The 142,841-nt window shown below is 48.8% G+C and overlaps 3 protein-coding genes across 9 annotated transcripts in view; 2 read left to right on the forward strand and 1 right to left on the reverse strand.

The window, feature by feature from the left end:
• Positions 1 to 13,809, forward strand: part of POMT2 (protein O-mannosyltransferase 2) — a 46,014-nt gene extending 32,205 nt beyond the window's left edge. The window contains exons 16-21 of the mRNA XM_034768429.1: positions 2,863 to 2,934; positions 3,217 to 3,276; positions 3,482 to 3,587; positions 6,466 to 6,606; positions 7,611 to 7,722; positions 8,294 to 13,809. Of these exons, the coding sequence (XP_034624320.1) occupies positions 2,863 to 2,934; positions 3,217 to 3,276; positions 3,482 to 3,587; positions 6,466 to 6,606; positions 7,611 to 7,722; positions 8,294 to 8,399 (597 nt within the window). The 3' untranslated portion in view covers positions 8,400 to 13,809. The remainder of the gene's footprint in view (positions 1 to 2,862; positions 2,935 to 3,216; positions 3,277 to 3,481; positions 3,588 to 6,465; positions 6,607 to 7,610; positions 7,723 to 8,293) is intronic.
• An 18,440-nt stretch (positions 13,810 to 32,249) lies between these two features.
• Positions 32,250 to 39,573, forward strand: NGB (neuroglobin). The gene is made up of 4 exons (XM_034770328.1): positions 32,250 to 32,907; positions 34,456 to 34,567; positions 35,904 to 36,023; positions 37,511 to 39,573. Exons 1-4 carry the CDS (start codon positions 32,804 to 32,806, stop codon positions 37,655 to 37,657), a joined length of 483 nt encoding a protein of 160 aa, XP_034626219.1. The 5' UTR covers positions 32,250 to 32,803; the 3' UTR covers positions 37,658 to 39,573.
• A 7,770-nt stretch (positions 39,574 to 47,343) lies between these two features.
• Positions 47,344 to 116,837, reverse strand: TMEM63C (transmembrane protein 63C). 7 transcript variants are annotated; one of them, XM_034768441.1, is made up of 25 exons: positions 116,587 to 116,837; positions 93,306 to 93,501; positions 74,087 to 74,198; positions 73,332 to 73,548; positions 72,283 to 72,362; positions 68,126 to 68,213; positions 65,126 to 65,163; positions 63,956 to 64,098; positions 63,475 to 63,526; positions 62,689 to 62,797; positions 61,929 to 62,002; positions 61,344 to 61,424; positions 60,590 to 60,710; positions 59,344 to 59,477; positions 58,657 to 58,779; positions 57,941 to 58,094; positions 57,220 to 57,326; positions 55,954 to 56,040; positions 54,185 to 54,250; positions 53,589 to 53,751; positions 51,674 to 51,779; positions 51,074 to 51,241; positions 50,543 to 50,658; positions 49,773 to 49,844; positions 47,344 to 49,416 (listed from the first exon to the last, which is right to left on the reverse strand). In XM_034768441.1, the coding sequence occupies exons 4-25, from the start codon at positions 73,527 to 73,529 to the stop codon at positions 49,204 to 49,206; spliced, it is 2,493 nt and encodes an 830-aa protein (XP_034624332.1). In that variant the 5' UTR covers positions 73,530 to 73,548; positions 74,087 to 74,198; positions 93,306 to 93,501; positions 116,587 to 116,837; the 3' UTR covers positions 47,344 to 49,203. The 7 variants fall into 7 exon arrangements, with proteins under 7 accessions (XP_034624332.1, XP_034624327.1, XP_034624326.1 ...); XM_034768436.1 differs by lacking the exon at positions 93,306 to 93,501 and having other exon boundaries at positions 74,087 to 74,201; XM_034768435.1 differs by lacking the exon at positions 93,306 to 93,501 and having other exon boundaries at positions 73,332 to 73,559; positions 74,087 to 74,201.
• Positions 116,838 to 142,841: the final 26,004 nt, after the last annotated feature.

Raw genomic sequence — 142,841 nt, forward strand, 5'->3', positions numbered from 1 at the left:
CAAAAACCCATTGTTTCAAAAACTCTTCCATGTTCTGTTTTCTGCTTTCCTCTTCACTCATTCTTTGTCACTGAGGATGTTTGCAAAAAAGCAGATTTGTTTCTCTTCAGAGTTTGACTGCTCTTGTAGTCTTCTCACCTGAGACAGTTTTGTATGACCTTGTCTCTTCTCCTTTCTGTGCCTTAGTTTCTCCATCTGTAAAATGGGGACGATACTGACCTTACAAAAGATTCTGAGGCTAATGTGTTGTTTGTAAAGCTCTTTTGAAATGAAAGGGGCTCTAGGAATGCTCAGTAACATTATTCATACTAATCATTTCCATGGCAACCAGTTATAATATTGCTTTAGGTAAGGAAATATCAATGTAACTGTTTCCATAGAAATAATTTTCTTGTCTCGAAATGAGGACTCTTATTTCAGACTGAAGGAAAACCTATAGGAGTAGCTGAGCTGTTAAATAGCTACGATCCTGCTTCTTCCATACACATTCTCAGCAATAAAGAACGGGAGAAGAAAAATGTAGAGAATACTTGGTCTTGGTAGTAAATTGGGAAACATTCACATTTGTGTAGTAATTTTAAGCTATGAGTGGTACTCTAGGATGCAGCTACTAGAGGGTGACATGATCATGCTCTTTGATGGACACTCCATCTAGCAAAAAGCATTGATGATGATGACCAACATTCACTGGGGGAGCACATGTGTATATATTCACGAACAAATCTATGTACACAAAGTATTGGGTGGCATTGGGAGAAACGCCTATAGTTAAGCGACGCTTTCTATTATAAGACTTTTTTTCAGTTGGCAAACTTTAACTGAAATTTTCCATGCCAGCTGTCTGCTTTAGGTGGAATTTTACTGAAAGATTTCAGCAAAAGTAATTCAGGCATTTCTCAGAGGTTTGAGGAAAAAAATACTTGTTTTTCCCATATTGCCAAAAAACAACAACCCAAACACCCACTCTTAAAACCATTTAATTGAGAAGCAAATATTGTTTCCATCACTTGAAGCAGCGACTTGAAATTTAGTAGGGGGTTTGTTGTCCTGGTATCCAGGATATGTCTGTTGCTGTCCCCATGAAAATAACATCACGGGGAGATGGCCTGAGCAGGACTTTCCCGGCAGTTGCTCCTCCTGGTTGCCAGAGGCTGCTGTGGCACTAGATATCAGTACTGAGAGCAGATAGACTCTTTCTCGTGTGCTCTCAGTGCTCTCCCTGCTGGCGCCCAGCTGACCCAGGCAACAGGGAGGAGAAAATAACCTGACTGATCTGCAGATGGGTGACGATCCGGGCCTGTGGGGGGTTGTGGGGAGGGAGACTGAGACAGGAGTTCAGGGAATAGCAGGAAGACTAGGGTGAACAGCAGTGGGATGATAGGAACTGGGATGAGCAGCTGTGAGCTGTGGGGTGAGGTTATGAGACATGGAGCTGAGGGGAGGCAGAGCAGGGGGAATGGAAAGGGTCAAAGCAGGCAGTGGGGAGACTGAGATGAGGACAGACTGGAGGTGTCAGAGGCAGAAGGGGTTAGGCATGGCAGGAGCAGATACAGAATGGTTCTTAACCACTAGAGTCCACTCCCCTCAGATCCTGGAATGGAACCCAGGGTTCCTGAGTCTCAGTATTCCTCTGCTGCCAGCAATAGCTGTAAACCCACTGGCAAAATGTGTGACTCCACTCCCTCTAGTGGCCAGCCTCAGGGACAGGAGTCCTGTGGAAAAAATATTATGGGATCATGTAATTAAAGACATTATTGTAACGCATATGCACAAGAGGGCTGAATTAAGGTTACATAGGCAACCTTAATTCTGTCATTTCCTAACTTTTGAGTGCTTGCCTGTGTACTATTCTCTTACTGTAGTTTTCTATGTGTACTTCTTTTATAGAAACTATGAAAGGAGAATTGTTTGAAAACTGATTAAATACTTTGGACCAAATTTTCAAATCACAGCCTCTGATACTCCATGTCCAGGTTTTCATTTCCGAGGTTCTGTACGCTTGGCTGTGTGCATGCAGTTTAGGGCATTAAATAGCCATTTTGCTGGTACAAATAATCAGGCATGGAAAGTTGCTTGCATACTTTTAGAGGATGCAGACTCTGAATCTAATCCTTTATTTACCATCAGGTGTTAGCTGCTTCACAGGTCACTGCTTCATGTAAATCTTGGGCCAGGTTTAGTGCTGGCAGTTACTGTGAAGCTCCTTGCCCAGCTCCTTCTCTCTCTAGATGATATAGAGCCTAGTGCTTGGTTTATATCTGGAGTTTAGTGGAAAGGTCTCAGATTCAAACCAGTATACTTTACCTGCGTTCTGAAGATGGTGGGCTTACTTCCTGATGTTTAATAGCCTTAGAGCAGAGTTGTTGTCTTTCCAGTGTCTGTACAATTGGTGCAATTAGAGGGAGAGGCTTCCAGATACACAGCAATATATATGGAATGGGGACCTAAACTTGGTCTCTGATTGTGATCTGCGGGTCAGCCTGGCATCTATCTATCTTACTGGTGCATGAAGCAATCCCCAGGAAATTTTTTGCCATCACTGCATGCTGCTGTAATGAGAGAACAGAGTAAGGAAAGGGATGTGACTTACAATAAAGTGAAATAGTTGTGGGGATTTCCAGGAGCTAATCTCCTGCAAAGTAATGGGGTAGTAGGAGCACTAGCAAAGCCTGAAGTTCAAATCTAGGTGCTCCTGAAAGGGCTTAACTGTCCTAGGGCATTTGCTTCTGCACACCTGTGAACATATCAGAAACAGGGTTATTCTTCCTATGCCCCTGAAATCCTTCCTAGACAGAGAGCTGCCATGCAGGACTTGCAGCACAACCGCCTATTGACTGTAATTTTCTTCTCAACCTCCTATAGGGAAACAGTGGCCTCAAACCAAAGGAGAATGAAGTCACATCCAAGCCTTGGCACTGGCCCATCAACTACCAGGTATGCTGACAAATCCACCTTCCTGTCTGATTGCAAGTGCTTTTGATAGGGGAATGGCATCCAAACTGTAGAGCTGTGGGGCTGCATCTCTTTATTAAAATGCATGACTACATTTCAGCCGCTGCTGAAATAACCTTTTTGTTGGCAAGAGAAGGAACTTATCTCACCTTTCTCACTGCTCACTCTCTGTGGAAGCCTCAGTAAGTTTGAAGGTTGATGTGGGCTCACTAGGCACAAACCTATTTTAATTTCCTCTGATACCCTTTCCCTGTTCCTCCTCAGGGCCTGCGTTTCTCTGGAGTCAACGAAACAGATTATCGAGTTTATTTGCTGGGGAACCCGGTAAGTGGGGGATTTGCAAAACAAGTGACTTCTGCCTTTAGCAAATATTTAGTTTTCTCCTGGCTTTCCCAGAGACAGTGGCTCCCTGCCTTTCTCTTCTCTAGCTGCTTTCTTCCCCTTCTCTTCTGTGGTTTCATTTAGCTTTCCATCATGTCTTATGCACACTCTGCTACTTCTATCTCCTCCTTTCCTCTTTCCCACACAGGTGGTCTGGTGGCTGAATCTGGTCACTATTGGATTGTACCTCCTAATGGCAACTTGTGCTATTGTGGCCATGAAGAGGGGAGTTCAGCTGACAGCTGAATTCAAAGGTAAGTCCAGCTCTTCTACCCTATTGCATTTGTAGGCTTCACTGTTGTGACAGTTTATCATCCTGCTTTTCTGCTGCAGGAAAGCAGATTCTCTCTCTGCTCTGGAACATCAGACCACTCAGAAATTGAACAAAATGTGTTCAAGAGGAACATGACAGCAATGAGTACAAGTATTTAAAATGTATAGTGCTATAGAAATGCTAAATCTTATACCTGGAAGGATGTAAATGCCAAGGAAAGGGGGAGGAATTAACAGTATTTTCAGGCTGTAAAGGACCATTATGAAAATCTTTTCTGACCTGCATAACACAGGGTACAGATTTCACTTGGATATCTCATCTAGCCCAACAAATTTAAATTGAATTAAAGCATATATTTTAGAAAGACATCAGCCTTGATTTAAAGTCTGTTTTTAAGAATTGTTCATATAAGTCCAAGGGGTTGTAACTAAGAAGAGTGGGATGAAATTAAAAACCAGGTAAATTTAGGTAAAATATCCAGAAAATCATCCTGACACTGAGATATACAAAACTATGGAACAGTCTTTCCAGGAAAAATGCAGGAAGCCCCATTCCTCAACTCATATAAAACTGGACTGGACAATGCTCTAGTAAAAATCCTGTAGGGAGCAATCCTACATTTGCTCAAAGGGGGATGGTCTATTGGATCCCTCTCTGGTTCGTGACTGTGTGATATGTCCTGTATTAATATTACACATCTGTCTTGAAAGGAGAAATACTAGCTAGTGCCCATTAGGGAGCTGACAGAGAGAGGGTACTAGGAGGAGGATATTAACAGCCCTTTCTCCTTCCTTAGCCTCTTCCATCCACAGGTTACAAAGCACTTCACAAACCCTGAGGAATCCAGTCTCACAATATCCCTCTGACATAGATCAGTGTTTCACCTATTTTACAGATAATTGGGTAGGAAATGAGGTACAGAAAGGTGAAGTGATTTTTAGCTAAGGTCACTGAGGTTACATCTGCATGGTGATAAAAGACCCGTGGCAGACATAGATCAGCTCAGGGGTTATAAAATTGCAATGTAAACCTCCCGGAGCCCAGGTTCTGACACTCTGAGTGAGGAGGGTCTCAGAGCCCAAGATCCAGCCTGAGCCCAAATGTCTACACTGCAATTTTTAGCCCTACAGCCTGAGTCCTGAAAGCCCAAGTCAGCTGGCCTGGGCTTGGAGACTTGGTACTTCACGTTTTTTATCGCAGTGTAGACACACCTATAGTGAGTTATTGACTGAGCTGGAAATAGGATCCAGGTCTTCTGCTCCTGTTCCCCTGGTTCTAAATACTAGACCACATTCCTTTCCAGGGAATGGGCTGACAGTGAGGATCAGGGATGGCTGTCAAGCTACTCCAGAGAGAATCCTAGAAATCAGAGATTGAAAAGACCTGTTAAGCCTCATCTAGTCCATTGTCCTGTGCCACTGCAGGATTAGTCCTTACAGGACCCCATGTTAGCAAGACCAGCCAGGTCTGTGACCAGGTCTTCTGCAGGTCCATCTTGTATGGCTTTTCCAGTATCTATTCATTGAGGAAGACGCTATTGGTAGGTATTTCTGTGTAATACATTTTCTGCATGAATAATGCAGGTGGGATATTGTGGGTAACCTTGTGTTACCTGCACAATCTGGGGCACCCTGCCTATACCCTACTGAGAGCTCAAGGCATCACCCAGTTAATTTAGACACTCCCATCCTTTCCCTTCCAAAGGTTCAGGGCATAAGGCACCTACTCTTACCCATGCGGCTCAGGGAGAAACCTGGTCAGTTTAAGTACCTGCCTTTATTCATAGGGCCAAGGACTCTACGGGTCTGCAGGATCTTTTCCCAGCGAAAGAGCCTTACCCAACTGTGCTCTAAACATCTATTTATTAGCAAGACCCAGAGAATACATATACTAAGTAAATCTATTATGCTCACCACTCCCAATATATAGACAAATTTCATCTGATGGCCAGTCATGATCCACTCGTCTGGGGGTTGCCAGCGATGCCTCTGCATGTCACAGTCATGCAGAGGGTTTGATGTCTTGCAGCTTCTTGTTGTACTGCAGTACAGAGTTGATTCCCAAAGAGTATTGATTTTCATTTACATTATATAGGTAAAACTATCTATCTCCTTCAAATTTAATAAGCCTGTCACATTATCCCACACCCTCACATAACAAAAATTTTAACCAATTACACACTGGTCCCTATGTGTCCTTCTTCCTGTCCAAGTTTTTTACATTTAATCTTTCATGTCCAAATTGTAACGTATTTGTGACCTTTTCTGTTTGTGCAGGTGGTCAGCATAAATTTGTGTGTCAGAACTTATCTTATACCATTTGTTGAGTCTCTCTCTGTACCTAAAACTTTCCAATGCCTGGGTGTCTCTGCTTTACAACCATGGTGGTTATAACTCTTGTTAGGAACATTCCAGAGGTGGGGGTGCTTTATCAGCAGCAGATCACTTTTTTTTTTTTTTTTCTTTCAATTTCAGTGATGATCTCCCTGAGTTTCACCCAAGGCTGGTTTAATATGGGGAGGAGTGCGGGGTTTGATTAGATCATAGAATATCAGGGTTGGAAGGGACCTCAGGAGGTCATCTAGTCCATCCCCCTGCTCAAATCAGGACCAATCCCCAACTGACTCAGACAGATTTTTGCCCCAGATCCCTAAATGGCCCCCTCAAGGATTGAACTCACAACCCTGCTAAACCCAGTGCTCAAACCACTGAGCTATCCCTCCTCCCAACACTTGGAACGTAGACCTGCTAAGCCTGTTCCTGCCAATCTTACTGGTGTTCACACTCTGCCTCCTTGGTGTCGAGGTTTGAACCAGGGTTGTGAAGTTTCATCTACTGAAGTGTGTGTTTGTGTTTCAGAGCTCTCTGAAGTCTTACTACATAGTGGAGGGAAGATCATGCTGGGCTGGCTCCTCCATTACCTCCCTTTCTTCATGATGGGCAGAGTCCTCTACTTTCATCATTACTTTCCTGCCATGCTTTTCTCTAGCATGTTGACAGGTAAATACTGCAAAGTAGAGACCTTGAAGGTAGAGGGGAGTAGGAGGCGAGCTGAGTTGGAAGGGGTATTTTTAAAGTGACATAACTAAGAAATGGATTTCTTTTTTCTTTCGGCTCTCTGGTTCAGGGCTAGTGCTTGGAAATGTGTACTGGTTCAAAAGTGTTTTTAGCCCTAGCTGCTTAAGACAGCGAACCCCATACAATTGTCATTTGGATTACCATCTTGATTTGACCTCAGAGAGGCTGCGGCGCTAGTTGATAGGGCATTGGACTGGGATTTAGGAGACCTGGCTTCTTTTCCCTGCTTTGCCACTTTCTTGCTATGTGACTTGGGTGAGTCATTTCACCTCTCCTTGACTCTGTTAGCTCCCTTTCTGTTCTGTATCTTGTCTGTTTAGAGTTCTTCAGGATAGGGACTGTCTCTTACTATGTTTTTGTATAGTGCTTTGTAATGGGGCCTTGATCTCAGTTGGGACCTCTATATACTACTGTAATACAAACGATATATTAAAATAATCCATTTCAATTCCAACATGATTTTTAGCAGTCACTGTCTTCAGACCACTAAGAAATAAAGTTTTATGACTCTGTAAACTGGAAGGCCCTGTTCTCAAATGGTATAAAGCATTAATCTCTGATCCTGGTAGTACATGAGCCTTCAGCTACTAAAATCATGCTGTACTTGAAATGGAGGAGACAGAAGAAGCAAGATAGTAACTGGAATTATGTAATTTTGTGGTCTGATACCTCTAGCAGTCAGGACTAATCTAAAGTATTTTATTCCAGTGGGAATGTTGGGAAAACCAAATTTCTAGTGATAGAAAGCTTCACTTCTTGTGCTAAGGGTTGATAAGAGATCAGACTTTAAAAACAGAATTGGTCCTTTGTTCATATAGAGCTTTATCAGCATTTGTTTGTGACTGAGTGTAGCAAATATAGCCTGCATCTCTCTCCTGGCTTCCGACATGGTGCCTCTAGTTATGAATTTTATTTTCTTCTCCTAGGAATTACATGGGACACGTTGCTGAAGTTCTGTGCTGGGCGCCTGTCCTGCTCCATGGGGAGGAGGGTGTATACATATGGGACGCTGGCACTGATGTTGCTCATCGTGTACAGGTGACAGAGCTAGAAGCTGAGCTGCTCCTGCATGTAAAACAACATCTGTTGTCTCAGTGGAAGTGTTGGCTCCTTGACACATGTTGTTTTTAACTTTTCACTCTCCCAACTCCTTTCCCCTTTTTTTACTCTGCTAAACTCTCGGATAGCAACAAACTCAGCCCTGAACCCTTCATATGAACCAGATTCAGCTTTGACAGCTTTTGTCCATTTCCTGGTAATGACTTTGCAGAAACCTTTTCATTACAGGGAGTCTCTTTGTTTAACCCCGGAGCTCAGTGGGTACAAATGCTGGTCAGCTAGACTGGCTCCCTTCTTCCCCACAGCTTAGCACATACAGACTCTGATCCCCATCCCTCATGGTGCCAGACCATCAGTCTATGCTATACTTTAAAAATGTATTGATTAAACATGTTTATAGGCTTCCCAATCCCACCCCACCCATGGTAAGGCCATGTACCTGGCTGTATTAATGTTGTTGAGCGGGAGGGAGAGAGCCCCAAATGGAATCTAAAGCAGCCCAAATATGCAGTTAATCAGAATTTGACTGGTGTTTTGATCTTCTCCACAGCTTCTACCTCTTCCATCCTCTGTCCTATGGGATGGTGGGACCTATGGCTTCAGATCCCAACAGCCCAATGGCAGGGCTCAGGTGGCTGGAATCATGGGAGTTCTAGAGACGGCAGGAGGCAGCCTGGAACAAGGGAATAAGAAACACAAGAACTATCAAGTGTCAAGCTGACTCTTGGGCACTTTGAGTCAAATTGCTGTGAAGCACCACTCTGGAGAACTCCGGAGAATCTGCTCCCCATAGTAGCCCATTGTCTCATCACTGGTTTGCACAGTCTGAGCCTTGGCAGAGGATGACCACAAGAAAGACCCTCTGAGTAAGACTCCAGCCATAGGTCCAGTAGATTCTATTTCCGAGGCCAGATACTGCTCAGAAAGAAGACCTGGGTCCTCCGAGCAATGTGTCTTAGAATTTGTACAGTCATACTTTGGCCTTGCTTTGGTCTGTCTAGCAGCCACACTGGTGTGATTTGGAGGAGTATGTGTTTATATCTGTTGGAGGGTGAGGTTGCACACGTCTGTCTTTGTCTCTGTTCATATGAAAATCACTTGATTGCAGGAAAGAACTGACTGTAGAAAACACAGTGTCCTGAGACATTAAGGATCTTTTCATATTTAATAACTTTTATTAGTGGTGTTTTATATATATTTTGGAGAATGTCTGGGAACCGCCCTGTCCTAGCCATTTGCATTTCACTGATCTGATGCTGTTTCTAGTACCTGGCCGAACTGAAAGTCTCTGTGGCCTGAACCCTCCATAAGCCATCGTGCCTTGCCTGTCTCCCAGGCCCTTTGCAAACAGAAGGATTGTTTATCCTTGCATATCCCCTTGCTTTCAGGCCACCTGTAACCACTTATAATAATCACTGTGTAGCTACCTGGCAAACCTCATGACAGCTCAGAGCCAGACAGTTCCAGTTCATCAGTCTTGCAATTCTGCCACAAGATGCTAAGACGCCCCAAAGATAATTACAGTGAGAGCAGCAAGTTTCTTTTATTGCTTGTCTTGGGTTCTTTGATGTAAGGGCCAGCCTCTTTGGGGATGCACAGATAGGGAACCCTTGCTGACAGCTGTCATTCATCCTTTGATACCAGCAGTTCTACTGCCAGTAACTCTGCGTTGTGTGAGGAAGCTGAGACTTAGCAGTCACTGGAATCTGCAAAGCCTGCTGCTAGATCTGGGGTATTTAACCATTAATATTCCTCTGCTGAAGGCAGGTTTCTTCTAATGGGAAACTGCACTTCTTGTTGTTATGATAAACTGCCAGGCAAATGAGAAGGGGGGGGTGGAGGGAGAGAGAGAAACCAGAACAAAAACTCTTTGCTTGTCTGGTGAAGAGAGCTCTCTGATGCTGAATCCATCCCTTCCCAGGCAGTGAGGGTGGGAGGGAAGGGACCTGGTCCTCAAACAGGTGTGGGGAAGTTTTTAATGGGGTATCTATTCCTTTCTTCCTTCCCCCAAATGTTCCTTTTGTTCCACTTCTTTCCCCTAAGGTCCTTTCTTTCCCTTCAGTTCACTACTACTGTCCTGTAGCATCCAAAACAAATTGCCTTGAGTCCCAGCTGTGTGTGTCCTTTGAGGGAGCAAGGTTTGCAAGGCAATTTTGCATATGTATCAAGACGATCAAGCCCTTCATTTCAGATTCCCTGCTTTGCCTCTCAACCCTGCTCCTGAATATGTATTGGGTGAGTATCAGTAACAGGTGAGTGAGTCTGAGTTTTAAAGATGAGTTCTGCTATACTCCCTCTCCACTCTCCATGGATTCCAATGTGTTATCTGTAACACGAAAGGCTGTTGGCATGGAGATTGTGCTAACATCCCCAGACCAGGCTGGATGGCTGTGCCGTATGCTGGGCTGAGGCTTAGTTCAGACCTGCTGTCACTTTAATAGAGGAAATGTAGGAATGTTCAGTTAGGCAGCTGCTTGCTATTGTAACATGCTGGCTCAGTATGTCATATCCGCCTCTAGAGGCCGGTCCACATACAAGATAGGAGCCTACTACTGGTACCAGCTCAAGTGGTATAGGCCTTTTGCTTTTGATGCTAAAGGTTTTGAGTTAATCCCCTGCTGACAGTCCATGGTGGGGGGTCATTACTGTAATTAACTGCTGGGTTTGATGATCTCTTTCTATTTACTGTGGTGGGTGGGAAGTGCTCCCCTCTGGGTTAGCCAAGGCTGCTCAGAGATGATATGTAGGAAAGGAGGATGAGGGAGAGGGTTGAAAACATCACCAAATCCTGCTTAGTTTGACATGTGGAAAAACAGCAACAGATTATAAACAGGTGGCAATATGACTGGCAGATATTACACTGCCTCATTTTTAATAATGTTATTGGGTATCTTATACTGCCAGTAAGAACATCAGCTTAATGTTGTGATGTCATGAGAGCAGATTTTTCCTGCAGAAGTCCCAGGAGGAAGTGCCAGGGGCTCGTGTAAAGGGTGGATTGAGATAGAGGATACCCTCAGGCACTGGGGACCCAGCAGTGATATAAACTTGAACGGCAGCAAACCAGTCCCTTGCTACTGAGAAGTAAGAAATCAGTAGGTACCTATGTAGGATGGTCCCAAAGGTGGTTCACACATCTTTGCCATCATAGGACCTTTTAGCTAAGTCAAAATGTTGATTTAGAAACCTCTATTGATGAGGAGGTGGAGCAGTAAGAACTTCAGGAGAAACATGAGAAAGCTGGGCCTCTCCTTGGTCATTGTTCCTGTCTCCTCTGCTGCACTAATAGGTCTACTTCGGATTTTGGGGGAGCTTGAGTTGGCTAGATAAAAACACCACCTAACTCAATCTCCCTTTCAGCTTTTTGTGCCCAGGTCAACTTCAGTCTCAGTACAAACAAGAGGCTGCTTGTCTTTGGTGCTGGGAGTTTGGATGCCTCACACTGGAAGTTTGACTGGCACAAGAGCTAACCCACTTCTTGGCCCCTGTGCATCCAACTGTCCACATGCGGGGACACATACAAAAAAAATCTAGTTATCCCACAATAATGAACAGAATTGTGACCAGACGCTTGAGTTAGGGTGTTAAAAGGACTGCACTCAGACATTAATAATCAGCTTTTTAAAATGGGTACAGCATGGCGGTTCATCCTCTGAATTCTAAGAGCCAAGTCCTCAGCTGGTGCAAATTGATGTTGTTCCCTTGTCTTCAGCAGAGCTATGCTGTCTCACCCCAGCTGAGGATCTGACCCTAAATATCTATTTCTTGAAAAATTCACTGGGCCATCACTGAGAACAGAACAACAGTGTCTTTGTGTTTGTGAGCCCTACCAAATCTATTAATTTGTGCTGCCTTTACTGGCACTGCAGCAGCATTTAAGCTTGGACACACTTCCAGAGCTGTGCAGATTTGAAGCAGTGGGTGCAGTGAAACTGACCCTTGCCTTCTCAAGGAGGGAGCTGTTGCTCTGCATTGCCTCTGTTTGGTCAGAGGTCTCCACAAGATCATCTGTAGACTTTCTGCTTGGGTTCTAGGTCTTGATAAACACTAGTTCAATTCAGTCTAGCATTCCTGGCTGTGGAATGAGAGCTGGTTCATCTTGAGGACAACTCATTTGTCCCCTTCCCCAGTCATGTGGAAACAGCCAGTGGTGCTTTCACAGGCCAGAAGATGCTGCTGTCTGGAGCAGCTGCTCCCTATGAGGTTTCCCAGGCAGTCATCCATTATTGTTGGGGATGTCATCAAACTCAATCTGTGAAGCCCAAAATGTAAACATCTGCAGGCTTCAAAATTCCCATTCCTGCTCTTTCCTCAGATTTATACTGTAAAACTGTGTTTTCACTTCTCCAGTCTTTGGAGGATACAAAAAAGGGCTTGAGTTCAGCATATCCAGCTTATTTTAGGCATTGCATTCACCTGAACGGAGGTTCTATCAGCAATCACTGCAAGGGCACGCATGCCCATTCCAGCAGCAATGACTGAATTAATTCCACAGAGCTAGGAGCTCGTGTCTGTGGGACAGCTGTGGTCCTGAAAGTGCCTTTGCTTGGGCAGCCATGGAATACTCACAAATAAACACGTCTGCAGCTCATCATCACTATGTGATCCACCTATCCCCAGACCCGCTAGCAGGAAAACCAGCATCAGTCTGATCTGCAGAGAATTTCTTTTGAAGTCTTAATTGAATGGGTTTGTTTTACTGACATGTCAGAACAAATTAATATGATCCAGCTTTTTATATCCCCTTCTGCCCTCCCTTCTCTCCCCCTCCCGAAAGTCCTGTACTCCTTTCTAGGCTGGTCCACTAATCACTGAGCCCTTTGGATGTGCATCCAGTTTCCAGAAGAGCCTGGACCAGAGTTGAGCTGAGCTGCCGTGTCCTGAAGGAACAGAATTCCCGTCAAATGCATGCATGGCAAAGGCCTTGTAGTAGAAAGCTATAATAACTGACTTCTTTAACGGCATCAGCAGAGAGAGTTCAAAGGGTGGGACTCCTGCCAACCTTCCCTCTTGTTTGTGCCTCTGGGAGTCTCATCCAGTGTGTTTCATTGGAGATGAAAGGTGTGCCTGTATTTTCTTCCAAAATGCTCCTATTCATAGCTCTCAAATGTTGGCAGACCTGGTGGCTTCCCTTCCAAGGGTCATGTCCATGTGACTGTTTCTCTGGATGCAATAACCAGCACTGTGTACATGAGCTATGTGCTATGCACTGCTAGAATACCCCTTCTTTTCTCCTCTTATGTTCCTACTGGACCCTGAGCATCCTTCCATGGTGGCCCTGTATCGGCATCTGGATGGGACTTCCCCCTTCAGAGCAAATGACCCCTCCTTACTGGTCAGGTGTATGTCATGGTGGGGAGGGAGCTGAGGAATGTTAGAGCATCATAAGGCCCTTTCTCCTTGAGGGGGGAAAGATAGCATCATTATCTATCTCCACAGCATGCCCAGCCCCTTTAAACAGCCTTGAAAAGCAAGAAACCAGGACCGAACTGGATCTGTCTCCATGGCAGTAAGACAAGCCGTATGGCTGTTCCTGTGTTACTTTATTTCTGAAATACACTTCATACTCTGTGTTTGAGAGTCAAGGGCTACTGACTGTTGCACATACTATTTTGGAGGGAGCTAAGGGGGGATATTAGTGCTGAAGCCGCTATTGCTATTTTATTTATGTAGACTCCTAAAAGTTAGGCAGGCAGGTTTACCCTGTCATATTAAGGGAGTGATCTAGGCTCTATCCTGGAAAATTTACCCAAAACTGAACAGAAGTTTGGAGATAAAGTGATGATGGGCTTCTTTTGTGACCCAACCTTCTGCATTATGAACCTTACTAATGCTGCTAATATTAATGTATTTTGGTTGTTTTTGTGTATGTCTCTATACATGTATTATTTGACTGCAGGCTCCTAATTCTCTTCAATTGCAGAGCAGCGTGGTATACTAAATGCAGTGTATTAAATGGATGGGAGAGAGCTCCCTTGAACTAAAAATCATTTTGTAAAGGAATTCACAGAAAATCAGAGGTAGAATTTGGACTTTAGTTTTGTAATAAATAACTCTTCTTTCAAATGTCTTGTTCTTTTCACTTCTGTATTTTTATTCCCCCCCCCCTTACACAGATGTAAAGCTGTGGCATGAAGTTTAAATGCCACAGCTCTGTCACAGAATAAGAGCTAGACCAGTTTCAGTGGTGCCCAGGTGTTCTGCAGTGCAACCTATGGCCACCCTCAATTTTAATACAGAAGGACTACAAGTCCCAGCAGGCGTTTCTTCACCTCAATCTAAACGGTGAATATGTGTAAGTACGGTGCCCATGGAAACGAAGAAGAGCCATTTGGATGAAGATGAAGCATTGCTTGCTAACACTGGTAGTCTTCACAGACCATACCTTCATATAAAAGATGAGACCAGTTGTAATGTGTATAATATGCTTTATGCCATGCCAATTTGGTGTAGCCTTCAGACTCCTCATTGGTTACCTATGAGTCTCGGCTGGGCAAAGCTCAGGTATGTCAGGGAGTCAGATATGCCCAATGATTAAACCTTGTTCCTAGTGGGTATTGGTCCACATTACAAAAAACAATACAAAATTCATTATAAATACAGGCCCGTGCAATGGGACAGGCCCATGTCAGGATGCTGATATGGGCAGTCAGGGCAAAGAGTCAGAATAGGGTCAAACCTGAGGCAGAGCGAAGTGGAGGATTTCGTAGTCAAGTTCCAGGTCAGGGTCGATACCGATGATTGGAGTCCAAGTCATGCTTCAGGGTTTGGGTGATGAGGTAAGTAAGAATCAAATTGAGGCGAGGTCAAAGCCAGGAGTTCAAAAGCAAAGAGCAGAAATGGTCACAGCAGCTCCTGGAGATCCGTGCTGTTGCCTGGAGGCTTCCTGGAATGCCGCTTGGGTTTATATAATCCAGAGCCATGAGGCTGCTGCCTGTCAGACCCTTTGAGGCAGGACTGTCCATGGTTGTCCACAGCGGGTCATGGGTTGTGGAGTGCAGGCTGGTTATATCTGCTGCTTGGTGGCAGCATGGAGGAGTCTGCGGTCTGGCAGCTCTGTGGGCCTGAGTTTGAGACCTGGTGGACCTTACAACTTCTGGACTGCAGTAACAGGAGATGGTGTAGGTCAGGACTGGAGCCTCCAAGACTGGAATAGCAGCATAATGCCTGCCTCACATGTCATAGCAGTAAAAAGATTTAAAAGCTTATATCAGTAGTACATTACAGACGTCCATGAATGTTGTGCTAGAACTTCATAAAGTGCAAGTTACTGCACATTTAGAGAGGTGTCCAAGCTGCATCATCTTACTTGAAGAAAGCTCATAATAAAGAGGACAGCATGGAGTAACAAGATAATAAATGGTATGGGAAAGACAGATGTATCAAAATGTTAGTGTTCCTATGGCACCTAAAGGTAAATCTATCATGTGACTGCTAGAAGAGAGATGTTTCACCTTTTCTGTTAACCCAATTCCTTAATTGAGTGGGAGTTGGTTGATTCAGTGATTTAGTGTATCAAATGTTGTATTACAACCAAACTTGAGGCTCTAGTTGAGGGTGTGCAATAGACCACAACTAGGAATTGTGGGGTAAGTGGAAGAAACACGTGTAAGAGAAGGAGAGCTTGAAGGAGAACTTATTTTACAAAGAGAGTAGTTACCAGGTAGAGTAGACTTCCAACTGACAGGATAGAACAAAACAGCAGTAGTATAGCTGAAGGAAAAACTGCATATCTCTCTGGAATTTACTAAGATCAGGAACTGTTAGTTTTTGTGTATACGAGTAGCCAACCCCCAGAAAGAGTTGGGGAACTTTTTGCTGAGTAACAGAGTTTTCTTTTTACGTTTCCCTCTTCTTTATCATATATAAAGTGTGTGTGTGCAGATAGATCGATGTAGCTCAGCATGTAAAATGTTTAAAAGTAGAATACAAAAGGTCTTCCAGACATGAAGGGCTTGCTGTAGCTGTTCTGTGTTACCTGGCAGGTCTGAAGTGCAATGGCAGATCTGTGTGGAAGAAGTTTGCCTAGCCTAGCCCCTGGTCCAAATAGTTGTACAAGTCAAACAGCCTTTTCTAGCCCTGGGTCTATGCTGAATTCTCATTTTCATGAGCACCAAACTCTCAGACTATCAGGGTTTAAGCCAATGGCTAACTACTAGAGATTAGACCTAGACGTAATATGGTGTGTGGATTATCCCACATCTGCCTACTGCGATGTTCTTACATCTTTCTTTGAAGGATCCAATACTGGCCTGATCTGATCCATTATAGCAATAACGATGTCTGGCAAAGTTTGAGTGTAATGAAAAGGGAAATTCTTAATGGTTTCATATTGAAATATCCAGCCTGATCTAATTTTTCTTTCAGACTGTGTATTCAAATGACTGAGCTTTAGGAATTGGGTGTGCCAGATAAAGAATAGTTTAATCATTCTTATTCCTAAACTGAATGTGAGGATCGTATTCACTGTATTCCTTTTATATATGGTATAATATCGAAGACTAGGAAAGAGATTTATTAAGGGATTCCAAAGCTTAAGAGAGGAGCAAAGGCTTTAGCCGTTGGAAGTGGCTGATGTGTTTCCTGGTTACAAATGAGATAAATGGCTGAAGTTGGAAAGATTTGGGGAATTAGAGTTGTGAGAATGAGAGAAAGAGAAGGCATCTCTATAGTACTTAGCACAATGGACTCCAGTAATACTAAGAATAATAACGTTTGAGGATTTCCTTCAGAGGGTGACTGACGGCAGTATGGGGAGGGGCAAGAGAGAGATTTACAGGCTTGTGAAATGTGGGAGGCAAAAAATAGTTGGACAAGTCAAACAGCTGCTGTTTTGACAGTAAGTAGGTATACGAAATTTGAGTGGAGGACAGAGATGATGGCCGCAGTTTGGGGAGTGAGGAGAGGCGGGAGATAGAAGTGGTGGATTCATACATTTTTAAGGCCAGAAGGCACCATTAGATCATCTAGTCTGATCTCCTGTATAGCACAGGCCATTACATTTCAGCCAGTTATCCCTGTATTCAACCCAGTAACTTGTGTTTGGCTAAAGCATATAATCAAGAATGACATCTTGATCTGAAGACCTCAAGAGATTAGAAAATCCACCACTTCCCTGGGTAGTTTGTTCCATCGTTAATCAACCTCACTATTGAAAAATGTGTGCCTTATTTCCAATTTGAATTTGCCTGGCTTTAGCTTCTAGCCCTTGGTTCCTGTTATGCTTTTCCCTGCTAGATTAAAGAGCTCTGTAGTATCTAGTATTTCCTCCCCGTGAAAGGTACATATGCACTGTCATCAAGTCACCTCTGTCTTCTTTTTGATAAGCTAAATAGATGTTTCTCACTGTAAGACATTTTGTCCAGCCCTCAAATCATTTTGTAGATGTGTGGCTCGTTTTTTGCACCCTCTCCAATTTTTCAACATCCTTTAAAAAAAATATGGACACCAGAACTGTATGCGGTATTCCAGTATTGGTGTCACCAATGCCATGGTGAAGGTAAGAAATACCATTTGACTGAGGTCAGAGGTCAGCAGCTGGCTGGCTGATTAGCCCTGCCCACTGCACCTGGGAGAAGACCGGCATCTCTTAACTGGCTGATTCTCATAAAAGGAGGAGCAGGACGTGGAGACGGGGAGCTGCAATACCTGCCAGAAGATGGAGCTACTCTGGGAGGAACTACTCGCAGAAACAAAAATGGACAGAAGAGAGACTGTGGGAAGTCCTATTATCAAAAGGCTTTGAGGTAAACCAGGAATTTATGGGGGGTGAGAGACAAACGGGAAGTTTTGATCTTGTTTGCTGAGGAGACTTTGAAATAAAAAAGAAAACCACAACAACTGACCCTGCTGGAAACTATCTTTCCTGGACTCTGGGGGAAGGTTCCAGGCAGAATTCCCCCAGGGAGGGCGCTGGCTCAGCAAGGCCAAGCCAAGGTCCAGCCAGAAGAGGGCACTAGAGAGAGGCCCCAATCTCTTTACAACCATATTCAAAAATAAAATCACCTCCCTGCTCCTACACCCACTATTCCCATTTTGTGGGAAGACAATCATCCTTGATCTCCAAGGGATTGCTGACAACTCCCTTGTTTATACATCCAAGGATCACATTGCCCTTTTTGCCACAGCAATAGCAACAGTTGTCTGTCTACCAGCATCCCTAAGTCCTTTGCAGAGTCACTGCTATCCAGGATACATCTCCCCTCCCTCCCCCCCTCCCCCATTCTGTAGGTACACCCTGCATTCTTTATTCCTAGATGTGTGACTTTACATTTGGCTGTATTCAAACACATTTTGTTTCAGTGGGCCCAGTCTACCAAGATATCCAGATCACTATATGACTGCCCTGTCCCCCTCATTATTTACCACTCCATCAATTTTGATGTCATCCACAACGTTTATCAGCACTGATTTTATATTTACTCACAGATCATTGATAAAAAATATTGAATTTCATCAGGCCTAGAACCCCATTACAACCTCCTTGCCCATTGACACTTACTTAACAAAATCTGCTAGTTCTTAATCCATTTAATTTTATGTAGTGATAATTTTTTCATCAGAATATAGTCTCATACTAAATCAAAAGCCTTACAAAATTATAAATCTATTATAAGTCTGAAGTTATCTTGATCAACCAAATTTGTGATCATATCAAAAAAATGAAATCAGATTTGTTTGACAAGACCTATACATCACAGTTCAGGGCAACTGAACCTGTATTTTCCCCCTTGTAGTCCATCAAGCGCATCCTCTCTTAGGCTTCTGGCTCCCCAACTGTCACCTCTCTTGGGCGGAGACATAGATTTTAAGGTCAGAAGGGACCATCTAGACTTGACTTCCTGCACATTGCATGACACAGATCCTCACCCGCCCACTCCTGTAATAGACCCCTAACCTCTGGCTAAATTGCTTAAGTCCTCAAATCATGGTTTAAAGCAGGGGTGGGCAAACTACGGCCCACGCGTTGGATCCGGCCCGTCAGGGCTTTGGATCCGGCATGCAGATTGCCACCCCTTGGTGCTGCGGGCCCCACGCTGCTCCCGGAAGCAGCCGGCACCACGTCCCTGCAGCTCCTGAGGGGAGGAGTGGACAGAGGGCTCTGTGCGCTGCCCTCACCTGCAGGCACCGCTCCCCCCCCCCGCAGCTCCCATTGGCTGGGAACGGGGAACCGCGGACAATGGGAGCTTCGGGGAAGGTACCTGCAGGCGAGGGCAGTGCACAGAGCCTTCTGCCCCCCCCCCCCCACCGGGGCCATAGGGACGTGCTGCCGACTGCTTCCGGGAGCGGCGCAAGGGCAGGCAGGGAGCCTGTCTTAGCCCCACTGTGTGCCGCTGCCACCCTGGAGCCACTCCAGCTAAGCGGCACTGGGCCGGAGCCCACACCCCGAATCCCTCCTGCACCCCGCACCCCCAACCCCCCACCCTGAGCCCCCTGCCACACCCCTCCTGCACCTCATATCCCCTGCCCTGAGTCACCTGCCTCCACCCCAATCCCCTGCCCTGAGCCCCCTCCCACACTCTGCACTCCCCCCGCACCCCAATCTCCTGCCCTGAGCCCCCTCGTACACCTCCTGTGCCCCAGCCCTGAGCCCCCTTCTGTACACCGCACCCCCTCCCACACCCTGCACTCCTTCCCGCACCCCAACCCCATGCCCCAGCTCTACATTCATGGCCCTGCATGCAATTTCCCCACCCAGACGTGCATAGGCGCCAACTTTCCCCAGTGCCAGGGAGCTCACACCCCCTGGCCCCGCCCCAACTCCATCCTTGCCCTGCCCCTGCCCCGCCCCCATTCCAACCCCTTCCCCAAAGTCCCCGCCCCAATGCTGCCCCCTCCCTGCTCCTATTGGACCCTTTCCCCAAATCCCCGCCCCGGCCCACCTCTTCCCCGAGTGCACCACATTCCCCTCTCTCCCAGTGGTTGCCGTGTGAATCAGCTGTTTTGTGGTGCAAGTGCTGGGAGCCAGGGGGAAAAAGCGGGCACATGCACCCAGGGGAGGAGGCGGAGGTGAGCTGGGGTGGGGAGCTCTGGTGGGTGCTAAGCACCCACCAATTTTTCCCCATGGCTGCTCCAGCCCTGGAGCACCCACGGAGTCGGCATCTATGCAGATGTGGCCTTCGGGTCAAAAAGTTTGCCCACCCCTGATTTAAAGACTTCAAGTTACAGAGAATTCACCATTTACACTAGTTTAAACCTGCAAGTGATCCATGCCCCATGCTGCAGAGGAAGACGAAAACCCCCAGGGTCTCTGCCAATCTGACACAGAGGAAAATTCCTTCCTGACCCCAAGTATGGCGATCAGTTAGACCCTGAGCATGTGGGCAAGACTCACCAGACAGACACATGGGAAAGAATTCTTTGTAGTAACTCAGAGCCCTCCCCAGCTAATGTCCCATCTCCAACAGTTGGAGATATTTGCTGCTAGCAGTCGCAGATAGGCTAAATGCCATTGTAGGCAGTCTCATCGTACCATCCCCTCCATAAATTTATCAAGCTCAGTCTTGAAGCCAGTTAGGTTTTTTGCCCCCCACTGCTCCCCTTGGAAGGCTATTCCAGAACTTCTTTCCTGGGATGGTTAGAAACCTTCTTCTAATTTCAAGGCTAAACTTGCCAGTTTATATCCATTTGTTCTTGTGTCCACATTGACGCTTAACTTAAATAACTCCTTTCCCTCCCAGGTATTTATCCCTCTGATGTATTTATAGAGAGCAATCATATCTCCCCTCAGCCTTCTTTTGGTTAGGCTAAACAAGCCAAGCTCTTTGAGTCTCATCCCATGCATCGCTCTCTCTCTCCTGATCTGACTACACAGTTACCTGCCTATACTATGAAATTCCCCAGCAAATCCAACTGTCTCAGCAGGCCTGTTTTACTTTTCTCTTCGGACTATAAACCGCATAATCGCCACAGTTCAGTTACCACACAGAACTTTCTAAGCAAGCACATTTATTCTTAAGATGAAAGCACTACAGAGAAAATATTCAAAACAATAGAAGAACCTACACACATGCCAACAAGCTTACCAGAGGTCACCCAAACTCCAACAAGGGCTCTGGCAGGTGAACAGACCTTCAAATCTCTCAAAGGGTTTTTTTTTTCTTGTAGCTACAAGTTCATAGCTACCTTGGCTCAGAACAAGCACAGCCATGAATCTGAGTTACTCTTTTATCCAGTTTTGGTGTTTGATCTCCTCGAGGCATAGCTTCAAAAGGATGCATCTGGAGGTGGGTAATTTGAATTCCTCTCCTTCCAAGTATTTCTTAGAAAATCCACTTAACTAAAAGTTCAATCTTGTTTTAAAAGACTCTGTTGAAGCTCGTAACACTTCCCAGGATTTACTTTAGTCCTTTTCTCCCTTAAAGAAGTTATTTACAATGCCACAATTATATATATATTTAAAACAATAAATTCCTAAAATACTTAAAGTAATTCAGTAAGATTTGTTCAGGAAATTGCCATATCTATCACACTATTTTCCATAAACCATGTTGGCTGGCATTAATTATATTCTCATACTTTTAATTCTTAATTTGATCTCATATCAACTATTCCATTGTTTTGTGCAGGACTGATATCAGGCTAACCAGCCTATAACTACCCAGGTCATTCTGTTTGCTCTTTTTGAATATTAGCACATTGACACTCTTCCAATCCTCTGGAATTTCCCCAGTATGCCAAGATTTATTAAAAATTAATGTAAGATGAACAGAGATCTCCTCAGCCAACTCTTCTAGGACTCTTAGGTGCAAGTTATCTGGTTCTGCTAAATTAGAAATATTTATCCCTAGCAGATGCTGTTTAACATTTTTCTTAGTTACTAATGGACTGTACTTCATACTCATGTGATAAGAGTGCATCATCCTGCTTCTTTCCAAAAGCAGAAATATGTTTTTAACTCTTCTGTCTTTTGTTTCTGGAGTTTGGGGACGTCTCTTCCCATGAAGTAGCAGCATGTAGTTCTTGTTGGAACCAGGAACTGAGGTGGATGAACCAGGCAAAGTGAAAAAGTACTCGAACAGTGAAGGGGAAATCCTGTACCTAGAAGTAATACTCAAGGTTGAATTCAGAAAACAAATAACCTAGCACTGAAGCAAAGGGGTTGCCATATTGACATAGCTCTACAGTAGAGGAATGGATGCTATCAGTCACATAAGATCTGTTTGATAGGTGGAGCAAAGCCAGTCTCCTGAAATGCAATTGAAGTACGTTGGGTGATTGAGGGAGATGCCTTGGCAGCAATAAGAAGAAAGGATGAGGATAGAGACAGAACTTGGATTAGAAAAGGGATGATCTATGAGCATTTCAAAGAAAGGTTGTATCAGTGCTTCTGAAATGGGTAAAAGATAGAAGGGAAACTACTGAGGAAGCTCCTTTGGGAAGTGCATGAGAAAAGAAAATTTTCCTACAAGCTTTTTTCTGAATGAGAAATAATTGGGTTGGGCCAGTGGGTGATGAAAGAAATTAAGTGCCAAATTGAGCCCTGATGGAAGCAGCTGGAATCCCTGGGAGTTGGGATTGCTTCTGATTCGAGGTAGGGAGGCTTAAAAAACCGTGGTTGTAGTTACTTTCTCAAAGGCTATGCTCTGATAGCAGGGGCAGAGATCATTGATTCTAACTGTGATAGAGCATAGGACTAAGGCATGAGGTGAATAATGATGTAGCTAAGGCTTGTTGTGTGTCTGGAGTCTAGAGATAATGCTGAACTGGTCAGACAGCTGCCTTCCCAGTGCCTGAAGATACTAACAGCTGTACACGCAGTCCCCTTTGAATTCTCTGGCTGGGTCATGTGCTGTCATCCTTGGATCGTTCTCAGCTGTTTATATAAATTTCTCTTCTCATCAGAGCCCTGTGAGAAGAATCCCTGGATATTTAGCAGCAAAAGAGTCTATGGACACTTTTTTTTCTTTTTTGCTCTGATTTTAATCTCCTGCTGTGGCTCAACTCTTCAATGTCATCATTGCTGCCCTGTGTCTCCCCACAGGCATGATGGCAGGCAAAGAACACTGCAGCTGTTGCCCTTATCATTTACGTGCAAGATTATTCCCCGCTACATCTCTTTGCCTTCTTGTTATGCAACTGGATTTGTGATTGGCCTTGCTACTGAGCCGTGCCTGAGGGGGGAGCAGGGATGAGTCGTAGGAACATTTCATATGCTTTCTTGCCACCTGAGGATGTGGGGGAAAGGGAGGGCAGCTGTTATAGTGCTCAGCTATAACAGAGAGACCGGGGAACTGGGGGGAAGAAAGGGGGTGAACCTAGCCCAGGAATCAGGCACTAAGGTGAGCTGAGAGCCTGGAGAAGTGTCAGAACTGCAAGCATTATTCATGAGGACCTGCAGACGTTGAATTTGAAATGAGAAATAGTCTGGAGGGGGATTGTTTAAATTACTTGAAAATTTCCGCAACAAAGATGAAAACTAAAAGTGTCACAGCATAATGGGCAAAGTGGAATCAGATCCAGACCCTCGATGGGGAGAAAGGATGGTTTGGTGATCTGAGCACAGGACTGGAAGTCAGGATTTACTGAGGTTCTTCCGTAGTCTTTATTGTGTGACTGTGAGCAGGTCACTTTTGTGCCTCAGTTTCCCCTTCTGGTAAACATGTATGAATCTTCACAAAAGGGGTTGTTAGTGTTTATAAAGCAATTTGAGATGCTTGGGTTGAAGGGGCTGAAAAGATGATTATTAGTCTAAAGGAATGGATTACTATTAGAGTGCTTTTGTGCTTCAGACAAAAGCATCCCTGCTGAGCACAATGTCCATGGGGGTCAGTGAGACTGACTGGAAATTCCCCTTGCCTAACTATGGTATAAACTGGTGTCTGGGATGGATCTGTTCTCTCCCAGAACTTCTGCCCTACCCCGGTTGATACATTGCAGAAACTGGAGAGGATTTTACAGCAGGACTGAGCTCTAAGACAATAGAAATGAAGCCAAGGGGTTTGGGTGACATCACAGTAGGCGCAAAGGCCGTGGAAGCCTGCAGAGTGCACCTGACCTCTTTGATGGTTCCCTTGGTGGTTTGAGGTGCTTGAAGGCTCACTAAAGATTTGAACAAGCAATACGTTTTTGTTTTTTGATTTTAAACTCCCCTGCAGATCCTCCGTGTGCTGACAGCACCTCCAGTGCCGTGGCAGCAAGGAACTCCTCTGACAGTGGAATAGCTGCAAGGGAGAGGCTGCTTTGTATGCAGGTGAGACCAGTGCCATGTGAAACTCCTCCTGAGACCTCACTGCTGGCAATTGCATGAGCATGTGTCATCTCCGGGTTTCAAATGTTCTCTACCCTTGAGCTCTCCCCATCTCCCACCTCCAACCCCCCTGCAAATTCATATCTTTCTGAGCTGGGGGCTTGGTAGGGATAAGCAGTTGCCGAAGAAAGAGTGTTTGCTTCTTAATTAAAACTGGAAGTAGTAGTGCTGGTTAAAAGTGCCAAAGTAACAGTGCTGGAGGCTGGTGTTTCTCCTATAGCGTGAGTAGTGGCAGGGCACTGGAACAATTTGTATATGCGGGTGCTGAGAGCCATTGAACCAAACCATAAATCCTGTATATGATGAAAACCACTTCAAGCCAGGGGGTGAGGCAGCACTTCTAGTTCCAGCTCCTCTGTGGCAGGGAAACTGCCCCTTTGAGCTTCTGTCCTGGCCTGAATTAACTCCCATCTCTCTCCACTAGGGGAGCGATGGGAGTTAATTCTCCAGACCCCATTCAGGCAGTGGTCTCTCTGCTGAGCCTTCCACCGAGGGGGCTAATTAGTGTCAACTGTCATGGTGGTTTTCCACTAGGACTGTCCTGAGCCCTGCCCTTCATGTCAGTTGGCACACATGTAAGAGACGGTGCTGATTGTGCTCCGTGGCTTATTCAGAGACATCAGTAACTTGGCTGTTTTAATATTGTTTTGTCTGTGAGTGCGGAACATGGGACTTGAACTGGCCTCCTAGGTCATCAAGTCCAGACCTCTGCTTTTGCAGGCAAACTTTCTCATGATCCTGTTCACAAACTTATCAAGCCCCATCTAAAAACTAATCTGTTAACCTCCCAGTCAGAGTTGTGGGGGCAATTCCAGAACCTCACTCCTCTGATAGTTCGAAATTTCCTTCTAATTTCCAGCCTCCATTTATTTGTGGCCAGTCTATGCCCATAAAACTGCTCTGTGAGACTATGGTGAGATTATGGGCAAGTCACCTGGCTTCCCATTACAATCATGGCCTTGTTGCTATTGCTTAGGATGCTTCTTCCACAAAGAGCAACTGATGAATCTGTATTTGTTTATCAGCCCGGGAAGGAAATGGCCACATCTTCAAAAAGGAGCCTCCCTGAAATGACCCCTTCCTATGGTCCTGGGGATTGTGCCCCTGATCCTAAACAAGCTTCAGCAAAGCAATCAGCAGTGTCCCCATGTCTCTCCTGTCTTTCTCCTACAACATCTCCAAATTCCAGCCCCCTTTCGTTCTCACTGCCCCAGATCATATCGAGGACCTGATCATCTCTTGTGTTGACTATTGTAACCTCCTTTTCTTTTACTTCTCTTTCTCTCCCCTCCCCCAGCTTTCAGTCTGTCCAAAATGCTGCTGAGAAAATAATCTACTTAGTTTGATGCTCTAACTACCTCTTTCCCCTCTTCAAATCCCTCCACTGGCTTCATTTCTCCTTCTACAGCAACATCAACTTCTTACTCTCCTCTGCAAGGTTCTCCCAACATAGCTCTTGCTTACAATTCTGTTATCTCTTGTTAGCAGGGGTCAGATGGAGGTGGGGGAAAAGTGATGATACTTTCCCAACCTTTGCTGACAACGCAAGCTCTATATACTCATGACATCAAAATGAAATGCCATTCATAGTACATTGTGCAGATTTTCATAATATGGGAGCCCTGCTTCTTTCCTGTGTGCTTTGATCAACCAGGGAATAGTTAAGACTGTTAACATATATATAGCTGTCATTAGGCTTCAGTGTTGACACCAATTGCAATAACATGGCATATCACACCTCTCTCAGAACTGTTGCTTCAGGCTGCCTTCAGATTTGGGCAGTGATCACTGCATTGGTTTACATTCATTTCACATTTTGAAGGTTTCCTTTGCAATCATAAGGCTGGAGAATTTAATTTTTTGAAAAATGAGAGCTCATTCTGCCCCACAACATGGCAGCCCCCAGGGAAAAGTACTCAGTATTGTCCACCCCAAGTGTTACTCCTGGTGGAATTCTGCACCACTGTGCATGCGCAGAATTCATGGCCCCTGCAGATATCTTTGCTTCCTTGCAGAAAAATGGCTTTCTGACAGGGAAGCAAAGGGTAGCCACAAGAGCAGTCATGCGACCCTCCCCAGCAGTATGTTTCGGGTGCCCAGGGCAGCCGGCAGAGAGGTAAATCACTGTGGGGCAGGGGGTGGGACTAGGGAAGACCCAGCTGGTGGCTCCTACCCTGTGTTGGGCTCAGCTGCTAGTCCCGGCTGGGCTGGGGAGGACAGGACTTCCTTGTGCTCTGCATGGCTTCTGGGGGCAGGTCAGACCCACCCCCAGATTTCTCCCCAGGCTGCATGAAGCTCTGCGAACTCCCCACCCATTGCTCCTCAGCTGCAGGGGGAGGGAATCACTGTATGGATCACTGTGTATCCAGACCCCCTCATACCTAGACCCTCCTGTCAAGCCTCACCCTCCACACACACCCAGAGCCCCCCACCGAGCCCCATTTACTCTGCACCTGGACCACCCCAACGAGCCACCCGGATCCCCTTTCCACCGAGCCCCAACCTGCACCCAGATTGCCCCACCCAGAACCTCCCAACCCACACCTGGATCCCCTCACCCTAAGCCCCTCCACACTAGGATCCTGCTGGACTGAGCCTGCCTGCCCACATGTGGTGCACCTGGCATGGAGGGACAAGGCACTGGGGTGTTTCTGAGGCGGGCTCGGTCCTTGCTCTGTGTCAGGGTTGGGTGCAGCCTCAGTGCTGAGTCCATGTCATGGGGGGGGAGCTGCAGAGTGATCTTCTACCTCTGTGCAGCCAGTGACCTGTGCTCCCCAATGCCTCCACATTTATTTGACGAATAAAATTTGCAGAATTTTAAAATATTGTGTGCAGAATTTATATATTTTGGTGCAGAATGTCCTCAGGAGTAAAGTGTTCAGAGATCCTGAGTCAGGTCCCCAAAGTCATAAGATTGACTTTAATCCTCCCCCGCCAATTCATGATTTTTAAATTTGGTTCTTTTTATTCACCTTCTGAGCCTTTACAGTGCACTTGGATCACATTATCAGGCTTTTCTTTGCCACCATGAGGGTTAGCTATTGCCCTCCCCCTCCCCCCCCGCCAGATGAGATCTGGGATTCTCACATTCACTTGCCTACAGCGGGACTTTAAGAAAATACCAAATATTACAAGAGTTGCGATAACAGCAATAAGAAGTTTGCAACATGAAATACGGGCTCATCAAGCTCCCGTGAACTGGCTCTGACTGACCCATGCTTGTTGCTCTGCCCTACCCTCACACCCACTACTATCATCAGAGTGCCTGCAAAGTGCGCCTTGATGTCAGCAACTCCATCCCTGCCCCAGTGCATCTCCTCTCTACAACACTTGTTTCAAATGTCCCATTTTTGATTAACGCCAAATGGTGTTTGTAGCAATGTAAAAGACCCTCTGCACCAACCTGCTTCCTCCTTCAGCTCCCCAAAGTGCATTGTTTGCTTGAATTGGTTTGTTTGATTAGATTGTCCTGCTTTGAGCAGGGGGTTGGACTAGATGATCTCCTGAGGTCCCTTCCAACCCTGATATTCTATGATTGTCAGCTCCTTGCCCGGGCAAGACTAAGGTTCCCCTTGGTCCATGCAGAGCTGTGCACGTTGATGGCATGGAATCTGTTTTACCATCTCAAATCTCAGTGGCAAAGATCTGGGAGTCCAACTGGGACCCTTAAATCCTAGCAGCTAGGCCAATATCTGAGCTATTATTAGTACTGGGTTGCTGGGGTTGTACTCTTGTTCAGATCACTAGACCATCTCCCTGTATGATGAACCATTCTTCTGAGTAATCTTGCCCAGTCTCTGGGAGGCAATGTGGGGTCTCAAAGGTAGCCATGTAAAGCTGGGGGAAATAAGAAGGTTACTTTGGTATCTCCAGAGATGCCACTGGAAGAAGGAAAGAAATCATTGTGACAGATATACCAATTTCCTGCTATATCTGTGGGTCATCTTACTATATTAAGTTTATGTATCATTGTGGACCAGGGATTGTATATAATTCCACGGAGGACCACAGCCTCTCCAGGAACTAAGAATGGTATGGGGTGACTAGGCAAATTCATTCAAGTTGTAACACCTCCAGAATGGTAATACCTCTTGAAGAGCAGGGGCGCTGGAACAATTTGTATATAGGGGTGCTGAGAGCCACTGAACCAAACTGTAAACCCTGTATATGATGGAAACCACTTCGTCCCAGGGGGTGCTGCAGTACCCCCCAACACCTGTGCTGAAGAGGCTTGTCTATACTGGTTCAAACTGAATTCTCCAGAGGCCAACAGACAAAGGAAGGACTTTGCATAAATAGGCTTATCCAGCAAATGGACAGGACTTTCTGTCCCCAAATCCCCAACCACTGGAGACAGGACACTAGATGTGGAGGACTCTGAGTTACTACAGAGAATTATTTCCCAGGTATCTTCCTGGTGGGCCTTGCCAACATGCTCAGGGTCTAACTGTTCACCATATCTGAGGTCAGGAAGGCATTTTCTCCCAGGTCAGATTGGCTGAGACCCTGCGTTCTTTTTGCCTTCCTTTGCAGCATGGGCATGGGTCACTTGCAGGTTTAAACTAGTGTAAATGGTGGATTCTCTGTAACTACAACCATCTCTCCTTCCCCCCTCCTTCCTGTTCAGCCCCCCCACCACTCACCACGAGTCCCACCTCTCCTTCCCCTCTCCTCCCTGCTCAGCCCTCCCGCTACCGCTCACCGTGTGTTTCCTTCCTCTCCTTCTCCCTCCTTTCCGCTCAGTCCCCCTCCCACTGCTCACCACGTGTGTCCCACCTCTCCTTCCTCCCTCCTTCCCGCTCAGCCCCCGCCACTGCTCACCACGTGTTTCCTTCCTCTCCTTCCCCCGTCTCCCCACTCAAGCAGAGGGGTGGGCAAGTGGGGAGGTGGGGAAGGAGAGGAGGGACACACTTGGTGAGCGGTGGCGGGGACCTCCAGAGAGGGGAGTGGAGTGCTAAAGAGGAGCAGCCAGTCAGTGGCGGGCAGAGAAAGCTGAACTTTTATATGCGCTATGCTAGTTCTCAGGTGGCTGAGGAGGCAATATCTGCTACTCAGCTTCCCAGGTTCATTGGTAATCTTCCTGGGGAGTCCAAGGGACTTGGGAAGTTGAGTAGCAGATACCGCCTCCTCAGCCGCCCGGGAGCCTGCATGGCGCATAATAAATAAGCAAAAACTTCCGGCAGAAGCCCACTCCCAGCATGGAGGGGAAGAGGCAGGGCCACCACGGCCCAAATGTCTGGTGGCAGGGGAGGCTTAGCCTCCCCATGCCTATTATACCTGCTGTCCATGAGCACAGTACAAGCATTGCCCATGATTGGCTGCCTAGAATCCTGCTAACCACTGTAGTAGAGAGAGAGAGAGAGAGAGCCTGGAGCACTGGGCCTGGTGCAAGACCTAAGGCCTGAACCAAAGTCAGGCCCTGTGTCAAAGCAGATGCTTACAAGTTCACTGTCTGATACGTGAGCTTGGCAATAGTATTGCTAGTGTTGCTAAATCACAGGCACTCCTAAGAAGTACTAGGTGCTGGGTATTCATGTAAACACATTCCAGAAGGTTAGCACAGGCCTACCTCAATATGGAGTTATGGTATAAACACCCTCCTTGAAAATGGTACAGGGACACGCTGATCCATCTTAAGATAAGCTCAGGATCAGGGCCGGCTCCAGGCACCAGCTTGGCAAGCAGGTGCTTAGGGCGACCACTCCGGAGAGGGGTGGCAGGTCCAGCTATTCGGCGGCAATTGGGCGGACAGTCGCTCACTCCCACTCGGAGCGAAGGACCTTCCGCCAAATTGCCACAAAGGATCGCAATCGCGGCTTTTTTTTTTTTTTGTCTGTTTGGGATGGCCAAAACCCTGGAGCCGGCCCTGGACTGGATAATGGATGGAGATGTTTTGTTCGAACCAGCAAGTACAAGGTGTTGGGTGGTAACTAACTAATAGGGTAATACATAACTTGTTTGTATCAATATATAAAAGAGAAATCACAAGAGGGACATCTTTGTCGGGCCTAAGAGGCAGCAGAAAGTCTTGCTGCTAACTGAGCTAGTCCATTGTCACGGGCGTACGTGCCCTGTAACCATTGAGCCAGGGCACTAGTACCGGTCTTCGTCAACAGTAAAGATGGCCGAGCGCCTTCACCACTGAACCGAGTCTGGTCTTTCTGGGTAATATTATCGAGGTCTGCAGAGCTGGGTCAGCACACGGAGAGAACACACACACACACCACCAACTGACAACCACCACAAGTGGATAAGTCACTCAAGCAATCTACCTCCAGCCATGAGGATGGCAGCAGAAAATTGTATCTGAAACTGATGGCAGCCTCTTGTGATACAGGCAAATCACTCATCATGGGGGAGGAATCCTGAAAGAATTTAATCTAGTTGATTAAAAAAAAAAAAAGGTTAATAATGATTAACAGGTGTGTGGTCTGCAGCCAGGTCTTGGGGTATGATATTCCTTCAGCTAAGGCTTTTGCTAATGTCTTCACTTCAAGAAAAGCCCCACAACAGCCCAATCAGCTCCACTTACTGAATAAAGGGATATTCAAGGGTAAGACAAATTTATTTATATATAATATATATGTTTGTATATGTAATGTGCTACCTTTTGTGTGAGAGCGTGAGAGAGATCACAGCCTCCTATGGAACAGAACTGGAACAGTTCCCCTGGTTGACATAAACCCTACATGGCTAATGCCTAAGTGTGGTTCTCCTCTAGCAACAGCCCCTACCATCTGTGCTAAGTTCTAGCCTGAAGCTTCTGTGAAGTTCAGGGTAGTCATGTTGTACAACAAAGGGATGAATATAGCTGTAACAAATACATGATCATCAACAATATTTGTAGCTTTCTTCTCTATCTGTCTTATAGTTCCCAGGCCTTAGGAGGTGAATCTGATATGCTCCGCATCCCATCTTACTTGACCTGGTCACCAATAATTCCAAGACTTGTGCTCTAAAAACTACTGTCGGCACCCCCCTGGAATAACCATACTGAACTAGGTGGTTATTGCATTGTTGAGCTCTGAGAATGTGCTGAGGTTTATGAAACATAAAGACAATTGTGACACCCCCAGAAGATCTTACAACCTAAGGGCCAAATTTTGACTCCACTGAAGTCAAAGGTGTTACAGCAGCAGAGAACTGGCCCTTCAGAAGAGATAGTGAGAAGACAAGAGTGGTGGGATGGAAGTGAGGATGCAATATTGTGCTGTTTAACATATTCCCCCTTCTAGAAACAAACATTAATGCTCTTGAGGAATGATATATCATCATTGGCTATAAACACTTACAGCCCATACTGAAGGTACTGTGCAGGCTTCCTGGCCTTCAGAATGTCTTCTTCTCAAGGTAAATCTCATTAATAGCTGCGTGTTTGTAATTTCAGAGCAGACTGCAATGACTTTCAATGAGACACATGCTCCTATGTCACTCAGGCACTTTTGAAACCCCCACCTGAAATGATTATTCTGCTATCTGTCCACAGTATCTTTCTGTCGGGGGGCTCCTTAACCCAGGTCTGCCAGATTGTTTCCTTTCTCTACACTTGCCTCACTGCTGTCTGAGTCACTAGGCCATTTTAAGAGGAGAGCTTTTACTTGGAATATACTTTGAAGGCATCTGCCACAGCTGAAAAGTCTCTGGTCCATTATTAAATGCTTTGCCCTGTACAATTGGTTTCCTTTCCATTAAATTAAACATGTGATTATGTTCCCTTTCAACATTTCAAATCTCTAGAGGCACCTACCAATGGATATACCAGGAGCCTGAGAGGGTTCTGGATGTCAATGAAAGTGACAGGAAGCAAGGGGCTACTGTAACCTTAAGAGCATCATTGAAAATAGCAGAAAGAAAGGGGACATTCAGAGGCAACAATGTCTAATGGTTAGAGCAGAGCTGGGCATTGCAAGAGCTGGATTCCAGTCTTGGAGCTGCCATTGATTTGCTATGTGACCTTGGGTAAGTTTCTTCCCTTCTGTGTCTCTTACTCCATCTGGACAACAGAGCTGGTTGGAAAATGTCAACCAAAATGGGTTAAATCATTTCTTATGTATGGAGGCTGAAAGTCTATAGTTGCTCTTTGTGTGTGGGGAAAATACAACAAAGTGCACAATATTTATTTATTTATTATATGGCTTTAAAAAGATTGATGGAAGGGAGGGAAAGAAAGGCGACACTGTCTCTTTAAGAGCATCGGTGAAAGTGTTGCTACTGGGCGCTGCTCTGCGAGACAGCCAGCTGGGAAAGTGCTGCTGATAAAGGGAAAGGAGCTAGCTCCAGATCCTTGCGCCTGATAGTGTGTGACAGGCACAGAGACAGGGATCGAGTCAGGAGCACAGTTATCACCCTGCGCAAAGACTGGGAGAGGGAGACACAGAGAAACGTGTGGTAACCAAACAGCAGGGTGCAATTAGAAAGCAACGAGTCCTTCATTCTCTTCTCGTAGGTACCAGGGAACAATATGGATCTTCCCCAAGGCACTCAGGTTTCATCTAATTGCTCAGAGAGAGGCTCTTTCTAAACCCACCTGTGCTGCTTCCAGATAGGAGAAGAGTTCTTGCTCTATTTGGAAATCCCAGAGATGTGATCACAAAGTCTTGTGCACTGTGCAGGGAAGAGCATCCTTGGCACTTAGGGAGTGAATGGTGTGTGTGCATCTCAGCTCGAGGCACTGGTAGCCTTAGATACTTGGATTACTAGGAGATCAGTGCCACCTGTAACTCAGAGGGCAGAGTAAGTAGTGCAGTTACTTTCAGAAGAAACGTAAGGTTTGCCTGACTCTGTTCTTAACCTCCCTCTTTCTACAATAAAATGGAGAGTGGAAGATTATCCAGCACACAACAGGCGCTGATCCGGGAGAGCTGGCAGAAAGTGAGTAGCAACCTCCTGCAGCATGGCATCGTCTTGTTTACCAGGTGAGTAACAGGCTGTTATAGCAACAGGAGGCATCTATAGCAGGGTAACTCATCCAGATATGGAGTAAGCACCTGTGGCACTTGCTAGCCTGTTTCTTAACCATCCTCTCTCCCTGACCACCATCCCTGAATTAAGCAGTGGAAGCTTTCCAATCCCTGATCAGAAACACTTTCTTCTCCTTGGCAATGATTTATTTTTTTCTGGCTTCATCTCATTGCTCCTTCTGTCCATTTGTTGTGATTTGCACCCTGGAGAGAACAGGATTATGAAGAAGCTTGTTTGCATTTAAATCTAGAAGTTTGTTTAAAAGGAGAACAGGGAGAGTATATGGGGTAGAAGACTGTGTATTTTTTGTGCCTTTGCAATAATATCCCTCATTTGTTAGCAGAAAAGATATTTCTGTTGTTTAAAGAGCTGCTCACTCCTTGTGTATATGCTCAACTCTGTGGAGTGTATCTAAGTGGCTTCCTAATTGTTTGTGACACTGCAGTCTTCAGACACAGACAGAGACCTGGCCACTGGGGAGAGGATCAACTAATTCCAGGTTCAATCCCAGCACAGAGGAAAAGGTGCATGGGAGAGAGCAGCTGAAAATCCAACTCGCTGCCTCTTCCAAGCAAATGAGCCCCTAAAGTAGGGACTAGCAGAATGGAAGGAGATAGAAAAATACCTGAAAAGTCCTTTAAAATTATGGATCTAAAAAGTTCGTGACAAGCTTCACAGCCTGTGCAGAATGGAGTGTTGCATCTGGGAAAAAACCACGGCCCAACAGAACTGAAGAGAGAAGCTATCTAAGGGGATGTTTAAAAGTTTTGTGAAAGGGGGGCGGATGTTGCAGCTGAATGTAAATATCTCAGATGAGGTTGATTGTAGGAGATTAGGGAGAAAGCAAATTGGCCATTGTGTGTATGTCTGTGTGAATTGCCAGACAACAGAGTCCCAGGAATGGCATTGATCCATTGCATCTTCCTGACCTCTTGTTCATTTCACCAGTATGTGAGTTATACAGGGACTCTAAGCTGAAAAAGTTGGTGGAAGGAGCCAAAATAGGAAGCCAGTGATGGTCTGCGAGCTAGGGGTTTATATGACCCTGCTCACTAGGGTATCCGGCTGCAGCATTCTGGGCCTTCCTGAAGTTGGTCGAGTTGGGATTCAGGACACTTATAAAATGGGGAATTGCAAAAGTTGAGATGGCAAACAGGCATAAATAAGGATTTCAGCCAAGACAGGGTCAGGCTAAGGATGAATTCCAGCAATGGCTTGGAGTTAATGCTAGGGAGCCATAAACCTACCAGTGAGGAATGGGGATTTGGGCTAGAGTAACAGAGGCTTTTTGTAGCCAGAGATGACCTGAACTGTCCCAAATTATTAATCTTCCTTTCAGAACTCTATGCTTTTCACATGATTGGTGGTGAAGTCAGGTCACCCTTTGGGTGGTGCTGGTGGAGGCTGTTGGATGGATCGGTAGGGAGGGGTCATCCTCTTGGTGAAGGTGGAGTCACTTTATGAGGAGTGTGAAAAGTCTGGGGTTTCTCTTTCTGTTGCAGGTTGTTTGATCTGGACCCTGACTTGTTGCCCCTCTTCCAGTACAATTGCAAAAAGTTCTCCAGCCCTCAGGAGTGCCTCTCATCGCCCGAGTTCCTGGATCACATTAGGAAGGTAAGGGATGAAGAGGCCGATGTGATCAGTGATGCACAGTATAGAGAAAATTCCCTGAACGGGAGAAACCCTGAGTAGCAAACTCTGCACTGGAGGGCAGGTCTCTCTTATGTCCATTTGCCATGAAATGTCCGGCAACTCACTCCCTGAAATACAGAGACATTAGTGAAGTTCTGCCAGGGGCAAATCCCCATGTGTACAGCAATGAGGGCTGGGTGCCATGTGTCCTTACGCTCTCACCGCAGTTATTGATTCAATGAAAATCAAAGGACTGGGTTCTTATTCTGAAATGTGCATGTGAATTTCGTGCTGCTTAGATGATGAAGGACTGACCACAGTAGAGACTGAAGGTTCTCTAGTTACCTACACACAGAACAGGGACAGTCCAAGCACTTAGATATCATAGTGATAGCATGATACAAAACCCTATCTAGAGAGAGAGGCCATGGGCAAAGTTCCTGCTGTAACTAAAGGGCAGGCGTCACCAGCGATCTCCTCCTGAAGGTTCTCTTGCTGCAGCAACAGAGCCTGAGAGTCCACAGCCCCTTAAGTTACCTATCATAGGACCCATCATGAGGGACAATGTTATACACATTCACCTCATCCTCAGACATGGAGGATAGAGATGGTGAAATATATCTATATATCATCTTGGAGGATCCTGGTGTGTTTAATGCAGCATAGCGGAAGCCCTTCATTCAGCGCTGAAATACAGTCACCTCAGGGGTGGAACGCTGCAGCTATTTAGTGACACACTACAGTGCTACATGATGGTTTGTGACAGGAAATGAAGAAAAATTCCATATTCTACTGAAACTGAAAGGAAAAATTAGGGAGGCAGAATGTAATTATCCAGGTTGGAATTTGACCAATGCTTGCCAAAAGGGTCATGGGAGCTGTAATGGTCACTTGTGGTCACATCCTCCGCTTCAGTTCTCATCCAACAAGCTACATTTCCAGCATCATAGTGTCACAGAGAGAAGAGGGCCCCGTATTGAATCACCAACACCACTTGCCATACCACCTGCTGTCCTGCTTAGCTTGTGAGATCTGGTAGGATAACAGCCACATAAGGTGAGTAGCCCTTGAGTTTGCCTTTGCCAGAAGAAGGAGATGATGTACGCAGGTGGGGAGGGCTGTGGAAAACACTGTTTTTCAACAGAATACAGGTTTTCATCAGGCTTTGTGAAGTTCTGACCAAGCTCTTTAGCATAATGGAGCAGAACAGGCCTTCACTGTACAGCAGGCTAAGAATGATGATGAGAAGGCTGTTTGGAAATTTTGTTCCCAGCAGATGTTCTCTGCTAATTCTATCCTCTCTGGATTTCCCCTGCAGGTGATGCTGGTGATAGATGCTGCTGTGACCCACCTGGAGAACTTGTCCTCTCTGGAAGAATATCTCTCCAACTTGGGCAAGAAACACCAGACAGTTGGTGTGAAAGTGGATTCTTTCTCGGTGAGGCATCTTCTCTCTTCACGCTACTTCTGCCACAGCATTCTCCCAGCTTCACCCATGGTGCCATCCTGATCCACCATGAATGGCAGTGTATGATTTCCTCATTGTGCCATGAAGCTGGGTTCTAGGACTTCTGCACATATGTTGCTGGGTTATTTAACTCTGTTGCTGGGCAAGAAAACTGGCAGCCCAACTCAGTCCCAGAATCTGAAGCACCTACAAGGTGACCGTTGGCGTGCTCAGGGGGAGCAATCCCACATGCTTGCTCTTTAGGTGGACTTGTGCTAGCTTGAGTTGTATTCCCTGCTCTTTCTGCCCCGCATCCTAAGCTCGATGGGCAGAGTCTTGGGGTGCCATTTGCAAGGGAATGCAGCTACATCTCAGGCTGCATTTGCCTGGCACAGGGTTACTGAACCTCAGCCCAGGACATTGCCAGATGTGTGATCAGTTGCCCCAGCTCTCACCTTCCCTCCCTCTTCCAGGTAGTGAGGCTACCCCTATCCCTCATTTCAGACCCCAGCTTCTCCCCCATCCTACCAATGAGCAGGAGCAGAAACACTAGATAAATGAATTGCGATTATGGAAAGCATCAGGCATGTTAACTTGACGATGCATAGGCTTCGTTCCTTTACCTCTCAGAGTGTGATGTCTTGTGCCACTAGCAATAGTCCTTGGCAGACTGAGCTAGAATTCCCATTACTTGGTGGATAATTATCCCGCTCTGGGGTTTGTTTCTAGCAGCCTGGATGAGGGAGGTTCTGTGGGGAGCCACTGTGTTTATTCCATGTCAGATCAGCTATTTATACGGAGTCACCTGGACTGCCATGTCAGTAAAGAGGGTTGGGTTTGGGATAGTGTACCATGTAGTGGAGACTTCCCAGGGTAGGATGGGCTCTGACTATCCAGTTTAGTCTGATACACTCTGATCTTTACCTACTGCTGTAAATAGCTTCTGAGTATGCCTCAGTTTTACCTACCTACTTTCAGATGTCATCACCAGCCTCCCCGGTGCTAACCTAGGGAAGAGTGCAGACTTCCTGCAACTGGGAGCTAAAGTAGATTAATAACCTTGCCTAGAGTCTCACCCCCACTCCTTTCTGCTGAAAAGTTTTATTCAGCACTGGATTGTGCTCCCTTCAGAAAGGGAGCTATGAGGGAGATCAATTGAGAGCATGAGGGGAGTGGGTACAAAGCAGTGTGGAGCAAGGGAAGTCAGCAGGGCGTGAATCAGCCCACAAGAAGAGGTGGGCGGGCGGCTTGGAGACATTTTGGAAAATTGTAGAAGGATTAGAGAGATGGGGAGGAAGCAGGAGTGGCGATGGGGCACCTATTGGGTAGGAGCTAGAGAAGCTGTGTTGTCCTGTTCTGGGCAATGCAACAGGAAAGGCTCACAAAGGAGATGAATAAATTCAGCAGGTGAAAAACTGACATCATGGCTGTCCTGAGGCTTCTGACCTCTGATCCTGGTGCCTCTGTTTGGTTTGCAGGCAGTGGGAGAGTCCTTGCTGTTCATGCTGGAGAAATGCCTCGGTACTGCCTTCAGCCCGGACGTACGAGAGGCTTGGACCAGGCTGTATGGTTCCGTGGTGAAAGCCATGAGCCGTGGCTGGGATGCACGTAAAGAGGGGGAATAGACCTAGCAAGTTTGGGCTCTGGCTTTCCTGTTCCTAACCCAGCAGCAGCTCCGAGGAGAGCATTGACTCTCCTTTCCAACCACACCCATTCCAGGGCCATCTCGGTAGCCCTCTCTGTCTTGCTTTGATATTACCCACATCTCTGCCTCTGACGACGATCCCCCCCTTAATTACAATGAGCCCTTGCATCCACTTCCAGGGGGCAGGGTAGAGCTGGGCTCAGCACACAGAGATGGAATGAGCTTGTCACAAACTGAAGCTGCCTTCCCTCAAATTCCAATAAGTTTGTCTCTCCACCTAAATATTCTCCTGGAGTCACTGCAGGTTGGTTAATCCTTGCTCTTTATTCCCTCTGCATTTGCCCTAGAATAGATCCCAGGCCTTTCCTCATGTAAGGTTAATCACAGCTGTGTGTATTTCCTAGGGAGAGGCTGAGCAGTGTAGCTTTTTGAACGTGGAACTGGGTTAATCCCAATGTAAGGCGGCTCTTACCAGGTCTGAGCTGCTAGCTGGCTGCATTTGGAGTGAGTTGGCTGGCTGATTTAACCTGAAAGCCAGCTGAAATGCAGCAGCTACCAGTGCTTTTTAAAATGTCTTCCCCTAAAGTAAATTACATAAAATAAGTACAAATACAGACTTTGTATTAGAATTAAAGTGACAGATGCAGCTTTCTCCTGGGAGCAGCTTCCAAAAATCATCCTGGTTCTTGGCCAAAGAGAATATAGCTGGAATTCTTCCCATTTACTGATCATTTACATATTTATAGCTTCCTGGGCCCTTAGGGATAACTGCTACCCATCACTGAAATGCAGCCACTCCTGGGGTGGAATAAGACACCTGATTAACAGCATACAACAATGCTGTGCCCCACTTTAGGACAGGAATTGAGTAAGAACCAATATCCAATTGAAAAATATGGGAGGAATGTTCAGGAGGTAGAATGTAATTGCTTTAATTGGAATTTGACCTGAACCCCCGGAATAAGATCCTGACTCCTGTGAAAAGTGTCCCATGGGATTTTAAATGACCCCATGTGGCTAGGAACTTGGTTTTATGTCTTATCTGAGACATTGCTCCTCCAGAAGTACAGCGCACCCTGTTTGGGGTGTTGGTACAGACTGAGGGAAGAGCACATCCTACTGAATGTCCAGCACTGCTTCCTACAGGACCTGGATTTTCCATGCAGATCTCTCATCCGAGCACGGAGTAGGTACGACTCACTGTTATGTTAATGTAACTGCTACCCAGTGCCCTCGTGACCCTCACCTTGTAACAAGAGCTCACGTCTGTGGTTTTGGAGCAGCTCTGTGCCAGTCGGCCAGTTAGAGAATCCTCAGTTGCATATTCTAGGGAGGCTAGTATGGGTGTCCTGGATATGAAATGCTCACTGAGTTCACTGCATCTCTGATGGCTGCAGCTTCCTTTTATCCAGAGGGATCCTCCTCTTCTCTCCTTATAGGTTTTTGGGCTCCACTCTTCTTTCCCTTTTCTGCAAACTCTGACTACGGCACCAGATTTCCCCCCTTACTACTCTCTCTCTATGTAAGCCAAGCTGGGTGGATGTGGTAGCTCTCCTCTAACCTGCAACTCCTGGCTAGTTAGGGAGGGGGAAGCTGGCCCTGGATCCAGGAGACCAGTGCTGGCTGTGCCTGTATATCCCAGGAAGGGAGAGTTAGGTGCTCCCCTGTGGAGTTTTGAAAGGTGATCAGTGCATATCCAATACCTTCTCTGCTGCTGTAAACCTATGAGGTCAAAGACTCATTTGTGCGTGCTGTGGCTGGGTGGGCAGCTGCGTGTGATGAATAGATGTGTGTGGGTATGAATGACCCCCTGTCCAGCTTTCATAGTCCCTCAAGCTCACCTGCTCTCTGCCATGTTTTGTGTAATTCCTAAGAGAAATAAAGCAGCTGTTTGTGTATGCCTCCTAGCCCTGTCTGGACTGTGTTAATAGACAGTTGTATAGCAACAATGCTAGTATTAAATCACACCTGCCAGGGACTGATACAAGGTGACCTGCAAAGGACTTTTTTAAAAACGAGTCTCTGCCTTTTTGGCTTATTTATGATTTCAACATAAAAGACCGGAAAGGTTGAAAAAGAGGAGTGGGCGAGGGAGGGTTTTGTTTTATTTCTGTGTGAATCTTGGAGATAGTGCGAATGTCAAGTCTGGCCTTGCCTGGCTTTGCTGGAGGACTGCTCGGTGGCCTCAGATGTCTATTGGGAACTTTTTCCCATGTGTCTCATTGGAAGGGGCACGCAGGCTGTTGAATCTTTAACAAAAACGTCCTTTCTACTAATGGCTCATTAACCGGTGATGTTAAATAGCCCCTAATGGGATCAAAATGTTCTGAGCAGTAGACCAGTAATCCCTTCCCCTCTCAATTTGTTCATCTTCTCTCACTTCCGTGATCATGCCATTGCGCTAATTCTCAAGTTGCTGTCAGCTGTGTCTACGCTGGGGAACTGAACCATTGCTAACTGAAGCAGTGGGATAGCCCTGCTGGAAGCACCTACTATGCAAAATATTCACGCTAGCTATGTTTCGGGTTAAGGAATACTGTGGTTTTGCCCCATCTCCCTTCTATATTGTACCTAAGCTAAAGGCTAAAAAGGCTTTTTTTACCCCTTTACAAGTCACCTCTTAGGGCTTACATCATGCCTGAGATCTAGGTAGATTCTACAGGTATTATACCCACTTGATTATGGGGGAAACCGAGACATGGATGTCTTAAAGCAAACCCAGGCCTGCAGGCTTCTAATCTCATGCTTTGACCACTCTATATGCACTTTGGAGACAGGCTAAAGGAGTGTTCAGGATTGGAGAGTGCAGTGAAACAGCTCATGTGTCCTAGACTAGAGAAGCGTCATCTCTGTAGCACACGCTGGCAGTCTTGAGGGTGTTATGCCTTTCCTGTCGGATTAACCCTTTATCATAGCAGCATTTTCCAGGCCACCAGTCACACTGATGCTCTAGCCAAAGGGGCTTTCTACCCTATTCTGCTATGCCCCCCACGGCCAAGCCTTGGCTATGTCATTTGCATCAGGCTGCATTATGTAATTTTTCAGCCCCAGCTGTGAGAGTTTCACACGCAAATGACTGTAATCAGTGGAGTGGTTTCTCTGAGTGACTGAGTGCTCTGAAGTGCAGAATAACAGTGCCCTAAACAATCGTGTTAGTGGCGGATGACCCTTGTTGAGCTGCCTGTTTTGCTCGGAGAGAGGGAAGTGAGAGCTATCAGCCGAGAGGTTGTGATTACAAACACTGTGCAGAGAGGGCTCTTGCTCCCGCTCTAGGCCTCAACACCTATGCTAAATCTTTAATGCTAACCTTTAAATGGAAGAAGACTGGGGGGAAAGACCTTTCTCCGGGGGTCTGTCTCTCCCCCCCACCCCGAAATTGTCCATTCTGTGATGAAACACTTAAACAAAATAATTGCTGTTATTTAAGTAGGACCTACAGTTCATGGGGGGTAGGGGGTGGGAGAGGAACGGGACTGGGCCGTAAAATCATCCGAGGGAGCCAGTGTTAACTAACTTGTAATGAGTGACTCCACAGCAAGCGCAAGAGCTTTGTTAATTTCTTATTTCCTCTCCCCACAATCCCTGGGGAGGGCTGAGGCAGTCAGGGACTGTCACCAACTTCCATGCTCCCCACTTGTGGTTTGCACCACAGTTCAGCCTGGTGACCTCTCCTTCCCGCATCTGTTTTTCTTTTGGCAGGGGAACCCCAAGAACTTCATTCTCATAATATCCACTACCTCACCTGCCCAAACAATTCCTGATTCTACCTGTCCCCACCTGTCACTCATGTCCTATCTGTCATCCCTGAAAACCTTCCCCAAAGCCATATGTACTTTCTCATGGGGATGGGGTCACTTGCATCAGATCCTCACACTACCACCAGGCTTTCCTTGCCCTATATGCACCTTCTCATATGACCTTCTGTACCACAGTTACCCCCTTGCCCCCAAACTTCCCCCTGTAGGCCAGATCTGTCTCATGTCTGGTGTGCCAGACCTCTTTCCCTACACCCACTTCAGGGCTGGCCATGCACTCTACCTGTATTCATAGTTGCCAACTTTCACGTGGTAAATAAGCACTCCGACTTCCACAATAAGCCAAAAATCAAACTAATCCTATTTCAAAACAAGCCAATCCCTAAGAACCCCAACACTCCATTTGACTAGATCCCCCCGGTGTGCAGTCTGGGACTGATGGGCCCATTGTGCACCCCTGACTCTCTCCCCCCTTGCCTCTGCTTGCCCCCCCTTCCCGGGATCTGATTTAAAAAAAAGAATCAATAAGCTACAAGCCAACCAAGCTACAAGCCAAAAACTACCCAACAAGCAACTCACAAGCCACTTAAGCCAAAACTAAGCCCAATTTCTGTATTTTTTCCGTGGGTTTGGCATATCTGCCTGTATCCCGATGGTTGTGAGCGCCACTAGCCTCCCTCCTTCACGAGCTTTGCTCCTGAGAATGCCCATGCAATGGACAGAGTGGGGCACTAACAACTTTACGGGCTAGATGCACAGCTGCTGTGTATAAAGTCACTGGAGTTCCACCCCCCCAGGTCTGTACAGCCTGGTTCTCGAGTCAAAGCTGCTCCCCATTGCTGGAGGCTCAGGGTAATTTGTCTCTATCCTGCCTGCTTTTTATTAAAATCAGGATGACAGGAGAAGCAGGAGCTCTGATTTCCATGGCAACAGTACCGTGAGCCTGCCTGGGCAGATGGCTGCCTGCAGCAGCACACAGCTCACTGGGTAACCCCTTCCCACTGCCCGGAGCGTGGCGAGGAGTCCCAAGGAGAGCGGCGTTGGATGAGCACTAGCATGAATAGTGCTGCAGCAGCAGCTAGAGGCCCCTGTGTGCTGGGCCCTGTGCACCGTCAGTGCTTTGGGGCACAGGAGGGCTCTTACTACATAAGATGGAGTGGAAAGGCGAGAAGCAAGAAAACCCTTTGCCTGCCACATTCAACACTCTGCTCCAAGCTGTCTCTGAATGGGAGAGCCGTTAAAGGGGAAAGGCTGCCTGGCCAGGAGAGCCTGAAGGGAGATAAATATATTAAAGCCTCTCAGGCTATTTTGACTCCTCTACATGCTGGTGGTGGTGGTGGTGGGGGGCTTAATTTTCACTCCTCTACTGTCATTTCAAAAGCAGTGGTGTAGGGGCCTGTACACCTAACATCAGGCCCCTGCTGTGACGCTCACGCAGCCCCCTCGCCTCCTGCAGCCCTGCGGGAAAACTGCTCTCCCAGCAGGCAATGCTGTGGTGCCTGCTCTGCCAGCTGTTGCTGCTGGATCGCAGGCAGATGAGCAGCTGGTGAGTGGAGGAGGTGGCTCTGGCGGAGAAGGAGGTGCAGGCTGAGAAGCAAGATAGCGCGGGGAAGGGAGCGCACACAACTGTACCCACACAGGTATGGGAGCAAGGCTGGTTCCAGCCAGCAGAGGGCAGAGGCTGGCTCTCAAGCCAGTTTACATGACCCAGTATTTACATGGAGCCCACTGCAGGCTGCATTACCCAAGGTTTTCCTTTGCATCCAGTTAGGCCGCTGCCTTCAGCCTTTTGCTAACTGCAGCTGCGGCAGCGCCGGGCTCCAGGTTCCAGGCTGAATCTGCATGGCTGGCAGATTGGGCAGCAGATCTTCCCTGCAGCCCTGCTCTGAAGGGAAATGTGACTGTGCCTAGCTGTCGCATCTGGCACTATTCTATACGCCTTGTTCTGTCTCTCCTCCTCCCCTCGTCTGCCATTTCCCTACCCCACTTCCCAGGCACATCTTTTTCACCATGGCCCCTCGCACCCATCGGCTCCCTCACCAAAAATGTTTTTACTTCAACCTGGTTCCTCTGTCTCCCAGAATGCCCAGTCACCTCCTCTCCTGAAGAGTGTGGGAAGGGTGTGCACAGGGAGTGCTTCCAGTTTGACATAGTGGTAGAAGATCAGGCAAAGTGGGGAACTTTCCTCCCCTCTGGCTGGAGCAGCACAGCAGATCTGTGGAGCCCGTAGCAAGGTACTTCCACCCCAGGGTTTGGAACCAGCTGGGATGTGCCCATATACATCACTAGTACCTCTCTGAAGCTGCTGTAGTGGTCTCCAGACCCTCAGCTGTCATGAAAAGAAAAAGTCTCTAGCTGCTCTGATTGTGATAAAAACTTCAAAAAATGTGCATGGAGGGGCCCCAAAGTGGAGGTGAGTCTGCAGAGAATTTGGAACAATAGCTTTGAGAGGTGGAAACTGCTCCACTCATCTAGGAGCTAGTTGCCCAGTGTTGATCATTTAAATGTCGCCATTTAATTCACCACTGTCCTTCCTCAGGTAACAAAAGAGAAGGAGGGTCACAGATTGGCACAATTTGCGTTGGGGGATGGTTCTTTTTGGTGGTATTTGGGAGATAGCAATGCTCCCCCACATGCACTGCCCCCCTGAAAAAGGGGAGTGGGGCCTTCAGTTCCACAGGGCTCCTGGGGCTTAACACAAGCCCCAGGAGCCCCGTGGAGCTGAATGGCAACATGGTCTCCTTTTGAACCTCTACACAATCGACTGGGAGCAGTCTCCTCTTCTAGTGGCGTGCCAGGACGAGTCTTTACCCCCATTGGATCTCTACCTGGCCCTGGCCCAAACTCTGCGAAGTTCAGTATATTACAGGAAGGACCCAACGAATCCAATTGAGGTCTTTCCTATGGAGATCACATTCCAACCCCTTGCAACCTGAGTCTGAGGGAACAGGTGCTGGGTCAGTCCAGTCTGCAGCCCAGGCGGGAGTCCATGAGAAAGATCAGTTTATTTGACAGGACGGGAATGTGTCCCTCAGTACTGGGCCAGCCAGGCTGCCAAGAAGGGGAGCTGTTTTCCTGAGAATCTCATCTCTATTAAAGGGCAGTAAATTAAACCAAGGAGGAGGAGCCACGTCTTCTTGCAGTGAGGATCCTGAAGCACTCACTGCTGTGAGAGGCCGGAGAGCAAATGCAAGCTCTGGGTTTAAAAACGGGCTGGCTTATGTTTATGCACCATAACAGCAACCCTGTGTAGGCTCTCCCAGAGCCAATGTCCTTCACATCACACCTCCCTGTCTTTCCTGCTGCGTAGGTGAGTGTAATGCAGTGTAAACAGGTGCCATTTACTGCAGGCAACGACTGGGCGAAGTCATTTTATTCAAGGCACGGTCATAGCAATAAATAACAAGAAAGGTACAGAACTCTGGCACATTCCTATAGTGTGACAGCCAAGGGAAAGTCAGACAAGGAACCAGAGCTCCTCAAGGACACCATGCCACTCACAGGCACTTTGCTTCCATACCAGAGAAACAGCAAAAGAGCGAGAGGCGTTGAGGTTAGTTGATCAGGTGCTGATAGCATCAAACTGGCTCCAACAGGAGAAGCAGCATAAGGAACAATCCACCTTCCCCCAGAACTGGGCCAGAACAACCAGTGGGTGGAGACAGCACAGGGTGAGTTTAGACAGGGGCTCAGTTGGATGGGGGTGGTGGTGATGGCCAGGGAGTAGCTGGCTGGGGTGAGGTGGGTGGAGCTGTGCAGACACCACTGTATACATGGGGATGTATGAGGTGGGGAATGGATGGGGGTGTATATGCAAAGGGCCAGATGAGTGTTTGGCTGAATGGCTGCTAGGGGTGGGGGTTATCATGGGCTATGAGATACCAACAGTGCTCCAGGCACTAAGTCCAGGAGGGGTTTGTGATGTGGCCATGTGCACACAGACAGTGGGAGGGTCATCCATCGCATCAGCATCTCTGCTTTTGGAGCTCATTCCCCCCACTCCCCCCTTCCAAATTTGCCATCCCAAGTCCCATTCTTGGGAGCTGCTGTCCCTGGCCTCAGTGCTACTATGACTTTTCACTGCCAATGTCCCATGCCACCCGTCAGCACGCTCCTCTGGCACCTGTGGGCATGACTGAAGGCTAATGTGACACAGGAGTGGTGCGTGGGAGGCTGAAGCCCGGCCCTAAGGAGCTGAGCCCCCCCCCCCAACAACCACCCACCACCCTCAGGGGTGCAGACAGGCTGCCTGGCTTACTATACTCACCTTGTGCTCACTGGAGAACATTTTTTAGATGCTGAGCAGTAAATGCTCCCACTCCTGCCTGTCCCCTGTCCCCTGGGGACAGAGCTGTGCCCCTTTCACCGCCTTCCCCCCCCCCCCCCCGGCCTTTCTAACCACACTAAGGGGGCCAAGCGCGGTCCCTTTTGCTTGGATCCTCATTTGTGCGCCAGCATCATCCCCACAGCCAGACCAGCTCTGGGAATGGGGAGTGGTAACTACCCTGCCCATGGGCCCAGAGCCCAGTTTCTGCAAGAGGGTTGTGGCATCATGGCTGCTTTGACAGCAGCAGGGGAGCCAATATATTTTTTAATTCCCTCACCCTTTGTTTTTAAGTCACGGTTTTATTTGTTGGCTGTGGTGACAGACAGGACTCTGTAATGTGTTCAGAGGGCAGCTTGCATGCCTGCCTCCCTCCCGCCCGCAACTTGGAGTAAGTTGTTGGCAGGGCTGAATTCAGCTTGCAGCCGCACAGCTCAGTGAATGGTCAGCTATGTAGCTACCAGGCTTGGTGCTCATATACTCCTGGGGGAATTCTGTGCCAGTGTGTGTGTGCAGAATTCATGTCCCCAGGCAATTTTTTTTTTTTGCTTCCCTGCAGAAAAATGACTTTTTGACGGGGAAGCAAAGGGAAACCATAAGTCATTGCATGCCCGTACACCAGAGCAGTGCCGCCGGGTCAGCTGCTAGTCCCAGGCTGGGTCAGACCCACCCCCAGAAACCTACACTGGCTGCAGGATGCTCTGCGCCGCCCTCTCCCCCCCACCCCGACTTCCAACTCCCATCACGCCTCAGCCAGTGGGGGGGTCACTGTACTTGGTGCTGCTCCCCAGTCTGCCTAACCCCTGTGCATCTGCCCCTCCTTGCAAGCCTTACCCGCCCAAACAAGCTGCCCACACCTGAACTCTCAGCCTGCCGAGCCTCACCCCCTGCATCTGGAGCCTCCTTGCACCCTGTTGCCCCCACCCCCCCCCCCCCCCGCCCCCCCCCCCCCCCCCCACACACACACTCAAACCCCCACCCTGACGAGCCCCCGCCCCTTGTACCTAGCCCACGCTGATGAGCTCACAGCACCTGGCCCTTCCCCTGCAGCATCCCATTGCCCCTGCACTTGGAACCCCTCCGCCCCAAAACAAGCCCCTGTGCATCGAGAGTCCAACCCACCCCATGCATCCGGATCCCTCGCTGAGCCACCTGCACCCATACAGAACCCTCTCAATCCACACGTGGATCCCCCCACACTAGGCACCTGCTGGGCTGAGCGAGCCTGCCCACACCTTGTGTGCCAGGGGTTGGGGAAGAGGGCCCCAGAGCCCCAGGGTGTTTCTGGGGCAGGCCTGGCCCTTGAAGGTCTGGAGCAGCCTCACCACTGCATCCATGTCATAGGGATAGGGTTCAGGAGGGGGGGGCAGTGTTGCAGGGTGAGTGCCTGTCCGCCCCACTGCCATGCTGGCGCTGCCACATTTATTATTGACAGATAAAATTTGCAGAATTTTGCAAAATTTTATTGTGCGCAAAATGTTTATTTTTTTGGTGCAGAATTCCCTCAAGACTAAGCACTAGCTGACCCCTCCCTGAGGCGCAAACTGCAGCTGAACTGAGCCCCTGGCTGAACATCCTGCAACTTCTGCACAGGTGGATCTTGAAGGTGACAACAACCTGCCAAGTGGCGTGGGGGTCCTACAGGGAACACCCCTCCCCTTGCTTGCAGCCTGCCATGCCAACAAGTATCCAAACATTTTGAGCATGCTTTGTGTTTCTCAGCCTTGGGCAGTGGCTCCTCCATGCACGGCAGAAGGCGTGATGCCTGTCTCACTGGGGGAACAGCATGAGCTTGGGGTGGAGGTGAGGGGGCATAAGAAGTCACTGACCCTGGATTATAAGATGCTGCAATTGGACGGAACCATGCTTTGGATGCTGGCATTAGCACTGGCGCAGTGTTGCTGGGTACCTGTTAAACAGTTGCAGCAGCCCATGCCCGACGTGGCTGCATTTCTGAGACAGGTGGTGAGACTGGGCAGTATAAAAGTCCTCTACCAGTGTCACTAGTCTGGCACTGACTTGCCTTCCCCTAGCTCTTTGCCCAGTGCAGGTCATTCAGCAGCAGCAGCAGCTGCTGCGGGAAAAAGGGGGGAGTGACCATCCAGCAGTGAAGTGACAGCAAGCTTTCGTTAGCCATCTTGGGAATTTCCAGCATGAGGCTGCTCCGTGTTCTCAAATCCAGGTGATGGGGGCAGAGGTTTTTCCAGCCCAGAGATTTCCCAGAAGGGTTCCCCAAAGGAGCTCGTTCAATCACATGCATAAGCCCCTGCACGTATAGAGCCCCCGCCCCCACTCCCAGCTGCCTCCTTAATTAAGCCCTTGGAGCCTACATGCATCTCTGGGGGTCATGCCCAAAGAGCCGGCAGTCTGGAACATGCTGCTGTACAAAGAGTTAATGCTTCAGGGCACACAACTCTCCTTTTGCTGCTTGTTTTTCCATCCTGGCCTCAGCATGCTCCCCCTGGCGCCCACCCTCTCTCTTTCTCCTTTACCCTGTGCTATGGGGAGCCTGGTGACGGGCCCCACCTCTGACACTGAACCAAGGCAAGGAGCCCCAAAGACAGCATTCAGTAGTCACACACACACACAGCCACAAGCAGACATGGGGGGAAGGAACAGACGACACCCAGGCCTGGCGCCGGGGCCCAGCTGAAGGGCAACTCCCCTGCCCTGCTCCTTGGGGCAGTGAGTGAGTGCACCACAAAGCTACGGGTTTGGCATCTGCACTTGAGTCTGGTTGGCGCCTGTGGCAACCAAAGAGCTGCAGGCCTTTGCTTCTGCATTGGACACATTCATTGGTGCTCTCTGGGCATTTTCCCTTGGCAGCAGGAGAACAATCCCGTGCCCACCCCCCAATCTCCCAAAATATGTTGATAAAAAAGGTTCACAGCTACGTCTGCCCTGGCGCAATAGGGCCACCCCCTCTCCTGCACCCCTCCTTCCCAAAGGGATGCTGAACCAGAGGGAAGGGTAGGGAAAGCAAAGAGGGGTGCCTGAGGTCTGTGGCTGACTCTGACTCCAGGAGAAGGGAAAGCCAGGAGATGGCAGGCAGGCTACTGAGCATGAGATGCACTAGCAATCGGCTTCAGCTGCTCAGAGCTGGAGCACAGGATGGAAGCAGGAGGCCTCCTGGGGTCTCTCCCTCTGTTCAGTTCTGTCTCCACCACTGCACCCTAGACCCCAGTATTATCTGTGTGCATGAGCAGGAGGCCACCACCCCAGCATTGGGGCTTGGGCTCTCGCAGGCCAGAAAAGCCGCTGCTCTTCAGCAGTGTTGCATCTGGTCCTGTTAGCGGCACTGGACCCTCGCCAGAGCCTGAGAGCAGGTGGCAGGGTCGACATGGCAGCTCAGGAAGCTTGGGGCCTACAAGATGGAGTTCCGCCCCTGTTCTCAATACTTGATGTCGGTGTTTCTGTCCAGCTGGTGTTGCCGCTGTGGGCGGCCGCTCAGTGGTAATGGACCTGGTCCTCCAGCACGGGCCCGGTTCTGAATTCACCCTCCACAGTCTCCAGCTCCGTCTCAAAGCTCTGCAGGCCGCCCTCCTCGCTGTTCTCCACCGGCTCCAGCCGGTTGCCCATTGTGCCGTAGGACTGGTGAGCTGGGGAGGCAGCCGGCGTCAGGCTCAGCTCCGGCTCCTGCAGCACCGTGGCCACGAACATCTGGGGCACAAAGCAGACAATGGGCTAGAGGTGAGGATCAGAAAGAAACCCCGGTCCCACTCAGAATCCAGGCTGGACGAAAGGCCGGATTTGATTGGCCAATGAGGCTGGGGCGTGTGAGTGTATTACCCTCCATTCACAAGAGCTGCGCACCAGGAGATGAGTGGCCATGCCGGGGTAGAGGCACGTCTGGGTCGCTGTGGGAGTCTCAGTGCAGTGCTCCTGGTCTCAGGCATTAGTGGTTCATTGCATCAGAGTGTTTTGACGCTGCATGAAGCTGACTCCCGAAACGAGGCGTCTGGTGAGTGAGGCCAGGGAGAGGGGTGGGCGGCGGGCGGGGGAGTGGATATACTCACATTTGAGTTAGGGGTTGAGGAGATGCTGCTTCTTTCCGTGTCATTGAAGGCCCCTTCTGACTGCTCGGACATCTGCAGGCAGATGGCGGGAGAATACAAAGCAGTGAGGGAAGGAGGGAGGGATCAGCTCCCCAAAGTGGTGGGGCAAACCCCAGGAATACACCCTCCTACAGCCCTTTGAGCCCATGGGCTTGGAGAGGGAGGGATCATGTCTGCAGCCACTGAGAGCTAGGATTAACTGAGCTGACCACGCCCATCAGCGATACCTGCCCAGAGATAGACCCACAGCTCGTTTTACAGCTCACAGAGATGAGCTGGACACCAGCAGCTGGGGGACGCTGCAGCTGCCCCTCGGCTCTGAGCTCTCACAGCCTGGATTACAGGGGGCTGCTTGCCAGGAGACTGGGGTTTGCTGGGAAGGGCAGTGAGCTCTAACTTGCACTTAGTGGCAGAATGGAGCTCAAAGCGCTGGCACCTCTTACAACGCAGCATCTCCTAGTGCTGCCCATGGTGTGAGTGCTGACAGGGGAGGAGGGTGGGGCCCAGAGCCTATGATCTGGAGACAAGAAGGGCCACTTTCAGCTGGGCCACTGCAACTGCAGCACAGACACACCCAAAGCTGGTGATGGTGAATGGGCAGAGGGGAGATGCTCCAGACGCAACTAAATCCTCAGGCACCTCAGTGCATATTGGCCCCTGAGAGGCAAGACACAGGACAAAGAGACGATGAATCAGGTCCTGGGACCAAAGCGGCTGCTTCCCTCTCTCACCTGGTAGCTGGAGGGCTTCCTTGGCTGCAGCTTCTTCAGACACAGGCCAAAGAAAGAGAAGAGGACGCAGGATAGAAGAACCACGAAGGTAAAGAGGGTGATGGGACGGATGGGACCTAGAGCAGAGAAAAACAGCCAGCCAGCATGGGAGTCTGCATCAGAGTCCACCAGCTTCACTTCCTACCAGCCACAAGAGCTTCTGAGTACCAGCCAAAATCTCTCCCACCTCTGGCTGAGGCCCCCCTAAGTACCAGCCGAAATCTCCCCCCATCTGGCAGAATACCCCCCACAAGTACCAGCCATGATCTCTCCCCATCTGGCTGAGCCCTCCCCCCACACGGTGAGTACAGTCGAGCTCTCACCAACATTACCCTTACCCCATTTCTTTTCTCCCTGTCTGCCCCATTCCCCCTCCTCCTGTTCCTGATGAGAAGGTGATGGTCACTAGCTGGATGCTTGTCCCCTGGAGAAGTGAGCTCTGATGCAGATAAGGTCTAGGCCGGAGGAGTCCCTGCCCTGAGTCCACCCTACCTAGACGCAGGACAGAGAAGAAGAGCAGCCAAAACATGCAGAGGATGGGTGCCACCACCACCTGGCTGACGGCCGCCGAGTGGATGCGCTGGTTCAGCTTGGTGGGGATGTACACGTAGTAAATGTTGTAGCGATCAACCATGTGCTTCAGCAGCATGTAGAGCAAACCTGGGCCAGGAGGATGAAAGAGGGTCAGGACAGGTGCCACTGTTGGACAAAGGGAGGTGAGGCAAGAGCACCACGGCTCGGAGAGGGGATGAGGGGCTGGGTCAAGGAGAACAGTCCCTGGAATTGATGCTAGTGGTGATTGGGGATTTGGCAGCTGATCCCTGCTCACTTCTCTGTACCAGGGCTGGTTCTCCTGTCACTGCAAGACAGTGTGTGTGTGTGTGTGGGGGGGGGGTGTTTCAGCAGGAGGCCAGTGAGACCAGACAGAGCTGCCTTCTAATGATCATCTCACCTCCCAAGGGAGCAAACAGACTCTCCTGGGAACATGGGTGTGGGCGAGGCTGCTTCCAGCCCCAGGGCCAGGCCCAGAGGAGATGATGAGAGAAGCTGAGGGCTGGGCTGGAAGCTCACAGGACTGGCACAGCCACTCACCAAAGGGGACGATGATGGGGCAGGTGATGCTGTAGGTCATGACGACAGCAAAGATGCAGCAGGTCCAGGCGTACTCCAGCCCGAACTGGAACTCATAGGCTTGGCTCTGAGGCACAACCAACAGCACAGTTACCCTGCTGCCTCCAGCCTAGTGCTATTGTGGGTGTTACAGCACTAGCTGGAGGCCTCAGGTGAGATCGGGGCCCCTCGCACTAGGCACTATACATACGCATAGTGAAGACAGTTCTTCTCCCAGGGAGCTCGTACCCTACATGGACAGATGGAAGGCAGAGAAAGGACGTATTGCCCCCACACCACAGATGGGGAACTGAGGCACCGAGCGATGACAGGCCTTGTCCCAGTTCACCTAGGGAGTCTGTGGCAGAGCCAGGAACTGACCCCAAATCTCTCAGCCCATTGCCTTACCCCCGGCCCCATGCTCCCCAGCACCTCTTCCAGGGCCTGGCAGCAACTCCCAGTCCTTTATGCTTCCCTTCTTCCTTTATAAGCCACCCAGACAACATGGCGCAGCCATCGCCTGCTGACCATGGAAGAGATTCTCCTTCAGAGCCGGGCGCTGCTGCTCTTCACACAGTCAGTGGGGTCACTACTGAGCGACACGATGTACTCCCTTGCCTTGCTGCCTTCCCAGACCTACACTGATTGCTTCCTCTGCACAGCTTACCCCTGGCAGCCACAGAGGGACTGGAACTAAAGCCAAGCCTCCTGCAGCAGCCTCCAGCCACGAGCCTGTCCCCAGAGGCACTGGGACCAGAGCTAGGGTTGCCAACTTTCAAATCGCACAAAACCGAACACCTTAGCCCCGCCTCCTTTCCCAAGGCCCTGCTCCCCTGCTCACTACATTCCCCCTCCCTTGGTGGCTCACTCTCTCCCCCCTCACTCACTTTCGCTGGGTTGGGGCAGGGGATTGGAGCTCTGTCTGGGGGTGCAGGCTCTGGGGTGGGGCCAGAAATGAGGGATACAGAGTGTGGGAGGGGGCTCCAGACTGGGGCATGGTGTCGGGGTGTGGGAGGGGGTGAGGGTTCTAGCTGGGGGGGTAAGCTCTGGGGTGGAGCCATGGATGAGGGATTTGGGGTGCAGGAGGGGGCTCCAGGCTGGGGGATGGGGCAGAGGGGTTCAGGGTGCAAGGGGTTGAGGGCTCTGTCTGGGGGTGCAGGCTCTGGGGTGGGGCTGGGGATGAAGGGCTTGGGGTGCAGGAGGTGGCTCCGGGTTTGGAGAGGCTCAGGGCTGGGGCAGGGGGTTGGGGCATGGGCTTACCTCTGGCAGCAGCTCAGCAGAGTGACTAAGGCAGGCTTCCTGTCTGTCCTGGCACTGCGCTGCGCCCTGGAAGCGGCCAGCAGGTCCAGCTCCTAGCCGGAGGTGTGGCAGGCGGCTCTGCGCGCTGCTCTTGCCCACAGGCGCTGCCCCCACAGCTCCCATTGGCCGCAGTTCCCAGCCAATGGGAGTATGGAGCTGGTGCTTGGGGCAGGGGCAGTGCGCAGAGCCCTGTGGCCCTCCCCGCCTAGGAGACGGACCTATTGACTCCTTCCGGGGCGCAGCGTGGAGCCAGGACAGGTAGGGACTAGCCTGTCTTAGTGCTGCAGCACCGCCACGCGGACTTTTAACGGCCAGGTCGACAGTGCTGACTGGAGCCACCAGGGTCCCTTTACGACTGGGTGTTCCGGTCGAAAACTGGACACCTGGTCACCCTAATCAGAGTCCCACCCCCTGGAGCAGCCCTAGAGCATGGCCCTGTCCCCAGAGGCACTGTGACCAGAGCCCCACCTCCTGAGTACAAGAAGTTGAGTTTCTGGCCAGGACAGTGGAGACAGGATCTGCGGGTCTGAGTTCCCAGGCGGGATGTGGCAGATGGGCAATGTGTGGGTGCGGGGGTGCAGGGAGCGGAGCCACATACCCGCTTGATGTGGAGCCGCTCTGGCTCAGACTTGGCGAAGCAGAGGCGGGTTGCATAGACGATGAGGCTGGGGATGCGCAGCAGCTCCATGGCTGTCCCAATCAGGCTGGACGTGATGACGTAGTTGACAAAAAAAGCGCCGTTATCAGGGAGGAAAACGCACCTGCCCCCAGAAACAACAAGGAAGGAAGAGAATGAGACGTGCCCCAAGCAGATGGCCAGAGAAGAGCTGTGCCAGGCTGGAGGCTGCAGGACTCATGCCCGAATCCCTCCAAGCTGCTGCCCAGCAGCGCAGGGGTGACAGCTGCAGGATTGCTGGGTCCATGAGCTTGCAGCCCCTTCTGCTCAGGGGATCACTCAGAAATGGGGGCCAAAACTAGGGACAGAGGAATTGCATTTTGCACGGTCGGTGTTTTTTGGTTGTAGTGTTTGTTTTGGGACAAACACTACAACCAAAAAACACTGACAGTGCAAAATGCAATTCCTCTGTCCCTATACACACCCAGCTGTGCATGCAGCTCCCCCTAATCTACACGTGTACACACATCCCCACACAAACACGGCTCCACACATGTTCAGGGCCTGCCAGTACTTACTGGAACTTGATATTTGCCTCATCCAAGAAGTGAATGTCAAAGAGCCAGTGGAAGAAAAGATCTAAACTGGATGAGAGAAAGGAGAACAGAAGCTGGTTAGACATGTGTTATACAGACAAGAGAGAATATTATGGGCAAATAGGCAAGAGTCTTTCGCTCTCTTGCACGCACTTGCAGAGAGCAGGAAAAAGTCTTGCAGCACACCTTTCCCGCACCCATCTCTGGACTTCCCTTTGGCACAGGGCCTGACCTCGGTGTGGAATGTGCCCAGCCTGTTTTGTTTTGACATTGTGTGAATAACAACAATAATGATAATAATCAAGGCTGGTCTGGGAAGGAACAGCTGGTCCACATGGTGCAAATGCTGGAAAACACTGTTCTGTCAAAGGTGGCAATTACTGAAGGATCTGGTTACAAGACCTGGAACGCTCCACAGAAAGGGTTAAACCTACGATGGAGCCGTGTCAAAATCTTACTGGAGTGGCTGCTGCTCCCGCAGAGTGCTCTTGGCTTGATGTTTTGGTCCTTTTGCACATCTCCAGCTGCGCAAAGGGCCACTAGCTGCTTGGCAATTGCCCCAGCACAGCCAGAATCCCTAGGTGGCATAAAGCTGTTGGCATCAGGGATATGACTGAAGGGTCGCTATGCTCTGACCAGTCCCAGCCGATAGAACAACCCCTTGGTGCCACAGGCAGCTAAGGGCAAGTTAGGTCAGGCCCACGGCTTCTCTAAGTTGTGCTGGGAACCAAACTGGATCCCAGCCTGCTTCAAAATAAGGACATCCCAAAGGTGATTAAAACCACCTTTGCCCCCATCCCAGGATCCTGAATTGATCACAGCTTGGCTAGACCTGAGAACAAGGCTACATACACACCTGGCTAAGGAGTTCCTTTGCAGATCAGCTGAACAAGAGGGGGGTTAATACCCAGGGTCACTTGATCTAGCTCATACTCAGGAAGGAGGGGCTGTGCAGCTGGGGGTCCTTGGGCTGAGGGGTCACCAGGGGAGAGTTTGGGGACAGGACGGTGGCAGACAATGAATGTGCTGAGCGGGAGGAGCGAGTGCTTTCTGGCTAACGGGCCGGACAGTTGGGCCTCAGCAGGAGTCTGTGCAAGTGCGATAGCCTGTGAGTAGCTGTGCGGCTCTAGCCATTGATACACACGATCAATACACTAGACCAGGAGATTCCCCAGAGGGAGGTGGTCAGTTCTCTCTCAAAGCCAAACTGGGCTACTCCACAGCCCCTAAAGCTCTCGATTGGCGTTGGCCAAGGAGCAACACCACAGAGAATGATAAATAACCAGCTATTGATCTGTACGATATTTTTCCTCTATAAAGAGTTACTGCTCCAGGGGGTGCTGTGCTGTGGCAGTCTTTCGGAGGAGATGTAACACGGATGCCCTCTGGAATACACATGGTTATTAAAGACACGATGGCACATTGCCCAAAAGTCAGGGAGTTAATTTTGGGATCCTGGTCAGTTGGGCCATGGGCAATTCCATGCTTCTTCCCTAATTTCCTATTACGTTTCAAATGGATACAATACACTTCACGTTCTGCGTGTGTAGGTGTGTAGAATTGCTGAGTGCTAAGAGCTGCTGTGTTCCACTGCAGAGGTGGCTGCATTTCAGTGGTGGGTGAAGTGATCCCTGCACACACAGTCTCTGCAAAATGCTTTGGGTTGATCCCTCAGGATGAAGAGCTCCAGGGACATGTATATAATTCCCAGTCTGCAGGTGAATGAGGAGGGCTGTGCACATGGGTTGTACCTGGTCAGCCCCAGTGAGGGCAGGATGATCACCATGAACACCAGAAAGAAGTAACACTTGTGCATCGTGACTTGATTTTCATTCGACCTACAGAAAAAGGAAAAGATCTTTTTACATTTTGGAGACAGAAGAGGAGCTGGAGGGAGAGATGCTTGGGGCTTGGGTCCAGTTCTGCACCAGGGAATCAGACTGTCCTCAAGGGGACACTGCTCTGTTGGAGCAGAGCGCTAACTGGGGAAGATGGGGATTCTCTCCCTAAACTATGCAGAGGCCACAATGGGGGAACAGGGTGTGGTGAAGCCATCTGGGGAGTCCCCCACCCTCCAAATCCCACTGTCTCTCTCCAATTCTCACCACTTCCCACGACAGTATTTGCAGCTGGAAATCTCACCGTATCTCACAAGCTGCAATGGCCAGCTTTACCACTCCCCCACGAGTCATGGTTGGCTGACCAGCTCAGGACATTCAGCGCTGGAGACTGGAGGCACACATTTTGTGCCCAGGGAGAGAAGTGTGGCACTTGCAGGGGATGCCAATGGAAGGAGCATGGCTGGGGGACACTGGGTGGCTTGGGCCACCTGCAGGGGGTGCTGATGAGTGGGACATTGTGAGGGGAGCAGAGAGGGAACGCAGCTGGACAACCACAGCTGGATTGCTGGTTGAGGCCATGGGGAGACATTAATGCAGCCCGAGAGCAGGTTTAAAGCGAGAGGCATAGATAAAGGGAGAAGAGAGGGGACTACAGGAGGTTCATCAGGTGGGGCAGCTTTGACACCCCTCCAGTATCAGGTCAGTTTTTAAAAGGTGGGCGCCTGTACCTCCATCCCCACAGGCATGGGAACGACTGCACTGGGAGCCATTCAGCCTGACTTGTCCTGGAAATTCAGTGCCTGTTTGGAACGTAGCCGAGAGCACTGGAGTGGACTGAAGCATTTGTGTGTGCAGCTGCCAGGTGACTGCTGACCAACGGAGGCAGGAACAAACAGCAGAGCACCTAGCACAGTAACCTGGCTAGTGCAAACATGGGCAGATGCAGCGATCTCTCAGGACACGGAACTGTCTCCTCAAGGAGGGACTGGCAGCCTGTTCAGTCCAGACTGGACAACACCCTGCGGAACAGACTGTAGGGACCAATCCCACCTTGACCCCTGCAGATGGACTAAATGGTACCTACTGGGGTTTTCATTCAAATCCAGATCCCGTGTAACTCCGAGGGGGCAGGCAGGCCCCAGGGTGAAAGGTCAGAGTGTAAAGGCCGTGAGTTACCTGGTCCAGTGTGACTCAAAGAAGGCGGAATAGTAGACGACGAAGGGCAGGAACACAGAGAAGGCCCAGAGCAGCAGCGTGGGGAAGAACTGGGTGAGGACGGGATTCTGGGCAGGGGAGAGACCGGAAACAAGCTCAGGACCCTGCCTGGCTGGTGGCACGGCCTCTGGGAGGCTCGCTCCACCGCTGGAGGGGCGGCAAGGCTGAGGACAGAAGGCTTTACTGGGACAGAGCAAGCACCCAGGCCCCCAGCTACAGCTCACAGGTTACTGCGGAGGAAGGGGCTGGATTAATGGCAGCTCTGGAGCAGACCAGCACTTGGTGCAGTCTGTAATGGTCCCACCCCACCTCCTTTGCTTTGGCACACTCACAAAGCTGCCCTGCCACATGGGCTCCCTATGTGTGAAGTTGTGTGTGCCCCTCCCAGGGTATGGGGTCACTGCCTGGGGTGGAGGGACACACACACAACCTCACAGAGAGACAGGACCCGAGGATGCCTCCATCAGGGACACATGGCTGCCCACCATGTGGGCTCTCCCTTTCTCCCTGCAAAGAAGACACCCATCCCACTCATGGAGAGTGCAGAGAAGAGGCATGCCCTGCTCTCCTCGGGGGACACAGAGACAGCCCACACCCTCCCCTCCTCAGGCAAGCTCGGAGATGGGTACCCCCTAGGTGGGTCCCTGAGTCCAGCAGGCAGAGCCCCGCAGGAATTGGCTACCTTGAGGCTCTCCACCGGCCGCGTCACGTTGAACATGTCTATGGTGTTGACGATGATGGCAGGTGTGGTGAGGAAGAAGAGGAGGATGAAGAGGCAGAAATTGAGGAGGACAAATCGCACCCACCATGACGTGCCACGGACAGATAAATTCTCCCTACAAGAGAACAGAGTATCCAGCAGGTGGAGCACAGGGAAAGGCACAGCAGTGTGGGTGGCTGAGGTATCCCTCCTGGTACCCAGCTGGGAAGGGGCTCTCCCCACTTCAGCAGCCTGACCCACTGGCTCCCATGCTCGCTTTGCCCCATACCTTCCCCCCCACATAGACCCCATCCTTTCTGATTATTCTAGGGCTTCTGCTTTTGGGTTTCCTGCTATTAGTCCCCATCCCACCCCATCTCAACACAACTGTCCCCTGCACTGTCCCACCTGGAACTGGGGTCATCGCCAGGGACCAGGAGAACCAGCACAATGGAATCTCTGTGCCCCCTGCAATGGGCTCTGGATTCACCAATGCCAGAGAAAGCCCAGAAGACTTCATTTTCCCCTCCCTTGCCTGGCCTAGCTGAGACTTGCAACCTCGCTGCATTGGTGTCACTGCTCAAGGCCTGCAGAGGCAGATTCTCAGCCCTTAGCACTCCCAAAGGTCTGGGAGAATTAAAGCCTTGGATCCACCTCATGCCCTGGTGCCCCCTCCATCCAGCTGTGTGGGGATTTACCAGATGATGTCACTGGGGGCGGGGGCATAGCGGACGCCCCAGCTGTGGGACTTTACCACCGTGGTGACGGAGGATTGCTGTGGGTGCCTGCGGCAGTGGATGCGGCTGTAATCCTTCAAAATCCTACAGGAGAGAGGAGGAAGAGAAGACCTTGGCTCATGGGACAGATTCCTACTCCCATATATGAGAAGAGCCGGGGAGGCGGGTGGGAGGGAGAAGGGGTTCAGGATCTCTGCCACCCTAAACATTCTTCCCACAATCACAGGCTGTGGCCCTCTGCCATACTCAGATCATACTCTGCTGATATGATGGACAGAGTCCAACTGAGACTAAACCACCATTTGGGTTTAGCTTACTGAAAACCAGAGTCCACACGGAACCAGGGAAATACTCGGAGCGCCCCTTGATAGCCTCAAAGCACCAGGGCCACTGACAATCCCACCCAAGAGCTGGGATGGGTACCCCTGTTGGCTCTGAAGCAGGAACGGACTAACCATTCCTGATCCCAAACCCAGCAGGGGAAAGTGCTAGAGAAGCCAAAGCTGCTTGTTATTTTTATATTTACACCCCAGAGCTGTGTGAATTTCAGGTTGATTTCCCATGGGGAGGGGGTAATGTGTAAGCTACCCAGAGGGCCGTTCTAGCTAGCAGGGCCTCGGCCCGGCTCTCGCTGAGGCCAGCACTCACACTGCTGTCATCCTCTCATCCTGGAAAGTGACGAAGGCTATGTCAAGACGCTTGAGCGAGATGCGGTTGCGCTCAGCATTGAACTCATCGGTCAGTTTCTCCTCCAGCTCCCCGTAGTACTGCTCAGCATCCACCTGCAGGGGAGAGGAAAGATCCCTTTAAAGGAGCTCTCCTCCCAGAGAGACGGGGACCGACATCCAAGCAGACCACTGGGGATGAAATCTGGGGGCTGTCACATCAACACCTGGACTGGCTGTTGGGGGGCAGTCATGGAGCAAGCTACCAGTGGGAATGAGAGGAGCTGGGTGCCTACGAGACATCAGCCTGTGAATGACGCAAGGGGCACACAGGGAGAGCTGGCCCTTACACTGTGTAACTGTCAGGTGAAAGTGCACCTATGGATTTTAAACCTGACTCTATCCGGTTGTATCCCTCTCCCAACACCCTTCAGGTGTTCCCTGTCTTCTTAGGCCCCCATCCTGAATGGAGCTGCTCTGTGTGGGCGGGGTCTGTGCTGGTGCACACAGGGGTCTGCCAGTGAGGAGCAACTTGCAGGATCAGGACCTTTGAGTGTGAGAGCCTATGTTTTTCTGTGGGCACATACAGCACCTAGCACAACAGGACCCCGATACTAATCGTGGCCTTTGTGTACTGGAGGAAGAGATATTAAGAAGTAGTGTTCAACAGCTGACAAATGCTAACCCAGGATGCACAGTTGCAGTGAGTCAGCTGTGGTGGGGAGGTGCCCAGGGGTGGGTGTGAAAGTGAGAGTGACTGTACGTCATTCCAGTCTCTCCAGGCAGACACGCTGCTTGCAAAAGAACAACACTAAGATCCGTGTCAAGGAGACAGCTGTCTGGGTTGGAACAACAGCTGCAAGTGACGGTTTGTGCCTCTAGCGGGCAGTAGCAGGTGAGTGTTTCCTACATACACAATTCAGGTTCCGGTGAGCCAGCGTGGGTGCCTGATTCGGGGCTGTTTGTTGATCTGTGGAAACCTCCCTCTGGCCCTGAGGGTTCCCCTGGCCCACCTCAGCCAGTGTGAGATGCTGGAGCTCATTCTCCTGAGCCTCCATCCCCCAGTATGTATGGTGGGAAGGAGACTGGAGAGCAGCACCATTTAGTGGCTGTCACAGAAGCAGAGCAGTGGGGGAGGGGAAGCTGTAACAGAATCTCCGATCAGGTGCCTGGAGGTTGCTGGGGGCGAGTGTTATCCAGCCCCACCCCGCACCCCTCTGATCTCTTACCTGTTCAAAGTTGCAGCTGCGGCAGCAGAAGATGCGGGCGCAGGGATGAGTTTTGATCATGATTTTCCCCTCTTTCTGTGCCTTGGTAGTGAAGTAAAGTCGTCCCTTCATCGCCTTGCGCCTGCCAGGAATGGGATCAGAGAAGACACTTCATGAGGCCTCCCAGAAAAGAGAGCTCCCCTAATTTGTTGGAAAGGAGCCTTTTTTCCATATACACCCAGATGCTCCCTGTGTCTTCCATAACATGCCCCCTACAGCACACCAGACCAGGAATACCCCAGACGTACCAATGTGGACAGGGACAGAGGGGGAAGCCTGATATGCCCATCCTGCTGGGCACGCTCCTCCTGGCATGGGAGCCTGGTGCCATGCTTACACTAGGAGGGGACAGTGCTCACTAGCACTAGAGAGACCTCAGATACCCCAGGCACAGCCTGCCTGACAGGCAAGGCCACCAGGAACCTCAAATAAAGAAGCCACAAATGCTAAGGGAGGCCAAGGTATGAGATTTTCCCCTGCCATCACCTGGGACTCCTGAGGCCATGTGGACAATGTGGGTATGCTCCCCCGGCTTACAGGATTGTTCTTTTACAGGGTAAAGTAGATCCAGGCAGGATGACGCCTCCAGAGAGCCTGCAGAGGCAGTGTGCATGCAGACTCTTGAGCCCATCCGAGGGTGATGTGCAGGCACCATGGGATAGCTCCATGGGACTCCTAAGGAGTTCAAGGCCCCAGGGCCCCAGCGCAGACTCACCTCTCTCCATCCAGCTTCATCAGCTTGCGAACATCAAAGCAGAACTGGACATTGGTGACAGTACAGCTGGGATAGGCCTCACTGCGGGGCACATACACAGACAGATATATGAGACCCTCCTCCCCAGGAGACTGAAAAGACGCGCTTCTCCCAGCCCCACTGGCTCCTCATCCCCACCTCCACAAGGACGGGAGAGCTGGGATTGCTGAGGGGCAATCCCAGCAATCCCAGCTCTCCTCCTGAAGACTCACCTCCTGGCCCCAGGCACTTACCACCCCAGGAGGTGAGTCATCCTGGGCAATGTTGGATGGAGAAGAGGGAGGATGGCTGCATTTTCTGTACCTGCCTTTGCCATGGCAGCCAGCAGGGGGCAGAACCACCTTCTTCATTACCCGAGACCTTTGGCTGCCGGCAACATCACCTGCTTTCCACACTGATGTTCCTCTAATGTTTTCACCCCTCACCCAGACCAAGGGCATCCCGACCTATCTCCCTCCAGTGAGTTAGCAAGAATCAACAGAACTAGGGGCAGGGAAGCTCATAGAGATGGGCACAGATCAAGCAGCTACCTGCAGTTCTACTCACTGAAAATGCTTGATGACAAGGGAGGAGTCTGTGATCTCCTTGGGAATCCGGGTGACCATCAGTGTCCGTGCGACCTGGAAGAGGAGAAGAGGAGCTGAGACAGAGGGATCGGGGAGCAGAACCATGCTTTGTCTTGCATTCACAACACCCCCGGCTCTGCAGCACCTCACATTCTCCCTGGAAGGAAGGTCAGTATCATTTCTTCCATTGCACAGATGGAGAAAACTGATGTACAGAGACTTGTACAAGAGCATCCTGTGAATTGGTGGCAACGCTGGGATCGGGAGTCCTGATTCCCAGTCCCCAGCCAGTTCACTACAATCCCTCCAAGAGGTGGGAACAGAACCAGGAGTCCTGACTTCTAGTTCCAGGCTCTAATTACTCAAGCACACACCCTCCCAGTGCTGGGAATAGCCTCTGACCCCTAGGCCCCTGCTGTAACCACTAGACACTACCACCTCTTACACTGCTTGGACATGCGTTGAGCTCAGTCCCTCGATAGGAACACAAACAAGTTTCAACTTGATGGGGGCAGAAATGGTGCATTAGCTGAGGGTTTCTTTCATTTTAAGGAGAATGGGAGAAATTTGGCAGAAACCAACCTTCTCTTTCCCAATTAACCCAACTCCAGGCCATTTGTAAAGATCTAGTGTATTCTAAGTGTGGTTCCGTCAAAAGCACAGATGGCAAAGGACAAGCAAAATTGTGCAGGGTCTCCCCTTGGGTTGGGAGGGGCAGAAGAGGACTAGGGGCAGCTTACCTTCTCATCCTCCTTGTATTCGAGCTGGACAGAGTGATGAGCCATACAGAGGATGGTGATAATGAAATAGATGAGAGCGAAGATACTGTGCAGCCATAGGAGACGGTCTCTGTGCAAGAAAAAGGAACAGATCTGCAACTTAACAAAGCAGCACCCCTATTGGAGATCAGTCAAACCCACTGCAGTCCCGTCCTCCCCTCCACCTGGAGAGCAAGCTCTCGGCCCATCACGGTGCAAACCAAAAGCACATAGCATCCTGGCTCATAGCTACTGCAGTCCCAGCCTCTTCCAGCACAAGGTGCTGTAAGGAATGGGTGCAGGAGGGCGAGCTGCTGGGAGTTCAGTTATTGCAGGCCTAGTTTCTTCCAATAGGGAACACCAGAGGGAATGCTGCAGGAGCACTAGCTGAGCTGCTGGAGGAATGAGGCAGGAGAACTTGTAAACTCAAGCTGCTCCTGACCGAACCCATCCCAGCAGGAGGTGCTGTACTGAATGGTGTAGGAGTGCTGGCTAGGGAGGTGCTAGCTCCAAGCTACGGCAGTTCCAGCAGGAGGTGCTATAGTGCACGGCGTAGGAGTGCTGGCTCCCATCTCTTCTTGTACAGCTGTCTACGTCTGGTCATCAGGCGCTCACACGTCTTTGCAGATCTTTATGAACCTTGTAAAAGTAAACCCTGTCCCTGGTCCCAGGGGCCAGTCTAACTTGCTGATGGCCTAACCCTGTGCCCCTGGCAGCCATCCCCACAAGCGGCAGAGAGTGCAGCTGCAAGGTGTGGGGGGAACGTACTGTGTTGGGACGTTGGTGATGGTCGTCCGGCCAAAGTGAGCTGGACTGCTTCCTGGAAGAGAAGAGGGGAAGCATGGAGGTTATGGGAGCGACGCGCATCTCAAGAGATTCAGGCCCAGACTACAAACAGCTCCCCTATGACAAGATGCCTGGGTCCCCTCCTGGCTCCTTCCTCTCTGCTGCTTCCCTGGGGTTTCTTCTGGCCTCCTCCTGCAAGCCCCAAAGCTTCTCTGGTCTCTCCCATTTCCTATACCCCACAGCTGGCCACCAACCCACACCTCTTGAGGCCAATCTCCCAGGCATGACCCCTTGCACTGGACCAATCTTCCAGGCACCACACCTTATTCAGAATTCCATCTTCCCGGCTAACTGACAGCATCATTATTCCCCCATCCCGCTTGGTGCATGATGCCCACCCATGTGCTGTGGGGATCTGTGCTCTGCCACTGGGATCACCCAGTGGGCTTGGAGAATTACCTACCCAAGAGGTCCCCAGAGAAGTTGACAGGCAGAATGACGGCCACAGAGAGCACACAGACGATCATGACCAGCACCAGGATGTGGCGCTGGAAAGAGAGGTAGGTGGTGGCGTCGATTCCACACTTGCTCTGGAGCTCCTCATCCCTTACCGACACAGAGGCGGATGGTGTGTTAGTGCAGGTGATGTGAGATCGCCCCTCCCTGCTCAGGGGGCACCCCCCCACACACTCTCCAGTGGAAAGCACCAGCCCCAAATACTGTAGGGCTCAAATTCAGGCCATCCCTCCTGAGAGCACATACGGGATTCAGGAGGGAGTGCTCCGAGTCTCTCCCTGGAGGATGGCATTTTGGCACCTGTGGAATGGGACATCTGGGACATCTAGAGGGTTGCAGACTGGTCCCCAAGGGAAGGGCTGGGAGGGAGCCCCATCATTTGGGACATTTAACCTGGGCTTGGACAAAGCCCTGGAACATACACTGAAAGGAACAATCCTGTACTAGCCCCTGGAGGCACCTAACCGGACGTCCCCATCTCTAACTCCCACACAATAGGTTGTCCCTGACATTCCATGGACTGGATCCCTGGATGGACACAAGAAGGAATGGTGATCTCCCAGCATTTGGAGAGTCCAGCCAGTGAACCACCAACAAATCTGGACGCTTTCCTGAACTAGCCAACTCTGCTAAATGGGAGGTGGAAATCCCCTGGGTCTGGTCTCTCTCAGGAGAATTCCAGCCCTTTCTGATCCCCACTGGAAATGAGAACAGACTTTTCAGGCAGTCCTTCTCTCTTCTGGACCTGATCAGAACCAAGGGCACCACAAAAACGAGGGTGGGAGGGGAGAAGTCTGTTAAACTTTTTCTGAACTTCAGGTATGTTGTGGGCCTCCTGAATGCCCCTCAAGATGGGAGGGGAGCACTCACCAGAACCAGGGCAGAGTGGAGATGGGACAGCACACAAGGGACAGCAGGGTGTAATGAACAAAAAGCCCATATTCCCCTCCCCCTCCAGGGGAGGTGCTTTCTGATCAAGGGATGCAAAGCAGATACAGCAGCACTGGGATATTCACTGGTGATGGGTGGTACCCAGGTGGTGTCTTGGATACATGGAAAGGCAGAGAGAGGCCAGGTAGCTGCCATCCAATGCAGACAGGAAAGGACATGTACTTACTTCATTTGGTAGATGGAAATGAGCCAGGAGCAGAATCCCTGGAAGGGAAGATAAACAGGATCAGCTGGTTGACAGCAAACCAAGGTACCAGAAATGGAGTGTGGCCTCAGAGTGCTTAACATTGTGGGGAACTGGGGACCAAGGTACCAGTGTCGTGACTGTGGCCAAGTGGGGCATTTGGGGGCTGGCCGCATGGCCACTATTGCTAAACTAACAGAGCTGCTGCTCTGCACTCAGTGACCAGCTCTGACAGCACAACTAGTGTCAACGAGGACAGAACACGGAGGTGATCACCTCTGTTTTTCTGAAAATGCCACGGGACCTTTAGCGTCCAGGTAGCAGCCAGCAGACGGACTGGAGAAGACGTTTGAGGAGCGCAGAGAGGAGCCAACAAATAAATGTACCAGGCCACATTCCTTCTGGGGGAAATCCATGGGCATGAATGAACCTGGATAGCACTGCCTAGAATAAAGATGACTCTGGGGGGACATGATCACAGCTACAGAAGCCGTCAGGGTGACAGTACAAGTGAATGAAGGGAATTATTAACGCTCTCAGGAGATGGCAAGACAAGGAGGGAGGGCCCTGAAGTGATGGAAGGAAAAGTCTAAACTGGAGATTAGGGAATTTGTCTTCACAGCAAGAGCAGCCAGGGCAGAGGCTAGGAGGGGGAAGCCCCATCACTGCAGAGATCCGAGAGCGGGTTTGAGAAGTACGGTAGGTCGGGATGACAGGGGCCTGAATCCTGCAGAATCCAAGGACAGACTCAAGCAGCTTTCCTTTCCACCAGCTGGCATGGCAGTCCTCAGCTTCAGGGCTCCTCTGAAGGACAGGCCCTTCGACAGCACAGCAGTCCCCTTCCCAGCACTGCACAAGGAGAGGAGCTCCTGGAGAGGAGCTTACCTCCCTGGGGCAATTCTCCCTCCGCAGGATACAGGCCACTCCCATGGGATTTCATTTGACTTGACCCCATGGAGGAAAGAGTCCTTCACACAGCGACTCCTGAAATGTACATGCCCCCTCCCCTCCCAATGACAAGTGAACAGGGTCACTAGTCAGAGGGAAACTGACAGAAACAGGAGAATTCATGGTAAATGGCCAGGACCTGCTGTGGAGAAGAGGTGATGCCAGGAATGTCACCACAGCCATGGCCAAAGTCACTTTAGGGGTTCATCTTTTTGTTAGCCAGAGCTTAAATTTTTCTGTATGACAAACATGCTGAGAGAGCGAGAGCAGGGCAATGGAGAGATGGAGGAGAGGGAATGAGAGAGAGAGAGACAGGCTGCATCTACCCTGGGAAATTTAGGAAAATCTTCCATGGAGGGAGTGTGACGGTGCACCCCATACGGCTTCATGGAAATATGCTTATTAATGTATATATATGTCATAACTGGAATATGTTTTATGCTACATATGCCATGTAACATATCTCTGTAAAGGTTATGAGCTACTGAATCTATCATCCTATTTGTATGCATATGTCATTGTTGTATTTGAAGTTATGAATATTGGCTGTGTACTTGCTTGATTCCTAAGTAGCCTTAGTAAACCATTTGGTCAGCTTCTTGAGAAAGGAATGCGCAAATTAAGTGCCCAATCAAGAAACACTTAAAGGACAATGAATCTTGGGTGCCACAAGTACTCCTGTTCTTTTTGCGGATACAGACTAACACAGCTGCTACTCTGAAACTTGGAAAGCTCCAATCCACATAAGAAGTTTACCTGAGGATGTTCAGGGTAGCATGTAAACAATGGCTGCTGTCTGTAAAAACTGAGTCATACATGGACATATGACTTGCCCATGTGACTCCAGAACTCCATCTTGGAGCTGGACTTTGCATAGGAGAGAGGAGGGGGTCCTCCACCCACAAGAGAAAGTCTACTTAAACCCCTGGGAGACCCCTCCATTTTGTCTTCAGCTGGCTAAAGAGAGAGCCTCTCCACCCACAAGGATACCTGAAAGAAACTGAAACAAAGGACAGTAACTACAGGGATTGTGAGTGATTGCTGGACCCAGACTAGAAGGAGACTAGTCTGTAAAAGGAAGCTTACTGGAATTCCTCTAAAGGTGAGGTTTTTATCTGTACTCAGTTTTCTTATTGTATTAGACTCAGACTTGCGTGTTTTATTTTATTTTACTTGGTAATTCACTTTGTTCTGTCTATTACTACTTGGAACCACTTAAATCCTACTTTCTGTATTTAATAAAATCACTTTTTACTTATTAATTAACCCAGAGTATGTATTAATACCTGGGGGCGGGGGGGGGGCAAACAGCTGTGCATATCTCTCTATCAGTGTTATAGAGGGCAAACAATTTATGAGTATGTATAAAGCTTATACAGGGTAAAACGGATTTATTTGGAGTTTAAACCCCATTGGGAGTTGGGCATCTGAGTGTTGAAGACAGGAACATTTCTTAAGTTGCTTTCAGTTAAGTCTTCAGCTTCGGGGCACGTGGTTCAGACCCTGGGTCTGTGTTGGAGCAGACTGGTGTGTCTGGCTCAACAAGACAGGATGCTGGAGTCCCAAGCTGGCAGGGAAAGCAGGGGCAGAAGTAGTCTTGGCACATTAGTTGGCAGCCCCCAGGGGGTTTCTGTGACTCAACCCGTCACAGAGAGTACTGACATAGACAGTACTCAGGAATTGCTACCACTGTGTGGTCTAACCCTGTTGGGAATGGATCTAGAAAACACAATGACAAAAGCACCATTGTGCTGTCTACTCTAGCACTCCCACTGCTGACACCAACAACAGCTCCCCTGGTGCTAGAGCAATGGTGGGGGGGAGATTTCCCAAGCATTGACACTCACTATAAGAAAAATGCCGCTTCCCAGGAAAATAAAGAGCAGCTCCTGGCTCCACCATTGGTTCATATTAAACAGGAAACTTCAGACTGGTGACCTAATCTAATTTTAAACCTAGGCTCCCTGTAGTAGAGAGAGCTCCTCTTTGCACAGGATGGAGCAAATTTCCCTCCGACATCCCACTGAGACTCACCACATCTTTGTTATCGACATCCGGCGGGCTGGTCTCTGACGGTGATTTCTCCTTCTCACTCTGCTCCCCGTAGAACAGTGACGTCAAGCTTCCGGGCAGAGGGAGGAGGAGAGAGAGGGCAATAAAGGGGGCACAGGATGGAGAGAAGGGGAGAGAAAGAAGAGAGGGAATGAGAGAGAAGCACAAGAGAGGGAGCAAGAAGGACAGGGAAAAAACCCAAGATTCTGATCAGACCCACTTCCAAGTGACATTTCCCCTCATAGCAAGCAACCCTTTTCTGAGAAATCAGCCAACCCAGGACAGCACTTGTACATTTCTAGCCCAGCAGCTGGGAGGGATTTTTCAGCTCAATAGCTACATGGAGTCAGCTCTCATCAGACAGTTTGTTAAGATGGTGAATCAGCAGGTGGCAAAAGGATTCTATACATGCAGCAACTGCACACCAAGAACCTGCCACCCCCAACAGTTCCCCCAGGAAATAACTGCACCGCCCCTGCGAATGGCACAGATTCAGTTTCACGGGAACAGTGGTTACACACACACAGCCATTGTCTAGGACATATTGAACTGTATTGATGCACACTGCATACAGGAGAAATGAGACACCAAGTCAGTCAATAATGATAATATTGTAACGAATTGGTGTATGTGTGTCTGTCTATGCATGCAGTCACTGCCCTCTGCACAGCAGAATCAGACCTATTTCACTGTGGGTCATAATCCTCTAGTGCTAGCAGCTAATGGAGTGTCACCATTAGCTGTGGGGGGGAGGGATAGCTCAGTGGTTTGAGCATTGGCCTGCTAAACCCAGTGTTGTGAGTTCAGTCCTTGAGGGGGCCACTTAGGGATCTGGGGCAAAATCAGTACTTGGTCCTGCTAGTGAAGGCAGGGGGCTGGACTTGATGACCTTTCAAGGTCCCTTCCAGTTCTAGGAGATAGGATATCTCCATTAATTTACTTTTACTAGCTGAAGTGCTAGGGCTCTATGCTTTTGGAGTGGGAGCATCCCAGTTCTCTCCTTGCTCATGCTGTTAAGTTCTGAATGGCCATGGATTTATTATGATATAATAACCCTCTGTCCTCTAGCTCCATTTGTTCAAGGTTCTCTTTATGGTTCACAAACACTGCTCACACTTCACAAAACCCATGTGAGGTCACTACCTTCAGGACAAGTTAAAGGAAGCTCCTCAGAACCAGGGGCAGTGTGGGGAAGATATTAACTATTCAACACTTCTCCCTGTACTGGCTCCTTTCCAGGAAAATCCCCTTTGGTTTACACTTGTGACTCCCTGGAAGTAATGAAGAGAGAATATCCCACCAGATCAAAGTAAAAACAAGATCCCACTAGCGCATTAGGCTCCATTTTCTGGTTGTTTCCCCGCTTCTTTTCTGTTATCGCAGATACTTTGTTCCAGCGAGGTCATAACTGCATGTTTGTGACATCATTATGGCAGTGACTGCAACATCACTGATTCACCACCTTGACATCACTTGCACTATTCTGGTAGAAGAGGAAGAACTTGGGGAGCGACAAACTCTTAAAGGGACAGTGTCAAATCATTTGTGCTGGAATTTAGATTGTGTGAGAAAAATGTTTTTCAAAACTTAATAATAAAATTACAATAATACAGTAATACCTAGCTCTTAGTGCTTTTCATCAGTATATTTCAAAGCACTTTACAAATGAGGTAAATGTCGGTATCCTTATTAACAGCAAGGTTTCCATTAACTGAATGGAAACACATTTTTGTTTAGCTTTAAAGCCTTCCTGGCAGTTTGGGAAGCCACAAACCCAGCAGCCTTGGGCTAGTGCCTGGCGACTTGCAAGGGAAAGTGTCAAGAATGAGGAAGTGAAAGTGACCAGGCTAAAGTCACTGCCCAGGAGGAGTGAAATTCAGGGAGTAAAGCAAATAGGGGATCACTGGGGAAAAGTGACTTGGATTTTTACAGTTCTGTCAGTTTTAAACATGCCCCGTGACATTCTAGTACCATATTTTTAATGATGTCCGCTGTTTTAAATCTTGACTGTCCCTTTAATCTCGCCAACAAGTGAAAACATCACTGACACATTTCCAGATTTAGAACCAAAGCCAGCGCTTGAGAAAAATCAAAGAAAACCGAGGCTCAGAAGAGGATTCTGGAAAGAATTCCCTAGAGCCAGCCCCATACCTCTCAGAGACACCCTTCCCTACCCCCTCCAGAAATAACAGCCATGGGAAAGAAAGAGGAACTGCTGCAGGGGTGGGGAGCAGGATTGCTGTGAGGTGCTGAGGAACATGGCACCTGTCGGGAGGATGCCTGATATTTTGGTCTGGTTTCATGCTGCCAATCAATGCAGGTTTGGACTTGTAAATGGGGAACAACATCTCTCAGAATCCCAACATTCTTTTAATCAATAACAAATATAGGGTCTGATTTTTTTTTATTGTGTTGATCACATTGTTCTCCTGAGTCCTGTCCTAAGGCCCAGCTGGGTTCTAAACCCCTGGAAATCTGCAGGCCAGGAGAATGCTGATGTCCTCCTCCACCCAACTGGACTAGAGCACCAGGAGAACCTCAGTGCTGTACCAGAAACATGTAGCACTCTCTCCCCTCCTGCTGCCAGACCACACTCTGTGCTGAGGCAGTCTCCTGCCCCTTTGGTGGGAGATCTGGCTCCAACCCCTGTGGAAAAGCAGCTGCTGTTTCTCTCTCTTTCCCAGGAAGGCATTTTTCTTGTTACCAAAACCACATTCACCAGATCACCATTATCATTACTCGTAGGAATTCCATGTGCTTGGAGGGATTCGGCTGGTTCAGAAGTGGGGGAGAGGAGACAATTAGAAGTATCAGTAACCATCCAGGAGACTATATCATCCCCTGCTTATCCTCCCAGTTTTATCACCCGCCGGCCTGCAGTCCATTGCGCCTGCATTCCCCCCAAACGCTCATCCCCACTCAACTCCACCTCAGACTATGAGTAAGATAATGACAACAAGATGCCAGATGCCATGAACCCCCCTAATCATCACCTACCACCCACACCTCCAGCTCTATTTCTAAACAACCTTCACCCCCACATCCTTCCATCCTCTCATCCTGAGCAACCCATCTCCCAAACCCACACCTACAAACTCCCCATCTGGTCATATCATAGTACACAGATTTCATTCAGATACATGCTCTGCGCCCCTCTGACACTTGCGCCCTCTTTGCCAGAAGGCCAGAGCATTAAGCCACATGCCCACATTTAGCTAGTTCCTCAAGGACCCCTTTGCTGACGATAGATCCTTCTCCCATTTCCATCAGTAGCTGTTCTGCGACAGCGTTCAGCAGGCATCAGATCAGGTCCTTAGGTCCTTGACATCCCTGGGTAGGACCTTTTGCCAAGGGATGGTGCAACTGCTGAGTGGGAGGTGGAGGATGGGGTCCCTCACCGTTAGTGGCTGGTGTGTTAGCTCAATAATTGCTGCACATGCTAACGGACTCGTGAGCGGGTGGTTATTTAACCTTTTGGTGCAATGTTCCCTATTTCTTCCTGGTTTTCCAAGAAAGAAAAAAGGAAGGAACATGTTTCTTAGCTTTGAACCTACAAGTGAAAGCTAACGCAGCCCTGGCGCTGACTCTTATACACCCGCCAGTGTCACTCTAGAGAACCTGGCCCAGCCAGCACACAGACAGCCCTGCCACTTTCTGCTACAGAACTGAACTTGCCTTCAATCTGCCTGCAGCATGGAGACAGGAGAGAGCTCCAGAGCTTACTAGAAGCAGCATTTCCCCCCTGAAACGTGTCCACATTATAAAACCCAGCAGCATAACGGGCACTAACTGGCCTCCGTCTTGAAAGGCTCAGCGGAGAGGCTGACTGGGCCATGGAGGCTGAACTGCCCTCCCATCCCTAGCCAGTGTTCCTCCAGGGCAGAGATGAGGGAGCCTGTGATAGAAGCTTGCCCTGCTGCCACCCATGCGGCGCCTCTCCGTGGGGATGAACTGAGATGCTCAGCCCCCACAACTGCCAGTCTGGCACCGTCCAACAGCCCTGACATTGACTCTGCTGGGCTTGTTTTGGAATAAGGGCAGGGAATAGACACTGCACCTCCTCTCCCTGCTCTGTCACAAACACTTGGGGGGGGAGGGGGAGGCGCTATCAGCCCCTAGGAAGGGAGCTCAGTCCTTACCTGTCATTATCCATCAGCAGGGCCAGGCGCCCATAGTCCCAAGCTGCTTTCCGAAGGCAGGAGAAGACCAGGAGGAGGAGCTGCAGCAGGAGAGAGAAAGCAAAGGGTTGATGTACCAGCCACCTGATTTCTAGAGGCCTCTCCATTCAGAGAGGCTGCCCTCCACAGCTGGGCCCAGTCATGACAGCAGAACCAGTCAAAGCTCCTCTCAAAACCAAATTGAGGTCCTGCTCCAGTGACTCCGCTGCAACTGGCTCCTGGTGACTGCACTCACACACCCCAGCGGAGACCCACATAGCCCAGAGTACTATACCCCCACACCCATCCACACAAGGTGAATATACCCACACACAGGCACACAACCGAGGTGACCATACACACATAAAAAGGCAGATACCCATATAGCCAGAGCAAGCCCCCCCTCATCTCTCTCTCTCTCTCTCTCTCTCTCTCTCTCTCTCACACACACACACACACACACAGAACAAGAGCCACACACAAAGAAACTACCTCCCACCCTGTAGTCAGAGCTGTACGCCCAGCATATAGTCACACAATACAACCCTTCCACATCTTCCCAGGCCCAGTTGTACACCCACCATGGGCACAACACACACTGGAACCCACCCAGATGCCTACAGGCAGAATTGGATACCTGCTGCAGGCTCACGTAACGTACACACATGTCCATGATTATGACATTCGTCTCTCCTCGGGGACTCCACCTGCACACACATGGCCTCGTCGGCACCAGGGAAATCAGGGCCCATAGTTCACCACCTGGCCAGCTCCATTAGCAAGAGCTGCGGTGGAGACAGGGCTCAGGCATTCTGACCACTGTGTCATCTGACCATGCTGAATAGGTGATATGGTGTCACACTTCAAAGTCCTGTGTGCGGTTCTAGTCACGCTGAGTCACTCCCACCCCTGAGGCCCACCTCTTTCCTTCCCCAGCTCACTTGAGGCACTGCCGAAAGACTGGGCAGACACTGGGAGCTGGGGACAGGGGGTAGAGCACCCTGGCATGCCCCCCTCCTCGCCTCGCTCACCAGCCAGAGGATGAAGTTGATGGCAAGCACGGTGGGCACGCCGCCGAATGGCAGCCCCTGCAGGACCGTGCTCCGGGAGCGGGCGCTGAAGCACTGCTCCTCTGTGCTGTTCGCCAGTGGGTCCAGGAAGCTGAGGACATCCAGGGAGATGGGGCTGGCACCCCCGGGCGCAGGCTCAGCCAAGTACATGCTGTCCATCTATGCCTCCACACAGACCCTGCAAAACACCTGGGCAGAGTCCATCAGGGGCAGGATGGAGTTGGGGAGTGGGGGAGCGTTAGCGGGCAGGAGTTCACAGCTACTGCAGTCCTGGCCTTCCCCAGCAGGTGGAGCTGGCTGTGAGCACAGCTATTAGAGCCCCAGCCTCTCTCAGCATGCAGCACCACAGAGATGAGTGTAGGGCAGGTAGCTGTCAGAGTGAGCTCCTAACTAGTGCAGTCCCAGCCTTGCCCAGCAGCTGGCGCTGTAGGGATCAGCACAGGAACACAGGATGGGAGAGCTCCCAGCTACACAATTCCCAACCTCTCTCAGCAGGCGGTGCTGTAGGAAATGGGGCAGGGTTCTGCTGGTGGGCTGCTCACAACGTCTCCAATCTTAGCCACTAACAGCAGGAGGTGCCATGGGGAATGGAACAGGGGGCTGGCTGCAGGGAAGCTCCCATCTGCTCCAAGCCCTGTCGCAGGGCTACACTCCATAAGACTACACATGATTGTTGTCATTTGGCTTTTCAGATGCCGTCGCATTTTTACTCATACCTGACCAAGGTCCCTCGCTGCCTTCCCCACTCAGTCCTGGCGGCTGGAATCAGTCACTGCCATCACAGTGCGGCCAGTGTGCAGGAGCGAGGCACTGAACCGTTCGCCCGAGCTGCTATGAGTAAGAGAGACACTGATAGTAGGAGAGGGGTAGACAGGGCTCTGCTCACCTTGTTCCCACACCTCCTTAGTTTCACCTTTTGTGGCAACCCAATAAATTACACCTTCACCCCCCTCTACCAATACCCAGAATCTTTGACGCTACAGATACGAAAGTCCTGTTGGATCCTCCAGTCCATCTTCTTGCTGGCATAGGACTGTTCACTCCAGGATATTTCCTCGGCTTTACTACAGTCCAGGTGTCAATGTCCCAAGCAATGGGGCTCCCACCGCTTCCCCTGGGAGATGACGTGACAGCCTCACAGAACTCGCTGTTAGGAAATATTTATTGCTATTCACCTTCAATGACTTCAACCCTTGAGCAATCCCCTGCTCTCCTTGGGGCTTCCACCCTTCAAATACCTGTGAGCCGCTACCCACCACTAGGTCATTGCTTAGCCAATCCAAACATACCAAGCTCTTGTAATCTTTCCTCATAAACCAGCCCCTCCATCTCTTTCATTGCTCTTCTCTGACATCCTCCCGACTTGCTGATATTTTTCTGGCCCTGAGGTGCCTGGGATTGATCTCATAGCAGCCATAGAGACAGAGTTCATTGCTTCCCTGCTCCTGGAGGCACTGTCGGAAACGGGGCAGAGGCACTGGCAGTAGGGTGACCAGATAGAAAGGGTGAAAAATCAGGACAGGGGATGGGGGGTAATAGGTACCTATATAAGAAAAAGCCCCACATATCGGGACTATCCCTATAAAATTGGGACATCTGGTCACCCTAACTGGCAGTGGGGTTGTGCACAGCTACTCAAATCCTGGCCTTGCCCAGCACTTGTTTCCCTGCACTGCAAGCCCAAAATTATTTTTCCAAGTTTCTCACCTCAGGACTTGTCTTCACTAGGAAATGCTATGTTAAAACAAAACGACACATTGCCAACCACAACTAACAGGTCAGCATGGACCTAGCTGTGGTTGGCAACGTGTGAGCTGCCTTTGCTCTTCACAATAGTGTTTAAACACAGGAAGGCTTCCTACTGCCAACAGGCCTCAACGGCCCTCCAGAAGTTGGATCAGCTGGACTCCATCACATCAGACTTATCCAACAGTTGAGCTATTTTAGCATTGTTCTGACTCCATTAGTTTTCCCTGGTAACCAGAGGAGACCTCCTGGTCTGAGCCTCACAGCTAATCCCCAAAGCAGCTTTTTTGGAAAACAGGCACCATGTTAGCAGCTCCCTGCAGGCACTGGTTTTCTGCCTATTTCCTCTGGCTCTGTCAATCTTGCTGTGATTTCACACTCTTTCCTTCTAAGCCCTCAGCTGATCCCAACTGCTCCTGGTCATTTACTGCATTTAATTAACCCAAGTTGCTCTATACCAGCGGCTCTCAACCTTTCCAGGATACTGTTCCCCTTTCAGGAGTCTGATTTGTCTTGCGTACCCCAAGTTCACCTCACTTAAAAACTACTTGCTTACAAAATCAGACATAAAAATACGAAAGTGTCACAGCACACTATTACTGAAAAACTGCTGACTTTCTCATTTTTACCATATACTTATAAAATAAATAAACTGGAATATAAAACATAGTACTTACATTTCACTGTATAGTATATAGAGCAGTATAAACAAGCCATTGTCTGTATGAAATTTTCATTTGTACTGACTTTGCTAGTGCTTTTTATGTAGCCTGTTGTAAAACTAGACAAATATCTAAATGAGTTGATGTACCCCCTGGAAGACCTCTCAGTGCCCTCAGGGGTACACATACCCCCAGTTGAGAACCACTGCTCTATAACTCCCTCCTCAGCCTCTGTCAAGGCTACATTCTGACTCCCCATAAAAATGGACTTTGGGGTAGGAATTTCCCTCTGGTTTTCTACAGTAAAGACTGATGCCAAAAAATCTACTTCTCTGCCACACACCCATTCTCTTTAACTGCCCCCTCCCCTGCATGGCTGGCCAAAGCATGTTTCAGTGCAGCCTCGCTGCTGCTAACATTCATGAAAGATGGGCTATTAATTACCTAGATAGTGACTGAGACCCAATGCGGCCCCTCCAAAAGGAAGGGGGGGGTCCTTCCCCCACATGCCCTCCAGGCCAAATGGACAGTCCTGACTCTGGCTGAGCCAGGGCTGGTTTTGATGGGCTCCTGAGACAGCTGAGTCCAGCCCTCCTCAGCCGGAGGGATGGAGTTTGTAAGAATATAGGCCCACATTAGATTTGGATTTAGCACTTGCGATAGGCCCACAGCATGTGCGCATAAAGAATGAAATCAAGAGAAAGAAAAAAGCTGTTTGTGTTAAACTCATAGTGACCTCAATAATACCAAGGCCATGTTATTTAAGGTTTGGGCTAAGCAACAGAAATAAAGAAAACACGGTTAACTTGGCACCAGGGGTAGTAAATCATTGGCTAGAAATGTTAGTTGGGGAAAAATATGGCAAAGTAAGATAAGGGGAAAAACCCTGAGGAGAGCAGAGTGCAGCCCTAAACTGCTTCATCTGATTCGAGCTAAGGTCCAGCAACCAGCAATGACATCTCTTGTTTGTTATAATGTATAATGTTTGCTAGGGGTTCTTTGTCAGAGCTTTTCCTTATGCCTCAAGCCACACCATGATGGGAAGGTGTCTCCCAGGTCTGAACCTGTTGGATTTTGGCCAATGCTTATAAACTGTTTTGTTGCTAGGATAGGGAATACAGGTGTGTATATATATGCTTATAGTTGTATTTTGGTTGCAATGAACATCAAGTGGCCTTTGGACTAATAGGAATGCCTGTGTGGAAACTGAGTCATGGTGAACCTTAATAAACATATTAAACATATTAGGAAAATTCTCAGTGTGGCGCCTTTTGTTGGGGGGGGGGAGGGGAGGGAAGAAATCTAGGAGGTACAGCATCTCCAACAAAAGGTAGGTGAGAAAACCAAGGTAGGTAGCTTGTGAGAGTCACTTTTTGATCCTGTCCCAAGCTAGAGGATAGGAGAGTCTCTCAGTAATAACATCACATGTTTCTACAGCCTCTTTCATCCTGAAAGTTCCCAAACTGCTCTTGCCCGACAGAGATCACTCACTCTTCCCTGAAATGCATCCACTTCTGAGGTGTAACATTTAACAGCAACAGCACACAGCAAGTTGCGGAAGAACCACCCTGTATGCCAGGGATCTCAAATGTTTTCATTGCAAGGGCCATATCTTCATTGACAGACACCCATTCGCCATCACCCGACCCCGCCTCCAGTCCCACCAGGGATCAGCTAACAGCTCTGAGGCAGCTACAGAGATTGCCTTAGTAGGAAAGCTGCATTAGAAAAGTGTTACATGTATTATTCACCTTTAAGAGTGTGACTTAGCAGCTAGAAACAAGGAGCAGCAGCCAGCACCAGTTTGGGGACCACTGTTGTCTGCTGCTGGAACTGCTGTGTAAATTCAGCGAGGCAGAATAGAATTACCCAAACTGGGCTCTGGGATTAAAATTCCTAGTTTTACTAAGTGCCATGAAATCTTTAGTGGGCACGGACAGCCAAGGCCGCAGCTTCATTTTTCATATAAAAGATGGCACCTCCATTGGCACAGTGCCATGCTTCACAGAGGGTCAGGAGTGACCCAGGTAGAAGAGGGCTCTCTCCAAAGCTCCCATCTCTGCAATACCCGGAGGGGGAACAGTCTGCATCATTATTATTAAACAGATAAGTGCTATGGGGCTACCTTAGCTAAAGGCGAACTAGGCAGCTGCCTAGGGGCAGGAGAGACTGGGCTAAAGCTGAGTGGCACTGCGACCCCATGAGCCAGGGGTGCAGTGATAAAGTGGGGGGCCAAGTGCCAGGTCACAGAACGACTCACTCACTTTCTCACTGCACCCCCCACTGACAAGTCTAACATGTCTCCTGCCCCCAGCTGAGAACCTCTGTCCTAGAGGGTAGGAGAGGGCAGCATGCTGAAGTTTTGCCTAGGGCAGCAGATCGGCTTGAGCGGCCTTTGGCAGTGCTACATAACTCAGCATACCAGGTAGTGCAGAATGGCCTTTCTGTGCATTGGAGGAGTGGCAGCAGAGGGAACCAAGATTCCAGATTCAGCAACAGGTCAAATAATAAAAAATACTGGCTGGAGACAGAGGGGCCAGAGTCTCCCACCAGGAATCTGCTGCTCCAGAAATCAAGCACAGTGAAATCTGTATTTCTAGCCACCAGCTCTCCCTCACCACCTGTACGAAGGGTTAACAAAAATCTCAAGCCCTATGAGATTTGCAAGATCCTCTGCATTAATACACTCTGCAGCAGGTGGCCACGCACTTGACAAGTGTTCAGGCTCCCCCGTCCCATCCAGCTGTGCAAGTTACAATCAATCTTTTTTGGGTGGCTGAGGAGCAGAAGCTGCTTCAAGATCAGGGGGAACTTTTCTAAATGTGATAAATGTTAATTACAACTCTTTGAACTTGTTTCAATAGAGAGGGGGCTATGGGGTGGATCTAGTGTGGGACCCCCAGAAGGCTATGGGGTACAGTGCTTAGTGAGGGGGTTGGGGGGCAGTGCTAAGCCAGGGGTCCCAAAGGATCCAAAGATGACAGTGCCCAGTGAGAGGGACCCAGGGATATGTGTTAGAACCAGTAAGAATTCTCTAAAGGCCTGTTTGTCATGCCATGCTAAGTGGCTGCCTGCCAACATGGATTCCCTATAGAATCATAGAAGTGGAAGGGACCTCGAGAGGTCATATAGTCCAGTCCCCTTCACTGAGGCAGGACTAAGTAATATCTAGCCCATCCCTGACAGGTGTTTGTCTATCCTGTTCTTACAAACCTCCAAAGGCAGGGATTCTATAACCTCCTTAGGTAATTTGCTCCATGCATTAGGAAGTTTTTCCTAAAATTTAATCTAAATCGCTCTTGCTGCAATTTAACCCCATTACTTCTTGTCCTGTCGTCAGTGCACGAGAACAATACATCACCCTCCTCTTTAAAACAACCTTTTATGCACTTGAAGATTATCATGTCCCTCCTTAGCCTGCACTTCTCCAAACTTCAACAGACTCAGTTTTTTCAATCTTCCCTCATAGGTCATGTTTTCTAGACCTTTAATCATATTTGTTGCTCTCATCTGGACTTTCTCCAGTTTGTCCGCACCAACTGAAGTGTGGTGCTGAGAACTGGACATAATACTCCAGTTGAGTCCTTATCAGTGCTAAGCAGAGTGGAAGAATTACTTTTTGTGTCTGCTAATACTTCCCAGAATGATGTTTGCTTTTTCTGCACTAGTGTTATATTGTTGACTCATATTTAGTTTGTGATCCATGATAACCCACAGATCCTTTACTGCAGTACTCCTTCCTAGGCAGTCATTTCCCATTTTGTGTGTGTGGAATTGATTATTCCTTCTTAAGTCTAGTACATCACACTTGTCCTTATTGAATTTCATCCTATTTATTTCAGACCAATTCTCTAGTTTGTCAAGATCATTTTCAATTCTAATCCTGCCCTCCAAAGCACTTGCCAACCCCTCCCAGCCTGGTATCACACACAAACTTTATCAGTGTGCTCTCTTTGCCATTAACCAAATCATTTATAAAGATATTGAATAGAACCAGGCCCAGGAGAGATCCCAGCGAGACCCCATTCAATATGCCCTGTGAGTTTGACTGGGAACCATTGATAACTATTCTTTGAGTAGGATTTTCTAACCAGTTGTGCACCCACCTCATAGTAGGCTCGTCTATTTCCCTAATTTGCTTATCAGAAGCACGGTGGCTCTGAGCACATTTTAGGGTTGCTATTCAGCTGGTTCCCTCCTGTGCAATTCTCACTGGCTTGATGGTCACAAGAAGAATGACACAACATCCCCTTCCCCCTCCTGGCAGCAACAGGTGACATCTAGGGCCCAAGCCCAGTCCTGGAAACACAGGATCTGGTTTGGGTCTGTGGTTTTCTCCAATATCAGTAGAGGGTGAAGTGGTGTCACTGCGGCACTGTGCTTAGTATCTGTGCATTTAGAGGCAAGGCCCTGGGATCCAACTAAACCTGCTGCTGTAGGGATGAGAGAGGATCTAGCCTAGAGAACAGGGCCTGATAGGGTTGGCAGGCTGTATTGAACCTTATGGGGTGCGCTATTGTGGTGCCGCAGCCTAAAGTCAATATGGTTCCACCCCCAGTGCCATCTTTTAATGCCTCCAGTCACTGGTGTCTTGGCACCATGGGGCTGGACTTTGCAGCTTGTGGCATGCAGGGTCTTGCACTGTTTTAAAATGATGGCTCCGTAGGTAGCTCTGAGCACCTCGTTCCATGAACACTGAGCATGTAGCCAGCACTGGCCACATCTACTGGCATCCTGCTCCTTTCCATGCCCCGCCTCTCCCCGAGAGATTGGGGAGAGGAAAGCCAGGGAGCAATGCTTGGATCTGGTGCAGCAAATCCTGGATCCCTAGGACAGGCTGACTGGGGCTCGGTTCTGTACCATGAACTGTTATTCTTAGTGAGGAGAAGGGAAGGTGCCTCACGACTGTTTTGCTGGGCACGCTTGTTTCCTACCTCTACCCCTCATGATGTCGCACCCCTATCCGCTGCACCGGGCCATGCCAATTTCCCTGCAAACTGCTGGTCTCGTTTCAACCTTTCTGAAGTGTCCAGTGTGCTACAGTAATGTAACGTGCTGCACATGTGCCAAGCACTAATATCCTCATTACTCTTAATGCTAGAGCCAGGTGAAATGCCCCTGAGTCTGTTCACAAGCAGTTTGGTAAACCGGGTCTCACTGCTGGTCAGTGTTGGTTTCATACCCTTCTTTTTATTTATATTACAACCAAGATCAGGGCTCTGTTATGTTAGGCGCTGTACAAACACCCAATAAGAGACAGTCTCTGCCCCAGCGAGCTTACAGACTAAATAGACATGACAGACAAAGGGTGAAAGTGAAAACAGGGGCACAGAGAGAGATTAAGGTAAACCAGCAGCTCAACCCGGAATAGAACCAAGACTGCCCAAGTCCCAGTCAAGTGTCCCACCCCCTAGACCTCACTTCCCTCTGGAATTTGGCCTTATGTTATGGGTCTGATCCAAGCAACAATGAAGGTGAAAACCAAGACAACCAGCTGTGCTCAGCACTGTGCAACGAGGATGGGGCTTTCCTTGACCTGATGGACCTGCCCATGGGACTAAGCACATGCATGATGCGTATGGTGCTCTGCTCCCCTGGGACCAGATATGATTGGTTTTGCTACAAAACCAAATGCGAATCTCTCTGCAAACAAAATCTGCCTCTCGACAGGAGCAGCAACATGTACTGATGGAAGAGCCTCAAAGAAAATATGTGTATGTGTGCAAAACACTTTGGCTTCCACCTTCAAACCTGGAACTCACCAAGCCTTGAGCAGTTTGGGGTTTGGTTGGGAAAAGTTCCTGTGGATCTAGTTAGCATGCTGACTCATGGGGACAGGGAAAGTGCCCCAGAAGCTTCAGCCCTCAGGAGAGATCAAGGATTCAGACCTTATATCTTATCCAACACAGTGCCACCTAGCACTATGTTGGGGTATTGTGTCCTGTACTCACCCCCACCTCCTCCTACTGGGTTACCCCCACTAGTCCCTGCAGAACTGCATCCCCTACCATCACAGTGGGACAGTGGAGTCAGTACCAACTCAATGCCTGTGACTGAGTAACCTGCGCTGCTCCCTGCAGCACCTTGGGTTCTCCTTCGGTTCTCCAGTACTGACTTGGCCTGATCCTGCTTAAAATGTGAAGTCTGACAAGATCCCAGCCCAAGGTGGGATGGCTGCAGGCCATTAACTTGGCCTCCCATCAGGAGAGGTTCTATGTCATCTTCTTGGACTGGCAGGAATCTTTCCCAAGGCTGTGTTTACATGGCTGCCTCCCATTCCTTGCTTGTCTCCTCCTTCCCTTACCAAGTCAGGGTGAATGATACGGAGAGCCCCAGGGAGATGACAGAGGCTCTGGAAATGGGATTCCATGTGCACAGGATAAGTGTTCCCATGGAAAAGGAATGAGCAGGTGCATATGAGTGCGAGCAAGGTAAGCACTTTGAAAAGTGAACTGGGGACAAAGGAATTTACTGCAGCCCTCTTCTCAGCCTGCCAGTGCCCCAGGCCATTGGTTTCTAAGAGAAAAAAGCCCCCACTGAAGGCTGGCAAGGCATGAGTGGAGCAGATGAAGGCACAGGGCCAGTGAGGGTTAGGCACTTCCCTGTAGAGCTGCACTCAATCTGTTCATCTGCTGGGTGCATGTCTCCCTCCCTCCCTTCCCCAGGTAAACAACAGAACTGTCGCCATCTGGCACTTTCAGCTGCTAAATAATTCATCTCCCTTTTGTTAACAAGGAGAGAAAGTCTCTGATGGACGGAGCTGCTGGATCTTTAGCAAATAAACAAGGAGGCTCCTAGCAACCTGCAACTCCTGTACTACCTCTGACCCGCTTTCCTGGAGCTAGAGCCCATGACTGTTTCCATGGATCACTTGATGATTACCTGTTCTGTTCATTCCCTCTGAAGCACCTGTCAGTGGTCACTGAGCATGTCAGAAGACAGGATACTGGGCTAGATGGACCTTTAATCTGACTCAGTATGGCTGTTCTTATGTTCCTTATGTTATATTCCTTATGAGCACTACTTACTCTTCCTGCCACTGGGGAGAACCGGTGAGCAAAGGACACAGCTACTCGGGGGATGGGGGGATGCTGTCTTTTCCGACTAGGTCCCTGATGCTGCCCCCTTCCCCACTAGCTATTTAGAGAAGCAGATTATAGCTTTGCTGATCCTCATCCAGCCAGAAGCAGATTCTTCCTGTACATGCTGCATTTCATTTCCCTCTAAGTTTTCCTATCCACATGCCTCCCAAAGGCCAACCGCCTGTGTGCCCCCCAAATTCAACTCCATGTATATCCCAAACCAACTCCTGCCCCAGCTCCCTGAGCTTAACTCACTTTTTTATTGCTGCACTTTATAGATTGTAAGAAATTTTCGGAATAGAAAGAGAGCACCCCTGCCCAGCACCCAGGCCCTCCCTCTAGTTCAGCTCCATTCTACCCTCCTCCCATCCAGGCCCAGTACCCTGCCCCTCTGCAACTCAATCGCAGGCCCAACTCAGCCTCATTACAATCCCTCCAGTCCCATCACACAGCCCAGAGCCCTGAGTTGGCTCCAGTGCATTATCCAGAACTTTTAAATCAACCTCAATCCCACCCCAGACGTCTTCTTCTCCAGACACCAGTGCACCAGGCACCTTTCCAGCTCAGGTGTTCCAAAACAAACATCCTGGTTTCCTTACAGTTAAGGCTGCAGAAGTTATTAACACTCTGATGCAAACTACATAACTACAGGCATACTATGAGAATAACCAGCTGAAGGTAATTTACATAAATATTCTATGATTCTTGCTTCATACGTTTAGTCAGCAATAATATTGTGGTAATTTCACCTTACACATTCCAATGACAACCTTAGCTCCGTCCTGCAAGACATGCTTATGAACTCTTTCAACGGAGAGGTCACTAATTATTTACAGAGTCATAATCATATTAACAATACATATGTTGAAAGGATTCTTAATTCTGACCCACAAGAAGTTCTTAAGGTTACTACTGGAAAGCATAGGTTAATTTCCACGTCATTATCATTGTGAAATACTCTGGTATTCTAAAACACTGTGCTAATACCACAGTATGCAGCAGTATTGTGGGCCACGACTGCAGCATATTAAATCATTTCTTTATAAGGGAGAGCTGGGTTGAGTTAAATGCCTTTTAGACACTGATTTACCCCTTTCCAAGCTGTTCAGTTGAATAACATAAGTATAAATAACCAAGAAGAATACAGCTCTCTGTACCCCAAAACTAGCTTGCCCAACTTCCCTTAATAGGATAAAGGATTTTGGTTTAAACTCTTATCTCTTATTTTGGATGTGTTTAGGAGTCTGCCTCCCTAAATTTCCCCTGAAATTTTCAGCTGGATGCATGGTTATGCTTCCCTTCTGTTCTAAACTGTTGTGTAGTATTGCTGTGTGCTGTAAAACAACTTCTGTGTTCTGCGCCAGAGGTGGTTGCATTTCAATGTTGTATGCAGGGATTACTGTGTACAGAGAATTTGTAAATGGCTTTGGGATGAAAGGCCACACAGATTATACTAAGAAGTGAGCATATTCTAATAGAACAAGCCAGAGACATGAAATCAGGAGACCAGGTTCTATTCCCAGCTGTGCTACTGACTCACTGTATGACCCTGGGCAAATCACTTCCCCACTTTGTGCCTCGGTTTCCCCATCTGTAAAATGGGGATAACTCTGATCTACAATGTGGGTTTGTGCCTTAATGTCTATAAAGTTCTTTGAGAACCTTCTATTATTATTTATTATTTGTATTGTCATAGCACTTAGGAACCCCAACCAAGTAACAGGGCCTCACTGTGCTCGGCGCTGTACAGACATGTAGAGACTCTCCTATGTAGAGATGGACATAGGAGACGGAAGTGTTGAGAGTCTCTGGGTTAGGCTAAAAGGGGCAAAAAACAAGGGAGATGTCATGCTAGGAGTCTACTACAGGCCACCTAACCAGGTGGAAGAGGTGGATGAGGCTTTTTTCAAGCAACTAACAAAATCATTCAAAGCCCAAGATTTGGTGGTGATGGGGGACTTCAACTATCCGGATATATGTTGGGAAAATAACACAGCGGGGCACAGACTATCCAACAAATTCTTGGACTGCATTGGAGACAACTTTTTATTTCAGAAGGTTGAAAAAGCTACTAGGGGGGAAGCTGTTCTAGACTTGATTTTAACAAATAGGGAGGAACTCGTTGAGAATGTGAAAGTAGAAGGCAGCCTGGGTGAAAGTGATCATGAAATCATAGAGTTTGCAATTCTAAGGAAGGGTAGAAGGGAGAACAGCAAAATAGAGACAATGGATTTCAGGAAGGCAGATTTTGGTAAGCTCAGAGAGCTGATAGGTAAGGTCCCATGGGAATCAAGACTGAGGGGAAAAACAACTGAGGAGAGTTGGCAGTTTTTCAAAGGGACACTATTAAGGGCCCAAAAGCAAGCTATTCCGCTGGTTAGGAAAGATAGAAAATGTGGCAAAAGACCACCTTGGCTTAACCACGAGATCTTGCATGATATAAAAAATAAAAAGGAGTCATATAAAAAATGGAAACTAGGACAGATTACAAAGGATGAATATAGGCAAACAACACAGGAATGCAGGGGCAAGATTAGAAAGGCAAAGGCATAAAATGAGCTCAAACTAGCTACGGGAATAAAAGGAAACAAGAAGACTTTTTATCAATACATTAGAAGCAAGAGGAAGACCAAAGACAGGGTAGGCCCACTGCTTAGTGAAGAGGGAGAAACAGTAACAGGAAACTTGGAAATGGCAGAGATGCTTAATGACTTCTTTGTTTCGGTCTTCACTGAGAAGTCTGAAGGAATGCCTAACATAGTGAATACTAATGGGAAGGGGGTAGATTTAGTGGATAAAATAAAAAAAGAACAAGTTAAAAATCACTTAGAAAAGTTAGATGCCTGCAAGTCACCCGGGCCTGATGAAATGCATCCTAGAATACTCAAGGAGCTAATAGAGGAGGTATCTGAGCCTCTAGCTATTATCTTTGGAAAGTCATGGGAGACGGGAGAGATTCCAGAAGACTGGAAAAGGGCAAATATAGTGCCCATCTATAAAAAGGGAAATAAAAACAACCCAGGAAACTACAGACCAGTTAGTTTAACTTCTGTGCCAGGGAAGATAATGGAGCAAGTAATTAAGGAAATCATCTGCAAACACTTGGAAGGTGGTAAGGTGATAGGGAACAGCCAGCATGCATTTGTGAAGAACAAATCATGTCAAACCAATCTGATAGCTTTCTTTGATAGGATAACGAGCCTTGTGGATAAGGGTGAAGCGGTGGATGTGGTATACCTAGACTTTAGTAAGGCATTTGATACAGTCTCGCATGATATTCTTATCGATAAACTAGGCAAATACAATTTAGATGGAGCTACTATAAGGTGGGTGCATAACTGGCTGGATAACCGTACTCAGAGAGTTGTTATTAATGGTTCCCAATCCTGCTGGAAAGGCGTAACGAGTGGGGTACCGCAGGGGTCTGTTTTGGGACCAGCTCTGTTCAATATCTTCATCAATGACTTAGATATTGGCATAGAAAGTACGCTTATTAAGTTTGCGGATGATACCAAACTGGGAGGGATTGCAACTGCTTTGGAGGACAGGGTCATAATTCAAAATGATCTGTACAAATTGGAGAAATGGTCTGAGTTAAACAGGATGAAGTTTAACAAAGACAAATGCAAAGTGCTCCACTTAGGAAGGAAAAATCAGTTCCACACATACAGAATGGGAAGAGACTGTCTAGGAAGGAGTACGGCAGAAAGGGATCTAGGGGTTATAGTGGACCACAAGCTAAATATGAGTCAACAGTGTGATGCTGTTGCAAAAAAAGCAAACATGATCCTGGGATGTATTAACAGGTGTGTTGTGAGCAAGACACAAGAAGTCATTCTTCCGCTCTACTCTGCTCTGGTTAGGCCTCAGCTGGAGTATTGTGTCCAGTTCTGGGCGCCGCATTTTAAAAAAGATGTGGAGAAATTGGAAAGGGTCCAGAGAAGAGCAACAAGAATGATTAAAGGTCTTGAGAACATGACCTATGAAGGAAGGCTGAAAGAATTGGGGTTGTTTAGTTTGGAAAAGAGAAGACTGAGAGGGGACATGATAGCAGTTTTCAGGTATCTAAAAGGGTGTCAGAAGGAGGAGGGAGAAAACTTGTTCACCTTAGCCTCTAAGGATAGAACCAGAAGCAATGGGTTTAAACTGCAGCAAGGGAGGTCTAGGTTGGACATTAGGAAAAAATTCCTAACTGTCAGGGTGGTTAAACACTGGAATAAACTGCCTAGGGAGGTTGTGGAATCTCCATCTCTGGAGATATTTAAGAGTAGGTTAGATAAATGTCTATCAGGGATGGTCTAGACAGTATTTGGTCCTGCCATGCGGGCAGGGGACTGGACTCGATGACCTCTCGAGGTCCCTTCCAGTCCTAGAATCTATGAAAGACAATGGTCCCTGCCCCAGAGAGCTCACAATCTGCATGTCAGGCAGAGCACAACAGGTGGATGAAACAGCTGAATGAGCTGGGGGTGGGGGCTGGTTGATGAGGTTACAATAAAAAAGAGTTTAGCAGAAAAGCAAACATCACAGTGCGTTGCTTACCTAACCAAGATGACAAGCGAGAGATCCTAAAGACGGCAAAGAAAAGTATACACAATAAAATAAGAAATTGTATCCAATTTATAGATAAATCTGTGACCTGCCCTGAGTTTTTCTCACTTAATACAGATATTTGTGTTTGGACAAAATGTTCCTCCTTCAGATCTTGTGTCCTTCCCACATTAATAACAACACGTACAGGACATTGAGACCCTCCAAAGGAGGTCACTACAGCCAAGAAAAGAATTAAGTAAATTTACAGCTAGCATGGGTAGAATCATGCATAATTCATCATTCATTTGGCATATTTTGTTTTTTTCCTGTCCATAAACTGTCCATGAATGGCCTGCGATTCTCTTAGATGTGTTATTCAAAGTGATTTGCCAGACAATTTCTTCAAATTTCTGGACATGTTTGTTTCTGGTGTCTGACTGGATGAGCGTAACATGCAGAATCAGATGTCCCATTATAAATATGAAATTTGCTTTACGTGAATGTTGTCCTTTCTCTTGAACATCCCTGCCAGCAAACTCACTTGCTAGGGTATTCATGGAAAGTGAATGCACAAAGACCATGAACACAGCAAAGCAAATCCTTTGTAAAATTCATATGAATAGTCAGCCACTTTGGGGGACAGTATTTGCCTAGAGCTGATCATAATCCTTATCTAACTCCCAGTGAGGCTATCAGCTTTGTTTTGCAGGTAAGAAAACAGAGGCACAAAGAGGCTAAGAGGGATTGGCTCATGGTGGTCACAGAGAGCCAACCGAAGATGTGGGATTAGAACCCAGCAGCCCTGATTCCCAGTTCTATGCTTTGGCTACTAGATCACACTGCTTCCTGAGCTACACTTTCCCTGCTTTCTTCTCCCCTCTGCCCTTCCTAGGTATGTGCTGGAGGAATTCCCTCCAGCTTGCAGGAGTGGAATTTGGGGAGAGATGTATTGTCAAATCAATGTCCCTTAAACCCCCCTTCTCTCCCCACCCCCAAACTGGGAAGAGTTGCTAAAGCTCAGACCTATGACTTTGTGTGATCAGTGGAAGGTCAGTGGTGACCCTAGAGGGGTAGGCAAGGGAAACTGAGCTGGTTACATTGACTCAGCACCACAGACAGGGATCAATAACAAGCTCAGGCTGGAACAGGTACGTCAATATCCCAGTGCTGAGCTCAGCACAATCGTGGGAGATGTGGCTTTACCAGAGGAGGGCACAGTGACCTCTAAAGTGCTTCAACTCAGTCTGGCAGGAAGGCGCAAACACACCATGCCCTGCCCAGGGCACTCCCAATTTCGCACTTGGGCAAAGGGGAGTGCAATGGGGGAACAGGATACCCAAAGCAGGACCCACTAAAACTACACTGTGGGGCTGGGGCAGTGGTGCAAGTAGAATTCATTTCTTACTGGTACGCTACCACCCAGTTAAAGGGGGGGGGCACGTGAGTGCCCCACATGATTCCTCACCTGACCCCACCATGCTCCCAGCCCAGTGCCCCACGCTCTCCACCTCCCCATGGTCCATCCCACGTTACCTGGGGGGGGGGCTCCGTCCTCCTCCTGCTGCACCGGACAGTTCTGAACCGCAGGGCGCTCCGGAACCCCAGTGGCAAAAGAGGCAGAACGTCGGGTGGCACCACGCCGGCAACTCCTCCAGCGCGGCTGTACCACTCCCAGCCCCACCCCCAGCCCTGTCCTCTGGTGGGGCTGCTGTACAGACCCCGGACAGGAGACACAGGCACGCAGCTGCGTGAAAGGGTTGGGGGTGGTACAGCCGCGCCGGAGGAGTTGCCAGCATGGGGCCGCCCGGCAGCCCCACATTATGCACCTCCTGTGACTTTCCGGTGTGGTGTACTGGCTATAAATAGCTTACTGGTATAGCATACCATACCGTACCACCCAACTTGCACCACTGGGCAGGAGGTAGAGTCTTTACTCATTCTGTCTCTCTATGAAATTCACCCTCACTCACAGGCGCCAACTTTTATTGGGGCCGGTGGGTGCTCATGTCCCTCTCCCCCCGCCCCTGGCCCTGACCCTGACCCAACTCCACCCTCTCCCTGCCCCTATTGGACCCTCCCCAAATCCCCACCCTGACCCCGCCTCTTCCCTGAGCGCGCTGCGTTCCTCCTCCTCCCCCTCCCTCCCAGCTGTTTTGTGGCACAAGCACTGGGAGTGAGGGGAGAGAAGCAGGACGCAGCGGCACGCTCAGGGGAGGAGACGGAGGATAGCTGGGGCGGGGAGCTGCTGGTGGGTGCAGAGCATTGCTTATTGCAGAGCACCCACCAATTTTTCCCCATGGGGGCTCCAGCCCTGGAGCACCCACGGAGTCGGCGCCTATGCCCACACTTCTCGGGGTAAAGCCCTATCTTCAGTAGTGAGTTTATTCTACCTGAAGCAGTGTGTTTGGTTTGAAGCGTGTCAAAAACTCCCCTTGGGATAACAAACCTGGTACATATCAATTTCTTTGTTAAACTGATGAACTTACATAAGCTTGCAGCGTCCAGCGGGCATAACTGGACACTGCCAGGCGGAGGTTCCTAGGGTTGTGTCTGGGACCAGAGATATGGGCTAATGTCATTTGGTTTCACAATCCAAGGAGCAGTTTACATGCCAGAGGCTGTGCATGAACAGCCCAGGAGTGGGGGGTTCTCCCAGCAGAGCAGGGTCAGGTTGGCTCCCAGAGTCAAGGATTGGAGTGACCTAGCAGATCACCGGTCCAGATAACACCAGAGGGGAACATCACAGGAAGCCCCTTCAACCTCAGCTGCGTGCTGCTCTTTGCCCCCAAGAACATCAACTCAGCACTAGGCAGTGTTTGGCATTCTGCTCATTTTCCTTCATGATCCAGGCATCACAGTGCCAAGGAGTGGTCAGGAGGGTAAATTTCTGCACTCCCAGCAGTGCCAGCTGGGTTTCCAGCAGAGGGAGTTACTGGTGCAAGAAAAGCTTCCTCCCATATTTTCCTACTCAACCTTACCAAGCCCCCCTACCCCCACCTCTCTGAGCCCACACCTTAGTGCTGGGATGGCAAGCTCCTTGAGACTGATATCCCAGTGTCTCTACCTCACTCTGTCAAGTATCAGGGGTGTAGTGAGGTTCTTACCCAGGAAAGCTTATGCTCCCAATACTTCTGTTAGTCTTAAAGGTGCCACAGGACCCTCTGTTACCTCACTCTGATTATCCCTACTGGAATCTGTTTGGGAAACTTTTCCTTTGCTCACAGCCATTTGGAGTGGGCTTTAATCCCATCAGATCCCAGATGTGAGCAGAAAATCTGCCTCTCCATCAATGAGATCAGATCTGGGACCAATCACCAGGCCAGCAGATTCAGGAAATCTGAGCCTCCTCTCACATCCCATAGTCCTTACACAGTGTGAGCTTCTGTGAGGTGAACATAGCCTATGGATCTAGTCATTACATTGTTAATGGGCTAGGGAAATTAAGCCATGTGTGAAAATCACTACCTCCAAGTCCTGAAAAGAGATCAGACCCCAGTGATTTGGGATATGTTGCCTTCTGCATTAGGACTACATGGTATTCCTCTCTCAAAGAACTACACACTGCCCATCAGACCCAGATTCCACATGCAACTGTCCCACCAAGAAATGCTTTGATTGAAATGGTGCCTATAGCCCCTGACCAGAGACCTAACACAAAACTACTAATGTCCTCTCCTGCTGTCCCCTATAATCAGGGGAGTCGGCCAGCAATCTGCAATCGAGAGACCCTGCTGGAATTTCTTTCTCAATTGTCTGAAGGGCTGGGGAACCCCCTGGAACCTTAGGATCACTAGGGGTCTGTTGTACACAGATTCGGCCCCAGCTCCACCCTTGACTCAAATCTTCTATTTGCACCTACGGTCTCTAACCATGGTGCCTACCTCTCCTGTCTGGCAATCTGACCCTACCACCTTTCCAGCCTTGCTGCTGCTGCACCTCTACCGACATCTTAGCCAGACCTTCCACTCCTCTCACTTCTGCTATGGCAGCTTCCTTCTCTATGGCCTCCCAAGACTCCAGCTCTCCAGACTCCAGCACCTGCACAGTGCTGCTACCACCTGCTCCAATGCACAAGGAGGAGCAGTCCCATTGCCGCCCTCTCACCGAGCACTGCTGGCTCCAGGAGCATTTCAGGGGATGATTCAAATCTGCCGTCTTTGTTTTTAAAAGCTCCAGGGCTATAGCTCAGAGGACCTCCAGGCCTGTCCCTCTTTTTACTCCCCTGCTCACTTTCTCTGTCATTCTACTACCAGGCTCCTCATTGTCCCTCTGTACAGTGCTACCAAGTTGGTGAGACAGCATTACCCTCTGCAGCTCCCAGAATCTGCAACAGCCTCCCCATATTTCTCCACCCGATCCATGTTCCATCTCTTTTCTCTCTGGCCTCTTAGCGTCACCCTGCTCTGCTGATTATTTGGTACCTAATTCCATAAGGTAGTTGGTCTGAAAGATACTGTGCAAAGGAACGTGGCATCAGTCCATTCTTCACAAGAGAGTTCCGTCTAGTCCTTGGAGATTAAAGAGGAGTCAGTTTCCTTTGCTGCTGAGGACTTGGCAAAACTCAAGAGCCAGTTTTACTGAGGACAAATAAAAGGGATGAAAGGGATGACTCCCTCTCTCCTCCACCCCATTGTATGATCAACTTGTGGAACTCACAGCTGCAGGAAGGCAGAGTGTGAGATGCTGGATTGTTTTCTTCTAAAGGGCTGGATAATTTTGTGACCAATAACAATATTCAATGAGTGAGATAAATGATATTTTTCAAGTGCCCTACCATGGTGCTCAGGGCACCCACTTCATCAATGACTGCATGAGTTAACATTAGCATACACTGCCCTGTCACACTGGAAATGAACACCACAAATGTAGAGGGTCAGCTGCTGGAGAAAAGGGAGACAGAAATGTGATAAATACGGGGCTGATCAGGCCAGACTGAAAACATTCTGAAGGGGAGAAAGAGGGTTCAGATTTGATTTTAGAAGTGTGAAGGGGAGGAGTGAGATGTGTGCAGAGGGGAGCAAGTCCCACTGAATGCAGCCCTCCACCAGCCATGGCCCAATTGCCCGTGACCCAAGCTGCTCTTCAGGGATTCCTGAAAGCTAGTTCTGGGGAGCCAAAGGAGGGGAACCAAGTCTCATGCTTTGCAGTGGAAACTGATCCCTCGTCAGACTCAAGACGAACCTCACCCATGACATCTCAGTTTAACTCTGCATAACTGGCCAAGAATGTCCAAGAGCTCTAGGGAGCTTTACAAACATTCACAAATTCAGGGGCTCACCCCATCTTTCAATCTGCAGAACAAATGAGAGACTCTCTTCCCCATGCACATGACAACTCCCACTTCCTGCTCAACCCCCCCAAATCTCTCAGGACCTCCCTCCAGTCACCCCCCCTACTTATTTCTCCCAAGGTTTCATTCTGCAGCTCACCAAGGAGGGTGCTGTAGTTTGAGAATCACAGAAGGGGTGCAGAGGGGAGCAGGGGCTGCTGTCTGCTTTCCTGCTACTGGCCAGCGCAGGCTGGAGCCGAAGTGGGAGGTTGATCAGAATCTTGCGCTGCTAATTTTGAAGATTCTGACCCCAAACCAATGCACAGACAGCTCCGCATCGGGTCCCCCAATGGAAACAGTGCCACACTAGCGACCAACCAGAGGGCTGCCCCAATTTATGATTAAAAGATGCTTCTCAAAGGCTCCACTGCCTCCAACCCCCATGCATGCACAGCCCTCATTTTAAATGGAGGGACAACAGGGGAAGCCTGAGTGATTTTCCTGCTCTCAAGAGAGGCATGTCAGGCCCACGTTTAGGAAACCCTGCTACAGAGTCACATGAACCCAGGGGCAGAGCCTCGAGATTTGCTTTCTGAAACCAACAAGCCACACAAAGGCAAAAGTCTCCTGTAATGTCACATACCGGCTGAGGTGGCTGGAAGGGGTCACACCGGGGGCTAGTGATGGAGTCACTCCGAGGACAGCAGCAGCTGCTTGTGGAGGGGTGGTGAAAGGTTTTGTCAATTCCTCCCTTCCCCTCACACCTCCTGCTAAATTTCTCACGAGCAGCCTGGTAGCTGGGAAACTCTCCTCCACGCAGCAGCTGTGGCCAGAAGTCTCTGGAGACACAAGACGAGAGATGGGTCTCAGGACATTGGGGCCATTACGGCATGTGTGTGGGCTCTGATGCATGAAGAATTGGCAGCCTGCCCCTACTTCTCTGCTCCCTCCTGCATCTCTGGGGATGCCGGGGACGGCCCTGCACTGGCTGACAGCGGGGGGGTTGGATGTGCTAGATGTCTCAGGGCATCCTTCCCAGCTCTCATTTCTATGCTTAATTCTGCTCTGGGGGGCCATGGCCGCACCAAGGTCCTCCAGGTGGAATCAGCATCCTTCCTCAGCCTAGTTCAGTCTTCTCTACCGCCAAGCGCTAGCAGCGTTGCGCTGTCATGGTGCCACACGAAGCAGGGATGCTCAACATCTAGAGTGACAGACACAGTGGGAGAGAGGACCCGACAAGCCTCCCTCCCCTCACCCCGCCACTGCAGTCATTCATCAAATTCATACGATTCAGCACTAGCTATTTAGTCACTCCTGCTGCAGGGAGGCTGTTGGCTTGGACTAGTGAGGGGCAGCTTGCAAGAGGGGAGGAAGGGAGGTGGAACGGTCTCCTGTCCTGCCCCTTGGGGTATGTAATAAGCAGCTGGTTACTTGCCAGGCTCAGAGCCAGCAAGGGTCAGAGCAGTGTCACCGCAGAGCATGGAAGGGCTCTTCCCTACTGCATGGGGTTTGATTGGCATCGGCTGTAGCTTCTCCAGAAAAAACGTTTCAGTGAGAGACTGGTACAATACTACAAGACCTTGACCCGCACTGGGGAGCAGGAGCATGGCGTAGTGTCTGAACACAGGCCTGGGAGCTGCTAGGTTCTAATCCCAGCTCTGCCACTCAGTCACTGTGTGGTGAGCCTTAGGTGAGGACTTTTCCTCTCTGTGCCTCAGTTCCTCATCTGTAAAACAGGGATCATGGCACTGAGCCAACTCACAAGAGGGATTGGGAGGCTGCTTGGAAAGTGCTTTGAAAATAGGAAGTTGTTTGTGAAGCATGAAGGGATATTAGAGGAGAGTATGTTTGGCTAGAGAAGAAGTTCGCAAAAGAGACCACTCCTGGCGTTAAAAAAAAAAAAAAAAATAACCTTTTAACTTTGCTCTTTATAAATTTTGCCTCTTATCCCAGGCTCTCAAAGCATTTTATGAACACTAATTACCTATGCCTCACAACCCCTCCCCCCATGCATGGTACAGCATCCTCATTTTACACTGACCTATGCTTTTCACCTTCATTCCTCTCTAGAACTGGTAGGTAGTGTGTTAAACGGCTGTCTCATCCCACCCCAGAGGTGGCTGTATCTTCGCAGATGAAAAAGTGATCACTGTGTATAAAGTTTGTTGAGATCTTCATATGAATAGTTTGGTGCTTATTCCACAACCCTGCACACACCCTCAAGGTTTACCATTATCTCACTGTGCAGGGTACATGCAGGTGTGTCTATACCCCTGCCATTCCAGGAGTTGCAGCCTTAGCATCTTTGTGAAATGTAATTCATATTGAGGTGGTAGTGAGGATAAGGAGGGATGGGGAGCTGCCTTTGTAAGAAGCAGATAGGAATTCAACCACACACATTTCAGATCCCTTAAAAGAATGGTGCTACTGAGACTGGAGGAAATGTTCTGTAGTGGCTATTGTGTCTGTATCACCACTGCCCTCTTCTGGATGTAATGTCAGACAGGCATGTGTGTGCATGTGTACGAGAGACTATTGGCAGAAGCCCAGCAGAGAGCATATAAATCCGATATCACTGTTCCCTATGGACCATACAATCAGCTAGGGCCCGTGTATTCAGGGCTAATGGTTTTCTCATAGCTAGGCTGGCAATCAAGATATTTGTATGTGTTTAGTAGAGCTGACAAATTTTTCAAAAAGGAAGTTTTGGGTTGAACACTGTCATTTTTTCTCAGCTGAAAGTTTTCATGGAGAGCAGTTGACATGCTCAGATTTTTGTTTTTGTGAAATTTTTCATAATATTTTTAATTGCAATCTCTGTCCTGATCCTTACTGAAATGGTTTTCCACAAGTTCTGTTTACTGAAAACTCGGGTGTGAGCATACAACAATGTCAACATTTGAAAGCTGCTGTTAAAAAAAAAATCCAACCCACATTTTGACAAAACTGTAAAAAAAAATTGCAAAATAAAAAAACCCCAGGAAAGAATAAGGGTTTGTTGTCAACTCTGCAATGAAAACAATGGACTTTTCCACAAAAGTTACTAGCTGGAGTTGAAAAATGGATTTAGCAAGTGCCCTTGTTACAGAAACACAAACCTTCTGGAGGCAACATGTCAAGCAGGCAGCTGGGATTCTGTTCTCTGTGTGTTGCACTTCTCCACACAAGAAGTTTGTCTGACAGGGAGCGGTTTGAGAGGATTCAGGATGAAGGGTCAGGCCACGCTCTGCGCTCTCTCTCATGGAGACTTTAAGAAAAGCAGCTAAGAGCACATGTCATCTACAACATGGATCTGCCGGGCTGAAAGTGCCTGTTTGTCGCAGTGTGTTGAAAACAGAACGTGGTGCTTCTCCCCAACTCTTCCTCCAAATGTAGGTAAGCAGGTGGAGTAGTTGCAATTCTTCAGCAGGGAGTGTACAAGCACTAGGAAAGGGGAACCTTGGGAGAGCGGAAGTGTAGCTCCTCCCTTCCCACCAGGCCCTGGCCTCCAAACCTCATACATCCATTGCCCGTGCTCGTTGTGTGAAGCTGTCCTGCTCTAACTCCAGTCTCCCTTTGGTCTGTATTTCGATATCTTGCTGTGCACACACTGTGCCTTTACCGTAATAATATTTAGCACTTAGGCTGCACTTTACATTAGCAAAGCACCAAACAAACATTAACTAATTAGACTGTAAGATCCCCAAGGCAAGGACCAGTTGCTTGTTGGGTGTCATTCACCCTACTGCCTCAGCAACATTTAACACTCATCTGTAGTGTTAAAAAGGCTGGTGGCAATCACTACTCCTATTTCACAGCTAGAGAAACTAAAGGGTTAAAGTGACTTCCCAAGTTACATAGGAAATCAGTGGCAGGGCTGGGAACAGAACCCAGGATTCCTGCTTTGTAGTCCAATGCTTGCCTATTGGGTTATCCTGCCTTCCCCTCCACCACACCACAGCAGCCAAGGGTAAAGGATCTCCCTAATACCCAGAAATGCTTCAAAACATCCTGCGTTCAGAGAGAGTCAGACAACGCCCACCCCCTTCACCTCTCCTTGGCCAGCGACTGGCCTGCTCTATCCGCTGAGCTCCTTCCCACTCATAGCCATACACACTCAGAGACACAAGTGCTGAAATGAAGAAGAGTCTGGGAAGAGTCTCTCTTTCGCTGTGCAACAAGCACTAGGTAGAAATATAACCCCTCTGTGGGGAATCTAGCTACCTCAAGAGTCAGTGAGAGCCTGTGGGAACCTTACTGTAGAATACTTGGGTGTTTTCAATAAGGGTTGGTGGGATTCTGGAGTGTCGTGGGGTGGCGGGGAGGGCTAGGACACTCACTTTCTCTCCACGCCCCTTGCTGAAGCGGTAGGAGCCCATCTAGGGACCTGTGCCATGTGGGGAGGAGAATGGAAGCGTGTCCCCTCTCAAATACCGTATGATAGCCAGAGCTCAAAACAGGCCAGCTGACACCGGTGTTCAGCCAGCCCTCTTGATAGTGCTGAAGAAAACTGGGGTGTTCTCTTGTTGTAGGGTAGGGGAACCTCACTGCAGTATACAGGCAAGAAAAGGGAGTACCTGGTGTCCCCTCGCATGTGCTTCGCCAGATACATGGGGAAAAAAGCACAGTACAAAGTAAAATACAGAATTGCTCAACCCCCAAACACAGATAACACAGCTCCTACCAGGCCTTTACAGCTCTGCTCCCCACTGAGCTGTGACAGTGTCTGAGGCACGGTTAGCTTAGGAGTGTGTACAGGCCCCACCGCATGCCCTGCTGGGACAAAGAGACCCAGGGGACAAGTGTGAGCATGGTCATGATTCAGATATAGGGAAGAATCGGCCAGCTTAACAACACGCACTGGGAATGAATGGTACAACTCCAGGAAGGCGACCCCTCTCACCCTCACCTGTCCTGGCCCCACTCACCCCCAGCAGCCTTCGCTTTGAATTTAGTCCTGGCTTGACAACCCTGGTGCCTAAGGGTTTCTGTATATCCCCAGAGGAGGGGCAGGAGCAGAGCTAGCCTCCTGCTCACCTTGTCCTGGGAGGGCCCCTCTAGGGCAAGAGAACAGTTTGTCCTCCACAGCCCATTCCAGGGTTGGCCCCTGTGCAGAAATGGCCCACCGGGGGCCAGCTGCTCTGCAGTGTGGATTCTTGTCCCACTAGGAAGCACTAAACCCATTTCACACAGGGCACCAAACAGCCGCTCGGTGGCAAAGACGGTCAAACTCTGGCTATGTCGGACCCAAATGGAGACTAGGCTCTGTGTCTCCCACTCACAAGTCCCTGCAGCACAGTGTGCCTTCGGTAGCTGTTATCAAACAGAAACAATGCACTGGGCAATGCCCGAGTCACTGATGGCAGCGCTGTCTCCTGGCCACAGAGTCAAGGAGGGATCTGAAGCAGTACAGTGAGCAACGCTATGGGACACCTAAGGTTTTGGAACCTAAATCTCCTAGGCCAATGAGGCCATAACTCACTCACTGCTGCCCGCATTCAACTCCCTGCTCTGCCCCCTCCCAGTGGAATACCAGTGTCATCTGCTCTGTGTGGCAGCAATCAGAAGGGAGAGAGAGTGCTGCACATAGGAGGACGAACTTCGTCACAGGGTGCTGGAACCAGCATTGCTATCGCAATTATTCTGCCCCTTGCACAGAGACTCAGACCTGCCAGATCTGGAGACTCAGTTGGGCAACAGAGCAGTAGGGGGAAGCCCTGCAGGTCTGAGCTGGGAAGCAGGACACAAGGGGAGCAAGCTCTGAGAGGAGGGGTCAGGGGATTCTGCTTCACCTCCCCTGCACTTTGTTGATTTCAGCCACTGATCACTGCTGGCTAGATGTGTGGGCGGGCGGACCGCGTGGGCAGATTAGTGAGTGTCAGGCAGAACACGCTGCCAATCCCAGCTCCACTCAACACCCACACAGGCAACAAGACTAAAAACAGACAGACAAACACACAGTGATCACCCTTCCCCCAAACCACAGAAAGGCCAGGGAACGTGCCTGAGAAGAAATATCTCGATTCAAGGCCCACCGAGAAGAGGTGTGAAAGCCCTGGGGAATAAACACATAGGGAGCAATTGAGCATGTCACCTACCTTTGCCCACTTCTCCCACAGCCATCTCTGCATGGAACACCCTACCCGAGCTGATCTCTCTCCAGATTGCCCAGGGCGCTGCACTACCTGCTGCTTCTTTAAATTTCATCTGGAGTCCCACTTCTTTTGCAATGCCTACCAGAATGGCCACTGCCCACCCCACCCTTTTGCAGCTCCAAAAGCTTCTTTCTGTGGCATTGCAAGGCACATGGGTTAAGAGATAGGATGGGATTAACTGTGGCTGCTCATTTGCATGCCCAGAATGTTTTCCCAGCAGCCAGCAGTCGCTTGGCGCTGGTGGAGGCAAAGGATCTGGAACAAAGGGAAAAGTTTGGCCCATGCCCACGTGTTCACCGAGCTCTTTGCTACAGGGTACTTGCCAAACTTGGCTCTGAGAATGCTTCTCTCCTGCCCATAAATAGCCTCTGAGTATGGAGTTGGTTAATACCAGATCCAGTGATGAGTCACCACCCCCCTAGTCTGAAAGGGAGGGTGTTGGAGCTGTCAGATCAGATAAAGCATCAGCACGGATGGATTACCCAGAGATGACACTAGTGGTTTGCACGGCTAGCCACATCCAGCTTCCCCCACCCTCAGGTATTAGCCAGGTAGCCATCACTGTGTGCATCAAAGAACAGAAAAAAGCTCTGGGGTCATTTATCACAAGCTTTGTAATGGAGCTGTTTGGAAAGGAAGGGCGAGTTCGCAGAGCGGGTGATGCAGGAAGAGGCATCATGGCAGCTGTGGGCCTCCTGCACTCCAGAGGGCCAATTCTTGAGGTGTCCCGTCAATTCTCACTGGCCTCAGATAGAATGAAGGGCATTTGACACTCTCAGGCCTGGTCCCAGAACTGACTTTGGGGAGGTACGTGATGGTAGTGTTCAGTGAAGGAGGAAGTCCAGTAGGCTCACAGGGGCAGCAGGAGCATCAGGGCAGCTCCCAAATTCCTGGGTCTCTGAAAAGAGCCTCTCTCCCAAAGTTGCCCAGGACACCTTGTTTCCAGACAGGCTGGCTGTGCCCCAAGAGTAGTCCCTAGAGGGAGCTGTGCTGCAGGGAGAGGTGCAGGTGTCCCAGTACTGGCACTCTCCCATCTAAGTCAGTACTAACCTCTGGTTCCCCAGCATGGGGCTAGGAGGTGCAGTGCTGCAGGCATGGTGTTGGGGAGGGACCCTCTTCCCAGTCAGTACTGACTCCAGTGCCACAGGGTGGTGTTAGGGGGTGCTGTGCTGCAGAGAATGGTGTGAATGACTCAGCAGGGGATAATACTCCCTCTGAGTCAACACTGAGCCAATGCCCCAGTAGTGCTAAGGGGTACTTTACTGTGCTGCAGGGAGAGATGTTAGTGGATTCAGTAGGTAGCATTCTTCCCTCCAGGGATTGGGGGAGCTGCTCCAATGAAAATGCTCTCTCTTGAAGCCAGACTAAAACCAGCACCCTGATTGCACTGCATTCTCCCAGGCATTGGGGAGCCAGACCCAGAGTCAGGTCAAATCCAAGGGAGGCAGTTGCATTCTGTCCACCCCTTCAGCCACTCAGTGATCCCAACTGCTCACTGCTTATCATGCCTGGTGAGCAAACTCCCTTTTGAGAAAGCATCTGGTGTGTTTCTCTTTTTAGAGACTGTGGACAAGGCAACCAGCTGGGGCCCCCTCAGAGGCACACATCAGCCAGCCCACACAGCCTTCGGGGGGGACTCAGAAGGCAGACTCCACTGGTAAATAACATGGCTTCTTCTAGGCACACAGAGAGCTGCAGACATGTGGCTCTGAAGAGCACTCCGTGTTCCAGCCTTTCCCAGCATGCTAATGTGAGTGCGGAGAATACAGACTGTCCTGATCACCCTAGGGGAATTCCCCAGCCCACAACACACAGCTGAGCAAATCCTTAACCACTTACCCATAGGCAGGCACCATGCATTTGCCAGCCTTTTCCCCAGGGAACAGCCATGCTGGGGGCAGCTGTGGCATCAGGTGGAAGGTGCTAGTTCATAGGGCTGGGAATTTTCAGCACATCTCAAGCCACTGCCAGGTGAGCAAGTTGTAATGTGTCTGCAGGCACCTTAAGTCCTCCTCCCCAACGCTCTTTGATGATCCCATTCAGGGGGCCAGGACTCAGGGATTGCCCCTTCTGCAGATTGTGTTGCTCAGAAGGAGGCAGTTAGGTAGGCAGGGAGAGGCAGAGTGAGCTTCCTACCCTGCATGGTCCCAGCTCGCTTAGAACCTGGGGCCTAAAGGCACTCAACACTTTGCAGGATCAGGGCCTCCTTGTGTCAGAGCCAGAGCTGCTGAGCTCTGCTTTGCTTCTCCTCCAATCACGTGGCCACAGCACTACCCGGTTAGCTGCTGCTCCCAGCTACTTGCAGGTGTTTCAGAGCCTATTAACGTGACTGAGAAAACACGGGAGAGAGACTGTTTCCTTTATGTCAGGGCAGAAATGGCCAGGTCTTCGCACGTGCACAGGCCAGGCTGGGAGGAGAGGGAAGCACCAGGAGAGACAGAGACAGAAAGAAAGTGGGCTGGCAGGGAGAACTGGCATCGCTTTACGGATTAGGCCAGAGAGTTGGGCACATCCTGGATTATTATGGGGGAGTGAAAGGGGATGGGCCAATGTGCAAGAAATCAACCCTGAAAATAGTGGTGGGGGAAGCTTCAGGTCGGAGCAGGTGACTTTAGGGGGCAGTCAGCCCAGCCCACCTTAGCCTGAGGTCTCTGGGCTTGGGAGGCATTGGGAGCCCTTAGGATGGACCATATTTAGTCTCTGGCATTAGGGACCCTCTTTGTACAAGGGGACATGGGAGGGGCACTCTGGGGCTGGAGAAGAGAAGGGAGTCAATCTCACAGATGGCAAATGTGGGGGGTGGGGAGGATTAGAAAGCTCTACATGCCCCTTGCCAATCCCATTTGGTGAAAACCTGCCTAGCTCAGCACGTGCTGAAATGCTGCCAGCGCACCACTCAGGGTAACAAGATTCAGGCCCTTCTGCCCAGCTGCATCCCGCACATGCTCCACATCATTAATGCTGCAGTGGAAAAGAAAAGAACATTGCAGCAGAGGGCAAAAGAGTCGCTTCGAATCTCCTCCCGTGAAGTGAGGATGCTGCAGCACACACAGCTTGCAGCAGAATCTGCCACAGGACTGCGTGGCAGTTTGCCAGAGTACAGGCCTTGGCTGCATCAGAGGGCACAGCAGCTCGCGACATGGGAGCTCCAGCCCTGTCATTGCAAAGGGAGAGCCAGGGAGTAGAGAGAGATGGTTTCCTACAGTGCGATGCAAACTGTTGGGACAAGAGGCCCTGAGGTTACGCGCACTTGTCTCTTCTGTTGCAAGGAGGTGCCCAGGACAGGAGTGAACTATCGAGTTTGTAAGCACCCTTAGCCTGGAATACAGGTATCCGAACGTTAGTTAGTCAGAAAGAGCTGTTAGACAAGCCCTTACTCTGTACCCAACCCAGCTCTTATGGAAGCCAGTGAGAGCTGCATCAGGCTGTTAGCACCCAGCATCTTGGCTCCCAGATCTGTTGTAAGCCCCCCTACTTCAGAGAGCAGCCCTGCTCTCTGCTCCACTCTGGGGGCTGTGTTCCCCTTCCGACTTCTCCTACCTCCATCCTTGATGGATTCAAAGCAATCGACTGGCTCAGACCACCTAGTAATCTCCATTTGCTGCCTTTGCAGAGTCACTGTAAGCACAATGGGCAGCCATGTTTAAGCCTAGGCCCCCTCCAGTGCTGAGGCAGGAACATCTCACACAGTCAGCGGCAGGTGACAGCGGGGAAGAGCAGCCTGACGCTAATACTTGGGACATCGCTGTGCACTCTTGCTGGAAGATCTTCCAGTCCCAGGCACCCATCCTCTGGGACACCTCAGACCCAGGTTCACAAGATCACAAAGGCAAAGTCTAGAGACCATTTTGGGAGCTCAGCATCCACTCAAGTATTTTATACAAGAACGTCCCCCATCACCTACGGGAGATCCTGAGGCAGAGCCCAAGTGCGACAGAAAAGAATGTTCCACACCTGCTGCAAGTTCATAGGGTCAGAGGCAGGAAACAGGCCCAGCACAGAACCGGAGATAATGGTTTATGGAGTGTTTGGCACTGAAAGGGAAAGCAAGATCAGAACTACAATGACTGGACAGCAAGAGACTCACTGCAATGAGTCTGGGAGGGGACAGCAGCTTTGGGGCAACTACCACTTGAAACCTTAGAGGAGAACTGTCAAAAGCCAGAGTTGGGAAGCTGAGCGCTTTTGAAATCCACCCCAGTGCATAGGGACTGATCATGGTGATTCAGTAAGGGGCACTCTTGCACTGGAATCAGTACTGACCCCAGCGCCCCTCCATGCTGCTCAGGGACACCATGCTCATGGAGGCGCTCTCTATCAGAGGTGTGATACTGACCTCCAAACCACTTGTGCTCATTAAAGATCTCCTGGTACTTTTCACAAGAGTCGTCTGGGCTAAATTCCAACTTGGGATATTACGTTTCACCCCATTTCAGATGGACGCCATTCTCCTTCCTGCTCAAAAAGTTATTGTCCTGCCGAGTGCTGTCAAACGGCTACCACTGCCCAGCTCACAGAAGGCTGCATTCAGTGGCAAGCTAAGCGCTTTGGGATTCAATACTCCCTCTCTCTAATGCTGGAAGGTGACAAATACACTTCAAGGTTACTGAGTTAGTGAGGACCTCTGGATTGGGAGAGGGAGGGGACTGGGCAAGCCACTCACCCCAACGTTACATTATTAAACTATTATGCAGCGTCTTGGAATCTAGAAACCACTTCTTATACTGCTGATAACCCTCCCCTTACCAGCCCCACTGCGGGTAGCTTCACCGCACCCTAGACTCAGGAAGAGGCTCCTGCCAACCACAGAAAATCTCAGGCTTAGTCCGGCAGCCACACCAGTCCACCTTGCGTTAGGGGCCATACACGGTTCTCTTGTGGATTCTGTATCTCAAGACCACACACTTTAAGAATCTGCTTGATGACACTATCACTGCTAAGCCTTTTCATCCCTCACCAACCCTCCACCCCCAATTGGTAAGAGTTTGCATAATTTGGGGCATATAAATCAAGGTGGAAAAGCTCTAAATACATGAAATGCAAGTATTTAACATTTGCAATGTCAATCATTAACAATACATATTTGAATGAGAGTCATGTATGAGGAGGGCCTTGGGATATAGCACGGACTTCACTTTCATTTGATACAGTGGCTACTCTTTTTAATGTGAAAAATATTCAAATTATAAATATATATAGTCAACAAAATCATTATAACAATTTTAACCAAATGCTGCAGTGGGTCTAGTGCGGGGAGGGGGTGTTTAGATCCGAAACACTTTTCTACACACTTGCCTGAAGATGCGCTCATTTTACATTTTCTGTAAGTGCTTCAGTTATGAGTGGTAAGGAGCTGAGCGTTGGTGCTGATGTTTGCTGCCCATGATTTCAGCTGTACTTCTGCCATGGTGGCACAATTTCATTGTCCATAGCCTGCAGCCAGGAATTTGGTTGTCTGTTCGATGGCAGCAGGCATTGCTGCACTGATGTCACTTGCAGAGAAAGGGTGTATGCAGCTGGCAGACTCTTCAACACAGTGCCTTTGTGAAGGACAAAATAGGAAGCTACCATATCAGGCTGAAAGTACATGGGCAGCTAACAGTCTTGGTAAATGTTGTGGTAAGCAACAGAGAGTCCTGTGGCACCTTTAAGACTAACAGATGTATTGGAGCGTAAGCTTTCGTGGGTGAATGCCCACTTCATCGGATTCACAATAATAAGCATCCACAATAGCATGGATGCTTATTACAGCTCTCTCTTGGGGCATTCTTAATCACTAAAGATGTTAGGCCCCATTCAAGGCAATGGTGCAAGAGTAAGACAAATATGTCGGTGTCATCTGATAATACTGATATTCCCACCAGTTTCTCTTTTGCAACCGTCACCATTTGTTGGACAGGGATGCTGTCAGGTTCTTCATGTGAGGAGGCCGGATCTTCTCGGTTGATCACCCCACCTTCCCAGTTGATTTAAACTGGAGTATTGTCTCCGACTGTGATGACTGGCTTGTGCTTTGGAATGGGTTATTGGTGAAGCTTCTTGCCTCGAATGAGTTCTGTACAAATGATGTCAATCAGCTGTTTCTTATTGTCAGTTACCATCAAGACAACTTTCTGTGGAGGCAGCTGTGTACTTGTGCTCAACTAATGCACTCTGCGTACTTCTGTAGTTCTGCTAGATCTTGTGACACACTTTGTGCTGAAATCTTGTATATCTTTTCTTTGACATGTACCATCACCTACTGCTTGTGTTCAGGGTAGAATATGAAATTGGTCACAACGTCCTTGATGATACCACTTGCTGGCCAGCGTAATACCCAAAGAACTCCAGAACCCTCAATGGCCATGAAGGTGACTTCTTGTGGAGTATGTCTATTAACATCTGCTTCCTTAGCCTTGCCAATTCTCATGTCGCCAGAGTCAGTAAACACTGACGTTGTTACAGGAGCCTACTCATGTGACAAAATATTCTTGATGTCAACCTCTCGTGAACTTGCTTGTCTTGAATAAATGTTAGTGTTAACTACCTTTGTTGCACCAACCTGTCCATACTTTGCTGTCACTGCCAATGTCTCTACTAACCTTGATATTGTGTCATAGAACCCTGTGGGACAGCTACATTCAAATTCTTGCATTTGGTGAATTCCAATTATACCTGTGTCATCTACATTGACTGATGGTGGTGCCACTTTACCACTGACAACATTTATTATTGCCTGTGAGGGCTTATGGCGGGGGGTGTCTTAGGAATCAATGCACAGCGTTAGCTTCTTACTAGTGGCTTCCCTGTGACCCTTGCAGCTGCAGAAATCCTTTATTTCATTCCTTCTTTGTGGATCTCTTGTACTTGCGCCTCCTGGTTGCCATTTATGTTTGCAATGTCTTCCACCAGCTACAGTAGCTGCATATGTGGAGGCTAACAATCCAATCTCAAGAGTCTCTGGTTTCAGGGTGATCTCAGTGATTCCACCATGGCCGCGGCCATTCTTCATTAAGGTGGTTTCAACGTACATGTCACTGCATATACCATTCCATATTCCTGGACCATGGTGCATGAAGAAAACAGCTGACCATGTCTTTAGTTTATATGCTGTTAGTGTCTATAACTGTCCAATATTTGAAAATTAATTCTCAAGAATGAATATGTAAGAATTTAAGTGGCAGGCTCAGAGTACAAGAAGAATAAGCCTTGTGTCTCAGTTCCGGGAGGATGAGGGGGCGTGCAAGCAAGGTACACTGCTAATACAGACACAACGTATGCGCTTCCTCGCTAATTATGTTCCATAAGAAAATATTAGTTTGAAGTTTTCATTAAAAATAATTGAAATTCAATGAAAGGGGTTTCACTGTCACTTGGCTTGTGAATCAGGAAGGGGTGGTAGCAAGTGCTCATATTTCAAAATGCTCAACAGTGACAACGGTGTCATCAGGCAGTTTCTTCGCAATTAGGGTCTTGAAATTCAGAATATACACACACTATATGGACACTAACACAAAATACTGCCATAAACTTGCATTTGGCTACAGACCTAGCTTTTTCAGAGCACAATGGACATTTGGTTTGGTCTGCAGCCCTCCTCCAGCTAGGGTGCCAGTGCAATCTCACAGCCCTTCCCCCCCACTGCAGACTACAATCCAGCCACTTCAATGAACCACTCCCCACTTCCCTCTGCCCCACCCCTATAGGAGTTTAGTCTAAAGAAACACCCAGGGCATCAGGCAAAAGACTAACAGAGACATATAAAGAAAGAAGAGACTCAGAGAAGCCCTGTGAGGAAGGTGTGGGGAGGTGACAAAGGTGTTTTCATGTTGCTCAGGAAAGCTATTCCCCCAAATCCCACTCCCTTTAGTCCTATATAGGCATCTATTAATGATGGGAACTGCCTACAGAGATGGCCAGTGCCCAGTAGGAACTAAATTTCTTTGGAGCTCTGGTGTGCCTAGGGTGACCTGATGTCCCGATTTTATAGGGACAGTCTCGATATTCAGGGGTTTGTCTTATACAGATGCCTATAACCCCCATCCTGATTTTTCACACTTGCTCTTTGGTCAACCTAGGTGGGCCAAGGTGTGGAAACCCCTCTCCCATAGGGTGACCAGACAGCAAGTGTGAAAAATCGGGACAGGGGGTGGGGGATAATAGGAGCCTATATAAGAAAAAGACCCAAAAATTGGGACTGTCCCTATAAAATCGGGACATCTGGTCACCCTACTCTCCCACCAGGGGATAAATGGGATAGGGATGCCTTGAGATGCAGCTGTGTCCCCAAATGCACCAGGACTGCCACACTTGCTATTCATATTCCTTGTGGGCAATACATTTCTGTCACTGATTAAGCAAATGGTGAGCTGTGCGTCCTCTGCACAGGAGGTTTCCTTTGGCCCAGGCAGCAGGCCAAGCACCTGACACAAGGCTGCAGAGCAAGTTCGTTTTTAACTCTTTCCTACACACCAACAGATGTGGCATTGGACAAAACTCAAAACAGTAAAAATAAACCTTGGGTGCTCCTGGTCCAGCGGATTTATCTGGAGTATGCCCCATTCTCTCTCTCACACACGCAGGCCTCAAGCCAATCCCTGACACATAGTTACAGAAATCCAGTTACACAGGTTAGTCCCATTAACCCTGGAACAGAGACATCACCCTGCTGACACAGCTGCTCCCTCTGCCTCCCACAACTGGATCAAAATGGGACAAAGGGAATTGAAAGACTTTATAATCTGCCAGGGCCCAAGATCAGGATTAGGTGATTTCCTATGCGAAAACTAGAGCTGAGTCTAAACCCAAATTCCAGCTCCAAATGCCCTCAGACTTTGGGGAAACTCAGGTCTAGAGATAGGGGCTGGAACTATGGGTGCAGTTGCACCCACTGGCTTGAAGTGGATTCCATTATATACAGGGTTTACAGTTTGTTTCGATGTCTCTCAGCACCTCCACTATACAAATTGTTCCATCATCCCTGGGTCTAGGGCAAATGATTCAGCTTTGGCCTCTCTCTCATTGCAACTGACAATATCCCAAGCACCAACCGAGCCTAGAACTGCCCTCCCTGCCTTGCTCACTTGGTTCATATTTTAGCAACATGGGCCATCATTGCACCCTGAACTCAGATCTTGGGAAGCAAGAGAAGGAAGAAATGATCTTCAGCTACTTGGTGTTAAAACAAACGTTTATAAGGGCTGGTCCACACTAAGCGCCCAGTTTGAACTAAGATACGCAACTCTGAAGTCAAAGTATCTTAGTTCGAACTTAAAGGTACTTACCGCGGGTCCACACGCGGCAGGCAGGCTCCCCCGTCGACTCCACCTACTCCTCTCGCGGAGCAGGATTACTGGCGTCGACAGCGAGCACTTCTGGGATCGATTTATCGCGTCTAGATAAGACGCGATAAATCGATCCCAGAAGCTCGATTGCTTGCCGCCGAACCAGCGGGTAAGTATAGACGTACCCTAATTCGTGGAGTCTTCCCAGATTTGGGGACTGACAGACTCCTAAACCAAACAGACACACAAAGCTGAAAATGGTAGCACCTTTTAGTGTTCAGCGCCCTGGTCTGGGAGCCAGGAATTCCTGAGGTTAGTCTCATCTCTGCCACTGACTCACCAGATGGTCTTGAGCCAGTCAAGCCATCTTTCTGTGCTTCAGTTCCTCTCCATCCCCACGTGCCACCTGTAAAATGCTGGCTCTGCTGCTGCAAGAGTAGGACGTAGGAAGAGGCACAGCATGGAAACAGTGCCTTATAGTGAGGCTCTCCGAAGAGTTTTTGCATCTCTGCTGTTTTCTGCAAAATTTAAGGTTTTTTTTTAAATGAAAACCACCATCACCAAAATAAGGGTGAACTCCTGGCCTCATTGATGCCAATAGCAAAACTTCTGCTGAATTTCAGTGTGGCCAGGATTTCACCTCCAGCCCTTTTGATTGTGAAGAAAAACTCCTGATTGTGATTCAGCGAGTCAGCGCGGCACTGAGTCTGCAGCCAGAGAGCCTGAAGCAGCAGTTCTTGGGAGGTGTAATTGCAACGGTGAGTTAATTCTGAAACCTAACAGCTATGCCAGACATTTCAACGCTTAAGTATTTCACTGCAGATCATGTCAGTAGAAACACCCAGCGAGTGCACTGTCTCCACTGTGGCTGGACTGATTTGAAAGACTCGCCTCGAGAAAAAGGCAGTAAAATGTTAAAGATGCAAGTATCCGAACATTGTATTCACTCATTTTTTGATTCTTAACATAAAAGGATGTGAGGAAAGAACATGAAAAGAAAAGAAAGACCTTGGAGAGGTGTTGGGGGTGGGGAGGAGAGAAAGAACAAGTACATTTGATAGAAACCATTCAGTAACAATACAGTATCCTGGATTAATCAACTTAATGAGTGTTTAAGATAAGAGAACAGAACAACAAAACACAAGCCCTCAATAGTGGTGCAACAGGCTCCCTTCTCTGCCCTTTGGACCACCACAAACTCGCTGGATGGGTCCTCTTCACCAGGTCACCAGGACAGTCTCGTGCAGCAACATACAATTAGAAGTCAACTTCTCCCTTCCGGGAAAAGAGTACAAAATCTCACCATCCTGGGATCCTTATTCCCTAGCCCCTGCCAGCCTCCCTCATTGCATTGCCTTCCTCCCTGTCTTTTAACTGTTCCCGGCTGATTGTTCTCATTAGCTGTCAGCCTCCTGCCTACTTAAGCCATTGAGCACCCATTCCCCCAATTAAATCCACTCTAGGGGGTAGATAGCTAGTACCTCAGCATATATTTACACTGTAATTAAACACCCACAGCTGGCCTGTATCAGCTGACTCAGGCTTGCGGGGCTGTAAAATTGAGGTGTAGATAGTCAGGGTAGGCTGTAGGACACTCTGTCCTCACCGGGTCCCAGAGCCCAAGCTCCAGCCTGCACTTAAATATTTTTAAAAATTTTATTAAGATGATGTTAAAAAAAAAAAGTGAACAGAGTTTGAGCATAGAAGTTTCTGGTTATCAGGGAATAACATACAGATATAGAGAGTGCAATGTTTGGTTTAAGATAAGGTGGCATAAGGAATACATAATCTGCAATATCCCCAATTGGGGGTAAAAGGTTGATGGGTCAAAGTACAGACACTGAGATATGAGGGTATGAAGTTAATAAAGTGGCTATGTTCGGATGTGGATTATAATGAGTGGATATGATGATGAGGATGGCTTGACCCTCAATTGGTGAGATTTAATGTTTAGGAAGTTTATGGTTCCAAGTTCATATGATCCAACGGAGAAGGTCACTTGGTTCCTTTCTCGTAGTGGGAGAACGATGTCACTCTGGCCCACGCCTCCTGGTACTGTTGGTGGCCGGTGATGTGCTCGATGTAGATGTCCCTGGACCATCAGGCGCCGCATGAGCCGTGCGTAGCATTGACCGATCCTGCAGGTCCGCAGCACACACTCGTTGCAGGGGTCCCAGGCGCCCAGGGCTCCGACAATCAGGGCGTCCATCTGTACCTCATAGCCCTTCGCTCTCAGGGTGTCAGTCAGGGGGGGCGTACTTTTCCAGCTTACAAGCTCGGGCTTCGCAAAACGCCGGAGTCCTGTTCTCAAAGGAGACCGTGACGTCGATGAGGATGATCTTTTTCTGGGCCTCGTCAGCGATGACCACGTCAGGTCGTAGCTGGCTGTCGGTACCGGCGATGGTGCAGTTCACGGAGATCTCCCCCAGGCGTGGCGCGATGGCTTTCACCAGGCGGTTCTGGATGGCGTTGTGGCGCAGCTGCCAGGCTCTGAAGTGGGGTTTGCAGCTGCACAGGATGTGGGGCAGGGTCTCGTTGGGGGTAGCCGCACTTCCTGCAACGCTTGTCTCGGTTCCTGTGGCGGACGGCTCCGTTGAGCGGGACGCAGTTGAGCCGGGCACGGTGGATGAACCGCCAGTCGGCGAAACGGGTGAAGCCGCCCCCCGGCGAGGAAGTGGTTGCTGGCGTCCCACTTGCTGGTCAACTCAAAGGCTTTACCCTGGTCCGGTTTACGCTTCAGGTTTTCAGGCCATCCAGCGAGCGGATGGCGGCCTTCAGAGTCCTCTCCAGCAAGCCCATGGCCGTCGGGGTAATGATGGTGTTGTCGTCGGACCTGATCTGCGGCACCTGAATTCCCAGCTCCTGGCATTCCTCGCACCACTCCCAGCGGCAGCCGATGCGCTTCCCCAGGCGACGCGTGGCGTTGTGAGTGCGGGACCACAGTGATGCGATGTCGCGCCCGTCCCGTCCGAATTCCCCATCCAGGGAGCCGCTCAGGAAGGTGGCGATGTCTTGGTTCGAGGGGGCTCTGCCGATCCGGTTCTCTGTCGCATCACGCAGGGCGTTCACCGCAATGTTCCTCACTGTGGCGTCGGGACATGTCAGCAGGCGGAAGGCGTGGGTGATCACCGCGTCATCGCACAGGTCACCCGTGCGGGGGACGTTGGCGCCGCCGTGCCTGTGGGCGATGTAGACCAGCTCATTGCTGGCTCTCTGGGGAAGGAACAGCCACTTCTTCACCAGCTTCTGGATGATCTTGTCTGCCTTGTTGAGGGGCACCTTCTCCATGGCAGATCCCCTTAGGGTGAACGAGATGCATCGGTCTACATTGCAATTTTACAGCCCAAGCCAGCTGACATGTGCTAGCTATTGGTGTTTAATTGCAGTGTAGACATAGCCTGGGTAACCAGAGTGCTGAGTCAGCTCTAAGCGCCTAGCACTCTGTCACATGTGCAATCAGAACTGCCCAAGGCACAAACCCACACTCACATTGCAGTTCAAAAAGTTTGGTTATTTCCCCCCTTCTTGACATTATATTTCCCTCCTGCCCAGCTCTGCCCTCTCAGGTTCTGATAGAAAACAGAAGCTGAAGTACCGACACACTCCAGGAAACGTTGCTCTCAGTTAGGGTGACCAGACAGCAAATGTGAAAATCGGGACGGGGGTGGGGGATAATAGGAGCCTATATAAGAAAAAGACCCAAAAATCAGGACTGTCCCTATAAAATCAGGACATCTGGTCACCCTACTCTCAGTGGATTCCCAATGCAGCTGGAGGCAGAGAAATCTAGAAATCTCTCAAAAGGAGTCTGAGATTTTGAACCCAAGGTCTGAGAGAACTGCATAAACATCCAAACTTCAGGCCATTCCTATGAACTGCACCATGAGGGTCACCTGCTGGAGATCCTGCGTTGGTCATAAAACATAAAAGCATTTGATGGCTGATGGCCAGTAGAGGAGCAGCCCATAGGGTTATATTGTCCTCTCTCATCCAGGCAGTTCAGAGCACCTTAATCTCCCTACAGCCAACTTAAACCACACAAGAGAAGAGGCAGCTTTTGGCAGGAACCCTGCCACCCATACCCAGGGCAGGGAAATTCCCTCTGTGATGATGCTGTGCCCTTCTTTCGTTGCTTGGATTACGTCCATTGCAGCAGCCTCCAATATCAGCCTCAGCCTGACATTCCTGGCTTCTGCCTCACCAGCCCTTTAATGTCACACTGATGTTGGCTTTTCTTTGAAGGATTTCTCTGTATGTTCAACACAAGGATAATACACACCTATGTGCTGCATAGCAGAGGGCTGCCATGGGATAGTCTAAGAGAGCAGCAAGGTCAGGCACTTAGAGGGGCACTTTTTATTAGTAGTAAATTGTATGGTAGTAGCACTCTGAGGCCCCAGCTGGGACTGTGCTGGGTGCTGGACTAACTATCCCTATCCTGAAGGACTTACAGTCTGATTTAAGATCCATACACAGATTTTGTGCCCATATAATTATTTGGATGGGGTGAGACGAAGTTATACCAGTATAAAGGTGCTTATACCAGTATCAGTTATTCCCATAAGGGAAGGGGAATAAGCACCGGTATAACTGTATCCGCACTATACCGGTGCAGTTAAAGCAGTACAATGTGTGTGTGTAGACAAGCTCTAAGATGAGACACAGCAACTGAGTGTGACAAACTCAGGAGGATGAGTAACAGTGATCACAGGTCTGTGTAACTACCAGTTACACCGGGGAGGCAATGTAATTTAGGAGCTACAGCAGTGGACTGGAAATGAGGAGACCCGGGGTCTAATCCTGGCTCTGCAAGTAACCTGCCACTTCACCTTTGTGGCTCTGGTCCCCTCCCGCTCTGTGTGTCTTGGCCCTTTAGATTCTACTCTGAAGAGTTTGTCCCTTGCTATGTTTACGTACAGCACCTAGCACAATGGGACCCCGATCTTCAGCCTCTAGGAACTACTGAAATAGAGAGAAAGTGTTCCTACAGGCATAATTAGCTAGGGGAGGGATTCAGTTATAAACTAATAAATAATGTTACCACCCGCTAACAGTATTTTGTCACTGTCAAACTACTAATCAGAGCTACATGTGAACTGATGACTCAGGACTAGATTTTTAAAGGTATTTTGGCACTCATAAATGCAGGTAGGCACCTGGTGGGATTTTTAAAGGCACTTAACTCCCATTGGTTTCACACAGAGATGGGCATCTAGGTACCTCTGAAAAATCACATTGGGTGCCTACCTGCACCTCAAGGCACCTAAATGCCTTTACAAATCTGGTCCTTAGTCCTGATGGATTCTACATTCCATTATCAGACCCACTTTCCACTCCCCAAACACCTTCTAGACCTTTCAACTGAAAACATTATCCGCACAGAGTTTAACAAGCAATGGATTCAAGGCTATTTCTTCATTTATCGAATGTCACAAGTAAATTTATTCTAGACTTTTTGAACTGGGGAATTACGAACAACTTAGAACAAACGTGAATCGCAGTCTTGTAATAATCTAAAACCAAACCTGCTTTTCCTCAGGCCTCTCTCATAAGTGATGCAATGTTTTCCTCAAAGTGGAGGTACAAGACACTAGTTTAATTGCTGTAAATGTGTTTAACGTAAAGAAGCGCTGCTTCTAGGAAGGCAAGACTGATGAGTGTAGAATGCAATATTGTTTATATCACTCGTATGGAATAGCTAGCTCTTACATCACAAGAATACTGATATTTTCATAAGAGTTAATGTGACTGACTGATTAGTTTAATATCAATTAAATCCAGTTGTGGGTGTTAGAAAGTTGTCTCTATCTTTGTTAAAACAGCACAATGAAAAGAGGGATGTGTTTTCTAGAAGAAATGGGGTAATATTCAAAAACACTGACAATCCCTCCTTCTATGAGAGGGGGAAGACAGTGTCAAATATGGTTTAGTTTAACTGAAACTGGAAGCTCCTGGAGCAAAAACCTGTCATGTTTTATTTGTCTGTAAAGCACCATGCACACCTCTGGCTCTGTATACGTAATAACTAACAGTGATCACCAGGGCTGTTATTACAATCTCTCATCTTTGTATGCTTCCAGCTGTTGGTGACGCCTGAACTGGGGATTAGCTAATGTTTGTGACAATCTTTGAAGATGAGAACATGCTACCAAAGTGTCAAGCTTTATTATGTAAAATGAAGGGTTTACATGCATTCAGATACGGTTACACTGTAGTTGCAGGAAGGCCAAGATGTTGCTACATAAACAAGGCAAAGAATCATAATTGCAGAGAGGCTGAAAGAGAGTGTTTTGGCTACTAATGAGACCATGAAATGTTGGATTTTTGCATTGCTTTGCAGGAGGATGTCTGCTGGACCAAGTTAAGACAGTTCCTTCCTGAGAGATTTCCTCATGTCCACCCACCCACTCACTCTTCCACCCCTGTATTATGCCAGTTTAGACATGTTAGCCGGAAGAGGGTCAGGATAGCAATGGGCCAGCAGGGCTCAACCTGTCCCCATCCCACAACTCAGTGGGCTGTAACCATCCATTGTACAGCCTTCTGCTCCGGTCTGACTCTTTTTCCTGTATTTTTTCCCAAAAACAATAAAAGCTATGCAGTTTCCCACAGCACCTCTCAGGCCACACAACACATACCTAGGAATCACTCAACCCCCACAGAAATTCAGCCTAGTCTGGAGTGGAACATCATCATTCAGCCCCTGTATGTTTCTAGTAGGGGAATAACTTCTCCAGCTGAGACCCTGTGAGGGTAGAGCTATTCATGCTTGTTCTCTGAGCTTTATTTTAGGTAGAATCCTCCTTCACCTGTCCCCCCAGTCACAGAGTGGAATTGCCAAGTTTGCAGGGAGAACCTGTATCTAGACACTAACACCATTCCCTACTGGAACTGTCTGGAACGTAAGAACACTAGGGCGTTGATCAGTCAGTGAGATTTTCATCAAACAGTTAAAAGGAGATACCCACACAGACAGAACCTTGGCCAGACAAGGCTGTGCCCCCTCAATAATAATCTATTAGCAAATGATCATATATTATAAATACACAGTGTTACATAGCCATTTGTTACACTGAATGAGGTAGCAAGCAAGGGAAGCAGCGACGTTACGTATCTGTGGACAGCTTTGGATTAAGTCATAAGCCATGAGTGAGCAGTTCGGCCAGAGCATTAGATCATCCCAACCCCACAGCTACTTTCAGTTGGAGTCATCAGTTTCTCAGTACCCAGTGTTTTTATGTGAAGTGAGGTAGAATAGTCTTTTTTTTATTGCCAGCATGAAGCATTTCCTGGCATGTCCAATATCACCAGGCACAGCTCCAGGAAGGAGGATTGTGAAGCCCTGATGATGTGAGAAACTGACAACAAGCCATGGAATGATATAGTGGAGGCAGCATGATATTTTATCTCCCATCAAGGGAAGGAGGCGACACTCTTCAGTGTACAGGGACTCAGATTGGGAGTCAAGAGAATGGAGCTCTATTCCTGGTTCTATCATTGACTTATTGTGTGATTTCAGAGAAGTCCCTTCATGGGGCTATGCCTCAGTTTTTACATCTGCTCACCTGCCTTTAGCAAGTGCTTTGGAATCTATGGCTGAAAAGCTCTATAAGTATTACTATTATCAACACCACTCTATGGAAAAGAAAAGTAGAGATAAGAGTGTAATTATGCAAAAATCATCCCCATCACTATAACGATCGGCATCCCGGATACACCCCCTGCTTTCTTGGAGTGGTAAACATGGCACTAGGATAAGGAGTAGCAAGAAGTCACAGAAGTTGCCATCAGAGTGCCTTCAATGAACTCATTAAGAATGGGTATGTGTATAAATGACAGCCACATTGTACAGGGAGGGCTTTAGCAGGAGAAATTAACATGTTCTGTCAGCACTTTGGGGTTTTTCTACCTAATTTATCCAGCTGAAAAAAATTCCAGCCCCTTTCCAACACTCAAAGAGCCACAGGGATTCTTCCCCACCTACAATCAGGATCTTCCAACCAAACGTTAGGGGGGACACACAGATTCTCTCTCCCTTTCTCTCTTTTTCCTTTTGTTAGGGCTTGATTTTTTGTTTTAAATGCACCTTGTTCCACCAGGTCCTTCTGACCCTGTGCAGGCTGTCATGGAATGAGATATCAGATTCTGTTCCACACGATCTAATAGTCTGAGCCCAATTTTGGCCCGTTTTCTCCACTAACTCTGTAGGAGCTAAAAACAACACGCATAGGAGCAAACACATCCACTGAGCAAAAGGAACATCCCCACTCCAAATGAAACAATATCCTCTCCCTCAATCTCCTCCACTTTTTCTAGTCCAGATCCCTCTCACCTCTTCTTGGGCAAGAAATGATAATATTGCATATTTCAGCCACTACCCCAGGAAACAGTGGGATCAATTGAAGGCAGCCTGCCCTTTGGAGCTGCTCCTTTGAAATCCTCTCTCTACTCATGCATTGAATGGCTGCTGCTGATTGTCCCCCTTTGCTCAGGCTGAGGGGAGAGATGAAAAGATGTTGTTCCCTACCTGCAAGAGGGCAGCTGAGATCTCAGTCCTTCTCACCATCAACAGCAGCAGAAAGCCAGCCCCACCTGCTAAGGGACCGTCTGCGAACTACCAGCTGCACAGCTCTGCCCCTCCCTCCCGGATCAGCAGCACTCCCCAGCTAACCGGACCTGGCAAGGAACCTGGATTAACTACATCAGCCTATGCAAACATCCCGGCGGGGCACCACAACAAACCCACGCAGGGACAGTCTGCAAAGTACCAGCTGCAAATATAAAGGGCTCCTCCCTTTATAGCAACAGCAATAGAAACCACAGACCAGATCAGCTCCCCTTTCTCTCCCCGCCGTGGTGATTTGGTATGTGTGCAATGATCCGCGCTGTGCAATGATTTCCCACCCCTCCCCCAGGGACCCATGGCCATCAGAGCTGCTTCCCTGTTTTGACATGAGCAGAAAAGGGGCACAACCCCTTTGCTGCAAACAGTCGGCCGCAGGGAGCCCTCGGGGGCTCTTCCCCCTCAGCTCCTCCCTTCTGCAATAATGCAGCAGAAACAAGCCAGCCCTACAACTCGCCCCCGCTCCAGCCTACCCAGCTAAGGGACTGTCTGCAAATTACCAAACGCACAGACGATCACTGAAGAATGTTGAGCAGATTGGGGCCTACATTTCTGTAAACGGCCTCTGGGTCAGTCTGTGACCACGTTTTAAAATCTGGCTGCATTTCAACATCCAGAGATGAGTCGCTGAGAAGGGCAAATCTCACACAAGCTAAACAGCTACAGATCCCTACACAGACCTGTCACGCCAGAGCCCAAAGCTAGAGAAAGATGTGTACCAGATACAGAAGCACAGACCAGAAGCTAAAGGTGTAAAAGGGAGGGTGAGAAATATGTATCCCCATATGATCAGGAATGAATTTTCACCACAGACGTGATGAGGGAAACCTGTTCTGTTTCTGGTCTGTCTAATTCTGATACTGTGTCCCTCACTGTATTATCTGAATTTATAGACTGTTCTATCAGATACACCCATAAAGAGAATAGCCCAGCCTTGCAAAAAAGGAGAGAGATGGCATCACAACAGGGCAACCTGTCACTAGAGCAGTAATTCACAGAAGACCATACACCAGACAGTGTGAAGGCCCATCCTGGGCAGACCAGACAGATACCTGAAGGGGTCTCAGAGTAGCAGCCGTGTTAGTACTCCTGTTCTTCTTTCTGAAGGGGTCTGTCTCTTTCACACTTGGGCAGCACTCATGAAGCTTGTCTTGCCACTGAAGCGTCATTGAATTGAATTGCATGTACAGTATCTAAGGAACTTCCAAGGGATTTAGACTCTGTATTTCTGCATCACAATCAAAACAACCTTCCCCCTGCAGTAAAATGTAATGAAGAGATTGGAGGAGGAGGATTCCAGTTATGAAGATCCATAGCCCATAAAGGGGTTTGGAGCCTGGGTTCCGGTTAAGGCCCATCTCCCTTATTTATATTTATCTATTTCAGTTTATAAAATGCACTTATTCTAGGCTCTAGGCCAGGGGTGGCCAAATGTTCTGACCCTTCGAGCAGCATACAACAATCTTCAGAAGTTCAAGAGCCGGGGTGTGCCTGTCAGGGCTCGGGGCTTCAGCCCTGAGGGGAGGAAGGTGTTGGGGCTTCAGCCCCATGGGAGGCACCTGTCTTGGCTCGGTGCTTCAGCTCCGCTCCTGCTGAAACCCTGAGCCCCAGCAGGCATGCTTCATGGGGTTGAAGCCCCAAGACCTACCCTCTGTGCTGGGCAAGCCTTAGCCCCACCGCCCTGCTGCAGGGCAGAAGCCCCGAGCTCCCTGCCCCCAGTCTGGTAGGCGGAGAATGGTGGGGAGTTTGGGGGGCTCCATGAGCTGCACTTTAACTGTAAAAGAGGCGCATGTGGCTTGCGAGCCACAGTTTGGCCACCCCTGCTCTAGGCACATGTGCAATAAACCTTTCCCTCCCAAAACTTACAAAATAAAGTGTGATCAACTGGAAACTTACCTTTCCAGTCTGTCAGGGATAAGAACTTTCAGCCACCATGTATATACTCCTCAGGCACCTTAGTGAATAGCTCAATCTGCAGCATTCCCTGAACATCATATGTGGGGTCTGTTGAAATAAGTGGGGTGAGAGCGAGTTCCAGTGATAAAGGCCTTTTCTTTTTTTAAATCAAGGGGCTATTAACTCAAGTGTTTTCAGCTGCTGTGGTATCCCTTGAGGAGAATTGAGGTTTCAAAGGTATCCAGGACTCAAAGCATTTAGGCTCAGATCCTCAAAGGTATTTAGGTGCCTAACTAGAGCCTTGCTATCCGACAGGGCGGGTTTGGGTTGAATAGGACTGGCCACACTCAAGTCACGTTCAGGTTGGTTGTGCTCAGCTCAGGTTCAGATATGAGTCAGGCTTTAAAATGAGGCCTGAGCAGAGCTCTACACCTAATTCCCATGGAAGTTAGGCACCTAAATATCTTTGAAGGTAAGGGCCTTAATGCTTTATCGGTCAAAAATAATCTCTTGATTTGCACCTGAAAACAAACCGGTGCAGATAATGGAGCACAGGTTCATTGTGTTCCACACAAGAAACAACGGACTGTCACCTTGTCCAAGGTAAGATGCTCATCAAGGGACCAGTTTTGTTCCCACTGAAGTCAATGGGAGTTTTGTCACTGATGTCAATGGAGGAGGCCCCAAGTTAAGGCCTCACTCTTTGTTCTCCCTCTTGCCAAAAGGGTGTCAAATGTAGCACCTTCTCCACAGCCCGAGATATCAGGTCTCTGGTAACATGGTCATTCCTCCACAGCAAACCTGCCTATTTCTCCACGTCATCCCTAGGAGAAGGAGTTCAATACACTTTGCTCACAGTTCTGTTCATTGTCAGTCCCCGGTCAGGTCAACCTCGCACAAGAGGTCCAGTTCCAGAGCCCGAGAGCGAGACTGCTCTGAGAAGGGAAGCTTCTCTCTCTGCCCTGCAATCCTGACTGAATACAGGGGAAAGATTCTCACACGCCCAGCCTCCCAGGGCAGCCCTTCTACCAGAATTGCCATCATGGTAATGTGTCTGAGCTACAAGGGTCCTGGGACAGCTTGGAGTCAATGGCCTAGGGGCAAAAGGCTCCCTGTGCTATTCCCAATCTCCTGCTTTTGCTTTTGCTTTTTCAATCCTTACCTACACGGGGCCAAACTTTCAAAGAGTCCTTTACCCACTGGCAGTGGAACCTGCAGACAGCTGCTTTTCTGCTCTCTGAAATGGTGTCTGTTTTCAAAAACACTGTGGCTGAAATTAAGCAATTTGAAAGTTAGGCCCAACAGGAGCCAGGTCCACAGTCTGAGTGTGCACAGACAGCACAGAGGTTCTGCAATGGGGCCTGCCCTCTCTATGCCCTTCCCTCTCTCTTGTACTCCTTTGCCCAATCCTGGCAGGCCTGAAAAGAGTCCAAAGGCATCACTCAGCTAATCTCTGCTCTGCTGAGCAGGTCATAAAGAACAGGCTGGACACAGTGCCATATACTTAAATAAACCCTCACTAGAAACTGGGCCCTGATCCCGGTCTGGGGGCTTCTAGAGCTGCCACAATTCAAAAAATAAATCATCATAACTTTAGACAAGAAAGTTTTTGAAATGTCTCTCACTTCTTGCACTGTCGTCTCCTTCAGCGCCTGTAATAGACAAAAACAAGGGAAAAGTCATTAAACGCTTGAACTTACTTGAGCGTAGCACAGAGCTGGTGTCAGTCCCACGGTACCTTCCAGGCCCAGTGGGCTTGACTTTCTCCTGCCTTGCAGCATGTGACATCCTTTATCTCTGTACAGAGTGGCCATGAAATGCTCCTGTTCTGACCCAGTTTTGCACCTGCTTTGCACAGATATAAACAGTGACACTGAGTCCACATCAGGGGAGAACCAGGCTCATGGATTCTCCCTGAGAATTAGTTACATTTTCAAGTTACTGGCCAAGATTGTCAAAAGTGAATAGTGATTTTGGGAACCTCGGTGTTTGGGTCACCACCTGGAGATGCCTTAAGCACCCCTGATTTTCAGAAAGTGCAGACCACTGGGCCTCTGAAAGTCAAGGTCCTTCGGAGGCTTCTCAAGCTTGGACTCCTGAAAACTAAGGCACGCAAAACCACTAATCGTTTTGGAAAATCTTGGTCTTATATCTTGACCTTAGCTCTAAACCAGCACATTATCTATCGCATCCCCCATCCCAAATGAATAGAACTCCAGCTCACCCTCCCTACCCATAAAGTCCCCTCTGGGATCAGAGCCACATGAAAGGCAGGAAGACCTAGCTGGGCTGGAGAGAATCCCTAGAGAGATTTGCTCCTTCCTGACTCTGGCCCAGATCATGCATGTCTCTAGATTGGGGTGGGAAAAATACAGCCTGTGGGCCAAATCTGGCCCATCTAACGTTTCTATTCAGCCTGACAGGCTCTTTGGCTGCCCCTTCACAATCTCCAGGGCGGCCGTTAAAAGTCCCACAGCACAGCGGGGCGCTCAGGCAGGCTGCCGGCCTTCAGTGGCCCCACGCCACTCCCGGAAGCAGCCGGCTGCTGCTGGCATGTTGCTGCACGCCCCTGACGGGGGGGAGGCAGCTCCGTGCACTGCCCCTGCCCCCAGCACCATCCTCACAGCTCCCATTGGCCAGTGCTGTGGGGATGGTGCTTGCAGGCATGGGCAGTGCACGGAGACCCGCTGCCCCCCTCCTGCCAAGGGGTGTGCAGAGACATGCCATGGTGCTAGCAGCCAGCCGCTTCCGGGAGCGGCGTGGGGCCACGGCATGCAGGCAGCCTGCCTGAGTCCTGTTGTGCCACCGGCTGGGACCACCTGTGGTAAGCGCCTCCTGGCCAGAGCCTGCATCTCGCACGCCCACCTGCACCCCAACCTCCTGCCCCAGGTCAGAACCCCCTCCCGCACCAAAACTCCCTCCCAGACCCTGCACCCCTTCCTGCACCTCAATCCCCTGCCCCAGCCCGGAACCCCCTCCTTCACCAAACTCGCTCACAGAGCCCACACCCCTCACCCTCTCCTGCAGCCCAACACTCTGCCCCAGCTCCCTCCCATACTCAAACTCCCTTCCAGACCCCACACCCCCTCCATTAATAGAGTAGAAATGTGCGGCCTGTGACGACTTACCAAAATTCGTGGAGTGCGAAAATTATTGCCCACCCCGCTCTAAATCCTAGAGAAGAAAATCATTAATTGCTCTTGTAAATGAGGCCTGAAGCTGAGGCTGCAGCAGGCTGTGACTTTGGCCAACGTGCGCACCCCAGGCTGAGACTCATGACGGCAAGGAAAGCAGAACAAATATTGTACACGTGACAGAAGAGCTACTGCCCCCCTGGTGCCCAGGAAGGACTCATTGTGCTATAGGGCTCAACTCCCAGCTCCACGGTCAGAGGAGCCTCCTGCCCTCCTTTGCTATCATAGTCATTTTGCATTGTGTAAGGACACAGCCTCCCAGGATGCCTGAGCAGATCCATGGGCAGAACAAAACCAATCACTGGAATAAACCACTGGGACCTGTATAGCATAGCAGCAGGTGCCCAATCTGCTATGCGGTGAAACTATCTGCCCCCCTGCTGATTCCCTTATGCTGGGGCCCTGTGCACCCTTGTAATTTCTAAGCAATTTGCAAAAATCACCTGCCACTGAGGCCACATGGCCAGGCCCCAACATGTTGTATTAAAATGTGCTAACTAGTTACAAGGTGCTACTTGATCATTATAGTCCAGCTCTGCTCTGACAAGGGACTGTAAAATGGCAACACAAGGCTCCATGTTTATGGTTTCTCAATGGCTCCAAGTGAAACCTGCGTGGTTTACAAGTAAATGGATGGCCTTTCAAAATACCAGCCTTGCCAACTCTGGCAGGGCTCTGAGAACCAAGCTGGGTTCTCTCCTGCCCATGCATCATCAATAGTAATGATAAAATTCTACAGGCCAATAGCCCTGTGCATCCAAAACCACCCACAGGCAAAACGGCATGTGGCTGCAGTTAACTGGCTGATACTAGCGGTCTCTCTAATGGTCCTCCTGCCCCTTCCCTCATCCTCCTGAGATTAAACAGCCACAGCATTGCTGCTTGTCCCTTGGCCATCCCATCTCCATCTCCATCCTAGAGCCCTATCTGTTCCTCACTTTCTTCCTACTAACCACCCAAATCTTGCCTGATTCATTGTCTTTCCACGTTCTTTTCCCTACTTCAATTGCTGCCTCTTATGAACCTCAGCATCTGTTCCAACATCCAAGGGAGGTCTCACTGAAGGCCTGCACCTGCTTCAAACACCCTAGTTTTGGGGTACAGAGTGTGCCCACACAATTCTGAAAATAGGTGCAGTGTCCCTATCGATGAAGCCATACCCCCTGCTCACTAATTTGCACATACCTGTCCTTTGATACACACATGCTCTGAGCATGCCCAATGTCCTCTCTGCATGTGCATCTCTTTATAATGCCCCTACAGGTGCATGTGTATGGGGATTTCAAGCTGTGGAAAATGTGTTCCTCTCTCTTCTGTGTCTGTTTAAAACAAATTATATACTTCCCTGTGAACAGCCTGCCTGGAGATTGCTAATACTTCATGACATGGAGGCCAGAGATCCAACCCAATCCTTCCTTACCTTTTTTATGGCAAAAGGCCTGTCCTTCAACACCTGACAGATTAGAAGAAGTTCCAGGCTGAGCATCTGACCTACTGACTAGGTAAATGATATTTGTGTTGATGCTTCCAGCAGTGAAAGACTAACTGCAGGGATGTCTGAAAATGATAGTACAGTAGTTTTAATGAGAATGTTAGTGGATTATGTGGGGAATAGCTAGACTAGCAGTATGACTGGGGAGAACCAGCAAGGAAGATGCATGTCATGCAATGATTTATTATAATCCAGGACAAGCTCACAGATATGCATTCAAAATGTGCCTCAGGACATCCCCTGCCTTCCATGGAGTGCTCAGTGAACATGAGATCCTGAAGATTTCCACTGCTAGAACACATGTGGCAGGCAGCATGGGTAACCACACAGCACCATCCTTTACTCTAAAGTTTAACTAAATGGTCAGTCTGATATAGGAAGTGTTCATCTCATCAAAAACAGCTGTGCTAAATATCAGACAGATACCGTCTCTATTTATAGAATATGTTCAAAAAGACAAAGGGACAAAGAAGCTGGTTACTTTGACAAGGTTTTCACCTTAAATATAATTTATCTTCTACCTGTATAGAACTTTTATTCCTAAAGGATCACTTCACCCACGACTGGACTGCAACTATCTCTCAAATGGGAGGCAACAGCTGTTTAACAGTACACAGTTACATATACAACCGCCTAGAACAGGAAGTGAAGAAGAATTCTGTATCCAACTGAAACTACACAGGAGATTTTGATAGGCAGAGCATATTTGGCCTTATAAAATTATAATACAGTATACCAGGGGTCAGCAACGTTCGGCACGCGGCTCAGCAGGGTAAGCACCCTGGCGGGCCGGGCCAGTTTTATTTATCTGCTGACGGGGCAGGTTCGGCTGATCGCGGGCCCCACTGGCCGCAGTTCGCCATCCCAGGCCAATGGGGGCGGCGAGAAGCACATCGCTTGCCCGTGCCGCTTCTCGCCGCCCCCATTGGCCCGGGACGGCGAACCACGGCCAGTGGGGGCTGCGATTGGCCAAACCTGCCGCGTCAGCAGGTAAATAAAACTGGCCCGGCCCGCGAACGTTGCCGACCGCTGCAGTATACCATAGTAATGGCACAAACCATCATGAAACATGATTGTAAATGGCTGGGTTACTATAGAATACTGTAGTGTTTTATAGGCTATTCAGATTGGATTTGACATGGACACCAGGATTAACACCATATTCTCCAAAACATCCTCAGATATATAATTACTACAGGCGGTCAGGGCTTTTTTTTAACATCTTCAGACACTCTGCTGTGTACAAAATTTGGACCTGGAATTTACCACTGGTGCAGCCTCATTCACGAGAGCAATGGTGAAAGCTATAGTAATCCTGTAGCTGTAGTAACCAGGGCACAGACATTAATAACCACTCTTTCTGAGCAGGGTAAGATGCCTGCACACTGTCTGCAGTACACTCCCATCAATGGAGCTGCGCCAGTGGTCAATTACATGTCTGATTTTTCCTAGTGTAGAAAAGCCCATAACTTGAACAAATCCCGTATCTCTCAGCTTTGTGTCAGGTCAGTTATAGGCCTGGTCTACACTTCAAAGTTAACTCAATGCAAGGCAGCCTGCACTGACCATGTTGTGCATGTGTCTACACACTTATATTGGTCTCCCACTGCTTTAAGCACCCTGTTATGCCAACATATAACACCACCTCCCCAAGCAGTTTAAAACCACAGTCAATGTACTTAGGTCAATATAATACATGTATAGACACTGCATTAATTAAGTCGACTAACTGTCCTCCAACAGCTATCCCACAATGCCCCATACTGACCACTCTGATCACCATTGTGAACTCTACTGCCCAGGAGTTACAGAGATCTGAAGCCCTCCCTCCCCTTTAAAGCCCTGCGATTTTTTGAAATTCCTTTTTCTGATTGCCTGGCTTGGCAAGCGCACCTAGCAACTCTCCATTGTAGAGTGCAACTGCCCAGCTGACCATGCCGGCTACATGCTCCAAACAGGTTCCTGCCTGGAGTAGAAAGGAGATATTGGATCTCCTAGGCCTGTGGGGAGAAGACGCTGGGCAGGCACAGCTCTGAACCAGCCATCGAAATGTTGACATCTACAAGCAGATTGTTCAGGGATGCAGGAGAAGGGGTATGACAGTGACCAGCAGCAGCGCTGCATGAAAGCAAAGGAGCTGAGGCAGACGTACCAGAAGGTCAGGGAGGCCAACAAGTGATTCGGTGCTGAGCCGCAGACCTGCTGCTTTTACAAAGAGATGCATGACATACTCATTGGAGACCCCACCACCACCCTACACAGCACTGTGGATACCTCTGAGGAGCCCCAGTCACAGACCCCTGCCATGAACAGCAAGGAGGAGGAGGTGGTGTACATGAAAGAGGAGGAGGTGGCGTATGGGGAACAGGCAACCAGGGAATCCAGCTGTGCAGAGAGCTAGGACCTATTTTTTACTCCATCACAGTCCAGCCAGTCAAACATGGGCAAGTCCAGTGCAGGGGAAGGAACCTTGGGTAAGTGTGTAGATGCATTTTCAGTTACAGGGATGGAACTCCCAAAGTAGCAGAACACATATTTTAACTTTTCATTACTTTACTCAGGCTAGAAGAGGTAGTGGTACAACCAAGAGAGGGAGAGTTGCTATTAGCTTTTCATTCCCCTCTAGAATTAGGGACGGGAGGGCATGCAGAACAGTTTATGTACACAGGGAAGTCCTTTGAATCCTCCTGAAAGATCTCAATGAAACTTTCATGGAGGTACTCTGCAATCCTCTGTTGAAGGTTTCTAGGAATGGCTGCCTTATTTCTTCCTCCATGGTTGGACTCTTTCCAACACCACTCAGTGATAACTTCAGCAGGCACCATTGCAGTACACAGGCTAGCAGCATATGGGCCCTGCCAGCATCAGAATGCCAGCAGCAGCTGTGCTCTCTCTGCCTTTGTGACCCTCAGGAGTGAGATATCAGCTAAAATCATCACCACCTGTGGAAAACAGTGTCAGTATTGAGTAACATTGGCCTATACTACTACTAGTTTCCTGCAACCAAGCAATTCCTTCCTCATTTCCCCAATCCCCAGTGGACCATACTCACCAATGCTGGTGCAGTGACTGGCGCCGTGTACAAGCAATCCCAAGCAGAAGTGAGAACGTAGTGCTTAAAACTTTAGGGGAACAAGGGGAGTAAGTTAAACATCTTAAGTTTAGCTTTCCTTAGTGAGTAGACTGACAATGGTACCTCTGGGTGTTTTATCTGCAGCTGCTGCTATTGGGTCCTTCAGGGTCTCCCCCTCCACACCTGCAGAATGGCTGAACCAGATGAGAAGGAGGAGGAAGAGGACTCGGGATGACATGTTCAATGAGATCCTGCAAGCCAGTGCTGCAACAGACTGAGCACAGGACCTGGAGGATGAACATTGTGGACAGCCTGGAAAAGGAAAGAGCAGAGAGGAGAAAGGCCTGGGAGTCCCAGCAGGAAAAGGAGAGGGGAGATGCACCAGGACATAATGCAGCTTCTCAGGCAGCAAACACAGATGCTGCAGACTCTGGTGGTGCAGGTTCAACAATCCCAAGCTCGCTTCCCTCTGCAGCCCACTGAGAACTCAATATCAGGATTCCCAACACCCCCTTCCACATTCCACATGGCATCAAGGGTCACTGCACTATGCCTATCACTCTACCTCAGGGGACATTAAAGACAATCACAGCTTGACATGCGCTGACCCATGAAAGCCACAGTTGGTGTATAGGTAGCTGAAATGCACAGGAATGTTCTTTCCCCTTCATAAATTCAGTTCTCTTAATCTATTAAGTTTTATTAAGTTTTTGATGTATTTGCACATTTTTTGCACTGGTTTCATTACAGAACAAAGTTATGTTATTTGGAATATAATTCATCTTTATTAGTTCACAACATATACTGCCAAATATATGGCAGTTCTGAAAGCAACCAATTATCTGTTACTGCACAGTATCACACAATTCACAGGATAAATGAATAGGTGCACTGACAATGTTATATTCCTGCATGTACAGCACTTGCCACACAGTTCCTACCAGGCCACAAAAGAGCAGGTTCAGGTAGAGCACACTATAACAACACACACTGCTCTAGCTCACTGTTAAAATGGTCTTTCAAAGCCTCTCTGAGCCATATATCTCCGTGATGAGCTCTTCTAATAGCCCTTGTGTCTGGCTGTTCAAATTCAGCCTACAGCCGCTCCTCCTCAGCCTTCCACCCTGATGGAAACTTTCCCCCCCTTTGCTTCACAGATATTATGAAGGACTCAGCAGGCAGCTATAATCATTGGGATATTTTTCTCACTGAGGCCTAATCTTGTGAGTAGACAATGCCAGCGACCCTTCAAATGACCAAAAGCACATTCAACTGTCATTCTGCACCTGCCGAGCTGGTAGTTGAATCATTACTCGGTGCTGTCGACATGGTCAGTGTACACCTTCATGAGCCAGGGGATCAAGAGCTAGGCTGGGTCAACATTGCCAATGATAATCTGCCCGTCGGGAGAGAAAGTCCCTGCTTATAACTTTCTGAACAGTCCTGGTTCTTAAAGATATGAGCATCATGCACCTTTCCTGCCTACTGCAAGGTGGTCTGGTGCCATAATGGGGATATGTGTGTTGTCTAGCGCTCCACTGCAGTTCGGGAACCCCATAGCTGCAAAGCCATACACTATGTCCTGCACATTGCCGAGAGTCACGGTCCTGCATAGCAGGAGGCGATTAATGGCCCTGCACACTTGCATGACAATGGCTCCTGCGGTGGATTTTCTGACTCCAAATTGATTCTGACTGACTGGTAGCAATCTGGTGTTGCAAGTAAGAACGTAAAAACCTAAGAATGGCCATACTGGGTCAGACCAAATGTCCATCTAGCCCAGTATCCTGTCTTCCGACAGTGGCCAATGCCAGGTGCTTCAAAGGGAATGAACAGAACAGGTAATCATCAAATGATCTACAGCTTCCACAGTGCAATCACCACTCACTTCTCCGCTGTCAGTGCAGCTCTCATTTTGGTGTCCCTGCGCTGGAGGGCTGGGCAAGCTCAGCACACAGATCCAGGAACGTGGCCTTGTGCGTCCGAAAGTTCTGCAGCCACTGCCCCTCATCCCAAACCTGTATTATGATGTGATCCCACCAGTCCGGGCTTGTTTTTTATACCCCGTTTTGTGCATTTGATTTTTCCTTCCTAAATAAATTACTTTTATAATAATACTTAGTCAGCACTAGATCTCAAAGCCGAGAGCATCGTTTTAGATATGTGGAGACTGAAGCACAGCGACTTACCCACAGACGCTGAGTTGGGACTAGAACCTATGTCTTTAGAGTCCCAGTCCCATCTACTAGCTACAAGGCCACACTACCTCCTTTACAAGTCACCTTGTATGTTTTCTGACTCACATAGTACAGTGTTGGGCATGACATAAGATGCCACCTAGAACAAAGCAGAAATCTTCTTGTGCTCTGTCTCTTCATTATTAAAGGGAGGTAGTGTGGGGGAGCTCTTCAAGGGTTGAGATCAGAGTTTGGCTCTAAGCCTGTGGTGCTTTTCATTCAAGTCAGTACCCTACAATGACAAAGAACAGCAAATCAGTTTCTGACAGAAAGATATTCACAAAGCGTTAAACAAATAAACCCAGACCTAAGGAAGGCAGGGAAAGTCACCTAGCAATGGTGTAAAGGTGGATACGGTAGTTCTTTGCACCCCACAGGGGAAGATTTAGTGAGCATTGTAGGGTGATTGACACTGAGTGGTAGTTCCCTCATGATTTACTCAGGCTATACTAATATGTTGCCAGAGGGCTACAGTTTAGAAACTGAACAGAAATATACATTGGTAGGTGAAAGTGGCAGTCAGTCAAGCAGCAGGATTCTGGCACAGGCGTGCCACCGAAAACTGCCTGCCTGCCATGCTTGGGGTGGCAAAAAACATAGAGCCGCCCCTGGGCTCACTATGAGTACCTTACCCCCAGTGCAGCTGAGCTGGAGGGAAAGAGCCAGGAGAGGGGGCTATATTAACCATTTCTACATCAAGCCAGCGGTAAAGGGCTCGATAATCTCTAAATCACAGGAAATAGGCTATTCAAAGGTCGCAGGGGACTGGCTCAGGAGAGAGCCAGGGGTTGCATGTGAGCAGCAAGACAGAGGCTGCAGCCCGGGAACTGGCTACTGTACTGAGGGAAGACCAGGTAGCAGGCAGCCTGAGAGCAGGGAGTGTAAGGCTGAGAGCTGGGCTGGCACAAGGCCAGCAGCTGCTACAGCAAGTTAGAGGGCAGCAGTCTGAGCACAGGAGGCATGGGACAACTGGGGTGTCAGGAGGATAGTGCGTTCAGGCTCCAGTGACATAATGCACAAAAGAACTGAGCTCTGGCTGGTGGAGGTGCTCCAGGAGAGGGGTGGACTGGAGGGTGTATCCCTGACTTGCATGAGGCCTGAGGTATCCACTGGATACTGTTACCTTTATATTCCTGGGTTGGACTGCCCCCGGGGTTGATATTGGGTTGGTCTGTGCTGAAACTGTTAAAGTAATTGTGCCAAGGGTCTTTGTACCTTTTGGTTTCTGGCAGCCCTAGTAAAGTAATCCCCCTTCTGAAACCCCCTTACTTGGAATGTGTCTCTGGGTACCCGGTGAGGGCTACAGCTTGTAGAATCCACATACCACAGCAATCACCACAGCACCCTGCAGTAGAGTCAGTTACAGTATTTGTATCCCCATTGTACAGATGGAGAAACTGAGACACAGAGGAGGGAAGTACCTTGCATAAGGCCATACAGCAAGTCTGTGTCAGAGCTCTGATTTGAATTCAGGATTTCTGGTTAAAACTCTAAGCTCAGTGCACTACATCACACTGTGTCTCATTTCTTATTGCAACACTTGCAACAATAGATCAATCCAGCCTGACACGGCTGCGGGATTCCTCTCCCCACTGTTCTTTCTGGCCAGTACTACAGAGGGGTGAGTAAACCACATCTTCAAACCCTGCAACCATCTAGTTTGGAAAAGTAACATAATCTGGTAGTTCACTGTTAAATCCTCTGTTAAACTGAACAGAAGGTTGGATGCTCACATATCAGCCAGATAGGAGGGACTCTGGAGTTAACCACGGAATAATCACTCAGGCAGAAGTATTGTCTATAATCCATTTACAGTAAACAGTTACTCAAAGAGGTCTCCAGAAGCCAGGTGTGGATTTAATTGGCTTGATGTCTCATCCACCAAAGAGCATTGCAAATCTCTTCCCAAGACATCAACTCCTGTCAGACTCAGGTTATGAAAGGCCACGTAAAGTGATGAAATGAAGCAAAAGTTTGTAGAGATCTAGGACCAAATTCAGGCCTGGTGTAATTGGTGAAAATCCCTTTTTTGTGAGTAGGAATTGCACCTGTGTACATCAAAGTTGAATTTGGTCCCATGTGCTTTATTATCAGTCTCCCTATCAGTGAGGTTTTATCCAGGTTCAGTTCAGTAGCTTCACTGGCCAATAGCAAACTTCTTATCTGGAGCTCTTTAAAGAGGTCTGTGTGTGGGACACTGTGCTTCAGATCTGTACAACACCTGAGGCTGGAGTTCATTCAGTGCAGCAATGCCTCCTTTCCCTTGGTTACTTGGTATGTGGAAGTTTGGGATTATCTGATAGGAGTGGAGCCAGCTGTGGGAAACTGTTCTTTTCTGTCTGGCTCTGGTGTGTAATTGTACCAAAGCCTAGCTGCATTGCTCATCAGATCTCTCACTGTTTCGATCACAGAATCACGGGACTTAGAAACAGAAAAAAGATCTTTTAGATCTTCTAATCCATGGGTTCTCAGTCTGGGGATTGTGACCCAATAGATGTCAGGAGGCTGAGTACCCTGCCTTTCCCATATTGTTATGTGTGAGGAGGGATTCCCAGCTAGATAGAAGAGGGAGTGGTCCCAGTATGGTAAAGGTTTAGAATCGCTGATCTAATCAATTTCCCAGCCTATGAATGATTGTTGCTTGTTGTAAATTTACTAGGGCAGGGGCGGGCAAACTTTTTGGCAAAATTGTATGGAGGGCTGGTTAGGGGAGGCTGTCTCTCCCCAAACAGCCAGGCATGGCCTGGCCCCCGCCTCCTATCTGACCCCCCCCCACGCTTCTCGCCCCCTGACGGCTCCCCCAGTACTCCTGCCCCATCCACCACCCCCTGCTCCCTGTCCCCTGACCACCCCCAGACCCCCCACCCCTGATGCCTCATCCAACCCCCCTTCTCATTCCTGACTTGCCCCCCGGGACCCCTGCCCCATCCAACCACCCCTTCTCCCTGTCCCCTAACTGCCCCCAGAACCCCTGCTCCTGACTGCCCCCCCCACCCCATCCAACCCCCCCTCTCCTTCCTGACTGCCCCCCTGGGACCCCTGCCCGCATTCAACCCCCCTGTTCCCCACCCTCTGACCGCCCTGACCCCTATCCACAGCCCCAACTCCCCTGCCCCCTTACCGCGCTGCCTGAAGCACCGGTGGCTGGTGGCACTACAGCTGCGCTTCCCAGAGCACCGGGTCAGGCCGCGGCTCTGCAACTGCGCTGCCCGGCCGCCCAGAGCATTGCACTGGTGGTACAGTGAGCTGAGGCTGCGGGGGAAGGGAAGCGGGGGGGGGAGGGGACGGGGACTAGCCTCCCGGGCCAGAAGCTCAGGGGCCGGGCAGGAGGGTCCCGCGGGCCGTAGTTTGCCCACCTCTGTACTAGGGCTTTGTCCAATCTCATTGTAAATGCCTCAAACAATGGGGCTTCCAGCACTTCCCTTTGGAGATGATTCCACAGCCTAAGAGAGTTCACCAGAAACATATTCTTAGAGTAAGTTGAACTAACTCTGGATTGACTATTTCATCTCTCTAAGCCAGCAGGTAAGAGTTGATTCTGGGCTGAAGCTCAGCCCCTTCCTAAAATCGATGGCCTGGAAATGCTGCACACTTCATTTTTACCAATACTTCCCTTTGGTCTGATATTTTCCCCCTTCCATGAGATGACAGAATGGCAAAATATTTTGGGGAAAGTGAGCATATCCTGTCTGGGTAGGAGAGAAGAGGTTATCTGTATCCATCTATATTCTGTCTCTCATCATGATAGCCGAGTGCCTCACAAACCAATGTAGTAACACAAGAAGGTCTCTCTATCTCTCTCTTTGTGTATTTCATAAGGAGGTTTTCTGTGTGTGGTTTTTATATACTGCAGAGTTTGACTGCCGTCTTACCTATTACAGCACTGCCTGTCCCGGAGGGCCAAGACCAGCTTTTAAAATCAACTCGATGGAGATATTCATGCTGGCTGTGTTTAATATTAGGCGTGAGCTCATTTCCTGACTGTGACTTGTGCAGTGTCCGCTGGCGGGGGTTGTGGGGAGTTTTAGTTAAACAAGCAGCACCATCTGTGGGCTTCATCTGGGATTTCAAACAGTCGATTTTAAAATCCCGAAGAGGGAGTGCCTCTTTCTATTCCCATTTTCCATGTTCCAAGCAATGGGTCTCTCTCCCCTAATCCATCTCACTACCAGGGAGTCTTTCCAGACATTTAAGCTGTATTTTCCCTTCTTAATATCATCCTATTTCTTCTAGTTATACTTTCTAGGTCCACTCTAAATAATTAATCTCTCTCCTTGATTTTTGCACCCTTCGAATCCTTTTGGATTTATGTCCCCCCTTTAATCCCTAATGTAACTGTTCCCGTAATACTGAGGAGTTGGGATAAAGTGATATGTACAAGCAGCACATAGACTGGTTTTATTAATTTTCCCAGCTACCTTTATCCCTCAAAAATCTTCCTATAGGCCAGGGATTGGCAACCTTTGGCACGCGGCCCATCAGGGAAATCTGCTGGTGGGCCGGGTCAGTTTGTTTACCTGCAGCGTCCGCAGGTTCGGCCAATTGCAGCTCCCACTGGCCATGGTTCGCTGTTCCAGGCCAATGAGGGCTGCGGGAAGTGGCGGCCAGCACATCCCTTGGCCTGCTCTGCTTCCTGCAGCCCGCATAGGCCTGGAGCGGCAAACCGCTGCCAGTGGGAGCTGCGATCGGCCGAATCTGCAGACGCTGCAGGTAAATAAATCGTCCTGGCCCACCAGTGGATTTTCCTGACGGGTCACGTGCCAAAAGTTGCTGATCCCTGCTATAGGCTGAGGCCTAGGGTTGGGGAAAAAATTAAAAATAACTAGAGTTCCCCCTTTCTCCAGTGTATCTGAAGCACAGAGCTCCTGACAGCAATACAGTGAAACTAGCTTGGGCTTACTCACAGGGGTAATAAGGATGTTATTTGTTTTAAATTAAACAGGTGTGATGGCTCCTGTGTTCAGTCATCAGCTACCATAAAACACTAAGAAACTGGTTTTTTCTCTTTGCTTGAGGCAGGAAAACAGCCTATCAATTTTCTGCTCCACTAAATGCTTCCAATCTCTCCTTGGAAGGGCACACCCCTCTCAGTGAATAGCACAGACTTGAAACTGGGCTATAACCTTGTTGGGGGACCTGGCTACTACACAGTTAGAGTTGGACAGCCCAAGCCTTTAGGACAGGTCAGAGACATACTTAAGATCCTGTCTATATTGCAAAATGGATCTGTGCTTTAGCAGTTTTGGGAACTCTGACCCTCAGCATGTTTGCACTTGCAATGTGGACATGCTCTTGGTCTCTCATTAGTTCACATGCAGATTAAACAATGTTTAGGCACCAGAAATTATTTAAAAATGGTCAAAAGGCTGCCCATCCTCAGGAAGACTCAGAAAGAGATAGGCATCTATTCTATATTCACTCTGAAACTGAGGAGATCCGTGTCCCCTAGCATCAAAGACCCAAGTGGCTCATTCAGGGGAGACAGCATTACAGGATCTGTGTGTGCGCCTCTCCACTTACCTCTCCATCCAACACTTATGGGAATACTGATGTTATGACATTGCATTCCCTCAGACAGAAACACAGGATTGCACATCTCAGGGAACAGGGAAGTAAGAGCCCTGCTCTGGGAATTTTGCCACCAGAGATCCTGGAAATAGACTACCAAGACCATACAACTAAGGGAAACAGGCCCAGCTGCCTCAAAAATTCCAAAACTGAAGGCCTGATTCTGCCACTCTTACTTCTACTGAGCAGCACTTTAATTTGTCCCATTAAAGCAAATGGGTTTATTTGCAGAATAAGATGATATTCAACCTAAGTAAGGCAGCAGAATCAGGCCCTGGATTCCCTAGATAGCACTTACTTTATTTTCCCAGAGTCCTGCTGAGACTGGTGAATTCATTACACAAAGCACTCAGACTATAGTTTTTCAGACACAAAAATAAGCATGGAGTACAATGTTCATCTTACTGCCACTGATCACACTTACTGCCTTGTCACCATGGGTTGTGTTCTCCTCAATGCTCACTAGTTTATCTGAGTTATCCCTGATCAATGTGTGTGTGGAAGATCCCCAAGTAGAGCTAGGTTGTTACAGGAAGTGGTGCTGATGACTCTGTAAGTGGCAACATTGCCCCTGAGTCAGTACTGAAACATTGCCAAGCCTGGCAGCTAGGGAGTGCTTTGCGGTGGGAGTTACTTGGCTTCAGATGAGAGGTTAACTTGAAGTCCTAATTGCTTGTTGCCTTAAATCCTAAATCACTTGTGCACTTTTCAAAAGAGTTAGTAGATTAATCTTTGTATTCTGCCCAAATTTCAATTTGGGTAGCTATACTCAGCCTAAATTCCCCTGCAGCTTTAATTACTTAATGGTGCTGTGACAATTTACACCAGCTGAGGATTCCCCCCTCCTCCAGTTCTTCATTTCCAGTCTTAAATCATTGTATCTTTGTATGCTGTTAAACAGCTGCCATGTTCTACCCCAGAGGTGGCAGCCCTTTGGTAATGAGGGAAGTGATCCCTGCATAGGTATGCACTTTGGGAGCCTTTAAGATGGCAGAAGCTATATAATGTAAGATATTTAGTCTAACAACATATGTTCAGTTAGAATCATTGATATATGCACTGTTTAGCAGATATATATAATATAAGCATGTGCAGTATTCACATATATAATAACAATAATATTTTACATTTCAACAGCACTCAAAGTAGTTTACAAACTTACATTCCTACACCACCATTGAAATACAGTCAATCTCTAGGGTAGAGAGTGACAGCCAGGTGAAACTAGAAGCAACAAGCATTATCCCACAGGACACATTGCAGCGGCAGTCTATTTTATAGCACTGGTTTAGAAATTTGTTCTGTTCTCCATGGTGAAATGTGTCATATTTCATATCGGACTTCACTCCCTCCCAGACTGAGAGGTTTCTTTCTCTAGGGAGCGGCAGTTTCTTCAAGGAAGTGCCCCAGGGAAACAGCACAAGGGAAGGAACATTTTATCTTTAGTAACTGGTCATTTCCATTTTGGAGGCAGCAAAAGAAGAACCATCTGTTGGGCAGTGACTATTCAACACATGAGCAGTGACTCGATTATGAATATGAGAACGTGTTATTGTTCTTTATTATTTATAGGGTGCCCTAGATGTGCATGACACTTAAAAATCCTTGGGCTGTATGATATAAATTCGATCAAGAATGCAACGCAAAATAGCAACAGACCACCATGGTACACGTGTGTGAGGATGTGGGGGCGGCAGCAGTAAACACAAGTAGGAGTGGACAGCTCTTGAAGATGGTGATTGTTCCTGTTGACAGCAGGTTGTTTGAGCTGATCACTTTCACACATTCCTTGCTGTTTATGTAGGTTTTTAATCTGCTTCTGTAATTAATATTTACATTTATTATTTTACATTCTATACTCACTGAAGTGCTCTGTTCCTGCAAAACTCTACATGGAAATGACCAAGCATTAAAGGAACATTAACCAGCTACTGGCTCTAACTACAATATTCTTCCATGAGCAGTGGGACTGCTGCCTTCTCAGGAGCTTTTAATGCCCAAAAACTTAAAAAGAATCAGGTTTAAACAAAATGATTCACAGAAATCAGATTGATGTGGTTAGGCACCTTTGCTGTTAGCCTTCATGGGCTTTAGTTCGGATACTATGATAAATTCTCGTTGAGTTCACTGGGAGCTGGATCAGGTCCTAAGTGAACCTACCTTAGGTGCATAGAGCCTGATCCTGAAAGATGCTGAGCTCCCTCAAGTCCCAATGAAAAAAATGAGAATTGGGGGCATTTCACACCTTGCAGAAGGTGCTCAGAACTTTGCAGGATTGAGCCTTTGGTTATGGTCTCTGCTGTTGGCCTCTTTCTGATTTGCCCCCACTCTCTTTTGCAGGACTGCTTGAGAATTTTCTCTTATAGACCTTCCTGCCTGGGCTTTCAGTCATCTGTTTGCAACTAAGTTAAGGCACGGGCACCTTTCCCTTCATGTGGGGCTCCTTTTCCACCTGTTTCCATGGGAGATTTTCCTTCCAATATTATCTATTTTTAGCAGATATTTATTGGCTTGCTGAAGTTTATTTGATCAGAGAAAGTTGGTGTTTCCCAACATCAGCAGCCGGCAGCAAATGAGTCAAATGTTAATTTCTGCAACAGCTTTCATGACACATAAGAGCACATGCTAAATTGTTACTTGGTACATTTGTTTTTAACAGGCCTGATATTTCCTTGCTCTATCTAGCTACCTAACCAGGTACTTACATGGTCTTCACCAACACAGTATCCAAACACCCCTCATAACTTAAAATTTGATACTAGTCTTTTGCTCTTCCTTCTCTGCCACCAAAAATGGGCTTAGGGCATTTCTTGAAGATGAATGACTGAGCAAATTGGGGTACTATTATGGGAAAGGCTGAGTGAAGAGAGGGGCCTTATATATGACTCTGAATGTGACAAGGCTAGTGGTCATTCTTATTTCTTGTGGCAAGAGTTCCAAGTTCTTGGTCTGGCTCCTGTGAAGGTTCCGTCTCCCATGGTCACAAGCCTTCCCCTATTAGTCCGCAGCAACATCATTAAGTGAAGTGTTGTGGGAGGTCCTGGGTTGCTGCAGGACAGACAGTTTCTCAGGTAGCCAGGTCCAATTTCATATGGGGCTTTGCAAATCAAGACAGATAATATTTTTAAACTTGACTTGGCCTGTGTACACTAGGTGCAAAGTCCTGTTTAAAATCATGTTAGTTCAAATGTGATAGTGAATACATTTTAAAACACAACCACGTTTCCTTATCTAGATCTGACTTTAGAGTTCATGCTTCTTGGTCCATTTGATTTTTGGCTTTTCTAATGAGAATGACAACATCTTGATCTTCTGCATAAATTAGTATTTAGATACTTCTTTAAAAGGAGATTTTGCCTGATAGACTCAGACCACCCAAAGAGCCATTACAGCCTGTTCTGTAAATCTTTATCAATTCACAGATTATTGACCCTTTTTTGCCTTGCTCAATCTGCTAAGTGTTATAAATCCATGCGCTAAAGTTCCTTAGGACACTGTCACTGGACAAGGTTAGCACAAGCAGGTGCGAAAGAATATGGTTCTAAATGAAAAGTAACTGTTTTTTTCATTTTCCTTTCCCCCTATTCACTACATGGATTAATGACCTGAATATGTCTGACATACAAAGACATGTCTGAAATACAGCAGGTTAAGAATGTGTCTTTAGGTAGCAAACTTTCCAGTTAGACACCTTAAAACTAGCCCAGACTGATTTTTGGCATGCAACAAAGAGTGAAAACATAATGTGTTCCCTCACAGATATATTATATGCCAAATTTTAGCCCACAGCATATTTTTACAGCTGAGTTATAAGCCCTGGAAAAGACAAGACATAATGAGACATCAACAAACAAACAAATCAGACAAAAGCGTGGCCCACACAGACGGGAACATGCTGCTGTCATTTAGTGTATTTCCACATTAAAGCTAATGATGGAGAAGGAGGAGGATGAAGATTGGCTGGATCAGGGAACTACCTATACTTCATTTTCAATCTCTAGGCCACAGATTCAAATACAGCACAAGTCTGATAATATCAGAAAGTCATGACCTTCTATCAACTGTTTAGTTGCCCTAATGTGAGCAAGTTGATCTCCATCCTTTCCCTTATTGACGGTGTCCTCATCACTAAAGCCACCAGCACAATTTGCACAGCATGACTGGCAACCTAGGTCAAAAAACAGGAACATAATGTTATGTTCCCGAGTTCATCCCGCCTGCCTTTCAGCACTACTCAATGGCCAGCAGCTCTCAATTATAGATAGGAGCTTAATTTTAGTCTCTGATTTTAGGAAGTCTTGGCCCTTGTTGACAATTTCAGTAGAGTAGCTAAGGACTGAACAAAGCCCTGGTACTGAATTCCCCTCTGCCCCATAATGTTGGTGGCCCCATCAATACAAGTCTGAGGTCTCTTGGTGAGTGGTGTGGGGTAATCTTGCCATTCTGATACCCATTCTTTACTTTATTTCATGGCTAAACAGAAGACATCAGGTTTTGTCTGCCACATTTGATTAGCATTCAATTTTACCTAACACAACGAAACAGAAAACCCTCCAGATATTATGGATGTCCAGATTTTGAAAAGTAATTGACTGGAAAAAAAATCAACTGGAAGGATATAAGGTTTATTTGGACCTTAAGTGAAAATTTGAAACAAGCACCACTGAACATACTACAGACGGGATCCATTTCATCCAAACTATAGAATCAAATAACATGTATTAAATTACTCACTTCTGTGAAATATAACCAATGGGCTGTCTCCTGAATGCAAACCTAATGGGACTGTTTGAAGCTATGTACATTTTTATTGGAAAAATATAAAAGAAAACATAATTTGGGCTGTGATTTAGTGAGAGTTCACTGATTATCTCTGTTAGATGTGAAGCCAGAGAGCATGAAACATGGAATAGACTGGTACTGCAGTTTATTTTGCTTAACATGGGCCAAGCACAGTGGATTAGATGGTTCAGGGACCAGACTATAGAGCAGGGGTGGGCAAACTTTTTGGCACAAAGGCCACATCTGGGTATGGAAATTGTATGGCAGGCCATGAATGCTCACACAATTGGGGGTTGAGGTGCAGGAGGGGGGGAGGGCTCCAGCTGTGAGTGCAGGCTCTGAGGAGGGACCAGAAATGAGAAGTTCAGGGTGCAGGAAGGGGCTCCGGACTGGGACCAAGAGATTCAGAGGGTGGGAGGGGGACCAGGGCTGGGGCAGGGGGGTTGGGGCACGGGGGAGGGAGGTTGCAGGCTCTGGGCGGTGCTTACCTCAAGCAGCTCCCAGAAGCAGCAGCATGTCTCCCTTTCTGGCTCCTATGTGGGGGCATGGCACTGGGTAGCTCTGCGTGCTGCCCCGTCCTCAGGCGCCACCCCCGCAGCTCCCATTAGCCGCGATTCCCGGCCAATGGGAGCTGTGGGGGTGGCTCTTGGGGTGGGGGCAGCATGCAGAGCCCCCTGGCTGCCCCTATGCATAGGAGTGGATGGGGGACATGCCACTGCTTCCGGGAGCTGCACGGAGCTACAGCATGTGCAGAGTGGGCAAGCCCCCGACCCTGCTCCCTGGCAGAAGCTCAAGGGATGGATTAAAATGTCTGAAGGGCCGGATGCGACCCCTGGGCTATAGTTTGCCCACCCCTGCTATAGAGACTTTCATCTACTATGGTCAACTGTAGCCCAGGTTAGTGGTGACCAAAAGATGCAATCAAATGATGGCTGTTTGATAGATTGTGTGGAATGAGTCAGTGAATTTCCAGTCTACTTCCTAGTAGACAACTGTCCACATCAGAGAAATCACCTTCACACTTGGCACTAATTGATCCTATTTCAGGAGAGAGTTTAAAGGGTCAGTGGACCATGAAGATCAAACTCCCTCCAAGTCAGGGGTGAGACACTGGGGGCTGGCTCTGGAGTAGTGTGTGGGAGAAGTTCACAGTGCCATTCTCCAAGAAGTACCAGAGCAATGGGTAATAATAATAATACCTAGCCCTTTTATATAGGGCTTTTCATACAGAGGTCACAAAGCCTTTATGAAGGAGGTAAATGTTATTATCCCTGTTTTTACAGATGTGGAAACTGAGGCATGGAGTGTTCAAGTGATTTATCTAAAGGCATCCAGCAAGCCAGCAGCAGAGCTGTGAAAAGAACCCATGTCTCCTGTACACTAGCCCACACTGCCTCTCTAAAAGAGAAAATGGGAGACTTACATTTCTCTGTCAATCAGTCTAGCTTCTTTCACCAGTATGACATTGGGGGCAGGGGAAGGGAGAGAATAATACTAATTCCTGAAGTAAATATTGATGTCATTTGTTTTAATACAGACCCACAAATTAACCATTGCTCTTGTTATTTCAGTGAGTGGACAAGCTAATTTGTCTAGCTTTTCTCAAATCTCTCTCTCTCACACACACACATACACAAACACAGACTCAAATTCCTCCCTGATATAACTCCACTGAAGTCAATGGAATTATACGAGAATTAATCCTGACCCCTCCTCCCCAATCTCCCACTGCACAAACACAATAATGTGAACAGAGAAAAACAATTTATACCATATTTTATACCAATTTTGTGAGTATCAAAGTCTGGAAGAGCATGTTAATGAAAGCAGCAGGCATAACTTAGCCACTGTACCACTCCAGTGGGAAAAGCTGCTCACTTTCTCTTATACGTTTCATTAATAAACTGTAGCTTGTGGTGCTACCAGTATAGGAAGAATTAATGTCTTTCATGTTATTCATTCCCTTCAGTCAATGATCCTCCATTACATGAAAAGGTTTCAATGTATTTTTTCTGTTATTTTGATGTAAGCTGTTAAAATAAGAAGAAAACACTGATTGTTTAACAGTAGAAGCTAGGCTGGTATATTCCTTCTTCTAAGGCTCACTCTAGTTTAAAATCAATAAGCCAAGGAAATATTAAAAGATTTTGTTTATTTGGGATCATGACAGGGAGAGCATTAGGATGGGAGTGAAGGCTGGGTGAATGCTGCCCAGTTTTCCCCACATTTCTGCTGAAGTGCATCTCAGTCATGTCTCATTTCAGCTCCATTGTGCACAGGCCTGGCTTCCTCTGGCTTTTGTTATCCTAAATGTTTTTTTCTCTGATATGTTGAATCATGAAAGTGAGTTGAGAAAAAAACGTTATTTATGCAACAAAACAAAAAAGCATTAAATAAAAAAATCTGACTGTCACTAACCCTCACAGTGTGTGTGTGGGGGTGGGGTGGGGGGTAGTTCTTTGTCTCACAATGTGTATCTCCTTAGAAGCAGAGACACAGGAGTACACCCCAGTCCTGCCCTGCCATGCACTCCACTTAGATGTGAGTGATGGGCCTCCCTGGCAAAAGCAGAGCCTGCTAATGAGTCTGAATCACAGGATGGTTCTTATGAAAGGGATTAATCCTAGGACCAGTTTGCAGCCACCAACCTGTATTTTCTTTCTCCTGTGACCAGTTCAGAATTTGAATCTTGGTCTCCAGAGGTTCAAAGCACTAAGTCAGGGAGCCTCTTTGTGTCCCTTTCAAAAGGCAGACATTTATTTGACAAATTGTGAGTGTTTGTCAATGTCTTGTGTGTGGGTGTTTGTGTGTGTGTGTGCACGTATTTTGGAGAGAGAGAGCGTGCATGTGCATTGTGTGTGTGTGGGAGGGGAAGAGTGTGCTAGTTACTCAGCACTTATGGACGTGGAGTAATTAAAGCTCTGTGCACAGGTTCTCTGGGACCCGTTTAGCATACAGCACAGTGCACTTTACCCCCCTCCCTTCAATGCTCACTAGTTGACTAGGGTGCCAGAGGTCCTGGATCTGGGTAAAAAAGAGAAGGCTGCCAGCCGAGAGAGAGAGAGAAAGAGAGAGAACCCCCTCCCAAACTTTCCAGCCTTCACAAAACTGTTCCTCGGGGCTGCTGCTCTTCCAAGGAGTGGCTCGTCGGCAGCAGGCGAGACGTTTCCATCCTCCCCCTTCTGAGGCACCTGCTGGAGCAGCGGTTTCCAGCCGGCCGGGCTGCAGCGGGCAGGACCTGCTCTGGGCTCTGGGTAAGTGAGCTCAGATTCCTCTTCTTTCCCGTCTCCTGCCCCACTGCCAGCAGCTCCACGGTGCTACAACTGGTGGAAGTGATGGGCTTTCAGAGAGCCCAGGCTCCAGGGCGCACAGGGACACCTTCCCACTAAGTACGGGGTGCTGGTAGGGTGGGAGGGATCCCAGGTGCCGGGGCCCGGCGGACTCTGACTGGTGCTGCAGGGACAGCTGCCTCCAGTGCCACTGCTCCCAGGAGGGCTCCTGCCGGAGGCACTGAAGGGACAGCTCCCTATTTCTCCCGAGGCCCCTGTCTATTAAGCACAGGGCGGCTCCTGCTGGGGGTGCTGAAGGGACAGCGCCCCATTGAGCCGCCTGCGGCTGTTGGGAGAGGGCTGCTAAGGGAGAAGCTCCCCGAGCCTCTGCTGTTCACACCGCGGCTGCTGCTAAGCCAGCGGCTGGCCTCGAAGGGACACCAGCTTCTTCCCAGCTCCCTTGGACTCCGGCCACAGCAGCTCCGGGCAGCCAGGTAACAAGAGCAACAACTATGCACTCCTAAAAACCAGCAAGCAAGGGGATTTCAAGGTTATTCCGTGTGCCAGCCAGACAGCAAGCCAGGCGAGCTCGGAGAGGGGGGTGAGCCGATCTGGAGACTGCCCAGCGGTGCCGCCAGAACCAGGATG

This window comes from Trachemys scripta, chromosome 4 (genome assembly GCF_013100865.1).
Source record: "Trachemys scripta elegans isolate TJP31775 chromosome 4, CAS_Tse_1.0, whole genome shotgun sequence".
Classification (NCBI taxonomy): Eukaryota; Metazoa; Chordata; order Testudines; family Emydidae; genus Trachemys; species Trachemys scripta.

What these genes read in the sequence shown, in the direction of transcription:
- NGB (XM_034770328.1), top strand. Translation starts at nt 32,804, where the DNA reads ATGGAGAGTGGAAGATTATCCAGCACACAACAGGCGCTGATCCGGGAG. An exon ending in GGCATCGTCTTGTTTACCAG is followed by an intron (nt 32,908 to 34,455) that starts GTGAGTAACAGG and finishes TTTCTGTTGCAG; the next exon opens with GTTGTTTGATCTGGACCCTG. An exon ending in TCCTGGATCACATTAGGAAG is followed by an intron (nt 34,568 to 35,903) that starts GTAAGGGATGAA and finishes TTTCCCCTGCAG; the next exon opens with GTGATGCTGGTGATAGATGC.
- TMEM63C (XM_034768437.1), bottom strand. Translation starts at nt 73,529, where the DNA reads ATGGACAGCATGTACTTGGCTGAGCCTGCGCCCGGGGGTGCCAGCCCC. An exon ending in TCAACTTCATCCTCTGGCTG is followed by an intron (nt 72,363 to 73,331) that starts GTGAGCGAGGCG and finishes CTCCTGCTGCAG; the next exon opens with CTCCTCCTCCTGGTCTTCTC. An exon ending in CCCTCACTGGGGCTGACCAG is followed by an intron (nt 54,251 to 55,953) that starts GTACAACCCATG and finishes TCTCTCATCCAG; the next exon opens with TTTAGATCTTTTCTTCCACT.